The sequence below is a fragment of the Pinus tabuliformis genome, chromosome Q (genome assembly GCF_031772625.1).
Source record: "Pinus tabuliformis cultivar Carrire ecotype Pingquan chromosome Q, CPIR1, whole genome shotgun sequence".
NCBI classification, from domain to species: domain Eukaryota; kingdom Viridiplantae; phylum Streptophyta; class Pinopsida; order Pinales; family Pinaceae; genus Pinus; species Pinus tabuliformis.
In genome coordinates, this window is record NC_142296.1 from 374,124,005 (window position 1) to 374,268,183 (window position 144,179).

At 38.5% G+C, this 144,179-nt stretch overlaps 1 protein-coding gene across 2 annotated transcripts; it reads right to left on the reverse strand.

Annotated features, from left to right (window-relative positions):
• Nucleotides 1-41,527: 41,527 nt before the first annotated feature.
• Nucleotides 41,528-102,580, reverse strand: LOC149219727 (pumilio homolog 1-like). Of its 2 annotated transcripts, none has more exons than XM_089384468.1 (9): nt 101,290-102,580; nt 81,751-83,351; nt 81,526-81,667; nt 81,282-81,389; nt 77,911-78,123; nt 77,692-77,802; nt 76,158-76,352; nt 46,029-46,231; nt 41,528-42,595 (listed from the first exon to the last, which is right to left on the reverse strand). In XM_089384468.1, exons 1-9 carry the CDS (start codon nt 101,980-101,982, stop codon nt 42,481-42,483), a joined length of 3,381 nt encoding a protein of 1,126 aa, XP_089240594.1. In that variant the 5' UTR covers nt 101,983-102,580; the 3' UTR covers nt 41,528-42,480. The 2 variants fall into 2 exon arrangements, with proteins under 2 accessions (XP_089240594.1, XP_089240595.1); XM_089384469.1 differs by having other exon boundaries at nt 42,226-45,958; nt 46,057-46,231; nt 101,290-102,578.
• Between the last annotated feature and the right edge of the window lie 41,599 nt (nt 102,581-144,179).

Genomic DNA, 144,179 nt, shown 5'->3' on the forward strand with positions numbered 1-144,179 from the left:
ATTTTGGATCCTTTGTGAAGTTGTGATTTAAATAAGAGAATAATTTACAGAACTGTTTGTTATTGTAAGTTCCTCTTTATAAATAAATTACATTAGATCTTTGTAACAGTTTACTTATATTTTGTTAATTAAGTAAACATTGTTTTCTTAATTTCTTCTTATAACTGGTTAAGTATTCAATTTGAATATCAAATCAATTATACTTCTCCATGCTCTACATTTCCACCCCATTAAAATCAAATTAACTATGTATAGTTAAAGGACAACCTTTTATTTTACCCAGAAATCTATCTAAGTTTGCAACACCTATTTATAAAATTGTTCATTGGTCATCCAATCATTTAAAACAACAAAATAGTATAGATGCTTTGGCATAACTAATTGACCTAGAAGTTATCTCAAAGGACAATAGGTCAAACTTCAAATAGGCATAAATCTCAACTTGGGAGTCAAATTGAGATAAAATTATATATCACCGAAAATCTCTCGACAAGCTAAACACAATGGTAATATTAGTTTTGAGTTTTAATGAAGTTGGAAAAAGATTATTTCCGTAACCCCTTCATCATAATAGACCTTGGAGGTCAGGTTAATTTATAAAGTAACACCTCTCATAGCCCAAGAAAGTACAAGGGGGTGGGATGGAGTATTATAGAGTGGTTTCAGAGTATTGGTTCAAGCATTGGGCCTGGAGGGATAAAAATACACCATATGAAGCAAAGGTTCAACGTTGGACCTTTGGGGATAGAGATATATGCTTTGCTATGGTGTGTTAAGTGTCAGAGTTTCATTACAACGCCCAAGTTCAGCTCTCGAACTAAATGAGTCTTAAGCAATAAATTTAGGATCAGAGCTATATTAAGTGTTGCGGAGAATTATTGACAAAGCTTAGGTTCAATACTAGACATGAAGAGGCCCACGTACAAATTTAATCTAGCAATTTGATTAATGCATATGCTAATTTTCTTTTGATTTACAGTTGATTTGATTTCTAACCTTAATGAAATTCTAATTTTAAACATGTTTTTGAATGTGGGTATTGACATACTAATATATCCTTTCGTCTCTTGGAATATGTGATTGACAAGGGTGTAGATGTGTGAATATCATCATATCAATATACACTATATTAACATGCTTAGTGTTGGCATCACAAGCTAACAAGCTAATATGTAAATGATTGATATAACTAATAGCTATGCGTGTGTGTGACAGCACATAAGAAGATGCAAGTGTAGCACTGAATAGAGGAATGGACAGTAGTATGGTACAGCACAATATGGACCAAAATCATCATGAATAAGAAGAATAAATTTCCCCTAGTAGAGTAGATACTCTCAGGAGCTTAAAGGCTGAGTTGAAGAGTTACAAAGCATACACTGAAAGAATCTTCAAAAAACAAGAAGAACATGCAAAATTAAACATAATGTTACTACAAAACATGTCCTACATGAAGGGTTGTTGCAAAATGGACCAATATCTAGAGATATGAACGGGTGCCATGCTGACAACACCAAAGAGAAACCTCATAAGATTGGGAAGAATGAAAGGTTATTTATATGTTGGAGTTACAGAGGAGAATACCAAATTTGTGAATGTCATTACAAACAACAAAAGAAGTATAGCCCGTGTAAACTCCAAACACGTGAACCAACAATCAACAACATTGAAGGAAGTAACTCAAAGAGGAAGAGAGATGAGGGAGCACCCCGACGAGCTCTCTAAAATACTGAAAAGTACTCTTGAACTATTTAGAATGATTTTTGGAACTTTAAAGTTATTGAAGGCCTTGGGAAAGGTTCTGATTAAAATGTTGTGCATGTGCTAAGTGCTCTTGTTGAAGTAAATATAGAATGTTGGAATGTGTTGTAAATTGAGATGTTTTGCAATTCTTCATGTGTTGGCTACATGCTTTTTGTTTTTTTTACTTGAGCATAGTCATGTTGCTTTGTGTTTTTTGTCACGTGTTGTTGTTGTTTTCCTTTGGTTTTCATTTTCTCTAAATTCCTTTTGTAGTTTGGTCTTGGCTTTGTTTGTTAGGTGTGGGAAAGGAAAGGAAAGAAGATCATGGAAAATAGTTGAATAAAATCCAACTAGAAGTTCAATACTCTAATTAAATTGTGAATGTGATAGTGTGTAAAGTACTTTTTCTGAAGAAAATATAGAAGGTTTAATTTGCCACAAATCTCTAATATAAGCTAACATGTCAAACCCAATAATTCAAAAAAATAATGTGGTTGTGAAATTGAGATGTTATGGGTCATACATGAATTAAACAAGAGTGAAAAAGGAAAGGATCCCATAGTTGTTACGAGAAAGAAGTTCGAATAGCAAACATGATAAAAATATGAGACAAAATAATTTTGTGCAATAAAAAATATTACAATGAAATTTCTAATGAACTTGGAAGTATGCCTTGCAGAAATGAATTAGAGGGAAATTGAGGATAAAAGCTCAGTCAAGAATGATTGATTGGATTAATATGAACCAGTTGGACAGAATTGTTATAGTTGAAAACAAAATGGCTTTAGAAGGAAGTTCCCTTAACCAAAATTTTGCTTGGTTGAAATATATTTTGCATTTTATGAATATGTGAATAATGGGAAAAATAAGAAAGGGACATATTGGTGTCATTTCATATGAAAGTTCATTTGTTGATAACCATCATAGTAGAAGTACAATTTGATTTGACTCTTAAAATATTGTGATTGTGTGAATGGTATGTAAATAAATATTGGTACTTGCCATGTTTTGGGTAACACCATGAAATTATTTAATGGATGTCATGTCACATGGAACATCCATCGATATCTTGTTCTTAACTACCATTGGTAGTATGCACATGATATGCTTGGGATTAAGAGCCTGGTCATGTGAATACTTGAAAATAATAGGGGCTTGAAGTTGATTCTAAAAATAATAGCATATGAATAACATGGAACGTGTGCATGTACAACACATGCTTTGTCAAAATGAATATGCACAGGTTTGGGAGCATGGATGAAAGCATGCTTGAATTGGATACATTAGGAAATTGCCCTTATGAAATATATGAATTGATAAATTTATGATTAATATGTGAGGTTGAAATCATTTCAGGAACTGTTGAATATTGCAATAGTAGAAATGATATCGATTGATTGGACCCCTTAAAGAAGCTTCAGTGGAAAGTGCTAGTAATGACAGCGAAGTAAGTAAGGCAAGAAATAATCTAGCTTAAGCAGGTAAAGGAAAAGAATTGGGTAAGAATCCCTTTCAGCTAAATTTTATATCCGATGTTTCAAAACAAATTCATGTATGGATGCCCATGAAGCGGTACGCAGGTTCAGTGTGCAATATTGTAATGACTCTTGCAATGCATTCTAAATAGAGAACTAAATGGTTCATGAACTAAACATACACAATTATCATTGTTGATTCGTCGAGTATCTGAAATAAAATTTGATTGTATTATAAAATACATAAAATGATTTGATATACATGTATGATGTTATGACAATGTCAAATTGATTCAGTGGAAATTAATTAGTCATGAATTTAAAGATAGTGTCTCTTAGTTTTGGCTCTTTCAACTGTTGGAATAAATGTTTGATTGAATTATGAAATGTACGCATTTAATGTGATGCCCACATATGATGTTGTGATAGTTTTTTTTCAATCTAATTGAAATTGGATGGACTGGTAGAGTCGTTATATATGAAATGATTTTGAGATTACTTCAAGATGTTGTGAATCCTTGCAATAAATGTATGTATGAGTACTAACTACTATTTGGTTGATCAAAAGAACATATTGCAGGCAGAATGTTGGAATGGGGTGTGAGATAAAATCCACCATGCAAAAATAGCACCACCTACAAGGAACACAACAGCATGACTACAGGTCGCATGGCTATGAGATATGGCTTCTAAATGAAGCAAATTTGGGAAACAAAAAAAAAATCAGTATATCTCATGGAAAACTAAATGTTGTGACACGGGTGAAATTGGAGCATGGAGCTCAAGAATAAGACTATTGTGATGAATTGCGGCCCTATGGCACTTTTTTTATCTCATGGGAGCAATTCATAAACAGTACCTTTCCAGACCGTTGCTTGGCCATAAGAATCCATGCACATTACATCAAAGCATGCCAAACTAGTACTTGGTTGTAATACTAATGATTATTACCCCATGCACGAAAGCCATTAAACAGGTAGACTACCCAAAATGGGGGTTTCCTGGGCCAAAAAGAGTGGGTAGTTAATGGGGTCCCATGAAAGAAAACCTTTGGACAAGTGGAGTGCCCAAAATGGGGGTTGCATGTGCTTGTAAAGGTGAGTAGTTGGTGGGAGAAGAATTATCACCCACGCTAATTGGGATGTGAGCATGAGGGGTTTGTTCAGTAAATACGAAGTTGGACTGGAGCTGGAATTATTCGGTAAAGATGGAGTTGGATTTATTACCTATGGAAACAATGAAGAAAAGAGAAACCATAAAGATAAGTATCAGTTTTAAAGAATTTTTTTATGAAAGTGTGGTTTAATTTGATCTAAAGTTTTTATGATTAATCTCACAAGAATTGTATGCTTATGATATAGGTGAATTGTTGAACTATCCAACATAGATATATGATGATGATCACAAGCAATATCAAAGCAATGTCAGGATGGTAATAACATTGTGGCGTAGCGGCAGCATAGTGGAGGTGAAGACTCTAGGGACTAGGCCATTGTGGTGACATTGGAACCTTATGATATGCATTGATCGCCATGAGATATGTTGTGACAAATTTGTTATGTTGTTATAACAAGCCAAAGGGACACCTTGGTTGTGAAACTCCATCAAGAACCTTCCATTGCAAGGAATATGTTTCAAGGAATGGATCGACTGAGGGACTAAGAAGGGGATGCCTAAACTTAAAAGGTGTGTGACTACATGGAAGATGAAACTTGAGTGAATTGGTTTCCAAAAAATCATGTGCATACTCATTGGGATCATAAATGCATTGGGTCTGTACTAGGAAGAAATGAGCTAGGTTTGTTCCTTGTGGAAGCCTTAAAGAGATACAAACAACCAAGTAGAAATGTGTTGGAATTCCAGGCGGTCAAGATGCAACTAGACTGTGAAATATGAATGACATTGCTCAAAGTGGGAACTCGAGACATGGAAGATGTTGTTAATGTAATATTTGTAATTATATAACTTATATTTTTTTCATGTTCTCTATTTATAGAACATCGAGGACATTGTTCCTTTAAAGGGTTTGGGTTTGTAACATCCTTCATGTCACCCCTATTTTTCTAATGTAAAATTGTGACCTAAGGTACCCTGGGTGGCCAGCGTGAATTTGTTTGTTGCAGTACCTAACTTGTGGTACAAGTCATAGCCCATACATCCCCACCCGGACGAACCCAACCTGGGTGCCTGCCTCCCACCCACCTGATCCCTTATCCATCCAGAACCTTTAGCTTAGATCCTGAGAACTTCAACAGAGGATCGTTGGAACTACTGGATTGATTCTAGACAGCCATAACAACAACTTATTAGATCATATCTTATGATTTGGTCAGGTGAGGCACTTACAACTAGTATAATGCCAACATGGAAGTCATAGCTAGTTGAGACATTATGTTGAATACATAAAATAAATGTAAATTTTAATTGGCTGAGTTGAAGGAGAGGACATGGATTTAGAGATATCAAGAGGTGAGGTTTCTTGTGAAATCCATACCCACCTCCTTCAATTCTATTACCTATAACCTAGAAAAATTGAATGGCCTACTATTGTAGCTGCTACAACACCACCCAAAATTTGTAGCCTATATTTCTAAATTTTGGGTCCCCTTATGCTTCTCAAGGTCTTAATGGATGTCCCTATAGATGGTAATAGACAAAACTCTTTAATAAGCTAGATATCATCGAGGATAAAAAAAAATTATATGTCCATGAGGCACATCAACTAAACTTGTTATTCCTGCTTCATCCTCGACATTAGGATTTATGTCATTTTGCATTCATTCATTTTGCAAAGGATTTTTCAACTTTGCCTCTCCATTTATGTTTATATAGGTTATAAGAATTATCTCTCTAAGAAGTTGAAAACATGCTTACACGATATTTTTATATGCTCAAGATTTGGACAAAGCTACAACTAGATCAAAAGACTCATCACCATTAGGAGCAGCTCTAAATGGGAAGCAGATATTATTATGTCTGTAGGGTTATAAAATGTATCAGGATTCATCTATGGTTCAAGTTCAACATATTGTTGCAAGGATCAACGTAGCTCAATTCAAATTTTCATTTACAAGCAACAATGGGCTTTCCCTTAAGCATTGAAAAACTTGTATTTTTTCCTTTGTCGTGTCGCAATCGCAACTTGCAGTGCTAGTCTCCCTAGCCTCTAGAAGTGTGATTTTTAACTTACCCTGAACAATTCATCCTCTTAAGTCACAAATAACATTTATAGTTCACAGTGACTTGTGACTACCTTCTAAAAGTGTGATTTGTGACCAAGACTACCTCCATCGCATGCGACAAATCCAAGTCACAATTTTAAACTACGACCCCCTTCACTCACCATTATCACCTTTTGTCTCATTTGTTGGGTTTCCAATGGATTCATCTACCCTCAATTTGAGTAATTATACCTCGTATACACTATAGAAATTCCTTGTAGATTGAAACTACTAATTGTAATTTACTAAAACAATAGACTTGAATCTACTCTACTCATCAGCGGAAATAATTAAACGATCACGAAATCATGAAGCATACAAGAGAGAGAATTCAATCAACACATTACACAATAATTTCCTGGGGAAATCCACAGCTAAAAACCCTGTTGTCTGTATATCGCATTAGTCATAAAATATGATAGGATTACAATGCTTTGCTCAAGCCCGAGCAACCTCTGCATTATCTCTATCTGTCTCACAACTTCCTAAACAAGCCCAGGAAAATACTTAACCAAATTTTGGCTTTCCCAAGTCCCTATTTCCCTGTGTTGTTTCCTTGTGAATTAGCCCCCTATTTATTAGGTAAATTCCTCAATATGAATTGTGCAATCCTCATAGGCCTTCTTTTAACTGCATGCACCACCTGTACAATTCGGATGATTATACCATCGATAGTACATTGTCCATAAACTCCAATATCAACTGGGTAACTCTCAAATCTGACATGCATGAGTTATTTATGAGTGAATCATCAATTAACTGGTTGAACACATGAAGCAGCACCCCACTATCTGATTTCCTACTAGTTCCTCCATCAATTGGATACAGTTTAACTAACTTTAACTCAGTCAAACTGAATTTATTAATTACAACTCAAAATAAACTCAACCGGGGCTCCTATAATGTAGGAGACACTCTACATGACTCTAGTTAGGTCCTCAACTTGAATTAACTGAGCCAACTAAGTCAATTTAACTTATTTAACTCATACAAGTTGTAACTTGTCTTGTGTTGTGGAATTACAATTTTATCCTAATTTAATTCAAGGACAAAATTAAATCAAGATTTTCTTGTTGCATTTTCAACACTCCCTCTCAACAAGAAAGGGATTATCATATACCCCAATCCTGCCTCTATGGAATTCAAATTTTCCTCTTGATAGTGCCTTAGTCAAGATGTCTACATCTTGTTCCTCTATAGGAATGTACTCTAGCAACATGATTCTCCTCTGCACACAATCTCGTAGATGGTGATAATGTATGTCAATATGCTTGGACCAATCATGAAAAAAATGGATACTCAGATAGTTTGATACAACTCTGATTGTCACAGTAAATCATTGTAGGATCCTGTTGACAGTGCTGGACCCGCCACCATTAGGGATCTCCCCAGTATGAAGTCCCAACTAGACCTCACATTGTTTGGTGTAGGAGTTCCATCTGGTATGATGGGCCAGTTTCCATTATATTAAAGATATACCTTAGCTCTTGCTTGTCAGCACGTGAGAGTTGTATGCTTTGTCTTTGAACAGCGAGGTTCGTGTGCCTGGTGATTGATAGTGTTACTTGTGTCAAGGTTATTTCACCGCAGAGAGAGAGGGTGGGAGTGAGTCCCAAGTCGGATGGGAGGAAGCCCAACTCTGTTAGGAACACACAACACAACAGGACGTGTGCAGCTTCCAGAGGAGAAATCCACACAGATGTGGCAATCACAACACACAAAGGAAGATAGCATGTACAACACTCAATGGGCAATCCGTGCAAGCACGACATTCGTTATAGCAAGTTTACATGAAAGGTTTTGTCTGATGTCCGGGTTGTAACCAACACAGGCATGATAGTGTTAACAACTTATACAACACATTTTCATTAATATATGTATTAGAACAGTTGAATGAATTCAAGTGTTAAGCATAGGTTAAAGCAACATGTGTTACAAGTGTTCAAGACAAATCTTACAAACAATTACAACACATCTGTGAAAACGCGTTGGCCTATTAGCCGGCTTCTGAATTAACCGAAAGTTCCAAGACACTTCAATACACCATAAATCACTAACCCCGTGGACAGGGCGTTGGAGCCACTACTTACACCTCAAAGAAAAGATTACAGACTCTCAAGGCTATGTTGGAGGAGCCAAGGTGCAAAGTCAATTGCATGTACAAATGAGGGGTATTTATAGCCAAGGGTGAAACTGACCCTTGTGACTGTTCAACTTCCCTCATGGTTGTTTGACTTACATGACTCTCCAGATTACAAGTGGGTCTCTTGAACTTCCAAGTTATATTACATTGATTAACAATATGGCCCACAATAGTGATGTGGACAAGACTCGACATGACAGTGCTGGTATATTCGTGTTGTTGCTGGTGTGCATGTCAAGTTGCAGTGTTGTTGGGTGATGGATGTCCTCATGGTGTGTCACAGCTTCACCTCCGCATGGCAAGGTACGCGAAGTCTTTGATGTGCGTTGGGTTCGCTTTATGTTGCATTCACACGTTTCTCCTCGCTTGTATGTTGGCATGCTTGACAGGTTCGTCTGTTCACGAAAAGTGTATGTTCATTCGTTCGTTCGTTCGCAAACACATCTTCGCATGCTCGTTCATCTATACGTCCGCGAACACATCTTTTCATGATCGTCCATTTGCAAACACATCTCTTTGCATGCATCATTTGTTCATCCATTCACGAACATGTCCTTTTGCATGTACTCCCCTTGTTCATCCCATCTATCATCGCGCCATGTTTATTCATGTACCTGTATCTGCAGTCACTCATGATGAGACGACATCAAATCCATAAACCTCCTAGTCTACCATGATGCATGATCATTTCGAATGCAGGTGACCGAGAGAGAAGACAAGGTTATGACATTGTACGAGGCAAGTTTCAAACTAAGATGTGGACTCCGGGCACTACTGGTGAAAACTGCGCAAAAGTCACTGGGTTACAATGACGGGCAATCTAGATTGGCAGTGACTGTCTACGGGATCTAGCTCAGCTGGAGGACAAATCTGCACAATTTCTGGAGGGAGCAGGCAGCAGGGGCTTGGCATCAAAAACTGTGCATTTCTTGGAGGGAGCCAGCTGCGGGTGTTTGGCAATAAAGACTGCGCAATTCCTGGAGGGAGCTGGCAGCGGGCTATTGGGAGCTGCTGGCAAGAAAAAATGTGCTGATGATGGGAGGTTGACATGCTAACCATCTCTGCGCATTTCCTAAGTTGAGTGCAATGCTGGGCAGCAGAGGGCTTTCTCATGAAATCTGCACATTTTTCCGGGTGAGAAACCGGTCGGCTGACTAGTGGGTTGGCTAGGAAAATTGCACAATTTTCTGAGGGAGACAGGGATGGGCACTGGTGTCTGTCTGGCCTATCTGCACAATTTTCTCAGTCAGCAGAGCGGACATGGTCTGCAGCCTCTGCGCAATTTCTAAGGGGATTCAATCCCGGGGGACTGCCCAGTCAAACTCTCTGGTTGACCAGCGAGAGGGTTGATTGATCAGGTTGCGGGAAACGCAGCTTGAAATGGCTTGTTGGGTACTTCTGCGTTGTTCTGGGTGACAGCCGATCGAGTCAATGGCGAGGTGAAGTTCCAGCAGTTAGAGGGTGATCTGGTCATCAAAACTTCAGCAAAACGACTAAGTGTGTGAGCAAGTGAAAATGTGCATACGCGACCTTACAAACACACTCACATGACTTGACAAAAATATTCCTCAAACCATCAAGACACACATGTTCAACATGACTGACAAACGGTGCGAAGCGACAAGCGCGACGCTTGTGATAGATCGTTGAATGACCAAGACAACATTTGTGACAATGTATACAACTTTGTGTGTAAACGCGACGGATGCTTTCGTAGCGAACACAAAATTTACACACGAAGCAAAGACCTTATGCACGACCAGAACATGGTCGCAAGCATGACATAGAAATCAACATGCAGAAGACAACAGTTGGTCGAACAAGTGAAAAGGAAGCATGACATGTAGAAGCAACACATAAAGTGACTTTTCGTGTTTGCGCACATGCATGTTACTGAGGATAGGATGATATGATAATGACAAACAGTCCTGCAAACTCAACTAAGAGGTGTACTTCAAAATATGTTCCGTACTTACCATACTTACCCTCAAGATGATCATGTATCCAACAGAGTTTGCATGCGGTCTTGATCTTTTCCATTACTCGTTTCCTTGGTCCTTCTCCTCAACTCCTTCAAAGCAATTTCAGCATGTCACCTTTTCCTGTAGTCACTGAGAGGTAGGTCTGTGCAATTTCAGCGGACAGTGATTGCTACCAGAATGAGGTCCTCAAAGGCCCATCTGCGCAATTTCTGCATGCAAGGCCGACAAGAAAACTTGGACAACACTGTGCAGTTTTGAGGCTCAAAGCACTACTGCGGGATAGGGGTCCCGAGAGGAAACCTCTACGCAATTTATGAGTGCAATGCTACTGAACTGTTCTGCACATTTCTGGAGAGCAATGTTGGCTAGGGCCTCTGCGGGCTTCGGGGTTTCACTAGGTAAGGGAGGTTGGTGTCTCTGCGCACTGTGGGGTTTCAGTAGGCAAGAAAGGAAGCTTGATGGTTGCAAAAACAAAGCGCATAGTTCCGAGAAGCTAGATGAGGCTAGGTTGCTTGGGAAAATGGCTAAGTTTGAGATCAGTGAAATATATGCAAACATTGATAGGACTCAACTGTGATCGCACACAGACACGTAGACCATCCAGAATACGTAATACATACTTTGCTTGATGCAACAACCTTTGTGACATGAGTGCGTGAGGTGAGTGTGAAACATGTCTATGTGATGACAACCACTCATACGCACACAAATCCCTTAAAGCAAGACAACATTCCCTCTACATGATAGACAACAACTGTTATGCCCGAAAATGACATATGCTACAACAAGATGAGAACGCAGACAACTCTTTAGGATCAAGGAGGGGAGCTTGAAATCATTAGCTTAACAACAAACAATCAAGGATGATCGATCTCAAGATCCAAAGTAGGCTCTAAAATTTACATGTGAGCCAAAATTTTTGAGGGTGGTTGTAGCCACTATAACAGATCCAAAGGCTGACCAAATAACCCAATAAGTATCTTCCTCATCCAAATAGCCTCACAAGCTGCTTGACTATCATCCATGTACTATGTTTCTGTCGAACTGAGTGCAATTGATCTCTGCTCCCTGTTGTACCAAGAAACTATTGTTGATCCAATATTGAATATTCCCCCCAATGTGCTCTTCTTGTCGGATGGACTCTCGCCCCAATATTCATCTATGAAGCCTTGCAGCTTCACTCCCTCTTTCTGTGTGTACCAAAGACAAAACTAAGTGGTGCCTCTTAGGTATCTCAACACATGTTTAGCTGCCTTCCAATAAATTTTGGTTGGCTTAACCATTGCTTGACTAAGATGGTTAACTGCAAAAAATATGTTTGGTCGTGTGTTCACCAATTACATAAGTGAATCCACAAGTTTCTTGTAAATAGTAGCCTCCACTACTTCACCTGAAGTAACATATTCCTTCCTTCAATTTCCTGCTAGAGGGGTCTCCATGGGTTTGTTGCTCTCCATGTGGAACTTCTTCAGTATCTTGTTGGCATACTTTCCCTACGAGACAAACATTTCTTCATCCCCTTTCCATACTTCCATACCAAGGAAATAATGCATGAGCCTCAGGTCCTTCATCTCGAATTCTCTTTCAAAATCCTCTTTGCAAGATTTTACCAAATTCTCATCACCTGTTAGAATTAAATCATCGACATAATACTATAATCAACAATTTACCTTCAACCACAATATGGTAAAGGTTCGCATCTGCTTCACTTTTGTTGAAGCCCAACCTGGTGAAATAGTTGTCAATCCTAGTGTACCAAGCACGGGGTGCTTGTTTCAATCCATACACCGCTTCCTTGAGTCTACACACATGCGACTCTTTGTTGAAGGTATCAAATACTTCTAGCTACTCAAGGTACACCTCTTCCTCAACCACTCCATTGAGGAATGTTGTCTTCACATCCATCTGATGTATCTTCCATCCCATCTGCGCTGAAAGTAATAGAATATATCTGATTGAAGAGTACCTTGCCACTGGAGCAAAGGTCTCCTCATAATCAATTCCCTCCACCTGAGAGAACCCTGTGGCCCCAAATTTGTCCTTATGTTTCTCCACACTTCCATATTTTTCTTTCTTTACCTTGTAAAGCCATCTGGAACTCACCACTGACTTGTCTGTTGGTCTTGACAATGGCATTAACCCATATTGGTTTTTGCATTGCTTCTTTGACAGAGGATGGTTCAATTTCTACACTCTCGCTCATCATAGCCATGTAGTTAGCGTATCGATCTAGTGACCTCCTTTGCCTGCGTTGTGATGTGGGTGTTCCCACATTCTCTCTAGCATCATGCATCAATCTATCATCCTCTCTGGTGTGATTCCTTCCATCTCTGGAAGTATATGCATGAGTGTGTGCTTCCACTCTCTTCTCCTCTGCATGTGGTTGCTCCACATCATCCTGAGGTTCTTCCTTTGGAGCTAAAAGCTCCTCATCACCATGCAACTGAATCTCTCTCTCAAGGGAACATCTCATGGCCTTATCTTCATCAAACTTCACATCTCTACGAACCGTTGTTATCCTGTGAGATGGCAGGTACACCTGATAGTTGTGAGGTGTATCAGTGTAACCCACAAATATACCCAACTCAGCTGTTGGTTCTAGTTTTTTCTTTGCATCTTGGTAACATGATAGTAAATTGATGGACCAAATATCCTAAAGTGTGCCACATCTGGTTTCTTACCTGAAAAATCTTCTTTTGATGTACTCATCCCGAGAATCTGATGAGGACTTATGGTCTGCATATATATATTTATGCTGCATGCTTCAGCCCACAAGTGCAACGGTAGGCCCTAATCATGTAACATTGCCCGTGTAGCTCCCATAATACTTATGTTCTTCCTTTAAGCTGCCCCATTCTGTTGTGGGTTATGGGGTGTTATTAACTCCCCTCAAATGCCTTCTGATGCATAGAAGTTATTGAATTCATTCAACACATATTCTCCATTGTTATTTCTCCTGAGAGCCTTCACTTTCCTGTCAGTGTCTTTCTCCACAAGTGCTTTTAATTCACAAAATTTAGAGAAAGTCTTATCTTTCTTCTACATGAAGAAAATCCAACGCTTATGTGAGAAATCACCTACAAATATTACATAATACATGTTCTTGGTCATGGAGGTTGTCAAGAACGGTCCACACACATCTAAGTGAACTCTTTCAAGGATCGCTTGCGCTCCACTGTCCTTATCATGGAAGGTGGCTTTGGTGTACTTCCTCAATGTACACCCTTTGCATGTATCTATTTGCTCTAGTGCACCCTTGGGAAGTCCTGTAGAAATCTGTTTCATGATCTTTAAAGCTTTTTGGTGCAAGTGGCCCAATCTTCTATGCCACAATTCACCGATGTCTCAGCTCTACACCTTCTCTGCTTTTGTGCTCAAAGTAGCACAATCTTCTACATCCAATTTGTAGAGGTTCTTCACCCGAACCCTGATCCACTTCACTTGTCCTAAGGCTATGTGATGAAGAAAATCCTTTCCTTTGCTAAATATCACATTGTAGTCACAGTCCTCCAACATAGCAACTGAAACCAAATTATTCTTCAAACCCGGAACATACATTACATCTTTTAATGTGAGAGGAGAACTAGACTCCATATGAAAAGTAACAGTACCGATTTCGATCGCGTTATACCTTCCATCATCTCCCATTTCGATGTGCATCTGGAGGTCCTTCTCCTCCAAGTCACTGAAGAATTCTTTGTTTCCAATCATATGGAATGAGGCTCCACTATTCAGATACCACACACTACCCATCACCAATGTCACCATGCAAGCAATGAGGGTGAAATCCAACTTGAATTGTGAAGCAAGAGCTTCACCTGTCACTCCTCCTGAGGGCTTCTTGCTGACCTTCTTGTGCAGACACTTCGTGGCATAGTTTCCAAGCTCATGACAGTGAAAACATTTAAGCTTCAACAAGTCCTCCTTATTGTCTACCTGACTAGAATCTAATTTGGAATGGGATGACTTCCATTTCCCTTTTTTTGTCTTTCCATCCAAGGCATTGTTCTCCTCATAATCATGCTTGGATGAGGATCCATCTCTGGTGTTCCGCTGAATCTCTTATTACACCAAGTCGGAGCACAAACGCTCCTACTTTAGTAGCTTCTCTCTCCCATTTACTGAATCCTTGTAGTTGTGCCAACTCTTGAGAAGGCCTAAAAGTGCTAGGTTGACCAGATCATCTTCAGCAACAGTAACACCATCACTTCCAAGCTCGTCCCGACATTTGGTGAACTTCATCAAGTACTTTGGTATTGTGTCACCCTTCTATCTTGATTTTCCTAAGATTGTCCTTCAATGCCAGCTTCTTGTGGTCACTACTATTCTAAAATATATATGTCAAGGCCTTCCACATTGCATATGGAGTCCCCTTCCTGTGAAGGTTTGAGAAATATGATCTCGAACTCCTTCTAGTATGATCCTTCTCGCCTTTGCAACACATTTCCTCCACTCTTCCAGATCTTGAGCATCAGTTGTTGGAGGCTTAGGAATATCTTTGTTTATGAATTCCTTCAGCCCATTGTCTTCCAACACTGCCTCCATCATGTCCTTCCAAGAAATATAGTTCGAACTACCCTCAAAGGCATATTCGAGTCTCAATCCGTAGAACGACATCATGTTGGCTCTGAAAAATGACACTGCAAATTTGATTTCACCTGAAAAAGACAAACTTGTATTCTCTTCTTCTAGAGTTATTTCTACTTTGAGACCATGCAGACATTCCTTGTAGATTCAAACTATTATTTGTAATTTACTAAAACAATAGACTTGACTCTACTCTACTCATTAGTGAAAAAAATTAAATGATCATGAAATCACGAAGCATACAAGAGAAAGAATTCAATCAACACATTACAAAATGAATTCCTGGAGAAAGCCACAACTAAAAACCCCCGCTATATGTATATTTCATTACTCAAAAAATATGAGAAGATTACAATGTTTTGCTCAAGCCCGAGTAACCTTCGCATTATCTCTATCTGTCTCATAGCTTCCTAGACAAAGTCCAGGCCAATACTTAACCAAAGTTTGGTTTGCCCAAGTCCCTATTTTCTTGTGTTGTTTCCTTTGGAATTAGACCCTATTAATTAGGGAAATTTCTCAATATGAATTGCGCAATCTTCATAGGCCTTTCTCTGATTGCATGCACCACCTATACAATTCGGATGATTATACAAGTGATAATACATTGTCCCTAAACTCCAATCTCAACTGGGTAACTCTCAGATCTAACATGCATGAGTTATTTATGAGTGAATAATTAGTTAATTGGTTAAACACATGAAGCTGCACCCCACTGTCTGACCCCCTAGTAGTTCCTCCATCAATTGGAACTAGTTTAACTGACTTTACCTCAGTGAAACTGAATTAATTAATTACAACTCAAACAAGGCTCCTATAATATAGGAGACGCTCTACATTACTCTAGTTAGACCCTCAATTCAAATAATTAACTGAGCCAACTAAGTCAATTTAACTTTGTTAACCCGTACAAAGTGTCTTGTGATGTGGAATTACAATTTTATTCCTAATTTAATTCAAGGAAAAAAATAAATCAAGATTTTATTATTGCATTTCCAACATATGCATACCCTCTCTCTTGACCATACTCGTACCCTTGCTTCACCATACCCTTGCACACACACTTGATTCTCTTTTCCAATCCCAAATTTCACATTTATAATCTCAAACCTTAGCTCCTCATCCCCATGAGAGCGATTTCTTCCACAAATTGAACCCATAGTTCAGCATCTCGATTTCCCAGATTTCACGAGATCGCATTGACACAATTACATAAGTCCTTTTACATGAATTTCTTGGGTGAGTCCGCATAAATATCTATGGGTGAAGTATTTATTTAACAATTGAATTCATTAGTCGAAATCATTAAAATAGTGCATTCTCAGCCTTATGCCTTCCATTAGAGAATTGAGCTTGTGATTTGCCAATAGACCCTTGTCTAAAATCGCAAATCATGATTTAGTGTAGACTTTGGACCATGCCAACTAAATTTGAGACTAGCAATAAGAAAGGAAGGCTCCTCCAGTGAAAATCCCAAATTGTGATTCTAGTGCATACTTAGAACCTTCTACAGTCTAGAACTGTGATTCGCGAACAGATTGAACATTGGCTCAAGTCGCAAATCACACATGCAAACATCAGTTACGCTAAAACTTCAAATTGCGACTTGTGCTATTACCAGAATTTGCAATTACGTTGATATCTCAAGTAGTGACTAGAATAAGAGATCTCACTTGCTTAACTCGTAAGGCACGTTTCTAGGACTCATCAATACTAGAAATTTAATCTACAATTGCGTTGGAGTCTTCGTTCGTGATTGAGCTAGAATCTAGACCTGTGATTTCGACCCAGCTATTTATATCGTGTCTCATCTCTCTCATCATTTCCAACACATTCCAGTCCTTTGATGAAGCTATCAGGGTTTGCAGTTACACATATGCAAGAATGCCCATGTCCCTGTTCTCACCCAAGCACATAATAAATTCAACTCCCCAAAGGTTTCTAACGATTACAGTGAAAGGTGAAGGAGTTGTAATCAAATTCTGAGGGAAGTGAGAATAGAAAGTGATCCGAAATAGATACTAAATCAAGAAGAAAAGGTATTACAGACTCATGTGCAGGAATGCCTATATTATTTAGTGCAATGGATCGAAAAGATTGCGAATAATACAGACATTTAACAATTGGAAAACATAACAATTCAACACATCAACACAACAAATAATCAAGGAGTTCACCAGACTTCCTGGCTATGTCTCCTGGTCCAGCTTTCAGTGTCGACCTCTATATTATGTCTTCAAGAACAGAGTTTACAAGTGTGAGCTCAATCAGAGCCATAACACAACAACAGTGATATTACACAGGGATTTCACTCGAAAACCTCGAGTCTAAAGAGTGCACAAACTCTCCCTCTTAGTGCCTCTGATCAACTGTTCGTAGCTATGTGTTTTCTCTAACTCTCTGTCTCCCCTCTGTCTCTGAACTCTGACTTGTCTGTTTTGTTATGGGATGGCTTTTTTTAAGCTTAACAGCGCTTGTCTGTTCATTTCCATGTTCGGGTTCTCTAGCTCCCGGCCGATGTCCCTTCATCTCCCTGCTGAGTGTTTAAACGATCACTGTAAAACGCTTAAGGCACAGGGAAGTTGTTTACAAACGGAAGGATCTTTGGGCGTGGGCGAAAATCCTTGAGAACACACTTCTCTGTTTACACAGAGAAATACACAGGAATACACTGAAACAGTGGAAAATCCGACCAAAGCGCCAAAGCTGGACTTCAAATGATATAAATTCCTCCCTATAATTGTCTTGGGTCCGCAATTCATGTTGGCTACGGGTAGTAATCCCTTTTTGTTCCACACTGTTGATCTGCCTTCAATCCAACGATTCGCATCCAACCCGAAACATCAAGTAGCCCGCTCAATCTCCACCGTTGATCCTCGATCTCCAATCCAACTGCTGACAGCCATTTCAGGTGGCCTACTTGCACGGAGATTACCCGCCCGAAAAAGTGGTTTCTCTCTCCTGCGGCGTGCTACGTGTCGGTCAGTATATGGAAGTGGGCAGAGCCTCTCCAATACTGCTTACCGCCTGAACCCTGCTTGAAATATCGTTTACCACGGAACTCAAATTATATAAGGCCACATCTATAAACCCTTTCGCGTTTGCGCATATCACATAGTCTTCGGCCTGCGGTAAGTCCTCCCTTTGGAAAATCTGCGATGCGATATGTGATCTCCGCCGTTGATCTACGCGCTTGAACAACGGTCCACGTTGTATCTCTGATTGCAATTTTCTTGAGGCAGAGGTCAATATATCGTTGGCTTTCTCCGATGCGTTTCAATCTCATCCGTTGATCCCGTAGATCCAACGGCTCTAGGGCATTAAGGTTGCGCTTCTCCGCTTTCACTTTCACTGTTTCTCCGTCATACTCTGTTTTATAACTCTGTTGGGTCTTTCCTTTGTTAACATATTTGAAGACTTAGACTTAGAGGTTTTATTCAAGATCCATTTTGGATCACACCTTCCCACTGAAAAGATTTTGGACCACCAAAAGTTGGTTTCAGCATTGACCAAGTGAGGATATAGTTCCCTCACTTGTCCAATTTCTACCCAGTGTGCCTTGCTTGCATTTGAACCTTTGAGTCCTACTCTCAAGTACTCAACATCCCCTTGACGCGTAGTTCTTACCTTCATGTCTAGAGCTATGTCCTCATGTAACTCATTGAGATACTTAGGCAAAAAATCCCTAATAGAAGGCAAGTTTTCTGCATTAGTGACTGAATAGATCTGCATATAAGCTGGAAAATCAAGGCAAAAATAAATTTAACCAATTTTATCAAGTATCTTGAAAGTTCCATACCTTATTGGTTTTAGCTTCTTACCTTCACCCAGTTAGAAATAATTAATTCCTACTTCTCTATGGTTGTAATTCTCCATTTGAGGAGTTTGTTCCTACATAATAGGAATTTAGTTTCTCCTAGTTTAGTGTGTGGTTGAGAGACCACACTACTGTACGTCTAAGATAGAATTCCTATCTTGAGACTATTGCTTGTATAAATATGTGTGTAAATTTCCTCGTTCACAATAATAGAATATATTGTTGTGTGCTATTTTATCTCACCCTGCATTTTGTCATTGCTGATGTACAGCCAGACTTGATCACCAACTTGAAAAATATGCTCAACTCGATGCTTGTCATGTCTTGCCTTGTACTTGGCTTGACTTATTTCCAACTGTTCATGTACTTCTTGGTGAATTTCTTGGATTTGTTCAATGAACTTGGTCGCTTTGTCCACATCATTGTGTCCATCAACTGCTATGTCTTTACCAAAGACAAAATCCACAGGAGACTTTGGTATAAAACCAAAACAAGTCTCAAAAGGAGATCTCTGAGTAGAAAAGTGTTTGGCATGGTTGTAAGAATGTTGCACATAACATAAATGCTCATCTCAAAGCTTGGGATGCTTGCTGCAATAGCCTCTGAGCAACTAGATCACTGTCCTGTTGACCACTTCTATCTGACCATCTGTTTGTGGATGAAATTTTGTGCTCTTCTTCAACCTGGTGCCCATCAATTCCCATAAACTTGACCAAAACTTCCCAACAAATCAAGAATCTCGATCAGATACAATAGAAGTGGGTAACCCAAAATGAACCCATACATTCTGAAAGAACAACTTTGTTGTTTGTTCAGCTGTAACATGCTTGTTACATGGTATCAAAATACACATTTTATTGAACCTATCCACAACAACATACAAATAAGCATGACCTTTACTAGATTTTGGCAATCCCCCAACAAAATCCATAGAAACACTTTCCCAAGGACGAGAAGGAATTGGAAGTGGAATGTACAAGCCTAATTTCCTATTATTGGGCTTGCTTATAGCACACATAGTAACACCCTTTGATATGTCTATAAATTGTCTCGTGCATTCTTTGCCAATAACAGAGCCTTTGCAATTGTGCAATTGTTTTACTTACACCAAAATGACCTGATATGAGAGAAGTATGTGCTTCTCGAATTATGTTAACTCTTTTAGTTTGTGGAATGCATAATTTTCCCAAATGATATAAGATTTGGTCCTTTACATAATAATCCAATTCTTCTACTTGTTTGCCATGACTTAAAGTTGCATATACATCTTTAAAATCTACATCTTGAGCATACTGTTCAATGTAACTTTCATGCATTACTGAGTTATGCTTAAGTATAATAGATGCATTTATGATTAGTCTTGATAACATGTCTGCAACCTTATTGTGTATGTCGTTCTTATATCTCATGACAAGATGAAATTGTTGTAGAAAACCCATCCATCTATAATGTCTTGATTGCTGCAATTTAGTTTGTGAGTGCAAATATTTGAGTGGTTGATGATCTGTGTGTATGATTGTTTCTTTACCCATTAGGTAATGTTTCACTTTTTCACACTTTGTACTAATGCATACAATTATTTATCATATGTAGGATAATTAACTACTGCAGAAATAAATGTCTCGAAATGATAGCATATGGGTTTTCCCTGTCGCATCAACACTGCTCCCATGCCATAGTCACTGGCATCTGTCTCAATCTCAAATGGATGTTGAAGATCTGGCAGTGCTAGTACTGGTGTTGTACTGATTTTCTCTTTTAGGGTGTCGAAGGCTTTCTGTTGTTTGCCTCTCGACTTAAACACCTGTGTCAATCCTGTTAAAGCATGTAATGGAGCTGCAATCAAAGAAAAGTTAGCAATAAACTTTCTCCAGTATTGTGTTGCCCCTAGGAAACTCCTAACCTCTGTAGCAGATTTGGGTTTAGGCCAGTTCACAATGACTTCAACCTTAGAGGGATCTAACTTCAATTCACCACCCCCCACAATATAACCCAAATAATTTAAACATTTTCTGCCAAATTCACATTTTGACAGTTTTACATAGAGATTTTCTCTTTTTAAAACATCTAAAGTTTACTTTACATGGTCTTTCCATGTCTTACTAAAAACAAGAATGTCATCTAAATAAACAATTACAAAATCATCAATAAATGGTCTGAGTACATCATTCATGACTCTCATAAATGTAGCAGGAGCATTAGTTAGGCCAAAAGGCATAACCAACCTTCCATGCATCATGTTCTGCAACTCTGGCCTGATGATAACCACTTCGCAAGTCTAACTTAGAAAATTAAATTGCTTCTTTAAATTGATCTAATAAATCATCAATACGAGGAAGAGGATAACGATTCTTGATCGTTATTTTATTTAGTGCTCTATAATCAATGCACATTCTCCACGAACCATCTTTTTTTCTCACCAGCAAAATTGGAGATCCACATGGTGATGTGCTTGGTCATATAAACCCTGTACCTGCTTCTTTATCTCTGCATTCTCTAAAGCTGACAACTTGTACATTCCAATGTTAGGTAATGGAGCATCTTGCCACAAATAAATATCATGTACTATTTCTCACTTGGTTGGCAGACCTTTTGGTTCTTGAAATAGAACATCATACACTGAAACAACTTCAACTAAATCAGCTTTCTGTCTACAATCACAGCCTTCAAATGCATTGGATTTTTCAAGATCCTCTGCCTTTACAACCATTAGTAAAAATTGCTTACTTGAATTCACAATTCTTTTCATCTGTCCTGAGTTTATGAGAGAATAATTACCTTTGAGTTTATAAGCTCTTACAATATATTCTATCCCATCTTTAGTGAGTTGATACTTATTCCCAGCTCTATAGAAAATAGCTTTTCTATCATATAAGTATGGACTTCCCAAAATGATACCACATATATCCAATGGAACTATATCTAACTCAACCTCATCTACAAATGTTGATCCAATAGCAAACATAAGTTTACATTGTCTCATTACTTATAGCTTTGTCTTATCACACACCCAACCTAATGGATATGGCTTCTCATGAGGTTTTGTTTCTAATCCCAATTTCTTTACAATTGTTTCATAAATCAAATTTACTTGTGATCCACTATCAAATAAAATATCAATCTTATTATGCTTGGAAATTACTCTAATACGAAAAAGCTCATTTCTCTCTCCCATTACTTTCATTATCAACAGATTGTGCAGAATTATTTTCGGATGCTTCGAGATCTTTACCTTTAATACATGTGGTTGTGACTGTTGTTTCATCGCCTGAATCTGATCCAAAGTCCTGCTAAATAGCAGCAGCAGCATTCTTCTCCTTTCCACTGAACTTCTTAGGTTTCAGTTTTGGATGCAAAAACCAGCAGTGTGCCTCATCGTGTCCTTCTTTCTTGCAATGAATGCATGAACGTTTATCCTTCTTTACAGTGTTTGATTTCCTCTCCTTCCATTTCAGTTTCTTCTTTTGCTTTCTCTTGTTTACAAAAGATTTAGATGACTTCCCAACCTATGGGTTTACATTCTTACCTCTAGCTTCTAGATGTGTGGCTTGAACTGATACATCATCTAAGCTAGTGGGATTAAACATGAGGATAGTATGCTTTAACTAGCTATGAAGACCACCTATATATTTCAATAAAGTCTCAGGTGAGTCTAATGATATACCAAGAGTTAAAGCTCCTTTTTGAATTCCTGAGTATAACTTTGTACACTTTGACCCTTCAATTGATGAAGAGTTTGCCAACTCATCATTGTCTGTTGCATGTAAGCTAAAGGATAGAATTGATTTTTGATAGCAGAAACAAATTCATTCCAGGTAGAAATGATTTTACCATGTTTTTGCAAATCAGCTTGTGTCTTGCCTTCCCACCATACTAGTGCAGTTCCTCCAAGTCGAAGGCTAGCCAACTGAATCTTCTTCCTTTCTGAATCAACGTTCTGTACCCTGCAATATACATCAATTTGTCCTATCCAAATATCTAGTTTTTCTGCATTGAGTTCTCCATCATAAATTGGTAAATCAAACTTCACATCTAATTTGATTAAGGAAGTTTTCTTCTTCTTCTTAGAAGAGCTAGAAAATGATGATGACGAGGATGATGATGGAGGAGATGGTGGAGGAGATGGCGGAGAAATCATTCCTCCTTTTCCTTTGCCTTCTAGAGGGGCAACTAGAAAAGGTTCCTCTGCTCCTTTTCCTGGTTTAGGTGTTGAAGTGCTTTCACCTCAACCCTTCTTAAATTCCAGATACATCTCTTCCACCATGGCTTGAAGTGTCTTAAAAATTTCTATAAATTGAGATTCTGATCCCAATGGGGCTTCTTCTGCCATTCTCCTCTGAGAATAGACTCTTCCAATCTCTATATTACCCTCAACAAGTTCTCGTTCTCCTAGTTTGAGCCTTAATCTAGTTAGCATTCAAAATCCAACACAAGCTTGTCTAACCTTAATAAAATCAAAACCAAATGCTATGATACCACTTGATCCAAAATGGATACTAAATCAAGAAAAAAAGGTATTATAGACTCATGTGTAGGAATGCCTATATTATTTAATGCAGTGGATCGAAAAGATTGTGAATAGTACAGACATTTAATAATTGGAAAACATAACAATTCAACACATCAACACAGCAAATAATCAAGGAGTTCACCAGATTTCCTGGCTACTTCTCCTTATTGGACACAGATTGTCATTGATGTCAATATGGAAATATTCGAGGAGCAGACGGAGCCAAGAGGAGCAGACACAGCCAAAGAGGAGGAGACAGAGCCACCAGAGGAGCAAACAGTGCAAAGAGCAGACAGAGCAAATGGAGGCATGCAAATAAGTCATCGGAGAGCTTATACACATGCATTTAACAAAACTATCGGAGCGCAGACATATATATGAATTCTTTAATACTATCGGTGGGCATCTATGGTACATTACAGCTATCGGAGTAGAAATCACGTGTATGAGTCCATAACACTATCAGCAGCAAAAACAATATCGGGAGTCCATAACACTATCGAGAGTCCATAACATTATCGGTGGCAAAAACCATGCATATATGTGTTTAACACTATCAGAGGAGCAGTGGACGCGTTTTAACAGCGAACAAACATGCATCGTCAAATTTCCAGCGAAAAGATCCGACGGCTACTGCGCGACAAAGATGCACGGGAGATAGCGAGCGGGAACGGCGGTAAACAGTATTGTTCGCACCGCCTTTGGAGGGTGTCGCAGGCGAGCGATCACAATCATCGGGTGACACGTGGCAGATGGGACAAGTCAAAAAACCGCTTTATCGCGAGTTAACGCGCAAGCAGTTTGCGGGATCAGGAGGAGCGAACGTCGTCGGATTCCCTGATGAATGATCGGATGGCTAGGATTAACTTCACGTGTTTTTGACTGATGTGACAAGTAATCATATGCGGACCCGCCGCAACATTGCAATATACGTTAATATGTTATCGCATCCGTCCAACACACAATATCGCATCAGGACTTCGGGAAGGTGGTAAGCGGCCCCTTTGCGATCACCGATAGCGATGAACGTTGCGGACCCGATGTGACATTATAACGTGGTTAAATGCTACTTCGCATCCGGTTCATTGGAGCAGCGGAGGATCGGCCGTCGGCCATCGACATAGTCATGGGTTCGATATATAAAGGACCCCCGGAGTCATGAATCGTCGATTGCGATTTAAGCACGGACCCGATACAGGTTTAAATGCGGGTGTAATATTTCCTGAAGTCCGCCCCTTCAGTCTTTTCGACTGTTTCGCACATATTCCCTGTGTAATCGAGTTTTTTTTTTGGATTGCGCGGGGTTTTTGGGCCGAAAGGTCTATGATAACTGTTCTTATGAATTAGAAGGCTGAGCGTCAGTGACATGGGGTGTATCAGGGCGATGGAGATTGCGATTGGAGCATAACGTCTCTGTTAAACTGGAAAATTTGCACAGTGAACTTGTGATTGGAGCATAATGTCTCAGTGAACTTACGATTGGAGCATAACGTCATGATTGCGATTGGAGCATAACGTCTCAGTGAACTTGCACAGCGCAGAGGAAGCCGCAGCGACTGAGGAGGAAGCCTCAGAGGCGGTGTAAGCGGAAACGAATGGACAGAGGTATGGATATAAATAAAACAGTAAAAACAGAGAACGATAGTTGTTGTTGTTGTGGTGAAGACCCAGAGGGTGAGGTAGTAGAAGCAGCAGAGGAAAAAGAGGTAGAAAAAGCAGCGGAGGCTGTAGAGGCAGCAGAGGCAGGAGAGTAGGAGTGAGTGAACATCAGCTAAATAGATTGCAGCAACATACTAGTGTATACCAAGATTGGATTGGAGCCCAAGAGGTTGGAGCCTCAGAACTGAATAGGACTGAATTCATTGGGGGTAGGTGCTCCTAAGTGCAGAACCACTGCAAAACAGAGTTGGTGCTCTGGAGGTTGGAGCCTCACTGAAGTCCAAGTTGGAGCTTGGCAACTTTTCACAGTCAGATATATATTTATATTGTATTTATTTAATTGCATTGTCTTGAGTTTTTTAATAAAAACATTTATTCCAGCTGTTGATTTCTGCGTTCTATGTATACATATACATATCTATATATGTTTTTGGCAATCACTAGAACAATAAATTAAAAAAAAAATTAATAAGAAATATTGATTCACCCCCCCTCTCAGTATTTCCAACAATTGGTATCAGAGCAGGCTTCTTCATACTAGCCTAACAGCTTGAAGAAGGATCTGCAACCATGATGAGAAATCATGAAGCATTAAGAAGACCTCCTTTGTCCAATGGCACTAACTTTGTTTTTTGGAAGAAAAGAATGACCTACTACTTAATGTCCCTTGGACCTGAAGTCTGCAATTTTGTTCAAAATGAATACCAAACGACTTCCACTCTTCTACATCGCAAATGCAAAGGCCATGAACTCCATCACTAATGGAATCACTGATTCCGAGTTTACAAAAATCATGCACTGTACCTCTGCCAAAGAAATGTGGGAGAAGCTAATTGGCTTGTATGATGGAGACTCAAAAGTCAAAAAGGCAAAGCTTCAAACTCACAGAAGACAATTTGAAAGTTTAAGGATGGAAGATGAAGAAGATATTGCAGCATACCTCCTCCAAGTAGATGAAATGGTAAATTCCCTGAAAGGATTGGACGAAAAAGTTGAAGAAATTACCATTGTTCAAAAGGTATTAAGGTCTCTTCCAGACAGATTTGACTCCAAAATAAGCGCTATAGAAGAAGCAAAGGATCTAGATACCCTCAAAATGGATGAACTCCATGGAATTCTCACTGCCTATGAAATGAGGAAAGGTGGCCCAAGCTCCAAAGATGCAGCATTCAAGGCCTCAAAGTCAAAGAAGGGGAAAGAAAAGAATGACTGTAGTGACAAGTCAGATGTGGAATCTGAATTGGCTCAATTTGTACGAACGTTGAAGAGAGGATCTAAGCTTAAATGCAAGTATCCTCTTATTTGTTTTAAATGTGGTAAAATAGGTCATTATGCAGCAAAATGTCCTCATAAACATGACTGTGATGATGAAGGAAATTCTAAAAGAATGGCACACAAAAAGAAAGGGTTCAATAAGAAAAATTTCTTCTCCAAGCAAGATGAGTCTGATGAGGATGAGTTTATGGTCATCAAAAAGAAATCAGATGAAGAAAGTGATCATGATGAAAGCCAAGAAGAATTATTCATGGCACCTACAGATGATGATGACTTAGGGCTGGAAGAAAATGTAGATGAACTGTTAATCAGCGCCATTGAAGAAAATGAGAAACTACGGAACAAAATCATTTCTCTCAAAGTGGAAAATGAGGAAATAAGAAGGAGAGAAGATCTCTTGGAAGCAAAGCTTAAAGAAAAAGAAGAGACTTGTGAAGAACGTGAGGCTGAAATAGTGTCTCTGAGGAAGGAGTTGGAGCAAATTAAAAAGGGTTGTAAAAGCTCTAAAATACTTGAGACTATTCTGAAAAATCAAAAACCTCAACATGACAAGTCTGGAATAGATTTCAAGGGAGAATCCTCAAGCACTAAGAATAGTGCGAAAAGCTATGCCGATGCACTTTCCTGCAATCCAAAAGATGAAAAAGTATGTTATCAAAGGTGCATCCCAGATCCCAAGAATGAAGAGAGAATTATTCCAAAGAAGAATGTGGAGTCGAATCATGGACACTACAGCAAATACAAACCTGTACTCCACCAAGGGCCTATCGCAAATCCAAAGAATGAGGGAGGAGTAATTCCCAGGAAGGAAATCGACTCAAACCGTGGTTGCTTCAACAAGTACAAAACCATCTTTCTTGGACACTGCTCTCACTATAAAAACTTCGGTCATCAAGCCAGACATCGTATGGTTCGCAGAAGTGAAAAGACAAAGCTAAAGGACCGAATAATCAACTCATATGCACCCAAAAGGCAGGGACAAATCAAAACCTTCAATTCATTTGATCCCTTGACCAAATTTGATCTGATTTGCTCTTTCTGCTACAATAATGGACACTATGAACAAGACTGCCCACTCAAAGGAAGAAAGACTAGTAGCAAGAACTCCAGAATGGACAAATGCGGTCTGGCTCTATATGCTCAAAATAATGAAAACCAGTGGTTTGTAGATAGTGGGTGCTCCAGACACATGACAGGAGACAGAAGGAAGTTTGTCTCACTGAGTAAAAAGGAAGGGAATGTGTCCTTTGGAAGCGGATCAGGAAGAATTGCAGGAAAAGGAACAGTTACTTTGATCAATGGAAAAGGAAAAGCTCAAGATGCTCTGCTGGTTGACGGACTCAAACACAACCTCCTGAGTGTCAGCCAAATCTGTGATCAAGGACATAAGGTTGTCTTCAACACCAAACACTGTGAAATAAGGAACTCTGCCTCAGGGAAACTTGTGGCAAAAGGGGTGAGAACAACAGACAACATTTACATTCTAAACAAGATTCAAGAAAATAAATGCTACTTAAGTCAGACATATGAGAGTTGGTTGTGGCACAAGCGACTTGGACATACAAGCTTCGAAAATCTGATTAATATCAGCAAGATCAAAGTTGTACGAGACATCCCAAGGTTGTCCAAACCAAATCAAGCAATGTTTGGTCCATGTCAACATGGAAAGCAGACCAGAACCAGCCACAAGACAAAGGAGCTCTATACATCAAAGCCCTTGGAGATCATCCATGCTGATGTGTGTGGGCCAACTAGAAATCAATCACTCCAAGGAGAAAGGTACTTTGTGTTATTTGTTGATGATTATACTAGAATGATGTGGATATATTTCATAAAGTATAAATCTGAAACTTTTGAGTGTTTTAAGAATCTAAAAGCCCTTGCAGAAAATGAAAAAGATTCAAAAATTAAGTGCCTCAGAACAGACAAAGGAGGAGAATTCACATCAAATGAGTTTAGTGAGTTCTGTAATATTCATGGAATTAAAAGGGAATTCTCAGTTGCCAGAACACCTCAGCAAAATGGGGTAGTTGAAAGAACAAATTGAACAGTCCAAGAAATGGCAAGAACTATGCTATTAGCAGCAGACTTACAACCTAAATTCTGGAGAGAAGCAGTAGGAACAGCTGTCGATACACTGAATTGAACTCAATTAAGACCAAATTGTGAAAAAACTCCTTATGAGCTATGGAAAGGAAGACCTGCTTCGGTGAAGTACTTCAGGATATTTGGAAGCAAGTGCTTCATAAAAATAAATGATGGCTCACCCGGAAAGTTTGACTCTCGGGTTGATGAAGGGATATTTCTTGGATACTCTACATGAAGCAAGGCTTACAAGTGCTACAATTATCGATTGAAGAAAATAGTGGAAAGCATTGATGTAAAGGTTGATGAAGATCTTTCAGAAAGGGAAATTGAAGAACATTAAGATGACTCTCATTGAAGAAGAAGAACCTAAATAAGAAGTAATAGATGAGGAAGAAGAAGAGAAGAAGAGGAAAGAAAACCACCTAATACCCCTTCAAAGATGAAGTATGTCCAAAGACATCATCCAGAAGAGCAGATCATTGGTGATAAAGATGAAGGTGTGTAGACCCGGATAAGGATATCAATCACACCCTAGAGGAAAGTCATTGCCCTCCTATCTATGATAAAACCAGAAACATTTGCAGAAGCAAGGATCCTCATTGGGTAAAAGCCATGGAAGAAGAATTGTCCCAAATTGAGAAGAACAAGACACGGGAGCTGGTACCTCATCCAAAGGACAAAAACATAATAGGAACCAAATGGGTGTTCAAAAATAAAATGAATAAGGATAGGTTATTAGAAAGAAAGAAAGACTTGTCTGCAAAGGCTATTCACAAACTGAAGGAATTGACTTTGACGAGACATTTGCACCAATGGCTCGTATGGAAGCTATCAGGATGTTCTTGGCATTTGCTTGTTCAAAAGGATTCAAATTCTATCAAATGGATGTGAAATCAGCATTTTTAAATGGGGAACTCAAGGAGGAAGTCTACATGGAGCAGCCAGAAGGTTTTGATCTAACAATAGGAAAGGACTTAGTTTGTAAGTTGAAAAAGGATTTATATGGGTTGAAACAAGCTCCTAGAGCTTGGTATGCAAGACTAGATCACTATTTACAACAACAAGGCTTCAAAAAGGGAGTGGCTGGAAGTAATCTATACATAAAGACAGATCAAGGTAAGTTACTAGCTGCTCTTGTTTATGTCAATGATCTTATTTTTGCTAGTAATAATGATGAAATGAGCCATGAATTCTCTCAAAACATGTCAAAAGAGTTTGAGATGTCAATGACAGGAGAGTTGTCCCACTTCCTTGGACTTCAAATATCTCAAACCAGAGTAGGATTGTGTATATCTCAAACCAAATATCTAAAAGACATGCTCAAAAAATATGGAATGGAGGACTGTGCACCCATGAGCACACCTATGACCACAAACTGCAAACTAAGCAAAGATGATGACTCCCCTCTAGTAGATGCAACTCATTACAAGTCAATGATTGGAGCCCTTATATACTTAACAGCTACACGACCAGACATAATGCAAGCAGTAGGAATGGTGGGAAGATTTCAATCTACTCCCAAACAATCCCATTTATTAGTTGTAAAAAGAATTCTTAGATATATGAAGGGAACTTCTGATTTTGGTCTTTGGTACCCAAAGAACTCAACACTCACTGTAACTGCATACACCGATGCTGATTGGGCTGTAAGTATAGATGATAGGAAAAGTACTAGTGGAAATGCATTCTTCCTAGGAGACTGTTTGGTATCCTGACTCAGAAAAAAACAGCCAACCATATAATTATCCACAGCCGAAGCTGAGTATATTGCTGCAGCAGACTGTTGTACTCAGATACTATGGATGAAGGAAGCTCTAAAAGATCTCAACATATGTACAAATCAACCAATTACCGTTTATTGTGACAACAGAAGTGCTATCAGTCTCAGCAAAAATCCAGTGACACACTCAAGAATCAAACACATGCCAATCAAGTATCATTTCCTCCATGAGCAAGTAGCTGAACAAAACATCGTCCTGGAATATATAAGTACTAAGGAGCAAATAGATGATATTTTCACAAAACCTCTTCCTTGAGAATCATTCGAACATCTACGTCAAAAGATGGGAGTTCTTTCTTTATCATCACTCAAGTTCATTCACAAAGATGTAGCAGGACAAGGGGAGCAGTCTGACAGGGGGAGTCCGTATGCATTCCTTTGCCATTGATGTCAAAGGGGGAGAGAGCAGAAGAATATTTCCATCAATAACAAAGGGGGAACTTATTGGACACAGATTGTCATTGATGTCAATATGGCAATATTCGAGGAGCAGACGAAGCCAAGAGGAGCAGACGGAGCCGAGAGGAGCAGACACAGCCAAAGAGGAGGAGACAGAGCCACCAGAGGAGCAAACAGCGCAAAGAGAAAACAGTGCAAAGAGCAAACAGAGCAAATGGAGGCATGCAAATAAGTCATCGGAGATCTTATACGCATGCATTTAACAAAACTATCGAAGCGCGGACATATATATGAATGCTTTGATACTATCGGCAGGCATCTATGGCACATTACAGCTATCGGAGCAGAAATCACGTGTATGAGTCCATAACACTATCGGCGGCAAAAACACTATCGGGAGTCCATAACACTATCGGTGGCAAAAACCATGCATATATGTGTTTAACACCATCGGAGGAGCAGTGGGCGCGTTTTAACAGCGAACAAACATGCACCATCAGATTTCCAATGAAAAGATCCGACGGCTACCGCGCGTCAAAGATGCACGGGAGATAGCGAGCGGGAACGGCAGTAAATGGTATTGTTCGCACCGCCTTTGGAGGGTGCGCGGTAATCGTACACGGGCGAGCGATCACAATCACGCGTGGCAGATGGGACAGGTCAAAAAACTGCTTTATCGCGAGTTAACGCGCGGGAAGTTCGCGGGATCAAGAGGAGCGAACGTCGTCGGATCAACTGATGAATGATCGGACGGCCAAGATTAACTTCACGTGTTTTTGACTTATGTGACAGGTAATCATATGCGGACCTGCCACAACATTGCAATATACACTAATATGTTATCGCATCCGTCCGGCACACAATATCGCATCGGGACTTCGAGAGGGTGGTAAGCGGCCCCTTTGCGATCGCCGATAGCGATGAACGTTGCGGACCCGATGTGACATTATAACATGGTTAAATGCTACGTCGCATCCAGTTCATCGGAGCAGGGGAGGATCAGCCGTCGGCCATCGGCGGAGTCATGGGTCCGATATATAAAGGACCCCGGGAGTCACGAATCGCCGATTGCGATTTAAGCACAAACCCGATATAGGTTTAAATGCGGGTGTAATATTTCCTGAAGTCCGCCCCTTCAGTCTTTTCAACTATTTCGCACATATTTCCTCTGTAATCGAGTTTTTTTTTGGGTTGCGCGGGGTTTTTGGGCCGAAAGGCCTATGATAACTGTTCTGATGAATTAGAAGGCTGAGCGTCAGTTACATGGGGTGTATCAGGGTGATGGAGATTGCGGTTGGAGCATAACATCTCCATTAAATTGGAAAACTTGCACAGTGAACTTGCGATTGGAGCATAATGTCTCAGTGAACTTACGATTGGAGCATAATGTCATGATTGCGATTGGAGCATAACGTCTCAGTGAACTTGCACAGCGCAGAGGAAGCCGCAGCGACTCAAGAGGAAGCCTAAGAGGCGATGTAAGCGGAAACGAATGGACAGAGGTATAGATATAAATAAAACAGTAAAAACAGATAACGATAGTTGCTGTTGTTGTGGTGAAGACCCAGAGGGTGAGGTAGTAAAAGCAGCAAAGGCAAAAGAGGCATAAAAAGTAGCGGAGGCTGTAGAGGCAGCAGAAGCAGCAGAGGCAGGGGAGTAGGAGTTAGTGAACATTAGCTAAATAGAGTGCAGCAGCCTACTAGTGTATACCAAGATTGGGTTGGAGCCCAAGAGGTTGGAGCCTCAGAACTGAACAGGACTGAAGTCATTGGGGGTAGGTGCTCCTAAGTGCAGAACCACTGCAAAACAGAGTTGGTGCTTTGGAGGTTGGAGCCTCACTTTAGTCCAAGTTGGAGCTTGGCAACTTTTCACAGTCAAATATATATTTATATTGTATTTATTTCATTGCACTATCTTGAGTTTTTTAATAAAAGCATTTATTCCAACTGTTGATTTTTGCGTTCTGTGTATACATATACATATCTATATATGCTTTTGGCAATCACTAGAACAATAAAAAAAAATTAATAAGAAATACTAATTCACCCCCCCTCTCAGTATTTCCAACACTCCTGGTCCAGCTTTCATTGTCGACCTCTATATTATGTCTTCAAGAATAGAGTTTACAGGTGTGAGTTCAATCAGAGCCATAACACAACAGTGATATTACACAGGGATTTCACTCGCAAACCTAGAGTCTAAAGAGTGCACAGGCTCTCCCTCTTAGTGCCTCTGATCAAATGTTCGTAGCTGTGTGTTTTCTCTAACTCTCTGTCTCCCCTCTGTCTTTGAACTCTGACTTGTCTATTCTGTTATGGGATGGCTTTTTTTAAGCTTAATAGCGCTTGTCTGTTCATTTCCCTGTTCGGGCTCTCTGGCTCCCAGCCGCTGTCCCTTCATCTCCCTACTGAGCATTTAAACGATCATTGTAAAACGCTTAAGGCACAGGGCAGTCGTTTACAAACGGAAGGATCTTTAGGCGCGAGCGAAAATCCTTGAGAACACACTTCTATGTTTACACAGAGAAATACACGGGAATACACTGAAACAGTGGAAAATCCGACCAAAGCGCCAAAGCCGGACTTCAAACGATATAAAGTCCGCCCTATAATCCTCTTGGGACCATAATTTGTATTGGCTACAGGTCGTAATCCCTTTGTGTTCCACACCGTTGATCTGCATTCAATCCGACAGTTCGCATCCAACTCGAAACATCAAGTAGCCCGCTCAATCTCCATCGTTGATCCTCGATCTCCAATCCAACGGCTAACAGCCATTTCGGGTGGCCTACTTGCATGGAGATTCCCTGCCGGAAAAAGTGGTTTTCTCTCTTCTGCGGCATGCTACGTGTCGGTCAATGTATGGAATCGAGCAGAGCCTCTCCAACACTGCTTACCGCCTGAAGCCCGCCCGAAATACCGTTTACCACGGAACTCAAATTATATAAGGCCGCATCTATAAACCCTTTCGGGTCCGCGCATATCGCATAGTCTTCGGCCTACGGTAAGTCCTCCCTTTGGCAAATCTGCGATGCGATATGTAATCTCTGTCATTGATCTGCGCGCTTGATCAACAGTCTGCTAATCGCAATTCGCTTGAGGCAGAGGTCAATACACTGCTGACTTTCTCCGATGCGATTCAATGTCCTCCGTTGATGTCGTAGATCCAACGGCTTTGGGCATTAAGCCTACGCTTATCCACTTTCACTTTAACTGTTTCTCTGCCATACTCTGTTTTATAACTTCGTCGGGTCTTTCCTTTGTTAACATATTTGAAGACTTAGACTTAGATGTTTTATTCAAGATCCATTTTGGATCAGGAAGAACACGAATCGATGTCGTTGAATGCATACTACTTTGTATCTGCAAAAAGACGTGAATTTCAATGGAAGCGTTAATGGAAAAGGTTTCGATACATGGTGAGGTATCCAAAATGGGAAGAACACATGTCCATGACATTCCTCTATGTTGAGGCAAGTACCCATGAAATTAATCTCAAATTTAACACTTGTAAGAGTCGGAGCCAAAATCACCTTCACCTGCATTGGTGAACCATTATGGACCAGCTATTTATACCTACATCTATTGCATTAGTACTTTGAGAATGGGGCGTTGCTATACAAGTGAAAGTAACTCTTAAAGTTGTGTTTTGTAGAGAGGCGGAAAAATAGTGGCTGGTGGATAATTACAAATGTCTCTGAAGAGCTCTCTTTACCCCAAAGATCAATTTGACTACTGCTTCACGGATATATGGTCTCAATACAAATGTGCCAAAGGATTATATCAATGGCTCCACCTTTTGTCAGTTGCTTTAGTAAATTCGCAAACATGGTCACAATTCAAGCATGTAAGGTGTTAGGATCAAACAACCAGGTTTCATGATACATATGTAGTGATTCTCCCGGGACTTTCGCATGTGTCGCATGCACAAGTGAACTTGCAGCAGTTAGAATTAGCTAAGAGTACAAAGATCATATATGAACCATTGAATATTAATAAAAGCATTTACCTCTTGTTGACAAATTCAGCGGGTTGCTCCAAGATAATCGCAGGGATCACTGACTCAAGGCTTGAAGTAGAACCAAAAGCATATAACTAGGTTCTAATTTGGTTGAAACTGGCAAAGACTACATAGAAATGCAGGCCATGGTTGTAAATTCCTCCCAATCCCTTGGTACTGATCATATTGAACAACCTTATTCACAATAAATGGAGAGATACTTATCGCGAATTTTTCCTTTCTTTTCATGATAAAATATTTTAATCTTGTGCCCTAATTGTTTGTTGTATGCTTTCAGGATTGTAGTTGTGGAGATAGTTGTTGCACGTGTATGTGATCTTGATCAGCAATAAACAATGGACGGTCTAACTAGCACTCCCTTTGTTGGTGGGCATGTGCCAACCACGCCACTATCCTCATTCCAAAGCCTCTCCACTCGTTCCTAGGAATCACAGTAATCGATTTAGGGTGGAAATATAAGCTCTACATGTTTCCATTAGCAGTATTCTGCACAAATTCTATAAATATTCATGCGCGTATAAATAATTTGGGAAAACCATTGTTATTTCCTCAAAGATCTTGATCCATATCATCATGCAAATTGAATTATTTTCAGAAGCAAGTTCGTGCCTTTTCTATCTATCGTATCCAGCCTTTTATTGGAGTTTCACTAAGTTTACTTGCTTATAACAGGTACCCATCTTTAGTGTTTGTTGATGATACGTTCATTTACTTTGCTAGAATGACATTGCCAATGGTTGGCATACTTTGGCCATTTCAGTGAAACATTATTAGTATTCTGGTTGCAAGCTCTAAATAGTTGATCAAGTTCGTGCCCTGCCCTCAACACCGCCTACCAAGTTATGATCCTCAAACAGGACTTCGGACAAGAAACAAAGACATGAATCTTGTAAATATATTTTTAATATTGTTGGAAGATGTTTTGAGGCATCGCTCTGTGTAAAATTGTTAGCATTCCGGCCTCTGGCATGTGCTTTCTGCTTTGGCCTTTGTTCTGTCATGGATGGCTGGTGCAAGCAACTACTGAAGCAATTGGGTTTGATGGAGTAATCGATTAGCACTGGATTCCTTGGTTCTGATTTTGGAAATTGAATGTTTGAACTTGCCCCAAGTTCAATGACAATCAACTTTGAACGTCCAACTTGGCCTCCAATGATATTGGAACAAGTTTTGTTGAGCCTATCTTGTAACGACGAAAAAGAATGTCAAGCTAAAAGTTGTTAGTCGAATCCATACACACAAATTAGTGGCGCTTCTAAAGATCTTACATGTACTGCTTTGAGCACTAATTTTATAGTTCTTGTTCCAACATCACCAGAGGTTGAAGAAACCAGAAAAATATTCCAATATATTTTACTAAAGATAGGAGCAATTAATTCTCCTTCAAAAAGGGCCAAGGGATGAGTGTTATGTGGGGTTGGCAATCCTTTGAACTTTATTGTCTCAAAGGCAATCAAGTCATGACCTAGAATGCCAATCCAGTATTGATTCATGGAGGTGTTGCACAACCATGGTTGGCATATTAATTCAATAGATAAGCAAGGTATTACTAGGAAGCTTTGCATGTTTATCACCATGTATAAAACTTTGTGGCTCAGCGTATCATAATCAAAAATATGGGACACTAGCGATGGTCAACAATCATCGCAAAAACAAAATGGATAGGTTTCATACAAGTTTTTGCAATCATCTCAAGGTTGTCAGCAATATTCTCGCCTCTCCCATCACAATATGAGTTTGGTTCAAAGCAAGCGTGCATACCTCATAACCTTCATTTTGTTGTAAACATTATTATCATATCATGAAAACGAAAAATTACTAAAAGTAGCATTAGAGAGTCATGAGGAAGCTCAAGAATCATGAGGGTAAGTGAAAGGTCACCTTATTTTTATAAATATACCCTCATGCCACAATTATGGGGACTTTTGGCATTTGAGCTAGGGCTAGCATTAGATAGATGTTTTGTGCTAAGGGAGCTAGAGGCACTCATCTTGGCAAACAATAAGGTGAGTTGTGGTGAGGCTAAGGTTTTGCCTTGAAGATGGTATGAGCAGCTCATGTTACGCTATTGGGCTTTGATAGACTTGTTGGACATGTACTTGAATTTGCAACATGGACAATGAGAAGTTTTTCACTTTTGACATTGATTCTTGTGCATCTTCATAGTGGTTGTATTAGTTATCCGGTGTTTTCACTATGTTTGTATGTGTGCTTTCATGCAAGTGCTATGTTTATGAACTAATTCATATCTGTTGCACGTGTGTTTGCTTTCGAATCTTTGCTCTTTATTCCACATTAATGCTAGTAACTTATTGCCAACTAATTTGCAGTTAACCTCTAACACTCTCTTAATTGTATGTCTTGGATGGTTTTGGCTACCCGACTCCTCTTTGAGATGTACATATTCTTATTATTTTGTCGTCTCATGCTTGTACATTGTTTTGTGGCTTTTTCAATCGTGCATCAATTTTGTCCCCATTCTCTGGGCATTTTATTCCTATCATTGCTCTCACATCTCCGCATTTGACAACCAAGAGTAACACTTACATGGTGGAAATTAGGTCAACATACAAAATGGGGCTCCTATACCAAACAGTGTGAAGTATGATTGGGACTTCACCCCTCGGAGACACCCTAATTGTTGGCGGGACCTTTTTCCCTGTCAACACCTACACAAATAGATAATAAAGTCTTGATATGGGCCACTTGAGTGGAGGACGATGCCCATATTGTTTTATTTCTCGTTGGATGTGATGGAGAGAGAACGATCGTCCAGGCGAGAGGAAGTCAAACGTAGAAAGAAATGAACACACATGGAAGTTGTGTGAGCACATCGCAGAGGGAAAAAACACAAGATCTCTCTCCCTAGGGAGTTTGGCATTGGGGCTCTCTCAACCTTCTAGTTTGTCTTCAGTGGAATCATGTTTCCCCAATTTTCTTCCTATACTCACCACTAGGCCTAATCACTAGGAAGGGACAGAATTGGCTCTCTTTCTCTTGATTCTAGGGTAATTTGGCAACCTTCTTCTCCCAGAGAATGAAGTGCACTCGAGGAAGGTTTTGGGCATTGTGAAGTTGTAAAGCTTAACATGGCAATGTCAATGTTGACTTTGTGATATTGGATTATATCCCTGCAGTTGTGTTTAAAACCACGGAGCCCTTGTCTAAACCTAAGAGGCCTTTATAAAGCTCAACGAATGAATGAACCACTAGGCATTTGTTATTGAGTTGATGAACCATTGTAATAGTGGACTCCATCTCCTAAGTACTTGACCGATCCATTGGTGTGAATTTAACCCTTATTCAAGCATCCTCTCGAACTCTGGATCTAGCTTGGGGGTGGTCAAATACAAGAGAGGTTATAGTGTAGCTAGCCTATGGTTGGGTTGAGAGTGGAAGTCCCTCCAATTGTCAACTAATCTTAACATATTCAAATAAGTATATGGTTGGTGCATACCTAGTCACTAATGATGTATGAATATGTACGACTCATGATTGAATGCCTAAAATTATTGTATGTTCATGGTTGACAACTACTTTATATGCCATGATTGTGTGAATGTTGAGCATCGTTAACTCTATTGTAAAACTTAAGGATTGCAGGAGCGCCTATATGAATATGATTGGTTGTCTAAAGTCTTCAAATTGACCTGTTATTGCAAATATCCTCACTGATTTGATATGTTTACGAATCTGCTGGCTCATTGTCTTGTTTAAAACTATAAACTACCTCACCCGATAACAAAGTCATCCATGTGTTGTATGCTAAACCAAGATTCAATTAGAGTCTGTTGTTACTTATTCTAAGAACAATGTGATAATCTTACGGTTATGCACATCAATATGTTGTTGTAATGCCTTGAGCTTCACAAAGTAAGCAAGGTTTGTGGTTTTACCTGAGGAATCTAGCCTTTGAAACCGTTTCTCCCTTTGCTTAGGATCTAGTGTTAGTTAGGTCCGTTGGTGCCATCAAATTCATCCATGGTTATAAATACCTTTAAAGGTCAAATTTCAAAATATGGGCTCCTATCCCTAGAATTTGGTATTATGGGCAAGAGTTTTGCCTTAAGGAATTCTATTAGAACTCATTGAATTTCACTTTCTAGCAGTTTGACAAAAGTCCTAACTTTGTATCGAATGCCGAATGGTCAGTGCCTTGGTAGCAATTGTATCCCAAGTCTGGATTGACTTCTTGGTGGATTTTGTATTCATGTTGAAGGAGGGGCAGATGTTAGTTAACCCTGTAGATGCATCCAGTAGTCCAAATACAAGAGAGGTTATAGTGTAGCTAGCCTATGGTTGGGTTGAGAGTGGAAGTCCCTCCAATTGTCAACTAATCTTAACATATTCAAATAAGTATATGGTTGGTGCATACCTAGTCACTAATGATGTATGAATATGTACGACTCATGATTGAATGCCTAAAATTATTGTATGTTCATGGTTGACAACTACTTTATATGCCATGATTGTGTGAATGTTGAGCATCGTTAACTCTATTGTAAAACTTAAGGATTGCAGGAGCACCTATATGAATATGATTGGTTGTCTAAAGTCTTCAAATTGACCTGTTATTGCAAATATCCTCACTGATTTGATATGTTTACGAATCTGATGGCTCATTGTCTTGTTTAAAACTATAAACTACCTCACCCGATAACAAAGTCATCCATGTGTTGTATGCTAAACCAAGATTCAATTAGAGTCGGTTGTTACTTATTCTAAGAACAATGTGAGAATCTTACGGTTATGCACATCAATATGTTGTTGTAATGCCTTGAGCTTCACAAAGTAAGCAAGGTTTGTGGTTTTACCTGAGGAATCTAGCCTTTGAAACCATTTCTCCCTTTGCTTAGGATCTAGTGTTAGTTAGGTCCGTTGGTGCCATCAAATTCATCCATGGTTATAAATACCTTTAAAGGTCAAATTTCAAAATATGGGCTCCTATCCCTAGATTTTGGTATTATGGGCAAAAGTTTTGCCTTAAGGAATTCTATTAGAGCTCATTGAATTTCACTTTCTAGCAGTTTGACAAAAGTCCTAACTTTGTATCGAATGCCGAATGGTCAGTGCCTTGGTAGCAATTGTATCCCAAGTCTGGATTGACTTCTTGGTGGATTTTGTATTCATGTTGAAGGAGGGGCAAATGTTAGTTAACCCTGTAGATGCATCCAGTAGTCCGAGGAATCCAACTAGACAGGCTATGTGCTCTTTTAAAATACCAAACAATTGAGCCAACTTTCCACAAAAACTATAGATATCTTGGGCGAGCCCCACTTGGGTGAAGTTTTACATGAAGTCGAATCTCCTCATAAGCAAATGTTGTATCTAATATGTAAGATATCAAGTAGTGTTGAGTGATGCACACATCACAGTCCCGGATGAGACCAGGACCAGACCATATATGGAGTTTGTGTGTCATCCAAAGATCTGGGGGTCATGCTAGTAACGGAGATGTGACCCCCGAATTTGCCTTGGAACAAAATATAACAAGAATTAATTGCATAACACAAAAGGGTTCGAGCTCGGTGGGACCCACTTGTTAGAATTGAGGTAGTAAGTGCCACAAGGGTTTGGTATTAGCCATGTGGGCACCACGATGGAATCACAAGTGATGTGGGACTATTCAAGGTGACATGGCAAGGTTATGTGGGTCACACATCGATGCCACATGGCGATCACTTGATGTGGCACATTTTTATTTGTTAAACCTCAAATGGGCATAACTCTCAATCCAAGAGTTGGATTAAGATAAAACTTATCACCAGATTACTCTCGACAAGATGAACATGAAGATAGTATTAGTTTTGAGTTTCGATGAAATTGGAAACACAGGATTTTTGTAACCCCTTCTTCATACCAAACATTGGAGGTTGGTTTAATTTATAAAGCGACACCTCCCATAGCCCGAAAAAGTACAAGGTGGTAGGGGTTGTTACATTTACATACAAAAGAAAATTAATTATTAGCCCTAGAGCATTACGAATTATCCACATTAATATTTAACAATTATTAGCCCTACAGCATTATGAATTATCCACATTAATATTTAATGGAATTGAAATTGTTTCCCTACTAGTTTGGACATGGTGTACCTTCATGATTCCAACCTATAACATTATAAGTTTATCAATAAGAGGCACAATACAACATCCAATTAGAGAGGAAACCCTGCAACATGAGTAAAGAACCATCTGGACAATCACAAGCCCAATTGATACTCACCATGGTGATAATAATGTGTTAGGACCATGAGATGGGACTATGAGAAGCGGAGGAACAATATGGCTAGCCATCTAACAACAAATTTCTGTTTGATGCTAGTTATCTATTGAGTGTTTGAAGCTCCCTCAGCCGACACATGATAGCTAGGACTAGTGATATAACACATGATAGTTATCTATGAGTGTTTGAAGCTCCCTCAGCCGACACATGATAGCTAGGACTAGTGATATAACACATGCTAGCTAAGACTATATTATCACTAGTTAATGTACTATGCCAAATAAATATCATGATGATGGCTTGGTTGTTTAGTAGTTATAAGTGCAGTGCCACATGCTTCTTGTTTCTTGGAGCTTTTGATTATTTTTAAACTATGCAAATTGTAATGGTATGTATTCACTATTTCATAAACTAACTCATCTTCAAAAATTTCCCTAAATTCTATTCACACATAAATATATAATCCCTTAATGCATAACTTATATTTTCTTTTATATAAATTATATAATTCATTTTAAAAGTATTCAATATTACACAACCATGCAGTAAAGTTTTTTAAAAATACGTCTTTACAAACACGCACATTACCATCTCCACCCACTTAAATCATAGAAATTTTCTTTTTTTGTGAAGTAAATATTTCGCATTTCCTAAATCAGAGGTTTACAAACTATTCTTCTGAAGCTTGTTCTTGTCTACCACTGCGAAAACAAGACGAGATACAGAACTTTATTTGCTTCAAAATTGCAAAAGATATGGTACCGACCAGAGTTCCTTAAATCAAAATGCCTGGACTTTTGCTGGGCCTCCTGGGCCATTTTTAGATAGAAAATTACATAACTGAACCATAGTTCGTTAAATCAAAATGCCTAGAATTTTGCTGGGCCTCCTGTACCATTTTTAGATAGAAAATTACATAAGTGAACCATAAAAGAGTTGAAAACATAGAAAGTAAAAAACATTTAGATTGGATTTATCTGAATTGGTGGTTTCAACTAGAATGGTGAGCAACCTGGATCAAGAAGAATTTACAAGTGTTTCTCAAGACAACCCAGCCTTCAATCCACAGCTATCATGTGTCGCTGTATCTGATTCAGAGTCAGAAGCCTGTCCTTTATCTCATTTTTGTCGAACAAACTCCGCCAAGGAGGAACTTTACATGCCAATAGATGTCCACCATGTACATGTAACGGTTATAACGACCTCTAGTATGCCCTGCATCTGAAACCCAATCCACTACTTCTGCCAACAATTCAGTGTTCGTGAGGATCTGTCTCTCATCAGCAAGTTCCCTCTCTGAGTAATTTCCTCTTGAACTGGTTGGGGAGTGAGCTCTATGAACCTAGCCGCTGAGGTTTCAGCTCACACTGGAGCCCAAGTAAAGCTAGGCGTGTCTGAACTTTAATATTAATTTATTTATTTCTACATTCAAGCCCGTATCAGTTCAGTTCAACTCTGTTGATATTATCAAAGTAATTTGCCAGGCCCACTGATACACATCTTCCCTTTTGTCTGCTCCAGGATCTTTATTGTAGATAGAAGAAGCTAAAATCTAGAGTTCATAAAATAAGCAGGGAACTGCAAACCCTTAGCAGATAGTAAGCTGAGAGACTCTCAGAAACCTCTTGAACGCTGTTCAGATAACAACACCAGGTAGATCCATGGTGGGCCCCCCTAAGATCAGAGAACAAGACATTACTCCAGTTTTAGACAACTCTACAGCAGGTTACAAAGTAATGCTTTGATTTAATATCTACAGAAAGTACACAACATAACACAGTATCAGACGTGGGGTTGTGCATATATCACAGGACCTCCACATTTTGGACAATTCTGTTTATCGTGCCCTTTATCACAGGACTCTCTTTTGCCACGGTCCCATCATATTTTGGACAATTCTTTGTTGTGCCATTTATCATTAGGGAGGGGATGTGAAATGCTCCAGTCTCTTTTTTTGCATTTTATTTGGCACATCTACTTTATCACTTTTAAAACAACTATTTATACATTTCAAAAAATAATCACAAGGCTCAACAACCCCTAATACGTAAATACAAAAGTCTACGAGTATGGCCTTCATTACTGGTATAGCCAAACACCTAAAGGCCTAGAGAAATTATGAGCTCGTTTTTCCACCCCTTTCACTAAACCCCACAATGACAACCACAGTTAACCCCCAACTGGCTAGGCATCTGCATGGACATGGCTTTTAGGTTCCCTTTATTTTTCATGTAAGCTTTGTTTTGGCACATATGAACCTTTCAAACCCTCCAAGGACATTATTATAAAATGGTAAATCCCAACCCACCTTCTTCACTCTCGCTCTACAGGTGTCTTGCTCAGTGTCACGTCATGGATACAAGAACAAATTCAAACCCTCCCTCACGGGCAAACTAATTTAGAATTTAGAAGTAACATGATTCCCAATGTACTTCCACTACGATGACAAAAACCAATGCTTAGTAGTGGTAAATCAACAAATTTGAAATATTGCACAGTAACAAGGAGCACACTTCATATTCACATGTTTGTTTAGCAATGATGGGGACTTGAATAGCCAATAGGACATGTCTGCATGGTAGGCTAGCCGCTAAACTATGACAAGTCCTGTGTTAATATTCAATAATGGCGTCAAATCTGAAAACTAAGCTATTTTCTCAATTGCATAAATGCCAAGCCAAGCACAAATTAATGCATAGATAGTAAAATGTATAATCTGTGTTAGACTAGCCTGAAAAAACAAGAAAACAAACACACAAAGGTCCAATTTAAATCAACACATGCAAAAATCAGGAATTTAGATTCTCAACCCAGCCACAATAATGAATACCACTTGAAAATAAAGATTGAATCTTATGAAAAAATATTTATCTAAAAACATCGTTAGCCAGTAAATGTTCATCATCTCTAGGAGGTCTTCCCCAAAGAAAAAAGAAATAGAAATGCAATGGACAATCCAAACGGACCCTTAGAATACTATGGGGCAGGCTAGATCTCATTTGTCAGGGCCCTGGAGCCACCCGAGGTCTACCCTGATGACATATGCCATATTTACGGATGGTGTCTCATCTTGCATATGGCCCACACTATAATGCCACAGTTGTGCATTAGGGCGGCATTAGGGTGCCGCGCCAGCCCCTGCCAGGCACAGCTGTACCAGCATCCATGAACCCAGATACACAAGTTTAATGCTGTCTGAAGGAAGTGATACAAAGGGAAATCAAATATCCTGACCTTTTACGTGAAACATGGAAATTGTACTAGCCTGAAATTGTCTGTAAATAACTAACTGAAATAAGTGCACTACATTAATTCACATTTTCCAGTAAAGGAAGAGAAACATCCAACTAGAGTTTTCATAAATCTCATTAAAAAAAAGAAACAGTTCATAAATCAGCAAAATCTTTTAAAACTGGTTAGGAACCATGATCTCCTACTTTTACACCAAGGCACAGGACAAAGATGCCAGGTTCAAAGATGATTGGAAAAAAAACACCATCGAAAATATATATCATATATATAGATTGCAGTATCTGCTTTCAGCAATAGAATTGATGGATAATAAAACAGTAAGCAAAATGAAAATACCACGTGATCATGATAGAGACGAGTTTGTATTTTATAGATAAAAATAAAAACAAATAAAACAAAGAATAAAAACATCAACAAGCAGTCCAGCCTTTCTCTCTCCTACTTCAAAGCACTCCAACAGCCAGCACTGCCATCACTAACAGTGTCAATTTCCTCAAGCCATCCAAGAAACTTAGTGGTAGCCCAACCAAATCCTGCAACAACTTTGCACCTTCCTGTGCCATAAACCCACATCCCATTGTGTTGCTGGTCCCTTCAGATACTCAAGTATCTTACAGGTTCCAATACTAAAGAGTTAGGCAAGCATTATGTCACTGTACACTAAAACTAGATTTTCAACTCTTCTAAAGAAAGTCAAATCACTTACTTAGAGTGGATGAAGCTACAGGTAAACCACTTTCTCTCAACATTGGAGGATAGTGATTTGGAATAGTATGAGAACGACAGACTGATAGGACTTTTTGAGGGATATGAGAAATAACTCTCAACATTGGAGGGGATAGCGATTTGGAATAGCATGAGAATGACAGCCTGATAGGACTTTGAGGGATATGCGGAATAAGGGACACACATCAAGAGAATGTGTGAGACTCCCACCAATCAGTTGCATAGGGACCATCTCTAAATTCATAAAATAAAAATTTAACGATATGAAAACATAAATGATCTAACTGTTAAGTGTTAAATAAACCAATGAACAAAGATTTAAGCTTCAGGTTTTGTTTTTTTCCTTTCAATTTTGAAAGACAAATATCAGGGAGGGGGCCAAGGTGTCCCCCACATGTAGAACATCCTGCTTTTCCTAAGACATGTTTTGCCAAAATTTGAAATTTTGGGAACAGCAGAAAACATGTCTCTTGGAATTTCACCATCTTGGGAGCAATGGCCATCTTAGAAAGCATGTCCCCATGTAACACTACAATAAATGAAGAGTTTGAATCAATCAACGAATGCAAATCACATGATTTTTCACCTCGCTAGAATTCAGGGCATTTCTAGGCAAAATTCTGGGCATTTCTTCAGAAACAATAAATGGATTGCTTGCATCCATCGCCAAGCGAAATACATAATTCAAATTCCACCACATGCAATCGAAATTGCATCTGTACAGTTATGTTGCCAAACATTCTTTACACAGTATTTATTTCATGCACAAATTCTAACAGAACTTCACTGCACAAGGGGCCTCACATATGCCCTATTTTGCCCTCAGTCTATAAATGCTACAGAATATACAACACAGCCTGAACATAAAAATATTTCTAATCCATATACAACAGCTTGAACTTTCCTTCTGAAGTAACTTGACAGAATTGAAAGTACAGCAGCACTTTAATGTGACCAACGCCAACATGTGACACCAACCTCAACTATACAAGTTCTCATTTATGTATTATCTCTGTAGAATTTACAAAGGATATGTTGGACGAGTTCCAATACGCCTTTCTGCAATGAATATAAATATAAAATATACTTTGTTAATATGCTGAGAACAAAGATTAGTGTGTAAACATACATAATTCTCAATAATTTGTCCATCATACCTCCAGCTGCAACAAGCTTCTCAACACGAGCAACTATATGCTTTCCATATGTATACTTCTTTAAGGCATTTAGATGCACTTTGATGCGACAAAGAATGAAATCACGTTGTTGGTCATCACAAGTTTCCAAAACCTTTTGAACAACATAATTTGCAAACTGATCTTTCATCATTGCCTGCAATAAGATTACTCAACTTCAGAAACAGGGGAGAAAATCAAAACTAAATATTTCACAGAAAAGATCTGCAATGGTGTGATTGTCTGAAGACAATGTTAGAACTGCACATTGGATGAAAAAACAAGCCATGTTTATCAAAGTCAGGACAAGAGAAACTCGCATTTTGTTTGCAATATTTCTGGATACAAACTGTGTAAAAGGTTTTGAAACATCCAACTTTTCAGGGACAAAAACTTGCATTCTTAATCAAGTGGAAAGAGGCTAGTATGAGATAGTGGAATTTTCCCAAATGAAACCCCGACACAAACAGCTTCTCCACAATCAAGACTTGGAACATGACAGCTTGTCTGTTTTTCTTCCATTTGTAAAGTAGAACATTTACATATAGGTATACTGCTTGTTACCTATATAATTAGTCACAGTATGACTCACTCTATAATATTTTGAAAATGGCAATCCAAAGCAGACAGAAAACAGTGAACACAAACACACACAGACAGTCAATTGCTTATTTTGGGTGATTGGGAGGAATGATGGTTGTCCTCCCCATCCAGGTTCAATTCCCGCAAGCGACATGACGAGCTTTGTTATAATGGCTTCAAGCCTTGTTGTTGAGTTTGAAAAATGTATATTCCTCATGTAGAATATAAAGATATTTCTCATGGGGAAAAATATGTGTGTATTTGGGGGGGGGGGGCGCGGGTGTTTGGAGACTCAGCCTTCAAAAATCAAGATTCAAAACCAATCATAATTTTGAAAAAATAAGATAACAATTAGGAACATGATTATAAAGCTTAGATGCCAAATGCATGGATGTGTTGTTTGTCTACAAAAAATCTCTAGACATAAAACACTGTAATTGAGTTACACAGAAATGAATCCTGATCCTGATATGGATCAATCATTTGATATATTAGGATCCAGATACAGGTGTGTGTGTGTATCAGACCCGATAAACAAGAACCGGAAAAAATAGAGAATCTAACTTTCAAGAATCAAGATTTAAAACCATTCAAAAATTTGACAAATATAACAACTAGAAACATGCTTTATAACACCAGATGTATGCCCAACAAAAATTCAATAGACACTAAATCCACTATGATTCTTAGAACCACAAAGACGCTTAACTTTGTATGATTATCAGGAGAAACCACATATGTCAACTTATCTGAAGAATTCTTCAAACAAATTAATTGTGCCTAATCATCTCAACAATTATTCAGCTGCTTGCTAAGAACTGTGCTTAATAAAGAAATTCAAGTTACATATTCTTCAACAAAGATGTTAGGATATTCCGACACATAGGATATAGTTAAGTTCAACTTGGTCTAGTATAGAGTTAGGTTAGAGTTCGGTAAAGTGTGTTTCTTTACCGTTGTACATTTTGTAACTTACAATCCGACGGTCACGATATGTAGTGATCCGACGGTTCACTCTCACCTCGGTATTACCGACACTTGATCCGTGGCTTGACACCCGATTGGTCCATGAGTTCTATTTAAAGCAGTGTTGTTAAAATCGCGATAAAATCGCGATTTTATCGGAAAATCGCGATTTTTTACCTTTCCCGATTAAATCGCGATTTTTATACCAAAAAATCGCGCCTTTTTTTTTACTGATTTTTTCGGAAAAAATCGCGTTTTTTTTTTTTAAAATCGCGATTTTTTCGAAAAAATCGCGATTTTTAAGGAAAAAATCACAGGCCATCGGGATATTTTGAGGCTGAGTTGGGACTCAGGACTTACTATTCAGGACATGATTCAATGTTATGTGTGATTTTAGCGCTAGAAATGATATTAAACATCTTATATATTAGTTTTTTTATCATATTTATGTGTCAATGTATTTATTTTATGTTGTAGATGGTTTAGATATTAAAAAAATGAAAAAAAATGAATATTTTTGTGCCAAACGCTTTTTTCCCGCTTTTTTCCGCTTTTTTCCCGCTTTTAACGATTTTTTCCGCTTTTTTCCCGGCGCCGATTAAATCCCGCTCGCGCTTTGTGCAACATTGATTTAAAGCGCATGGAGGGTCATTGTTCGGGTAATCCGTGCATGAGAGAAGCTTATGTAAATTTTCATTCTTTGATTAATAAATTGCCTGTAGTACCCACGTTGGGACAGGCCGTGCACTGTTTCCCTCCTTGCACTCTGAGGGTTTTAACCACGTCAAAAATACTGGTGTATTGATTTGAGATCTGGTTGTGAGCGGTGTCCTTTTGGTATTCTTTCTGTGGAACTTACCCTGTAAATTCCTACATGGTATCAGAGCTATTTGAGGGCCGCGTCCGTTGGTGATCCAAATCTGAAGCCGGTAGAACTGCATGCGGCTGTCGTTTCCTAGATCTGCTGTTTCTGACTGCTTTCGGGCCGAGAGGACTGCTCTGTTGCGTTCGGAGCATCTGTTCCAGTGAGAAACCCCTTTCGTTTCACGCGAAAAGGTTTCTGGTAGCCCTAGCTGCGTCATTTTTCAGATCGGGAGGTATACAGTGTTTCTTTTGCAGTTCACTGTTATTTTCTCTCTGCTTATTTCGGTCTCAGTTTATTTAGCCTTTTTTTTAACCGAATCTATACCTTTCATTTCTGCGTATGCTCTTTGCCCTGCGACTCTGTGCGATCTGGGCAAATCAGAAACAGAAAGGAAGGATTTTTCTCATGCGTATGCTCTTTTCCCTGCACCTTAGTGTGATCTCGGAAAATCAGAAACATTGAGAAAAATATTTAGTTTTTCGGCTAAAGCTAACTTTGAGATTTTTTTTTAAATTTCTAGTTTTTTGGCTAAAGCTAACTTCGAGCCGCAAGGTTCGTTTTTCTTTGCATATTCGTGTTGGGTTTTGTGTTTTGTGTTTTGTAGGGAAAAAGAGCTTTCTCAAGGCAAGCACGCAAACCAAGGCCCCCCCCCTCTCTCTCTCTCTCTCTCTCTCAAATTTTTTGTATAGATCAATTGGTTCAAAGCTATTTTAAGAGAGTAGAGGTCTTGGGTTCAAGTCTCCATTTTGTGGGGGCGGATTTTTTCATTCCCGCACATTCGCGCACCTTGCCGGCAACGTCAACAATTTTTCTTCAAAAAGCCATAACTTCTTCATCCGGAAGCCTTTTTCAGAGCCGTTTTTTTTAAAACCGCCTATTTTTTCGAGATCTATCCGTTGGAACACTTACTTTCAGCATCTTCAGCTTCAGTTTTTTTAAAATGGAAAGTCCATGCCAAGTCATTCTTGACAGCACTAACTACTTCCAATGGGTAGAATACATGGAAGATTTACTTAGAAGTAAAGGTCTCTTCAGAATAGCCACAAACCAAGAGAAGAAACCAAAAGATGAAGACAAGGCGGCAAAATGGGAAAATAGACAAGATCAAGCACGTGGTTTGATAGGGATGTCTATTTCTCCTGATCTTAGATTCCACATTCCAGGACTTGAGACTCCTCATGAAGCATTAGAAAAACTTGCTAAAGTTTTTGGGATTAAAAATGAAATTAGAGCCCATCAACTTGAAAATGAGCTGCTTACTTTGGATCCTAATAATTTTTCTTGCATTGAAGATTTCTTGTCCAAATTCAAGACCCTTAGATATCTCTTGGAAGGTGTTAAAGTTAAGAAAGAAGATGGTAACCTTATTTATTCCATCCTTACTAAGTTGGGACCAGCCTACTCTATATTTGTTTCCACTTTCCATTCTACAAGGGAAGCTTTCATTTGTCAAGGACAAGACTACAAGGCCCCTTCCTTTGACTCCTTTTGTGATTCCTTAATAAGAGAACAAGAAAAACTCTTACACCTTGGTCTTCTTAATCTTGGAAACTCTTCCACGAAAGCGTTAGCCGCCCAGCAGCAACCAAATTCAAAAAATCCTAAGAAGTCATATCCTCAAAAGAATGGTCCTAAACCATCTCAGCCTCAAAATGAAAGATCATTTCAGCAAAATGATAAGACCAATAAAAACAAATGGAAGAAGACTGATAGACATTGTAACTTTTGTAATCGAGATGGCCACTTAGAATCTAAATGCTTTAAGAAGATGGAAGCCTTGGAAGCCGCAATGAAGAAACATAACATCCATGTGGAGCCTACTTCAACTTCAACTTCCGGAATGGCACTTTCTGCATCTCATTGTCAATCATCTCAGTCTGGTTATGCATTAAATGTATCTTCTTCTTCTTCTCATTCTCATGAGTGGCTCATTGATTCTGGAGCCTCTTGTCACATGGCCAAAAACCAAGCCATGTTTTCTTCTTTAAATGATTGTAACACCAAAAATATATATATTGGTGATGATAGATCTCTTAATGTTGTAGGGACTGGAACTGTTCATCTAGACAATGGTCAGTTTAATGATGTATTATGTGTTCCAACCTTATCCTGCAACCTTCTATCTGTCTATCAGATAACTCACTCAGGTGAAGGTAAAATTGTTGAATTTTCACCTCATGATGTTGTAATCAAGGATCTAAAAGATCCTAAACAGATTCTAGCTACTGGTCTTGCTGATGATTCCAAAAGGTTGTATAAGTTTCACAACTTTGGGTCATCCAATCTTCCCTCAGTATTTGTTGCTCATAATGATTAAGTGAGCAAACTTTGGCATGAGCGATTTGGTCACTTAAACTATCGCTCCCTTCAGCATCTATGTAAAGAAAATATGGTGACAGGTCTTCCTATGGTATCTTGCAGAGATGGTGTTTGTTCCGGATGTGTACTCGGAAAACATCATCGGGACAGTTTTGACAAACGTGCCTCTTGGCACGCCTCAGCCCCTTTACAGCTTGTGCACAGTGATTTATGTGGTCCTCTTCCTGTTGATTCATTCTCTGGCTGCAAGTACTTCTTAACTTTCATTGATGATTTCTCCAGACGCACTTGGGTATACTTCTTAAAACTCAAGAGCGAAGTATTTAACACTTTTTTGGCCTTCAAAGCCTTTGTTGAAAAACAATCTGGACATCAAATTCTTAAGCTAAGAACTGATAATGGTGGAGAATATGTTAAAAACACATTCATCAACTTTTGCACCGAAAATGGAATTCAAATGCAACATACTGTTCCATACACTCCACAACAAAATGGTGTAGCTGAAAGGAAAAATCGCACCTTAAAGGAAATGGCTAATTGTATGCTGCAATCTAAAGGACTCAGTCTTAGTTTTTGGGCCGAAGCAATTAATTGTGCAAATTATATAATCAATCGCACTCCTACTAAGGTTCTAGAGAATATCACTCCAGAAGAAGCTTGGAGTTCCATTAAACCAGATGTAAGTCACTTTCGTGTGTTTGGAAGTGAAGCATGGGCCCATATTCCAGATGAAAAGCATAAAGCTTTAGAACCTAAGAGTGAGAAATGTACTTTTGTTGGATATTCTGAAGATGTAAAAGGTTATAGACTTATTCCATTTAAGTCCAAAAATGTTATCATTAGAAGAGATGTAAAATTTGATGAAAATAAATCGGCCTGCGAGCCTAGTCCGGCGGATGTGCCACCTCTTCCTATCTCTTCTATTTTTGAAAACCTTTCTTCTTCAGATGATGAAAGCGAGGATGATAATCCTCCCCCACCTTCTCAGGATCCTCAACTTCCAAGATGGGTCCGTGCTACTCGGGATGCAGCAGGTGATCTTGCCGGTGATCCTACAGATCAGCGACGTACACGTTCTCAGTTTGAAAGAGCCTCTTCTTTACTGGCTCAAGCTCCAGTAAATCATGATCCTGACACTTTTGCAGAAGCCTCAGGCCATCCACATTGGGAAGCAGCTATGAATGAAGAATATCATTCATTGATGACAAATGATACATGGGATCTTGTTCCTCTACCAAAGGGACGCAAACTTGTTAGATGTAAATGGGTTTATAGAACCAAGTATGGACCAGATGGGAAAGTTGATAAACATAAAGCTCGTCTCGTTGCTAAGGGCTTTTCACAGGTTGAAGGCATTGACTACACTGAAACCTTTTCCCCTGTTGCCAAAATGAACTCCATCCGCCTTGTTCTTTCCCTTGCTGCCTCTTTAAAATGGGAAGTCCATCAGATGGATGTTAAATCTGCCTTCTTGCATGGGGACTTGCAGGAAGAAATCTATATGGAACAACCCATTGGCTTCATACAAACAGACTCCAGCCTTGTTTGTCGACTTAAGAAATCCCTTTATGGCCTCAAGCAAGCTCCTCGGGCTTGGTATGCCAAAATGGATAGCTTTCTTTTAGAATCTGGCTTTTCTAGGTGTCATTCTGACAATACTGTCTACACCAAGAAAGTGGGCAACTCTCTTATCATCCTTGTTCTTTATGTTGATGATCTTATTCTTACTGGTAGTGATCCCAACCTTATAAACCATGTGAAGTCCAGCCTTAAAAAGAAATTTGAAATGACAGACTTAGGACATTTACACTATTTTCTCGGTCTTCAAGTCTTGCAATCCCAAGAGGGTATTTTCCTTTCCCAGTCCAAGTATGCTTGTGATATTCTTCGTCATTTTCACATGGAAGACTGTAAGCCAGCCCCTTCTCCCTTTCAGTCTGGAGTCAAACTTTCAGTCTCTTGTACTTCTCCTGAAGTTGATGCTACCTTATACCGTCAACTTGTCGGAAAATTCTTGTATTTAACCCATACTCGTCCTGATCTTTCCTTTGCTGTTGGCCTTGTTGCTCGTTTTATGCAAAACCCCCGTGAAAGTCATTGGAAAGCAGCTAAAAGAATACTTCGTTATGTTCGAGGTACAGTACAGTTTGGGATTCATTACAGTGCCAAAGCAGCTCCTCTGTTAGTTGGTTTCACTGATTCTGATTGGGCTGGTGAACCTGATGATCGGAAGTCTACTGCCGGTTATGTCTTCACTCTTGGTTCAGGACCTATTACATGGGCTTGTAAGAAACAGGCTGCCATTTCTCTTTCGTCAGCAGAAGCAGAGTATCGTGGTGCCGTGGAAGCTAGTAAGGAAGCCTTCAGATCCTATCAGAGTTTGGCTTTGAGCAGCAGCATTCAACCACACTTTGGTGTGATAATCAAAGTGCCATTCAGCTATGCAAAGATCCAGTCCAGCATCAGCGCAGCAAACACATTGAACTACACATGCACTTCATCAGAAAGCTCATTCATGACCATGTTCTTGAAGTGCAATATTGTCCAACAGATGATCAGGTTGCAGACATCTTCACAAAGGCTCTCACAGAGGCGAAGTTCACTAAACTTCGATATATGCTTGGAGTTCAGGAAGTTGTCACTAAGGGGGGATAGGCTCTAGTGCCTCCTTCCTTCTCCTATTGTGTCATATTTGTAAATCCTTCAATCCTATCCCAAGTTGTTCTTAAGGGGGGATGTTAGGATATTCCGACACATAGGATATAGTTAAGTTCAACTTGGTCTAGTATAGAGTTAGGTTAGAGTTAGGTAAAGTGTGTTTCTTTACCGTTGTACATTTTGTAACTTACAATCCGACGGTCACGATATGTAGTGATCCGACGGTTCACTCTCACCTCGGTATTACCGACACTTGATCCGTGGCTTGACACCCGATTGGTCCATGAGTTCTATTTAAAGCGCATGGAGGGTCATTGTTCGGGTAATCCGTGCATGAGAGAAGCTTATGTAAATTTTCATTCTTTGATTAATAAATTGCCTGTAGTACCCACGTTGGGACAGGCCGTGGACTGTTTCCCTCCTTGCACTCTGAGGGTTTTAACCACGTCAAAAATACTGGTGTATTGATTTGAGATCTGGTTGTGAGCGGTGTCCTTTTGGTATTCTTTCTGTGGAACTTACCCTGTAAATTCCTACAAAAGATTCATCTTATTCACAATCTAGTGGCTATTTTCTTATTTTCAAGTCTTAATTGTTGAGAAAAATGGTACCAAAGAAGTGTTTCCTAGGCATTTTTCCTTTTGGCCTAAAAGACACATTAATTATTTTTGTCTAGGCACATTATGAGTTTATTATTGTCTTGGAGCAAAATCACCTTTTTATGAGATATGTACCATATATGTTAATTTATTAAAGTCACATGTGGTATAAAAGTGACTTTTTGAGAAAAGTACTAAGTGCACTTTATATTATTAAAGTGACTTTAATGCAGTGTTCCATGGGCACGCAGCCCACGCATCCCATGCACCCGAGACAAGGGGACGCCTGGGGAAACGTTTCCCCAAGCCTCCCTTTTGGGGATACGTGGGGAGACACAGGGGGAAACGTTTTCCCAGTATGGGGGACGTATCTCCCCAAAAGGGGTGCGTCTCGGCAAAACCCTCAAAAAGGTGCGCCTAGAAGCACCCCTTTTGAGTTTCAAGAACATTTGTGTGGAGAAGCCTAATATTCAAGCATATTTCTCTATTATTGCTATGCAATTCATGGTAATGTTAAATTCTTAAAGTAAAAGGATGGAAATGAAAAATAAAGGAAAATGTCACTTTTACCTAGCATTCTCCTTTCTTTCATTTCCATCATTTTACTTAATTTTTTAACATTATCATTAAATGACTTAGGATGTTTGAGAGTGGTTTTGACCTCATTGGATTTCATATGGAGAAAATAGAATTTTACATCTCACTCAAAATCTAGCAAACTTAACAATTTTTCAAAATTTCAGGATCAAGGGGATTACAACGTCTCCATTGGATTTTGTCATGTACAAAGATATGGAAATAGTATTTAATCAAGAGCACCAAGCCCTGTATGTACCTTGATGTTAGTGGCATTGGTTGTCGAAAAAAATCTTAAAAATTAAAAATGTACCCATCACTCAAACAAAATCTTGACTTGACATGCTAAATTTTGTCTATCTTATTTTAATGCTTAGAGGGTGGTATTGATGACAAAGATCAAATATAGATAATTATTTTGATGATATTTGTTCGGGCATGATTTTTCTTTTATGCTAGAGGTCATCTAGAGCATATTTGTTAATGAATTTTCAATACAAAGATGGATTACACTCGGTGCTATTTTGGATATATGCACCCTTACATGCTATATATATACACATGAATATATATGTTTTCTTTTAAAATTTGAATATTTTAGGTGTTTTGGGTCGACTAGTTTTTTGGTCTGTTCTTTTTCCCGGTTCTGGTCCAGTTCCAACCCATTCTCGGTTCATAGGGTTTTCTGATTCGATCACTAGTTTGGGTCTGATGACATCGGTATCTACTATAGTCTACTTTGCTTAGTACTAATTAGATTCTAGAATGATGAATGATGTATTTAAATTTTAAATCAATTTACATTCTAGAATGATGAATGATAAATTTAATTTTTAAATCAATGTAAATTCTAGAATGACGAATGATGAATATGGATCAATGTATTTCATTATTGAATCTCACGATGTATGGATGAATGATGAGTATGCATGATGCATCTACCAGTATGAAGGATGAATATGGATCAGTGTATTTCATTATTTAATTCAATTATGTATGGATCAATATATTAATGCTTTCATTATTGAATATGAATTTGAAATAAATAAATATATATATATATATATATACTCCAATGTATCCTCATCCCCCATAAATTTCCCTAAAATTCGAGGGTACTTCCTTAATGGCATGATTGAGGAAGAGGTGTACATAGAGCACCCTGAAGGTTTTGAGACCTTTGACCATGTGTCGCATGTGTGCCATCTCAAGAGAGCGTTGTATGGATTCAATCACTAGTTTGGGTCTGATGACATCGGTATCTACTATAGTCTACTTTGCTTAGTACTAATTAGATTCTAGAATGATGAATGATGTATTTAAATTTTAAATCAATTTACATTCTAGAATGATGAATGATAAATTTAATTTTTAAATCAATGTAAATTCTAGAATGATGAATGATGAATATGGATCAATGTATTTCATTATTGAACCTCACGGTGTATGGATGAATGATGGGTATGCATGATGCATCTACCAGTATGAAGGATGAATATGGATCAGTGTATTTCATTATTTAATTCAATTATGTATGGATCAATATATTAATGCTTTCATTATTGAATATGAATTTGAAATAAATATAATATATATATACTCCAATGTATCCTCATCCCCCATAAATTTCCCTAAAATTCGAGGGTACTTCCTTAATGGCATGATTGAGGAAGAGGTGTACATAGAGCACCCTGAAGGTTTTGAGACCTTTGACCATGTGTCGCATGTGTGCCATCTCAAGAGAGCGTTGTATGGACTAAAGCAAGCACCCCGTGCTTGGTACACCAGGACAGATAGTTGCTTGACTAGGTTGGGCTTCACAAAGAGTGAAGCAGATGAGAACCTATACCACATAGTGGTGGAAGGTAAATTGTTGTTCATTGTACTTTATGTTGATGATCTCATACTGACAAGTGATGATCAGTTGATCAAGTCTTGCAAGGAGGACCTTGCAAGAGAGTTTGAGATGAAGGACATGGGGCTCATGCATTCATTACTTTCTTGGCATGGAGGTATGGCAAGAACATGGGGAGTTGATTGTGTTTCAAGGCAAGTATGCCAACGAGATACTCAGGAGATTCCGAATGGAGAGTAGCAAACCCATGGAGACTCCTCTAGCAGGGAACCGGAGGAAGGAGGATGCTACTTCAAGGGAAGTAGTGGAAACTATTGTTTACAGGCAGCTTGTGGGTTCACTCATGTACTTGGTGAACACACGACTGGATATGTGCTATGCAGTTAACCAGTTTAGTCAAGCGATGGTTAGGCCTACCAAGTTGTATTGGAAGGCGACAAAGCATGTGTTGTGAATCGTGATACCTCGAGGGCACTTCTCAGTATGGATTATGGTACAGACGGACAGAGGGAGTGAAGCTTCAAGGCTTCACCGATGCAGATTGGACAGGAAATCTATTCGACCAGAAAATCACATCAAGGGGAATCTTCAATATTAGGTCAGCGACAGTTTCTTGGTACAGCAGGAAACAGAGATCGGTTGCATACAGTTCGGCAGAGGCAAAGTACATGGCTGCGAGTCAAGAAGCATGTGAGCCCATCTGGATGAGGAAGATCCTAGTTGGTTTGTTTGGTCAGCAAATGGATCCAACTGTGATTTACTGCGATAATCAGAGTTGTATCAAACTCTTTGAAAATCTAGTTTTCATTATCGGTCCAAGCATATTGATATCTGATATCATCATCTCAGAGATTGTGTATTGAGTCGGATTATGTTGTTAGAGTACATTCTCACGAAGGAGCAAGATGTTGACATTTTAACAAAGGCATTGTCAAGATGTAAATTCGAGTTTCACAGATACAAGATCGAGGTCGTTGATTATCCCTTTCTTGTTGAGAGGGAGTGTTGAGAAATGGCAACAAGAAATTCCAATTTAATTTGTCCTTGAATTAAACTGAGAATTAAAATTGAATTCTATTCTCATAGAAACTTGTAAATAGATAATTAAGTTTAATTAATTAGCTTAGGAATTTCGAGTTGGAAATCTTTCTGAAGTCATGTATATTTTCTCCCTAAATTTTAGGGGTCCAGTATGAGTTTAAATTGAGTTGGAAATTAGATCACTCAATTTACTGAGATAAGTTTAGTTAAATAAGTTCGAAATTGTTTTATGGAACTAATAGAGAACGAACAGTCAGTTGGTGCACTAATGCATCCACTAGTGCTACTCCAGTTAACTGAAGATTCCCTCATGAGAACCTCATGCATGTCGATTATGAGAAAGACCCAGTTGAGACTAGAGTGCAGGGACAGTTTACTATCAGTGGTATTATTCACTAGAGTGTAAATATCATGCATGCATCAGAGATTGATCCTATGTTTGGATTGCGCAATTTTGGAAGCATGAATTCCCTTTAAATACGAGCTATTCACCTTAGGAATTACGCAAGAGATTAAGGGCTTGGAGAGCTGATGAATAGGCTAAGAATTTGGCTTGAGCTAGCTTGTGAGCTAAGAGAGTTAAGCATACTTGTGCGGAACTGTTCTAGTGAGAACAAAATTTGTATCTTCACTCATATTTTTGATATATGAAATACAGATAGCGAGGTTTTGGGCAGTAGTTTTCCCTAGATACATCTTGTGTTATGTGCCATTAATTTATCTTCTTCTTGTTCTTATTGTTTCATCGATCTACTGGCTTCCGCTGGTTGAAAGTAGAAGTAGATTCTTGTCCTATGCTTTAGTAAATTGCATGAGCTTGTGAATGTACAAGATTTTCGACAAAGGGAGGAGTGACAATTTGTCTTTTTCTTTCCCTTTGTTTTTCATAGTCCCACTAGTATGAACTAGCTATGAAACAAATAAATCAATGGAGAAATGGTCTAAACTGAAGGTCAATCCAATTTAGCCACCAACCAGGGCTTTTGATCCCTATAACATTGGTTATAGGTCAATGAGATTTGGGTTTATCCTCTCATTGGGTCTAAGTCTCCACAAGTAGTGAACTTCTTTAGTGCTTTAAGAAGGATCTCTCTCTTTCTCTCTCACACACATACCCCCCTAACTCCTGTTGATTTCGAGCCCTTTTGACAATGTTCATATTTACTTTGCATGTTCTTGTTTCTTCACCATAATTGGTTGTCTTTGTATCTTGGGGCCTCTCTTAAATTTCATTTATTAAGCTTTGGTTAAGGACCCTTCTCAATCTTTTCCCTCAAAGAGAATCACAACTTGCAAGGTAGGAGACACATTTTTCCTACGAGAGCAATGAGGCATTCTTCCGTATGTAATTTCATGTTTCATTCTCTCTTTGGTTTCAGTCATAATAATATAGTTCATTTTTATATTGTTATATCTATATATTGTGAAAAAAGGTAAACATTTATGTTAAGTTATGGTATGTTCTATGCTTACAGCAATTTACTTCAATTTCTTTTTATTAGCCCAATGTCAATTCTCAGTATAGCAATCACATTAACATATAAGTAAAATGTTGATAGAACATAAATAAATCGACAAATGACAAGCCAGGACAAGAGACACAAGATGTGGCAGCTAGCCAGGGACAAACCCCAATGTGGGGAAACCCTTTGATCAATTCTTCTATATTCTTCAATAATTCAGCAGAGAGAGAGAGTACAATATCACAAATCTGTGATTTTATATCAACAACAATACAACACTAACCAGCAAAGTCAAAGTTGGTAAAACAACTCCAATTTGACCTCAAGTCAACCTTGAAGAACTCTGTCTTCAACAGCAAAGATAGACAACTCAAAATAGTGCTTGGTCAAACAGTCAAACAGCAACGTACAACAACCTACAGTCAACCCTAGTCAACATGGCACCCAAAACAGAAAAGCACAGATCAGATTTGGTCAACGCTTGGGTCAATGGTAATCAACCTTGCACCTTGGTCAACGCAGGCCTAAAACAAAAATTCATCCTCCTTGCACGTGTGAGAGATCAGCTGCTCCTACGCTTGCCCAATAAGATTAGGAGAGAGAAGATGAGGAGATGAGCGACAGTGAAATGAGGCATAATGTCTCCTTCCTTTATATGCAACGTTGAGGTTTAGTTGGGGGTGTTCCACACACTTTATCTTGTTGGCCAACCTTCACAAATTGTCAAGAAATACAAATAAATTCATATCTCCATGAATACATGTCAAAATCGGATGATCGTTAGATCAATCCTACACCTCTCGACAAGAGGAATCCAAGAAAAATATCAGTTGCCACAAATAAGATGACCCACATGGAGTTTGGCCCTAGTTGCCAATTTTAACGATTTATATGAATTTGCAAGGGGAAAGTGATATTCAAGGACACATTTGATGGAGGCCCAAAGCATGCTCATTGCTCTATATCCGTTCACTTCTAAGTAATCATATGTAGTATAAAAAGGCAAAAAAGGTTTCACAATCCACTAAAGAAAATCAATTAGGTCTCTCTCAGCCTCACCCTAATTCATTCAAAAGCTAATGTATTGACCATACTTGTTCGTTGATTTCTTCCTTGTTGCTTTGGGTGAGAAAGATAGAACTCTTACAAGAGGGAATAAATTTGTTTTGCATCTTCTCTATCACTTTGTTTAATTATTCTTAAATTATAGTAGTTAGTTTCAATTTCTCTCTTCATCCCTATAATATAAAAATTTCCTAATCAGCGATTAGTTCAAATAACCTAAGTGAGCTCAATACCACTTGGTTTGTCCTTCTCCTTTCCTTCTGAATGTTTTCTTGGTTTTCTGGTCATCACAAGGTCACTATTGAGTTTATACAAATGAAACGTATTATATAGAAAATATGTCAAGTGATGAGTTCTATATTCTTGATAATCCATCTCCTTAAAAGCATAAAAGGATATAAGACCACAAGGAATTAAAATCCTAACCATATCAAATAAGGGAAATGAAAGCATGTGTGAAACATATTGCAATGGTCTCACACAACTTAGTTGTTAAATAATTAAAAATCCATGCCACCACATGGTGTTTTATTAATAGGAATGTGAGTCATTATATATAAAATTGATGTTAGGATCCTACCCTAACCCCTCTAGTTATGGGTACTTGGGTTGTTATGGCTTAGTTAATTAACGAACAATGGCCATCATCTTGAATAAGGCCAGATAGGTAGTTGGCATGTTGTTAATTAATGCAAATGACCATACTTATTGAATAAAGCCCACTAAGTAGTTGGCACATTGTTAATTAATATATGTTGCAATGGGACACATCCCCACCAAAAAGTCATGCGTACCCGACATTCCGGTGTATCGGGTACTTTTACAAAGGTTGGGAGCGTCCCCAATTTTTTGAGGACTTGGGGACTTCCAAACCATTCCCAATCCGTCCTAGGTAGATTTTAGTGACTTTTCAAACACTGTTATGCCATCCCCAAGGAAAAAATGTTGTGTCTAACCCAGTTTTGACTGGGTTTACTTTGTTGTTTGGATGGATTTTCTTGCTATTTTGGATGAGCTTTTAGAGTGAAAAAGTTGTTTATGCTAACATCCAAAGATCACTGCTAAAAATACTCCTATTCAATGTTGGCATTTATTCACTCCTCTCTCTATCACTTAATTGTTTAAAGCAATAACTCTTTGTTTAAAGTAATAACTCTAAGTGTTGGACTTCATCCTATAATTATTGTTTGCTTGAAAACGGCATCCCATTAGAAATAATTAAGAAGTTTGTCAACCTTTACTTCCTGTGGCATGAATCAGGGACACAGTTATTGTTGATGAAAACCTTCTAGTTTTTCCTAAAGGTGAAGTAGACCATCTTTGAGATTGTTCTTATGTGGCACATTTAACAAGTTTCTAAACCCACTCCTATCCTACAAGAAAGTTGTTGAATTGTGTTTAGCATTGTTTGCAAGGAATTATTGGGTTGTTGCTTTGTTGTGTGTTGTCCTAGCAGCCACATATTTTTTCCCTCAAATAGTGAAGGTTGAATGGATGCTTATTTGTGAATACAACCTCTTGTGTGATGTAAAAGTTGCCAGCAATGACTCATTTCAACGCATTTCCTCTTAAGACCGATGTTTCCAAAATTGTTCTTTGCACTTAATTTGTCCAAGAATAATAAACCAAGATTCAAGATTAATTTACATGTCAGACTGATATAAAGAAACAACACTATGTTTAAGGCTCTACCACACTATGCAACTTTGCTAACTATACCAAGGAAGTTGAATTTGTTTAACTTGGCCATATTAGTAGCTATCACTGTAAGAAAGGCCCTTTTTGCTTTCACAGGAAAAATATCTAGTGTGGTTGACCAATCAAACTTAGCTTTTATTTGACAAAGCTAACAACACAAAGGGTCAATTTAGGTGTTGAGATTGGCAATATTAGGATTTTGATCCAAGGTTTGATTTTGACAAAATTAGCATGCTTACCAACTGGGATAATAAGACAAATTAGTTTACATGCAAGATAGTCAACCAAGAACAGTAAAACAGAATCGACTTTTGGATTTGATCAAAATTAGTAATCAAGACAACTAGCTCTAGTAATTCAACCCAAGTTTTTAATTTGACATTTGTGGCAAGACAAATTAGGTCTTTCAAAGGTCAAACTAGAAAGAGTTAGTGTTTTAGCACTAGGCCTTTAGGACCATCATATAGATGGATACCCTCCAACTAACTATCATGTGTCACACTAGGAGAATAGTTCACATTCTCAACAATGCTCTTGAATTATCCTTCAACTAAAAACTACAACTTGAATTTTAGATTTGAGATTATGTATTTGGTTTTGTAATTATTAATATGAATTTCAGATTTCTTAGCTAGTTCAATGTTTATAATTTTATTGCAATGATGTATTTATTATCTATGATTAATCTTTATGCGCATAGTGTTATTGTCGTCCCCTGGAAAAATTTGCGAGTGCGCTTTAGTTGTACCGGAAACTCGTCCCCCTATCCCCAAAGGCAGTGCAACATAGTAATTAATGTAATGACCATCTATATTGAATAAAGCCCACTGGATATTTGTAGGCATCAAGTAGTTGGTGCTAAATAATGAATGTGACGTTTTCATCAACATAGAGTCAACTTGTGTTAGGGATTTAGGTAGATAGAAAATATTTATAGATGTGGAGAGTCATCTAATATTTGTTGTTGTACTAGAGCAACGCTCATTTGGAGTTACTCCCTCAAAGAAGTACACGAACCATGCTCCCCTTTCGAAATATAAATAAAAAGTAAATAATTTCAAAGGTCCATTACAATTTTTCTATTTAATTCACTTTTTTCAATAGTGGAATTTCCTTATATATAGCTCTCTATTCTTTGTTTTACAAGTGGTATTAAAGCACTTTTCCTATGACAACACAGACCTAAATTTCAAAAAAAAAAATTGTCTAGAGCCATGTTCTAACATCTCTATAAACACAGAGATCTATGATTCAACAAGTAAAAATATGGTTAAGCAGCATACACACCACCAGTAATTTATGTGGGGTTACTTGTTTGGACTCCCTTTACACTTTTATTGGTACTTGGCAAGTAGTACCACATTAGACAAAATATGCTCATGGATTCAATCTTCCACGCACTCTTTATTGTTCAAAAGCCCTACAAAAACTTTTTGATTGTTTATCAAGAATCTAACCTATCTAAAAAGAATTCTCATGAAAAAGCTAATGGCATTGGTATAGCTCATCAATAACCCTTCAAATGTACCCATGTGTCTCATGACTACCTGTAGAATCAAGACCACAAATACAACGATCACCCCATTGGAAGCCAAAATCCCTACACAATATAATCAAAAGGTCTAGTCCACCCTTGGCTCAAATGTGCAACTTCAAAACAATATGTCCACATTCCAAACCAACATCAACAATCAATTAGATGTTTGAAACGACAAAGTAGCGCAAACAAATATTGAATCTCCAATTAGCAACCATAGCAGCACCTAGACACCCAATCTTGACAAAATGCATAAGATAGATTTGAATAAGTTTGATAGTTCCAATCCAATAGTATGGGTCGAACAAATGCTGCACTACTTTTACGTCCAAGGCATTGATGATGAACAGCTGAAACTTAGAGTGGGTATTGTTTCTAGATAGGGTGAATTAGCAATGGCGATAATAGCATAAGAACACATTTTAGGGGTACATTTCTTGGAACCAATTTGTGAATGCCCCACATGCTAGATTTGAAACTGATATAGATTTTTTGGGGATGCTTCCCTAGTTGAAGCAAACTAGCATAGTAGAAGAATTTATTGATTCTTTTCAGCCATTGGCAATCAAAACAAAACATTTGGGATGTGTTCTTTAAAGAATATTTTATTACTAGTCTCTAGAAGGAGATAAGAAAAAAATTAAGATGTATCACTCAGCTACCTAATTGGAGGGCTCTCAACTAGCTCAACGCATACAAGTTGTGGCAACAGAGTGTCCAAATGCCCTAATTTTGTTTGACGACTACATCCTAACTTTATGCCATCTATGCATCCCTCACCACCTATCGATATGTCAAAACCTCAACTTACAAGTCTTTGCTATAATTGTGATGAAAAAAAGGGCATAAATGTAACGAACCAAAAAAATATCATTGATTTGGCCTCATCTAGAAATTGAAAGCCAAATTCAAACAATGATGCAGTCATGCTAGATTTTACGCAAATTACACCCCTTATAGATGAAGTTCCCCCCCTTCAAGCATCCTTGTGAGGACCCAAATTTCAATTCATATTTCAGCAATTCTTGAAGTTGGTAGAATCTATCAAACACAATGGGGTGATTGTCTTAATAGACAAATATAGTACCCACAAATTTCATCCATCATTTATCACCAAAAGAAACACACTAGTGTGTCCACGTCATTCACCATTTTCAAATCTATTGTAGCCTATACAACAACCCCCATTATTGAATGATATCTTCATAAAAAAATGGAGGCCCTACAAAATTCTTCTTGGTTGTCTTATTTTGATAGACTATCATTCTTCAGTTTTAATTGTGTACAATTAGTAAGTAATTTTCATTGTTTCCATCTGGTTGTGCTTCATGAATTTTAACAATTTTCGTAAGTTTAGAGTCGATTGATGTTAATGATTTCCCTAAGGGAAGAGAGAAAACTTACATCAACGTTATTGCTTGAAAATAATAACTGTATGATTTTGCCAAAGATTTCGAAAAATATAATAAATAAATAAAATATTGAAGTATGAGCTCGAAAATGAAAGTTGTTGTAACAAAAGGAAGAGGGGACTGAATGTAATGTACTTGGAAAAATAGTTTAAAAGGGAGCTCGTTCAATGAAGAAGGGGCTTAAAAAACTTTGCATTCAAAGCTTGTATAATTTTATCAGACTTTTGTCCTAGGGGGGCAGCTCAATTGGTGATCGAAGTAAGGTGAGTTTGAGGTAACAAAGAGATCCAAGGTTCAAATCCCCCAATTGTGACCCGGTTTACAGATCACGGTTGCGGGGAACAAAATCGATACGGCCAATTGGGGGCACTATGAAATGCAATGGTAAGTGTGAAAACGTGAAACACAAAATGGTTACGAACATTAGGCCACATTACCATGTATTCCAAGGAATTTTACATGAGCTTCAATAAGGACTCTCAAAGGTCTCCAAGCAAGCTCCCTTTAAAATCATCAACTTTAATCATATGGGAATGCTCCCAAAGAGGAGTCACTCTTGCATTAGCACACAACTCAATGCCATTCAAATATGGATGATTCTCCACATATAGTACATCTTCATTTACAACTAGTTTTGAACCAACACCACTAGGTCCTTGAAGCACCCCAAGGCCTACACCAAAAAAATGAGATTCTATAATCATTCACATTTTGTTGGAAATAAAGAATGATACACCTTAGTAGAAGCCCCTAATCCCTAGCACATGTGCCCTGACTTTCATGCTCTTCACAAGTTGATGATTAAAGACAAATTTTCAATTCCAGACATTAAAAACCTCTTGAACAAGCTTCATTACATGCAGATCTTCACGAAACTTGATCTTTATTCTAGCTATCACCATATTCAAGTGAAGGAAGTAGATATTTCTAAGACTGCATTTCACACACATGAAGGAAATTATAAGTTTTGGTGATTCCTTTCAATTTACAATGCCACATCCACTTTCACAGCTTCATGAACACAAGCTCTTTCAACACTTTTTGTGCAAATTCGGGCTCATTCTATTTGGTGATGTCATGATCTACAACAAAACTTCAAAAGCACATGTGGCATATGTTGATTAAGCCTTAAAACTACTAGTGTAAACAACCACTCATTTATCAAATGTTCCAAATGCACTTCTAAAGCAAAATATTTGAGTCGCATTATAATGTAGTGAACAGCACTAGACATGCCCAAAGACAATCAAAATTTGTGTGGTTTTTCTTAACCTTACTAGCAACAATAAGAAATTTGTGTCGAATTATGGTAGAAATACAAGCCCATTAACAGCCTTACTCAAACAAATGCCTTTGTATGGAATGATGCACTAGAACATGCTTGCCATTAGCATCCTTAAACAAATGCCTTTGTATGGAACGATGCACTAGAACATGCTCGTCACGCACTAAAGGAAGCTATGTTTACTACTATAGCAATGCCAAAGTTCACTAAGACCTCATCCTAGAATGTGATGCCTCTCACAAAAAATATTAGGGCAGTGTTGATGCAAGAAGGGCACCCATTATCATTCACCAATAAACAATTATGTGATAAAAACTTGGGCAAGTATATATATGAAACAAATGATGGTCACCCTTCATGCAACCAATAAGTGGCACCCTTACCTACTTGGGCATGATTTTGAAATCAAGATAAACCATATAACCACTCCTTAGAACATAAATCATCTTCAATAAAGCAACAAAAGTGGTCACCAAGATGATAAGCTATGATTTTCAGATCATCTACAAGGGCAAGGATGACATGATGTTTGATGCCTTATCTCGCAAGTATCAAGAAGAAGGGTCCCTATTTGCTTTATCCTTCCCAGAGCCAAATTGGGCATTCAACCCATGCACAGTTTTACGAGTCTTTATGGATTGTATTTTAAAACCAAATGGAATAACTAATTCAAATATTAAGTACGATGATCCTACATTCATCAACAAATGATCAATAAGTGTCTGAAACTTATTTGAGGTGTTTAGCATCAAAACTAAGTCGTTTGGTCTACTAGCTACCCCTTCCAAAATGGTGGTACAACACCACCTAACAAGTTGCTACCAAGATGTCTCCTTATGAAACTATATATCATAAATGAACCCCATTTGTGGCCTTGTACTATCCATTGGCTTAAAATTGAATGAAGCAATAAGTAGAATAACATCACTCAAAAGAACCTCTTTGAAGAAGTGAATCAATTATTTGTTCATCTCCAATCCTATCAACAAACTTCTCTCAAGGAAAAGAGCTACCAAGAGTTAGCATACAAGTTCTATGGCCCCTATCAAATACTCGAATTGGGCAAGTCGCCTGCAAATTAGCTTTCCCAACCCACTCTTAGATCCAACGAATTTTCATGTGTGCCATTTGAAAAAAGTGATAGGGTCAGATTGTCGAGTTCAAACTATCCTCCCCAAACTTGATAAACAAGGTTCCACTTAGTTGGCAACCCCACGAGCATTGTTTTTGCTAGCACATTATCCAAGAAGTCTTCATACATTGGAATTATACACAACATAAAAGATGCCACATGGGAACTAACCATGATTATACCACAATTTCCACATCTTCAACCTTGAGGTCATGTTAAGATCCTACCTTATCTCTTTTAGTTATGGGTAATTCAATTGCTAGGAGGTAGTTAATATAATGTACCATAGCCATCCTCTTTGAATGAGGCCAATATTTATTGAATAATGCTCATTAGGTAGGGTAGTTATAAAGTCAATTAGGTGTAGCTTGAGCAATTGCGACGAAAAGTTGGTTCCCTCCCAACACAAGTTCAAATTCCACTTTGTGACAGATATGCTTGTAGTGAGTTAAAGCTATATATGATTGTTGACATGGCCTTTTGCCCTAAAGAATCTAGGGTCTACCATTGGTACCACCCTCAAAAGAAGAGGAAATGCTTGAGAGATTCCCCCCAAGATATATTACCTTCTAAAAGAAAAGGGCTCATTCAAGAGCTTGTACTCAATAGTGAATGCAGTCTAGTCTTTAATGTAGGGGACAGTACTAGTTAGTGTTGAAGAATCTAGGGCATCTAGGTATGATGAGATTCTTCTTGATGATGATAACTATTTGTGAGGTACTTTTACTTTTTCTTATTGACACTATCTACTCTTATTATTATTAGTGTGTGTTCTCTTACTTCATCAAACAGTTACCAAAAACAAAAGAGACAAGAACACGAGATGTTGGCTCTCAGTCAAGGCAAAACCTCTCTCTCCTAGTGAGGAAAACCCTTCTACAAATTTCTCTTATTGAAGCTTCTCCAAGCACAAGACATAGTTTCTCTTTTGTAACTTCCCTTATGTTTCAATCAAAGCCTTCTTCTGCACTACACTTTGATCTCTTCCTTCACAGTTCTTCCAGCAACTGATTGGTACTTTCCTTCGCTCTTTTTCTGACAACTACAGAAACCCTTGGCCTCCTTAGAGACCTCTTCTTTGGTGCCTTCCTTTCCTTCTCTACCAAGCTTGGCAATCTTCCTTCTTTTTTATACTTAGACTTGAGAGAGAGGCTCTTCTTCAGGTATATTTTTGAGTTAGAGGTTGGCCTTCTTAACCCTATTGCAGATCTGATTTCTTCACACGTGTGGCTAATCTAGGGCTTGGAATTGACCTTTTTACTTGCTTCTTTCCTTCGCTTTATGTGTCCCCTTCTTTGCTTGATGAGGAGACTTTGATTGGTGATCTCTTCTATCCCAAACGAGCTACTTCTTATGACTGCAATTGCAAATCTGATGTGGCGGCAGAAAGAGCCCTTTCATCTTCTCACGTGTGACAGAAAAGAGCCCTAAAACAGTCCCAAAAATTCAGATTTCTTTCTTCTCTTTTTCGTTGGCCTAGAAGCAACCTTTTGCTCTTCTTCACACCTCCTTCTTGACTTTCTTCCTCGTTGATTTCAGAGATAGCTTGATGGTCTATTGGTGAGGTCGAACTGCCATATATATAGGAGTTTGTTCCTCCTATTTGAGCCGACTTGACTTTAAGTGCACCAAAAATTCATTTCTTTGAGCCTACTTGAACAGGAGAATCTCTTTTCACATATGTCATTGACTCTAATCCATAGATTTACATAGTGTAACATGCCCACATTGGTCTACAACAATTACATTGAACCCTTGACTTTCCTAGAAGCACTTAAACATGTGCTTGACCTATCAAATGGGCAAGAAACCCATTCTTGATAATGACAAAAATAATAATTCTTTTCTTTTACAAGTACAAAGATCAAAATTACATTTATGAAGACCAAACCTACTTACACTTTCTTCAACGCTCCCTCTTAACTAGGGAGGTATTCATAAAGCATTACAAGGTGTTTCGACATTTTCAATCTGAAGAATTCACATAAGAGAAATCGGATTGGTAATCCATCTATATAGCATCATAGCAACCAAAATTGTTTCCACATCAAGGCCTTGACTGACCAATGACTATAGCACAATGTTGGCGAGACCAATGACTATAGACACCTTCATCATTGTCTCTCAAGGTACATACCCACCCGAGTGTTCACTAAGTATGACCTTCTAGGACTATTCTTATCTTGGGTTCCCAACCATCAACGAATATCGGTCCTCTTGCCTACTCTTATCTTGGATGCCCTACACATCCTCAAAGAGTGTCGGACGCTAGATGATTACCCAATCCTCCATTCTTTCTTCCCAAGTGAAGACAAAAATGTTGTATCTCTCTCTCCCTCTCAACTAGGGAAGATATGCCCATTCCTATAAAGGAATGTCCCCAAGCTCCCTCTGACCAAGGACTTGCCCAAGTTCCCTCTTTATTGGGGACTTGTCAGAGCTCCTCCTCAACTAGGGACTCTCCTTTTCATCAGCAACTTCTTCTTTGTGGGTCCTTCAGCTGCTTGATCAATTTCTTTCCTTGATGTCATGAAATTCAGTCAAGTTTCATCTTTGTAGGGCATCATCCATTGATCACTTTCCTTCTTAGTTTGTCATGTCATTCCTTTCTTCATGGAAAGTGGCCTTATTGATACATATCTGGAACCTTCGTCATATGGCTACTTCTTTCTCATCATGCTTCTTTCAAGAATTTCCATCCACCACATGAATGCTAGTTGTACTTGTACTTACAACCCTTGTTCCAGTAGCCCTGGAGGAACTCTTGCATGAAATCAAAAATAACATTAAATCAAATAGTACCTTAAGAGATGGATTTTCATCATGACATTTCGTTGGCTTGAATCATCAGCATCCTACATGTTCATATCTCCATGGCCTTTCTGGGTGTCAAGGGTCCTTTGATCTTTTTCTTCCTTTGTCAGAATTCCCGTGACTTCTTCCAGGAGATGTCTCAACATGTCTGTTGGATGTTGATTCCTAGTGTCCATGGTGTCCTTTTATTCCTAATCTCTTTATCTCATATGCTTCTTTATAGATTTTCTTTATCAGTGAGTGAACCATGCCTTCGAGCATTTTATTCAATGAAAGAGATCTACCCTATTCTTGACCATGCTACCAAAGCAATTCCCAATGCTCATTGATACAAATGATGACATGATTTTAACTGAAAACATAGATGCATACATACCTCATCTTAGTTCTTTCCTTGATCATCTCAACTTCCTTTGACAACTTCCTAGATTGAGATTACCTCAATCTCCTTTGCTTTTCTACATCTTTCCTTGCCTACATATCATTCTTTCTTGAATCCCCATAAGTGGAATTCATATCAGGACATCTACTTTTTCTGAAAGTCATGAGCGCTCTATTGAAGATTTCACCGAAGGATCCTTGTAGTCCTCATCCTTCAAATGCTCCTATCTGCTAATGATAGTGGCCTTCTAAGATGATTCTGCTTGATCATGATCATTCCTTTATGCATTGATGAGGTTATCCAATGGCTACATCCTTCCTACATTAATAACTTTATCTAAGCTATCTCGACATAATGCTCCTATATTCCTAAAGATCTCATTCTCATAAATCATGCATTCTATCCTACTGCTACATGTTCCTATGATACCCAAAGCTTTAAAGAAGACTCATGTGAAGAAGTTGATCTTAATCATAAAACAAATCCAGAGGGTCCTCCTCCTTTTGCTTCTTATCTTCTTCTTTCACTTCTTGGGTAATGTGCGCTTCTTCTTGTTTTCTCTTATCGTTGTCCTTTGTGAACTTAGGACAATCCCTTTTATAGTCACCATATTCTTGGCAACCAAAGCATTGGACTTTGGACATATCTCTTTTACCCTTTCTTTGAGGACGAAACTTGCCAAATTTCCCTTTTCTCTTGGCCATAGCAGCAAATGCCTACTCCTTTGATCCCACATCATCTTTGGCTTTGAGTCTAGTCTCCTCAATTTTGCACAAAGACCAACGTTCAATCAACAAGGTAGCTTCCTTCTTGGCATATATACTTGATGTGAAGTTGCCCCATTCCTCAAGTAATGCATTGAGCACCACAGTTGTCATTTCTTTGTCTGACATAACTTCTCCTAGTTCTTGCAGTTGGTCTCTCATCTCATAGACATTCATGAAGTAGGGAGTTATTCCTTCTTTCTTGGATATCTTCATCTTATATAATTCATTACGCAACGATATCACTTCTCCAGCTTGTACTCACTGAGAATAGCTCCACCAGCTTATCATAGATTTCTTTAGATGTTTCAAGTTTGTAAACATAAGGAAGATGGATTCTATCAAAATCCTTTGAGCTCTTGTTTCATCCTTATTATACTTTGCTAGAGCTTGAGTTTGTTCCTTTAGCAAGAACAGTGACACTCCCTTTGATGTAGTACAGATGTTCATTTTCTTTGAGAAGTAGATCAGTCCTCTTTTTCCATGCAAGGAAAATAGTAGTCCCAACCAATTTGTTGCTTTCCTTGTAAAAAGACATTTTGATATGTTTAGAAGAGGACATAAAAATACTTACTTGAGAGAGTTGTTGTGAAGAGATCTTGTTGCTTCCTTGATGATTGAAGCTTTGGCTTCTTGGATCTTGAAGTTCTTCAAAATGCTTCCTTCAAGGTGCCTTGTGAGAGATTTGCTTGTTTGACGAAAACTTCTTAATGTGTAGATCTAGAGATCTTCAATGATGGGCCAGGATCTAAGTACCCTTCTTTGAAGATGATGAGTCTTTGATGCAGTGTTCCTTGGGAGCAGGAGCGAAAGTGGGGAGCAGGAGCGAAAGTGGGGAGCAAGAGTGAAAGCAGGTAAATCTATTATCTATTGCTTATGCTTGGGCCTCTTGCCACCACGAGAAATGTCTAGTTTTTAAGTCTTGTTGGAAAATCAGGATCTTTGTCATTAATATCACCCTCTAAGCATTAATATCAAGAGGTATCTTTGTCATTACCTCTATATCTGTATAGGGATCGTTGTCATTAATATCACCCTCTAAGCATTAACATAAGATAGAAAAAGCATAGCATGTCAAGTCAAGATTTTGTTTGAGTGATGCGTACATTTTTAGGAGGGTCATGATAGAGGAGTTTGACAACCAATGTCACTAACATCAAGGTACATAGAGGGATTGGTGTTCTTGATTAAATACGAGTTCCATACCCTAATACATGACAAAATTCAATGGAAACATTGCAATCTTGAAATCCTGAAAAACTAATAAGTCTGTTGGATATTGAATGAAATCTAAAATTCTACTTTCTCCATATGAAATCCACTGAGGACAGAACCACTCTCAAACATCCTGAGTGAAAATGAAGATTAAGGAGAATGTCACTTTTACTTTAAGAATTTAACATTACCATGAATCGCATACCAACACTAGGGCCAGAGTCTTGACCATTAATTTGCCCCACTCAAAACTTATTTGTTTCTTTGAAAAAAATTGCATTTGGAACATTACTGTAAAAAAAAAAAAATTGTAAAAAAGGCTAAGCACTCCCGAAAAGGCAGGGAACGTTTTTTAAGGGAGCGCACTCCCGATATCGCTCCCTTTTCGGGAGAAATTTCAGGAGCACGCTCCTGACCCGCTCCAGAGTATCTCCCGCCTGGAGCGCGGATTGGGAGCGGGATCGGGGGGGAGGGGCGCTCCCCTGCAACACTGCTTTGATGTGAACCCTTCTCAGATGTACCTTCTTGTAGAAGCCTTTGGATTGATGGATCTAGGAGAGGAGATGGTAATCCTCCTTGTCTTTGATGGATCTAGAACCCTTGCTTGTAGATCTAATACTTCAACCTTTGTGTTCTTGAGATGCCCTTCCTTGATGTGTCACCATAGCTCTGATTCCATGTTGAAGAATCTAGGGCATCTAGGTATGATGAGATTCTTATTGACGATGATAACTATTTGTGAGGTACTTTTACTTTTTCTCATTGACACAATCTTCTCTTATTATTAGTGTGTGTTCTCTTCATTAAACAGATACCAAAAACAAAAGAGACAAGAACACAAGATGTTGGCTCTTAGCCACGGTAAAACCTATCTCTCCTAGAGAGGAAAACCCTTCTACAAATTTATCTTATTGAAGCTGCAATTGACAAATGCCAAACCCTAGACCCTTGACCAATAGATCCTCCAAGCACAAGACACAGTTTCTCTTTTGTAACTTCCCTTATGTTCTTCAAACAAAGCCTTCTTCTGCACTACCCTTTGATCTCTTCCTTCACAGTTCTTTCGGCCACTGATGGCACTTTCCTTCGCTCTTTTTACGGAAATTGCAGAAACCCTCGATCTCCTTAGAGACCTCTTCTTTGGTGCCTTCCTTTCCTTCTTTACCTCGCTTGGCAATCTTCCTTCTCTTTGATACTTACACTTGAGAGAGAGGCACTTTTCCAGGTATATTTCTGAGTTAATGGCTGACCCTCTTAACCCTACTGCAGATTTGATTTCTTCGCAAGCGTGGTTGATCTAGGGCTTGGAATTGACCTTTTTACTTGCTTCTTTCCTTCGCTTTATGTGTCCACTTCTTCGCTTGATGAGGAGAATTTGATTGGTGATCTCTTCTATCCCAACCACGCTACTCCTTATGACTGCAATTGCAGATCTGATGTGGCAGCAAAATGAGCCCTTTCACCTTCGCACGTGTGATAGAAAAGAGCCCTAAAACAGTCCCAAAATTTCAGATTTCTTTCTTCTCTTCTTCGTTGGCTTAGAAGCAACCTTTTGCTCTTCTTCACACCTCCTTCTTGACTTTCTTCCTGGCTGATTTCAGAGATAGCTTGATGGTCTATTGGTGAGCTTGAACTGCACTATATAAAGGAGTTTGTTCCTCCTATTTGGGCCAACTTGAGCTAGTGAGGCCGACTTGACTTTAAATGCACCAGAAATTCATTTCTTTGATCCGACTTGAAGAGGAGACTTGTCTTTGCTTTGGAGGAACTCTTTTCACATATTTCTTTGACTCTAATACATAGATTGACATAGTGTAACACAATGTTTTAAAACTCCGACTCCAGTTCGGAAACTGCCGAGGGTCGGCTCGGACTCCGACTCGGTATCGACTCGGCCGGTTTGATTTTAATGAATCGGTCGTTGTAAAAAATCCATTAAATATTTATATTTTTATATAAAAAATATGATTTTAAAGATTTTCATTCATGTTTCCGAACACAAAGCTATAGAATATCGAGAGAAGACAACATATGATCAAAGTAGACTCATGAATATATCCATTATATCAAAATGGCACCCAGTGCACTGTCCAATACAAAGTTCATACTTAGCCACCAATGCCAGGATCCTTTTCTACCTCAGCCCAAGGACAATCACTAGACTACAACAACAATAGTACCAATTCTCTACCCCTAATGAAGTCTCAAAACCCTTGATTTAATTCTGGTCAAGCTCCAGAACAATCAGAGGTAAATATGTATTTATTAGTCCATTGCCAAAACGTTTGCCTTTTTAAAAACATTGTATGGCTCAATGCATTGTTTCAGTTTTCTAATTCATGCCACTAGGATAGCCATACTTCGGCCTTGTAATTTTCAAAACTTTCTCACAGTGATAGATTACTTTAGGGCTATAAATATGCAATAAACAACAACCCAACCATTGATATATAGGAGGCAGAACAACTTTTGACAAATGTGCTTCAAAATTTTTGTCAAAGAGCCGAACCGACAGAGTTGTTACCGAGTCGGCCGAGTCATTACCGAGTCAGTCGAGTTGTTACCAAGTCGACCGAGTCATTGAATGGCTCGGTAACAACCTGGCCAGCCGTTCCGTTTCAGCCACTGAGCCGACCCGGCCAGGCATTGGCTCAGTTCTAACTCGACCGAGTCGGAGTCGAGTAGGCCGTTTTTTAAAACAATGGTGTAACATGCCCACATGGATCTACAACAATTACATTTGACTCTTTGACTTTCCTAGAAGCACTTAAACATGTGCTTGACCTATCAAATGGTCAAGAAACCCATTCTTGATAATGACAAAAATAATAATTCTTTTCTTTTACAAGTACAAAGATCAAAATTACATTTATGAAGACCGAACCTACTTACACTTTCTTCAACGGTTAGTGGTTCAAGGTAGATAGAATCTATTTATAGAGATGGATTTACGTAAAGTTCTGTCAAGGATTATCATTGTATTGATACACAGCTCATGAGGGCATTGTTCACCTTTTGGAATATCAATAAATGGATACTCTTGTTATGTTTCATTTTATTTCTGCACTTGAATTTCCTCCAATACTGCTCTCAAATCTTACATTACAATAAATCATACTCCAATACCCCTAAATAGCTTGCTCTCATTGTCTGAAACTTCACAACCATTAAAAAAGATTTTATCTTTCCATGCGCAGCTTTCTTACCTGGACACCATCACAACTTCCATTACAAATCATTTAATATTAAAATCATTCAACAATCCTTGAAGACCTTCCTTCTGTTCTAATCCCTCTATGTCATCACATTCGTAACTCAGAATTGCTATGTCTGCTTTTCCGTGGTCTAATTCCAAACCTACATGTATTTCTAAGTTGTTTGTCTCCTCAGACATATTGATTCTTGAAGAAGTCTTGAAACAACAAAGGTTTTGTTCATTTTGTATGAAGATAAAATGCAGTTTGCTATATGTTATTTCATTGTTATTATCGATATTCCTTCTTAAGAGACACCAGGGAACACACTGTTTTTGCTGTATCATAATATCCTCTTAATTTGTAAATTGTATTTTGATAGTTGATTGTTATTGATTGTACAATGTAACCATCCCCGCTTAGACTTTGGCAAGTAATACATTATGCACTCCATTATTTCATATATTTAACATGCATGTATTTACCAGTACCAAGCAACCAAAAATATGAAAAGTTCCCAAGTTACAAACAGTAGAAAATAAAAGACATGATTTCTTGGAGTAAAGAGTAATTGGCCCTTTCTCCCTGGACACTGTTATAATACTATGATAGAAACAAATTCTGATGGAATTCCTTTGATACAGGATGGAAACAAACTAACCTGCAAAGGTTCATTTTCATCTGTTGAGCCCAGCATCTCACTGATCAGAATCTGTCGCTCAGCTGGACCTCCAAATTGTAAACACTTTTCTATAACATTTGAAGCAAACTTCTGTTGACTCATCTGAACTATTTGTCCAGCTAGTTTCTTAATTACAGCAGCACGCTCATGCGGTTTGCCATGCTCAAGGACATGCTGGCAAGAAACACGACAAGAAGGAAAGGGATGAGATAGCCACACAAATTCAGACTAACTGCATGTACAATGTGTTGTTATCTATATGTTGATCATTACTCACTTAAAAAAAGAGCCTGGCAAACAAGTTACTCAAAGTTACAGTAAGGTTGTGCAAGGGCCAATAGTGTCTGTATCTCATCAGGTGGAGAGTAATTCACATTGCATTCAAAAGTTAGGGCATCATGCCAACATTCTAACAGAAGTCCTCAGTTAATTCAATGTAAACAGAACCAATTTAATTTTGTTCATTCAAACAGAGTACTGGTCCTTCCCTCATACACCCTAAAGCCTTTTCAACCACTCGTTAGCAGAGCATTTTGCAACCATCTGATTGCTAAAAAGAAATGTGAGAATGCATTTTTCAGCCCTAAGATTGGTAAGGAGGAATGTGAGCAGCCTTCTGTAATACTTTGACTGGTCAACAACCAAATAGTGATAAAAAAATCCAATGAAGATGTCATTCCTGTGAAGTCAGCATCAAGCCTGGTTTCTAAACATTGGCCCACTTATGAACAGCATTCTACCTTCCTTATGTTAGTAAAAAACTTTAGAAAACTGGTTATGAGCCTTTGACACTTAACAATCTTTAGTTATGGTCAGAAGTTTGAGACTATGAAAAGAAAGAAACAGTAAAATAAACACCCACCTAGCAAGCAGAGGTTGAACCCATGTTTTAAAGAGACAAACAGCACAGGGAAAAACAGTTTAATAATGCATGGCCTGAATCGGATTAAAATTTAGAAGGTAGATAAAATATTAAGAGACTGGCAGAGTAGATTGCAAAACAAAAAATACCAACACAGCAAATAGAACATAACAAATGGCTGTTTTCAGTTTGGAGTGCTCAGAAGCCAGCTTGATGGTGGTTCATATCTACCAATGGAAGATACTAAACAAGGTTACCTATTTGTATTGGACTTGTAACTGTGGGAACAATGCAGCACCAGGAGAACTCTCACATCTCGCTGCAGGTTGGAGTACTCAGGAGCCAGCTTAAGGGTTCATATCTACCAATGGAAGATTAACTAAAACAAGGTTACCTACTTGTATTGGTCTTGAAACGTGGGAAAAATGTGAAACGAGAAGAACTCTCACATCTCCCTGAACAACTTTTTTGTAAATGAGCCTATTACCGTGATTTCTTACAACACTGCATAACATGTATTACATGGACTTACTAGTTACACACTAATTGGGAATGTCCTGCAGACTGAACTTACAACATTGAATTACACTTGGGGAAGCCACATTTGGAGACCATTGATCACTGACTTCTATTGGACAAGAAGTCACAAACCTGTATCACATAATTTCCATATTGGTCTTGTGCCAGAGTGCAGACAGATTGCAAGATCTCATCCATCATAATGCTCTGTATCTTGTCCTCTTTGCAGTGCTCCAACACTCTCTGTCACCATTACAAGTTGAAAATCAAATTCTGGCATGCAAAATTCAAATAACCAATTACGGACTAAAAGGAGAACAGTTAATAGAATATTGTAACAATTAGACTCACCTGAATGACACGACAGCCATATGGATGGGAGGACAATGCAACAACTTGGCCAAAAAACGCTGAAATAATGAAATGTATTTTATCCTGGGAAATGCATTCAATACACTTCTGGATAACATGGTTCCCATTTTGATCTCGCACACAGCGCATAACATGTCCATCCAATTCCTGGACGAGCTTCAACTGCTGGTCAGCATCAACAACCTCAACAGCCTGTACAATCCAGTTTAAACATCCTACATGCCATAAGGTCTCAGAAGATGTAAAGTTGTAAAGTCTATACCAATGCTTGAATAAATGCATTGTATTTATGCATTCAAAAATGATTATTAGGGCCATCAAACATTTGCTAACGTCAATGATAATGCTATTGTTTGATTCTCTTGGGCAGTAGCAGTGAGTAGTGTGCCAACTTCCAATGGAAAGCGATGCAGGAGGTGTTGCTAACGAATTGCTATGTTTTTTTTTCTCGACAATAGGTTCTCTTAGCAATATTTTTCGTTAGCAATAGGAATTTACGCTTTAGTTTTCTTCCTCAGCGCTACATTTGCACAGTAGACATTCCTGACTTCCTGAGATAAAGAGGTGCCAAAAATTAGAAGGGGGCAAAAATATCATTATAAATTATGCAGTCTGCATGGAAATTGCATTTATACAAGGGAAAGAGTGGGACCTTGCATTAATCCAGAATAGCGGCTAAAGGCAGCAAGAGAACAACACAAAGACAAACGCTTATTACCTCCCACTTGTGCATCCCAAGAAACAACAATAAGAGGCTTATGTTATTATGCAACCCAAGATATTGCTGAACATAACAATGATGTTACCGTAACTACAATTTCCTCCACAGTTCCTTGAGTTCAATGCCTTCACTTGATTCTGGGGGCCCATCTTGTAAGAGATAACTTTGACAGGTGCACTTCTCAAATTGTTTAATACCAGCCTAGATCCATCTTAACTGCGGATCTACCAAGCACCAAGAGGGGTCAAATCTCCTTTCACTCTAAAAGAGGTTTGCATCTAAGAGATTTGATCTCTCTCGGCACTTTGTAGATCCGGAGTTAAGACTGATTTAGGTTGGTTTTATTATTAATTGACTATAATTTTATATTTTATATTTTATTCATTTTATTTTTAGTTTTATGTAAATTGATTGAGTCAAAATGTTTTATTGATAAATAGCAGTATTAATTTTTTATTTTATTTTGACCAAGTCAAAATGTTTACAGCACATTAGAACATCTCTACATATTGGAATGGAGAACCTCTCTCTATGCAATTACTTTTAACCTTTTCTTATTTTTTGATTGAACCTACACGTGAATGTTTCCAAACATTTACACCACTACAACATCTCCCCAATATATTTTTGCTTTTAGATTTTAATTTTAAAAATGTTATATAAATAAAATTAAAATTAAATATTTATAAAAGAAAAATTGAAATGAGTAATGGTTTTGGGGCAAGTGGTATTGATAAGCGATGGTATTGTCTCATGGTATTGTAACAAATCCTATTTACAAATAGCCCGAAGGGTTAGCTCAACCACTCGAGTCCCTGTTGTTAAGTGCCTCGCCGATTAGGAGGTCACAGTGTCAATTCTCCTGGACACCCTCGGGGTTAGGCCCTAATACTCTGGCCGGCAAGATTCAATTCCCTTCAGTGTTGATCTGCCCAGATTTTCCTATGTGAATAAAAATTAATTAAAACAAAACAAAACAAAACAAAACAAAAAAAATCCTATTTACAAATTAATAATATCCATGGTAAAATGGGGGTGAATATCCATGGCTCATAATCTTGTTATATTGTATGTTTATTGTAAGTGTTGAGTTTTAATTTAAAAAATATTAAAAAATTAAATTAAAATAAAATATTTTTGAAATGAGTTATGGTTTTTGCTACGTGGTTTAAATTAAAATAAAATATTTTTGAAATGAGTTATGGTTTTTGCTACGTGGTGTATTGGCCCATGGTATTGTAAGAAAGCGTATTTAAAAAGTTAATAATATCCATAGTAAAATGGGGGTGAATATTCATGGTTAAGAATTTTGTTATATTTAAATATTAAAATTTCATGTGCTTATTAATTAAATTTATATGGTAAAATAGATGTTAATTTATAACTACCATTTATATGTTATATATTTTAATACGAGATATAAATTATGTTTTATGTTCATAAATTTATTAATAAAAACTAAATTACAATATAAAAAATTGATTTAAAAAATATCTAATGTCTAACATCTAACTCCTACAATACTGGGCTGTAGAGCACCTCTCGGCACAATAAAGGATGGAGAGGGCAATGATTTACTATAGCAAGATTTTTGTTTGCATGTGAAACCAATTTCACAATATCCATTTCCCATATTTGCACCTGCCTGCAAACAACCCCTTGCAACCTAGACGTCTACCTCATGTTCCAAAATATTGGAAAAGATTGTTTAATTTCATCCAGATCTCATTCTTGCTCAACTAGATTAGATCCTCTTCCAGAAAAGCAATGACAGGGCTTGAGATTGACAACTTCACACAAATTCAAGGAACTGTCAGCACAACATGATTTTAAACGTGTGTTATCAGCTCCAAAGATATTGCTTAAAATTACAATAATGTTACTGTTACTGCAGGGTACTCCGCAATTCCTTCAAGCTCAATGCCGTCACTCTGTAGGGCCATCTTGTAAGAAAAGAACTTTGCCAGGTGCACTTTTTAGGGTAGAGAGGGAAAACCATTTAATGATCCTCACTTCCCATATTTGCACTTGCCCACACACCATCCCTTGCAACCTAGAAGTCTACCTTGTATTTCAATGTGACGGAAAAAATTGTTTACTTTCTTCCAGATCTTATTCTTGCTCAACTGGATTAGAAAACCACCCAACTTCCCTCAAATTCAAGGAACTAACTTTCAATGTGTGTTCTCAGCTCCCATGAATAGAAAAATTAAAAATGTTGAAGTAGATGGTGTGATTAAGAAGGAATCCTTCAAATAACCCATAGATTGCTACGAGAGATAGACAAACCAAAATTTACATCTAAGTTTCTAACCTTAGTTCCAATACCAGCCCAAAACAGTGTTGGAAAATGTGAGCTGGTAACAGTGGATATTGATAGAAAAGGTGAGGCACAGAAAGGAAAAATTTACTGTAATCAATAATTACAGGTGAACACGTGCTTGAACATTCAGCTCACTACTCAGGAGTTTTGTTTTATGCATAACATCTTAGTTCAATAGAAAAAAGTAACTGCATCCAAAGTCACTACAATTTCAAAGATGAAAGCAATAAAAACACGCCTATAAATGATAGTTTAAGAAATCATTTTCAAATTTGATATGCAATCCAATGGTTAACCTGAATGTACCTTCTGGATAACTCGGCAGCCATACATTTGAAGACTAAGTGTTAAAACATGGCCAGCAAGCAGATTTGCCAGATCACGCCTTTGCTTTGCAGTGCCATGCTCGAAAAACTGAACAAAATCAATAAATAAGACATAACCAATTTAAAAGTCGTGATATAATTCCACCAATTTAAGACATAAAAGAATATTATCATAATGCCTTGGAGCTTTATGCTTTAGTGGCTGATGTATAGACATGACATACCTTCTGTAGAACATAATTTCCGAAAACATCTGTCATGAGAATCAATGCTTGAGGAAAGATTTCCATAAAAACCATATTCTTGTCTTCAGAGCTTGCACTTTCAAGTTTTTGTTGAATAAAACGACTTCCAATCTGATCAGCGCTATATCCAAACACTTCAAAATTAGTTTCACTTGCTAAAATGGATTATATTTCAATCATTGACTGAAGTGATAATCAAGATACCTGAACTCAAAAACATGTCCAGCAATATCTGACAATTCAAAACATCGGTTTTTGTTATTCTTGAACTCTTCCAGCAAAGAGGAACCATAGCGCTCCTCTATGTCACCCCCATTTTCAGACTGCCAAGCTCCCACAGATGAACTCTTTGAACCAGAGGAATAACGAGGGCTTCGTTCATTATGTCGAATAGGTGAAGTTGTAGATGCCATAGGAGAACCAGGAAGCACAGGACTTCCAATTGGGCTACCTGGATATGGCATGGCAAAGCCAAAGGAAGGACTGACATAGCATCCTGGACTAGCATTGCCACCTTTTCCCAAATATGGCACACCATATTGCGACTCCTGTTGAGCAAGCAAAGCAGTCAAGTAGGCTTTCTGGAACTCAAGAAAATCAAGATAAGAGCCACCCATGTAATTCCTTGATATAGAATGATCATTCAATCCTGTGGCCATTCGTGCAGCATATTCTGCAGTTCTCTGCAATTGCTGCATGCTTATTGGATCCATGATTGGCATCTGAATTCCAGCTCCCATTTGCCCACTTAATCTATATAAGTTCTGTAGGTCTATGTTGCCTCCTGATGTTCCTCCAGACAGGCTACCAGGAGTAGATCTTGAATCCATGCCAGCAGCTGCAGCAATATTGTCAAATGTGGGAGCCAAAGTACCAGGTGCTGCAAAGCTGGCCATCATGGGTTGTAAAATCATTGGATTAATTGGATATCCACTCAAGCCAAAATTAGGAGTACATACATTTGAAATATGTGGACTCTGATATTGCCCATTGGAGCAATCCCCATTGGACATCCCAGCAGCTGATGTGGCACCATACAAATTGGGTGTAATAGATGCAGACTGTTGATGTAAGCGGGCACCTCTAACTTGATCTTTGGAAGTCATTGAGGTCATATTCATGTCTGCCAGTCCTCTACTGTTTTGATTGAAGCCAGAGAAGGACTGTCGCTGTGCCTCTGTAAAAATAGGTGCCTTAACTAATTCAGCCTGTGATTTTGTGGAATGTGAACGCTGTGGATTTTGGTTTAAAGCAACTTGGTGATGAAAATGGTCATTTTGAGTTTCTGTAATTTCCTGCTCTATTTGTGACTTAGCATGGTTTTGCTCCTCAGTGGAAGTTGTTTCATCAGAGGATAAAGTAAGGCCTGACAAAGCAGTAGCGAGCTCTGTGGAATCAGAAGAAAATGCATTAAATGAGTCATGGTTAACAATACTTTCTTTGTCAGATAACCCAAACTTTCCCAACTTTGCAGTTGAGCAAGGACTAGCTAACCCTGCCTTGACTAGCTGAGGATCTGGAGTTGGATTTCTTGAAAGAGATGCACCTACTGCTGATGCAAATGTTAGTGAAGATTGTGTGCCAAGGCCCTGGACTCTCGCAAGACCTGGAGTTGCAGAACAAGAGTGCAAGCCTTCAACTATTGCTGCTTCAGACGCAGAGAAAGGAGATGGAGAAGCATCCTGCAAATGTCCAAGCTGTGCCTCAGCAGAAGGAGCTAGTTGATCAATGTCAGTATCATGAGCAGCTCTACTTGGCGGTCTGGAAAAATGTCCAGAAATTGCTGTATTCCTCCCCAGGTCTTCCTGCAAGGAGATATAGTGTTTCCAAATGAGGTCAGTCTAGCTAAGTCACAAAAATGAAGTGAGACATGTGAAAATGCCATGTTTCTTAAATAGCAAAAACCACTTTATTATTATGGATAATTTTCAAACTTTTAACTTTTTCCTGGACACTTCAAGTGTCTATCAATAATGAAACAACTCTGGAAAAAAAAAACCTCTAAGAGATATATTATCCCAATTTATATTCGGGACCAATCAGCCTTTCAACTTGTAGCAGCACAGGCTTGATACCAGATTCTTACCTTTTATTTACTCAATGTAGACTAACAGCAATGGTTCCACATTCTAAACCAGCATCTAAAAAAAGGTTATTCCTTATATCTGCATGTCTACAACACACACACACACAAACACACAATGGAAATAAAACTGAGAAAAATGTAACTAGCAAAAATTCTTGCAACCAAGATTTGAAGAGAACCTGCAGTCCCATGGATTAATTCAATTTAAAGCTAATCCCACAAAAACATAATGTAAGAGTTTGATGTTGGCTGCAAAGTCGAGAGTTAGAGAAATCAGAGGGAATGTGATGTGGCAAATCGTGATTAGACATTAGATTCTTTTTGCTTAGAATATCTTTGGTATCAACGGCCTCTTTTCTCTGGAGGATATCACTTGCAAAGCATTTGATTTCACTCATCGGGGTTTCTTTGTCCTGAAGAGAATTTAGAAAGGATGGAAAAATGTTTATTTTCTTATAATCTGGAACAATGAAATCTAATGTGATCCAGACATTGGCTGGGATATTGGCATCAACAGTAATTAAGATTTTAATGTCTTCAAATTGCTACTGTGTGTTAATTTCTGTAGCATCGAAGGTGTTCTAGTCTCGAAACTTTGTGAAGAGACTAAAACATAGGAGATATCCATATAACCCAAAAATCGTTTCTAGAAATTCCACCTAGAAGTGTCTCAATTAGATTATTAGCCTATTTTTAATTATTCCTAAGTCTAAACTTAAGAAAAAAAGGTTAATTTAGAATTAATTGAGATAAGGTGTGAGTCCTCTAAAAACTCACACGGATCGTCAGGGAATTAATTTGAGCCCTTGATTAAGATTTAATCTTGACCATTAGAGGACCAACAGAGGATTATAAGAAGTCGTCGATGGGTAGATGGAGAACACACTTGAGACACTTGTGGAATTCGATTTCTTGGCAGTTTGATTTCCAGAGAGCAGCAGCAATTGCCGGAAAGCCGGAGAAGGAAGCAGAGACAATGAGGGGCAGAGGCAGTGAGGCCAAAGGAAGATTTCCTAATCCGGTGAGTGCATCTGCAGAGAGGCCAAAATTTCTTCAGGAAGTTATGCAGAGGCAGCACAGAAGCTACATTGAGCAGTTCGATTTGCTGAGGAAGGAAGGCATTTTCAGTTCCAGAAGTCAGGCAGAGGTTCTAGAGTGCCAGAGAAGCGCTTTCCCAGTCAGCTGCAAGCAGGACGACTTGATTAGCAGTCGATTCGAGCAGCTTTTGTGGCAGGCAGCGTCAAGTTGATGCAAAGCCTGCGTAGACCCAATTGGATGGCTTGCTTTTCAATGGCAGTCAAGTGCTGGGATTGCTCAGAGTGAGGGTAATTTCTCTCTAGATATTTTTGCTAGTATTTTCTCTGCATGGTTGCCAATTTCGGCATCCAAATTGTACTCATAATTTCTCACTACTGCATAATAATAAAAAACCCTCCACTGCAGCACTGGTTTTCCCAAGTTGGGTTTTTCCGCGGACACTTGTCCGGGGACAAGTGTGTGTGCGAGAATTTTCTCAGTTTCCAGCGCTATTTTCTTCCGCAGTTTTATTTGTGAAGGTTGCAATGTGATTTATTCAGTATTTGTTGTAACAAATAAATTGTTAAATAAATTAACAATTAGACGAATAATTTCTAGTTGTTGCAATAGGATTTCAGTAGTTAAATTTTCACACTATGTCTCTCGGTTCAGCTCCAAGGTTAGATGGCAAGTTCTTCTCAAGACAAGGGCTTTTCAAAATGGAATGACTTGTTTGATCTGAATCTGGCCAATTGATTTAATTTACATTTCAGGAACATTCCTGAAAAATGATCTTAGTACAAATGCCTAAGCACAACTTCCTTGAAATAATCAACATAATGTACGGTAGCAAATTCTTCTTAAGACAAGGGCTTTGTAAAATGGAGTGACCTGTTCGATCTGAATATGGTTGATTGATTTACATTTCAGCACCATTCCTGAAAAATGATCTTAGTACTTGTATACCCCTGCCCTCCTTGAAATAATCAACATAATGGACACTTAAGAGAACACTTCTAACAGCTGAGCCAAGATGGTAAGACATACCTTGGCCCAATAGTAAATCTACTATGAATTAAGTTTTGCCCCATGTTAGCCTCAAAAGTAGCATCAATGAGAAGATGGTTGCCATATGGTTATGGACATGAGAATCAACTGTCTAGGAAAACTAATGCTATCACCTTGGGCATTCATTCATGACAATCTCAGCCTAAATTAATAATTGTTAAATTTGGCAACTAGAGCCAAACTCCACCTTGGACAGCTCATATGATGAAGCTGATATTTTTATTGGATTCCTCTTTCCGAGAGGAGTAGGATTGATCTAAAGATCATCTCATTCTGACATGTATAAATGAAATTATGAATTTATTTCTTCTATGGACAAATTGTCATGGTCGGCCAGCAATCTAATGTAGGCTCAGAAGCCCAAAAGGCACGTCTCTTCACCCTCAACGTTGCATATAAATAGAAGGAGCATCTACCTCATTTGGACAATCATTCAACACACACATTTCTCTCTCACTCTTCATCTGATTGGGTGTACGGATTTTTGGGTAGCCTCTCTCCTCCACACATGCAAAGGACAAGTTTGTAATTTTCTGTTTTCTGGGTTGACCATATTGTAGAAGGGTTGACCGGGCAGCAGTTGACTGAGTTTGACTGTCTTTTTCATGGGGAATATTCTATTTGGAAAGGCCACATTTATGGGCACAAAAATCGAGGCGTTCTGAGCTGTTTGACCAACGTTGACCGCAGTGAAGTTGGCCATAGGTTTGACCTCTGCGTTGACCGAGTTTCACTGATATTTTCGGGACTGTTTTGGGCTGATTTGGATTGTTGTTGGAGGCCGAGTTGACTGGGTTTGACCGAGCTGATTTGGAGGAGAAATTCTACCACATTGTTTGGCGTTGACTTTCTGGTTAGGGCTTCCTGTGACTGCAGTTTAACTGGACAGACTTGACTTTGATTGGGCAAGAGAATTTTGTATATTGTACAATCTCTCTCTGTGCTAAACTTTTGAAGAATAATAAGAAAAATTGATCAAATGGTTTCCCCATATTGGGGTTTGTCCCTGGCATGCACCACATCTTGCGTCCTCTTGTCTTGGCTTGTCTTCTACTGTTTTTATTTATGTTCTATCTGCATTTACTGTCATGTCAATGTCATTGCTAATCAAGAAATTGATATTGGGCTAATAAAAAAAAATTGAACTAAATTGCTCTTAAGCATAGAACATACCATTGTTATCTAAAATTAACACGGTATCGGAGCTGAGGTAAAAACAAAGCCCAAGCAAGAGCGAGAAGAGTAATCACTGATCAAGGACAAGATTCAATGGCCTCCACATCCAACTTCAAATCTGATAACAATCTTATGATAAGTCTAATTATTATGCATGGAAGATGTCTCTTAATTTAACTTTAGAAAAGCAAGATGTTATGGACTATGCGCAGGGAAAGTTATTGAACCTCCTTCAAATGCATCGGCTACTGCTAAAGCAAAGTACAAGAAAGGTGAAGTCAAAACCAAGAAGATCATCAGGGATTCTATTCATAAGCATTTAGTTGCTTACATCTCTAATTTGAACACATCAAAGGAGATATATGACAGGTTGGTTGGCATGTTCAAAAGCTAGCAATGCAAACCAAGTTCTCTTCCTCAAGAACAAGTTAAAGGGCATAAAGACGAGAAGAGGTGAAGATATCCAATCCAACTTCATGAGGATTACCAAGATTAAAAAAAAATGATCTTCTTTCAATTGGAGAAGTTATTGGTGATAGAGCTCACTCTCATTGCCCTTGGAGGACTCCCTCGTGAATGGCATGTGTTCAACGCTATTATCCTCAACAACGACAGGATTCCAGGTTTTGAAGAATTGCTGACTAGATGTTCTCAAGAAGAGACGAGGATGATGGAAATGGACATGCCTTCAAATAGGAATGATCCTATTGCATTCTCCACTCATGCTAAAAAGAAGAAGAATGAAAGTTCAAAGAAGCAATGTCAAGGAAGACTGGGATTCAAAAATGGAAGGAAGGGAAGATGCTTCATTTGTAACAAGTTTGGCCACTATGCTAGGGAGTGTCCTAATAGAAGGGATACACCTCATGATGATGACAACCACAACCACAACACTTTCAGGGGCAACAACAATCAATGGAATGGCATATTCAACAACAAAGGAAAAAGGAATGCTCCCGCTACTCAACATGGAAATGGTAGACCTCCCAAAAGATCAAGAAACTCTAGGTATGAAGAATCTAATGTTGTAGATAACAAGCAAAAAGAATTTTATCTTATAAAAGCCCTCGCTACTGCCTCTCCTCCATATTGCATTCTCCGCTCATGCTAAAAAGAAGAAGAATGCAAGTTCAAAGAAGCAATGTCAAGGAAGACCAGGATTCAAAAATGGAAGGAAGGGAAGATGCTTCATTTGTAACAAGTTTGGCCACTATGCTAGGGAGTGTCCTAATAGAAGGGATACACCTCATGATGATGACAACCACAACCACAACACTTTCAGGAGCAACAACAATCAAAGGAATGGCATATTGAACAACAAAGGAAAAAGGAATGCTCCCGCTACTCAACATGGAAATGGTCGACCTCCCAAAAGATCAAGAAACTCCAGGTATGATGAATCTAATTTTGTAGATAACAAGCAAAAAGAATTTTATCTTATAAAAGCCCTCTCTACTGCCTATCATCCAGATACCTTGCGAAATTGGTTGACTGATAGTGGTGCCTCAAGGCACTCCATTGGGTATAAGGAAGCTCTTTCAAATTTGATAGAAAAGGATACATATTTGGAAATCATTCTTGGGGACAATGCCACCTATCCCGTGAAGGGAGTTGGAAATGTCACTCTTCAATTGAATCGAGGTAACACCATTCATCTACAAGAAGTTCTATATGTACCTAATCTAAAGAAGAACCTGGTATTTATCTCAACAATGGAGGACAAAGGATTCAAGGTGGCATTCATCGATGGAAAGGTATGCATTTGGAAAAGGAATTTCAAAGAAGCATTTACTCTTGGATTCAAGGTTGATAGCCTAAATCAAGTTGGAGGAAGCCCTTTGGGAGCTATGTCTTGCAACACATCTCTTCAATCCAAATTATGGCACGGAAGGTTTGCTCATCTACATTACAAGGCTCTACCCGATGTGAGGAAGATGGTGACAGGTATGCCCGAATTTAAAGTAGAACATGAAGGTGTTTGTCAGGGATGTGCCGAAGGAAAACATACAAGGGGACCATTCCCCTTAAGTGCTAGCAAGACTACCGACATATTGCAATTGGTTCATTCTGATCTATCTAGTATGATGACCGTGACATCTTTGGGAGGACATTTATATTATGCTATCTTTGTGGATGATTTCTCTCGCAAAACTTGGATATATTCCTTGAAGAATAAGGATAAGGATGAAGTATTCTCATGGTTCTGTTCTTTCAAAGCCTTGGTCGAAAATCAAACAGGGAATAAGATCAAAATATTGAGGACCAATAATGGAACCAAATATGAATCAAATGAGTTCAATGACTATTGTAGAGAAGCTAGCATTAAGAGAGAGACAAATACCTAAGGTTACTTGGGAGCGAGAGCGACATTTTCAAAAGCTTGGGAGCGATTACGGGAACATTTTTTATATAATATATATTTTTTATATTTTGATGCATATATGTTAACAAAAGCATGTAGAATGATGAATTAATTAAATATACAACCAAACAAGAACCATATAACAACAATCATCTAGAAGTTACAATCTTCATCATCCACGTCCACAAGTTAGTAACATACAACAACATATTGAGTCTCATAATTCATCAATCTTAAAGTTTCAAGCTTTCAAAATTCAATATATAACATTTATAATCATTGATCATCAAAGTTGTACTTGTAAGCGAAGTGCAACCAATACAACAAATGATATCTAACATGAAATGAAATGAAACAACTTTCAACTTTCACAAAGCATCATATTCATAATTCATTACTAATGAGTTATAATTGTCAACTTCAAACTTCAAACTTAAATTGTCATATATTGTTTACAAAAAATATCATAATAAATATGGAGTCAATAGTTATAAAAACTACTAGAAACTACAAAAGACAAGTAAATCTATTATCTATTGCTAATGCTTGGGCCTCTTGTCGCCACGAGAAATGTCTATTTTTTTAGTCCTGCTGGAAAATCGGGATCTTTGTCATTAATATCACCCTCTAAGCATTAATATCCAGAGGTGTCTTTGTCATTACCTCTAGATCTGTATAGGGATCTTTGTCATTAATATCACCCTCTAAGCATTAACATAAGATATAAAAGCATAGCATGTCAAGTCAAGATTTTGTTTGAGTGATGCGTACGTTTTTAGGAGGGTCATGATAGAGGAGTTCAACAACCAATGTCACTAACATAAAGATACATAGAGGGATTGGTACTCTTGATTAAATACGAGTTCCATACCCTAATACATGACAAAATCCAATGGAAACATTACAATCCCCCCAATCCTGAAATCCTAAAAAAACTGATACGTCTGCTGGATTTTGAATGAAATCTAAAATTCTACTTTCTCCATATGAAATCCAATGAGGTCGGAACCACTCTCAAACATCCTAAGTCATTTCATGGTAATGTTAAAAATTTAAGTAAAAGGATGAAAATGAAGATTAAGGAGAATGTCACTTTTACTTTAAGAATTCAACATTACCATGAATCGCATATCAATACTAGGGTCCTAGGCTTGATCATTAGGCTACCCCACTCAAAACTTATTTGTTTCTTTGAAAAAAGTTGCATTTAGTATATTATTGCAAAAAAAAAAAAAAAACTTGCAAAGAAGACTAAACGCTCCCGAAAAACCAGGGAATGTGCTCCCGAGGACGAGTCGTTCTAGCTCAGAGCGCGAATTGGGAGCGGCGGCGTGGAGGGGGGGCACTCCCTCGCATATACTCCTCAACAAAATGGTGTTGTTGAAAGGAAGAATCATTCTATTATAAAAGCCACTCGTGTCATGCTTCATAATCAAAGTCTTTCGAAGTTCTAATGGGCGGAAGTTGCCAACACTATTGTGTATGTTCAAAATAGATGCCCTCATCAATCATTGGACTCCAAAACTCTCGAAGAAGTTTTCGGACTCCAAAACTCTCGAAGAAGTTTTCACCGGTAAGAAACCTAATGTTTCTCACTTTAGAATTTTTGGCAGTACTGTATATTTTCAATGTGCCAAAAGAAAAGAGAAACAAATTCGATGCATCTAGGAAGAAAGGAACATTTGTGGGCTACAGTGAAACTTCTAAGGCATATAGAACCTATGTGCCTAGTCAAAGAGAAGTGGAGATAAGTCATGATGTCACTTTTGATGAAGATGCTACCCTTGGAAAGATTAGTAACCTTCCTATTCTAAAGAAGGACAAAGAAGCAAATTCAAGAAAGCAGGGAGAACCGCAGGATGAGCCGATGCCTGATGTTGAAGAACTAATAAATCCCATTGATCCACCTCGTCATGAGCCCTCCTCCTCAAAAAGGAGACCCTCGTGGCTTAGGGAAACTCTCGAAGATTCTAAAAGACATGTTGCTCCAAGGGGGACATTTCGTGAAAGTAAGAAGTTGAATAGATACCAAGGGTACTTAACTGCCACGAGCACCATTGTTTAATCTGAGCCTTGCACATTCGAAGAAGTTGTGAAGCACTAAGTTTGGAAGGATGCTATGAACAAAGAGTATGAGTCAATTATGAAGAATAATGTTTCGGATGTGGTCCCTAGACCAAAGGAAAATCTGTTGTCACCTCAAAATGGTTGTACAAGATCAAGCATGGAGCTAATGAAAGTGTTGAAAAGTTCAAGGCTAGATTTATTGCTCGAGGCTTCTCTCAAAAGGAAGGTTTGGACTATGATGAGATATTTGCTCCTATTGCCCGATATACCACCATCCGTTCAACTATAGCCCTTGCTGCCTCGCAAGGATGGAATCGACACCAGATGGATGTCAAGACCGCCTTCTTGCATGGTTCAATTAAGGAAGTCTATGTAGAACAACCAGAGGGGTTCGAAGTTCAAGATTGTCAGACACATATATGCAGGTTGAAGAAAGCCCTCTATGGGTTGAAGCAAGCTCCCCAAGCTTGGTATGAGACGATTGACAGCTGTCTGATGAAGTTGGGTTTTACATAAGTGAAGTTGATATGAACCTTTACTTTAAGGTTGAGAATGACAAAACTTTCATCTTGGTACTTTATGTCGACAATCTCTTTCTGGCAAGTGCAGACCCTCTTATTCATCAATGTAAGATGGAGTTGGCTTCCGAGTTTGAAATGAAGGACCTAGGACTAACGCATTATTTCCTAGGGTTGGAGCTCTGGCAAAAGCCACGTGAAGCTACTTGAAAGATTTGAGATGGTGGACTGCAAGTCCGTGACTACTTTGATGGAACTTAACTTCAAGAAGTTATGTGGAAGTGTTGTTGGGCCCGAACTGGGAAATCCTTCTAAGTATCGTCAACTCGTGGGGGGCCTGATGTTCTTAGTGAACTCTCGTCCGGACATATGTTTTGCGGTGAATACATTGAGTCAATTTATGGTCGAGCCTCATCACATACATTGGATTACTGCCAAGAATCTCTTGAGATATCTTCGGGGCACAATCACCTATGGACTGAGATACACTGTCGGGAATGTGAGGCTCCATGGTTATTCTAATGTTGAATGGGTTAGCAATGTGGTGGATAGTAAAAAAGCACATCGGGATGTTGCTTTCTCTAGGTTCTGCTTCGATATCTTGGATGAGCAAGAAGCAAAAGTCAATTGCTTTGAGCACCATTGAGGCTGAATCTATTCTTCATAGTATGGCCTCCTGTCAAGTTGTTTGGTTGAGGAATCTCTTTAGTGAGTTGTTTGCACACGTGTTGGATACCACCTAATGTTGAATGGGTTAGCAATGTGGTGGATAGTAAAAAAGCACATCGGGATGTTGCTTTCTCTAGGTTCTGCTTCGATATCTTGGATCAGCAAGAAGCAAAAGTCAATTGCTTTGAGCACCATTGAGGCTGAATATATTCTTCATAGTATGGCCTCCTGTCAAGTTGTTCGATTGAGGAATCTCTTTAGTGAGTTGTTTACACACGTGTTGGATACCACCGTGATCTTCTGCAACAACCAAAGTGGGATTCGTCTTTATGAGAATCCTGTGTTTCATGATTGCTCCAAGCATATTGATATGAGGTACCCACTTTATCCGGGATATGGTACGACGGGGAAAAATAAAGATCTGTCATATTGGGACTGATGATTAGGTCGCAAATATTCTTACGAAGCCCCTGGGGAAGGTCAAATTCTTAACCTTTCATGAACGACTTAGAGTCGTGGAGAGACCCTCTTATGAGGGTCCCATTTGATTTAGATATTGAGCTCTAAGAGCTCCGGGGGGCTTGGGGTACTTCTTGTAGCGATAAGCAACCATAGGGTGAGTGGTTCACCTTCCCCTAGTGGTGTGCAATGTATAGGGTGAGTGGTTCACCTTCCCCTGTGATACCCCATGATGGTTGAGATATGCATAGGATGAGTGGTTCACCTTCTTCTATGGTATATGAGCAAGATGAGTGGTTCACTTTCTCTTGTTAATACATCCTACCCATGCAGTCTGGGACTCATGGGAAGTACCTCTTATATGGCCAATGTGTAGGGAAATGAGGATAGGGACCATAGTACTACCGATGGACGCATCGTGTACTACCGTACTCCCTATGCTAGGATGTTTGATATTGATCTGGGACCAATGGAGACTGACTTCGGCTCAGTGGAAAGTAGTATGATACACTATCGATTATTGGAGATTGACTTCGGGTCAGTAGAGAATGGTATGATACATTCTCGATCATTTCCTCTTCATTATTTCTTCATGATTCAGCAGAGTAGAGTAGGGATGACAAGGATGGTACAGATTGTCAGATGGTTTGGTAGGTGGAGTTCTTCCTAGTTGAGAGGGAGTGTTAAATTTGGCAACTAGGGCCAAACTCCACCTTGGACAACTCATAAGATGCAGCTGATATTTTGATTGGATTGCTCTTTCCAAGAGGTGTAAGATTGATCTAAAGATCATCTCATTATGACATGTATAAATGGAATTATGAATTTATTTCTTCTATGGACAAATTATCAAGGTCGGCTAGCAATCTAATGTAGGCTCAGAAGCCCAAAAGACATGTCTCTTCACACTCAACGTTGCACATAAATAGGAGCATCTACCTCATTTGGACATCATTCAACACATATTTCTCTCTCTCCTCATCTGATTGGGTGTACGGATTTCTGGGTAGCCTCTCTCCTCCACACGTGCGAAGGACAAGTCTATAATTTTCTGTTTTTTGGGTTGACCAAATTGCAAAATGGTTGACCAACGTTGACCAGGCAATAGTTGACAAAGTTTGACTGCGTTTTTCTTTGGGAATATTTTGTTTGGGCAAGCCACATTTTTTGGCACAAAAATCAAGTCATTCTGAGTTGTTTGACTAGCGCTGACCGCATGTTTGACCTCTGCATTGACCGAGTTTCTCTGATATTTTCAGGACTGTTTTGGGCTGATTTGGATTGTTGGCGGCGGCCAAGTTGACTGGACTTGACCAAGATGATTTGGAGGAGAAATTCTGCCACATTGACCAGCGTTGACTTTATGGGTAGAGCTTCCTATGACTGTAGTTTGACTGGACAGATTTGACTTTGATTGGGTAGGTGAATTTTGTATATTGTACTCTCTCTCTCTGTTGAACTTTTGAAGAATAGTAAGAAGAATTGATCAAAGGGTTTCCCCACATTGGGGTTTGTCCGTGGCATGTGCCACATCTTGTGTCCTCTTGTCTTGGCTTGTCTTCCACTGGTTTTATTTATGTTCTATCTGCATTTATTGCCATGTCAATGTGATTGCTAATCTAGAAATTGATATTGGGCTAATAAGAAAAATTGAAGTAAATTGCTCTTAAGCATAGAACTTACCATTGTTATCTAAAATTAACAATAATTTATATAAAAAATGAAAAAATCCAAAGAATAAGTCATATAAACCATCATCTAGAATAAATTTAAGGAAAACCACAATGCTACATAATGTGAGACAAATATAAATGAGAAACCAAATTAGATGGTCTAGATTGAAGAAGGATCTTCCTTTGGACTTAATATTAAAAACAATTCGGGGATAAAAGAAAGAAAACATAAATAAATAAATAAACTTCATTAGGACATGTTAAAAACACTTTGAGAGAAAATGCAGAAGAAAGAATCTTAAATTAGAGGAAAAAAATAAAAATTAACAAACTGGAATAGTCGAGGCAACATTTCATCAAAAATGAAAACACCGTTGAGGTGAGCTCGTCTAGGAAATCCTATCTTTGTACATGAAAAAATTAGTCTGTCAAGCAAAACAATGCACCTGGTTTAAATTGGCATCCTCCTCCCATCGCGGCTTATCCAGGCTCACAGTTATTGAGGTCTCTCCGTTTCTCTCAACAACAGTTACCCTGTTTACTAGCGATTCCGAGGACATTGACAAGGCGAACAAAACGACGTACCCTCATTTCCACAATGTCAACAGGCCTCCTCACCGCGCCGTGTCGAACCCTGTTTACTTCATTGCACCTCGGCAACCTCGAAGATGTACCTGGGCTGGATTGCCCCCCACTTTCTCCAGCGACCCTGAACTTGTTAGTTTCCTGTTTACAAGCCTCACCATCCTTTGATGTGCCTCTCCCACAGATTCCCCACGTCTCTGCCCCACCTGGTTTCACGACCATCTCAAGATCTTTACCCAAAACCCTACCCTCAAACCCTCATCCCCCTAGCGGCCCTTCAATTCCCTCTGGTTCTAACCCTAACCCTAGCACACCTATCTGCTCCAAATGCTTTAGTTCCCCGATCCCTAACCCCAAATCTACCCCATCCACCCCCCCAGATGGTCAACCAAGGTATTTGCGGCCTGCTAAAGGATTACCCGACGGCCAGACGTTTAGATAAACAAAAAAGGGTTGGTGTCTTAGGGCTAGAGACAAAGACATAAAACTTGCCCTGGGTGAGGATCTCACGATGGGAGAAGTGGACAATATGGCCAAGACGATTTTGGTTGGGCGAGTTCGCGAGAGGAATTACACGATGGAGCAGCTGCGACTCTAGACAGAGGAAATTCGGGGGTCCCTTCTTAAAGATCTGCCCATCATCCATGTTCTAGCAAGGGGATGGTTTGCCCTTCGTTTCCACCAGGAGGAATACACAGATTGGATCCTCTCCAAATTCTGGCACATTGAACTGGCGCCTGTATTGCTGAAGCAATGGGATCCATTGTTCAATCCAGAGAGAGAACAGTTAGGGGTGGGTCCTATCCGGGTTTAGCTGTCGGGTCTCCCACTGCAATACTAGACCCCTACCATCTTCAAACAAATTGGGGACGCCTTGGGCACCAAACTGGATCATGATCAATCCTTCGAATCGACCGAGATCATGACCATGGCTCGAATATTGGTACACTTGGATACTAGGGCCAGGCTAGAGGAGATCACCCTACTCTTGTGACATTTCACTCGTAGGCAAAACCTTGACTATGAAGGTGTACCCTTCCAGTGCAAACGCTGCCACAAGGTCAAACACCTCTACAAAGATTGTCTTTTGCTCACGCCTTCGACTCCAGCAGCTAAGGGTTCAACGCATAAGCTATCAAAAGAACCGAACGTACTACCCACAGATCTGGATTGCAGAAAGGAAGATGTTGGGAACACTGTTCCAACCTCCAGTGCCTCCCAGATGCCGCCTCCATCTCCTCCTAAGACCAGATCCAAATTTGTGGCAGAAGCTGCTCCTACATCGGGAAACGTAATGCAGACGCGGACAGGTTATCGAAAGAGGCAACGAATCATCCTCAAGGAGGATGGTTGATCAGAGAGCACACTCATGCACAGGTTTATCAGTACTACCACATACCATATATAGACCAAATTTTGCAGAGGGCAGACTAGCCCTAGTTACAGCGCTTTTTGTTAAAATATTATGCACAGTTTTATGGATATGTAAATATTTATGTATATGAACTTCTATCAGTACACCCGATCAGGGGAGTTTCGTAAATTTTGCTACAGTTTTTCTGCAAACATTTCACATCTGACCACGGTCAGTTTACTGCATATGCCATGGGCATCTACAACATGTAATTTTCTTGATAATGAAAATTACGATTTTTATTTCAAAGAAAAAAATGCCCCTGGTTTAAATTGACCTCATAATGCTTAAAGGTTAACAACACTTGAAAAATTCTAAACAAGTTATGAACCATGCATATAGTAACAATAGAGCAAAAGATTGTCGGCAAAAGCCTAGATAGAAAGGTATTGAAGCACACATCATGGATTGAAACCGATTTAGAGTTCTCTCACAAAAAGAAGAGAATGCACCATACATCCTATGGTAAATCAATAAAACGGAATGTATATTTCAGATCTTCCAAGTATTCTGGTGCATATATGAACTATGTTCATAACACGAAACCTTCCAATGGAAAAGTTGCATAATCCACCACTCTGACCATATGCTCTTATACTACTTCCACATTCCAGTCATAATGTTAAACACACATTCATTCAGGAATCATATATCAATCACAATGTACTCCTAAAATTCCCATGAATTCAAACTTTTCCATTGGTTTTGGCCAATGACAAACATGTCATACGAGCACTCCCACTTATAGCACTGACTATGACGTTGTCTACCAATATTTATTTGGACAAAAAAACTCACATTTACGAAGGGTTTAATTGATGGATTGCTCATTAACTTGTCTTCCCTTGTTTTTCTCTCTCTTCTTTCCATATCTTTCCTTGTACAATGTTTGTAGGTTTATAATATATTTTCTTGTACAATGCATGTAGTTTTATGATTTCGTAAGATTATTTTAGATGATATATTTTGTTATAACATATGTACATCACTATATATTTCTGCCTATTTTACATTCTTCATTGGAATGCCATATTCTTGTTACACATTAGCCATCAACAACGATTGTTCAGGTTTATTTTGCAAATGTGTTGTTTTGGGAAAGCATACACTAAAACCAATCTATATTACGACTATCAATAGGTAAGAATTGTGGAAGTTGATATGCATATTACAAAATGGAACAATATAGCATTTCTAGATTCAACATTGTGCTGACTCATTCTAAACACAAAGCAATAAGAATGGAGAAAGATATGACTCCAGAGGTCCCTTATTTGCTGGAATGCAAAAGCATCTTATGTTTCTAAAATATATAATGTTTAGTCTCTTGGTGATGTAAGAAGGTTAATATATCCATGGCAACAAGCATGTCACGCTAATAAGAAGGATTCACGAACCACCAACTCCTTATAGTGATCCCAAAGCAAACATGACACTTCGTTTATAAACAATACCAAAAGGCTATGAGATCTTGTTATGATTCATAACATTATGAAAGAAATAAATAAACAATCAAGCAACAAACATTCAAACAATATACACCATGATTTACTCTAGAAAACCCCAACTAGGGAAAAAACCAGCCAATAATAGATCTATTATTGTCCTTGGCTAAAACACAGCTAAGTCAGCCAACACCCTGAGCTTTCAGCGCTCAATACCATGGAGAATACACAAGCCTTTTAACAGCTTCAGCTACATGTAATACCATGAGTCACCAATACTAGGTGCCCAAAACCACAACTGTTAACCATAATTGTTGACACAACCTCAACTCCACCACAAGGTCAAGTTTATCTAACAATCCCCCCTTTAAACTTGATTTTGGTTTTTCCTTGGCCAAAATCGGCCAAGTGAGCCAACCACCACCACTCACCTCCAAGCCCTACCTAGTCAATGCCAAGGTATTTGAGAATCTTACATGTTGTCCTAGCTCATCATACTTCATCATACCACCACATGCATCTCCATATCACCCAAGTGGACATTCAGACTTTACCAGTGACTTACTGGGGTACGCATGCCTTACCAGGTCTTATAGTCGTATGCCCATTTACATGAAATTTTTCATTTTTTTTTATTTTGTTGCTATCATGATAAATCCTCTCATTTTTATTGCTCCACACTCTGATCCATTACCTAACCTCACAACTTCTTTCTGAACACAAGCTTTACTCAAATCGTGACCATTCAATGATAACTTTCATTGCGCAATATCAAGCTACCTCTTCCTAACCTCACAACTTCTTTGTGAACACAAGCTTTACTCGTATCATGACCATAAAATGACAACTTCCGTTGTACAATATCAAGCTACCTCTACCTCGTTTGCTTGATCAATTTCACATTTCACTACATTCCAAGTTCTCGTTATCTCCCGTTAACTAGAATCAAAAACCTATGTGTCTCTTCTATGAGCAGATCAATCAATTCTTTCTACTATTCATTCTCGAGCATAGCATTGGCTCTCCTCTCAAAAAGCCAACTTTCCTCTCTTCACCATTGCTTTGAATAGAACTTTAGTAGGAAAAGAGATGATCCCAATATCATCACTGCCAATGCACTCTATAATGCGGATTTGGCATACCTAGGAACCATTAGAATCACAACCCAACCACTTTCAAAAATAATATTATGGTAAATGATAAAAATGTCAAATTAATTCATAACTACAGCGTCTGATGCAGGGAGCCAAACATTTGGGCATTGTTTCAATGGCAATATTAATGCCTCGGTAAAACTATGCGATAAACTTCTCTTATCTCCTGCAATCCAACAATGATGGTGCTACTCCCATAACGATATCGACTTTCCTTAGATAACATCTCCGGGCTGAGCTGATACGAAACAGATGGAGAAAAGTTATGCCTGAGAGCATTTGCTGAAATATGTTCGTATTGCTAGAAGAGCCAAAGGCTCAACGGATCAGGTCCTATTGCAATTACTTGAAATGCGTTTGGATAATATTCTTTTTCGATTGGGTTTGGCACCTCGATGTCGGCTCTTCGCCACCTGGGGCGGTAGTACGTTCCAAGGGTTGGGTTGTTCGCCCATTAAAGCGGTACCTGTTCAACCATTGAAGACTGTTATGGAGCGCATTGCTTTATGAGTTGATCATCTTTGAGATTCTCAACACTACTTCGCCTAGGAAAGGGGTTGATAATCCCCTCCTCCCACCCACACAACGCTTCTTGCAAGGCGCTCCAGCCCGCGGCCATGAGCATCTCTGCGGCGAGGGCATCCCCCATTCGCACAGCCAGGTGCAACACTATCTCACACCCTGGCACATCTCACCCGTTTATAACACTAGAAATCACTTCTGCTCATAGCGCAAGCAAATGCCTAAATACCACTAGTATGATCTCGTGTTTGTTTTGTCAAATAAACAAGAACAAACGTTGCTACTACTAGTTGTCTCTATATTCTTCCATGCATATTTCAACTCAGTCGCTCCAATCCCCAATCTGAACTCAATCTTATCTGAACTCAATCTCTTCCTTGAGAGTCAAGAGGGTTTTAACTTTTCTTCTTTATGGTGCAAGATATTTGGAGGCCACAATTTTACAGCTGCAACCTCAAACATTCAAAATACTACGAATTAAAACACATGAAAGCTTAATCACAATAAACCGCATCAACATAATATAACCTATCTCAGTGTTGCAATAAAATTACGACAACACAACATGGCACATCATCTTTTTCACTTTTTGTATATAAATCATTTGCACGACAAACTCATCAAAGCACGGGTTCTGCTAAAAAAAGGTTTCTTGTACTTCAAATGCCAGAATAGGCACTCTCCTCCAGCAGCAGTTCAATTTTAATGCCAAACCAACACTATGCTTTACCTTGGGTTCGAATCTTTTCACCAGCACTTTTTCTTGGCAGCTAAAAATTCATCTTGCTAACAAACTCTGCATCGATCTCTCCAATCACCAAGCCAATTTAAACTCTTGGCAACAGAAGCTTCCTTCTGAAGCAAACTCTCAACTCTGACACCACTTGTTAGGATTCATAACATTATGAAAGAAATAAATAAACAATCAAGCAACAAACATTCAAACCATATACACGATGATTTACTTTGGAAAACCCCAACTGGGGAAAAAACTGGCCAATAATAGATCTATTATTGTCCTTGGCTAAAACACAGCCAAGCCAGCCAACAGCTTGAGCTTTCACCGCTCAACCATGGCTCAATACAATGGAGAATACACAAACCTTTTAACAGCTTCGACTATATGTAATACCATGAGTCACCAATACTAGGTGCCCAAAACCATAACTGTTGACACAACCTCGACTCCACCATAGGGTCAAGTTTATCTAACAGATCAACGTTTCTGGCAATGCAGCGAGCTCACAAAAAACAGCAACAGATAGCATGAACACAAGTTAGAAAGGCAAAATCCCAAATGTTAACTGTAGATCCTGAGAATTGCTCATGCACTATATTGATCTTTCAGAACGCTAATTAAATTATATGAGCCAAAATTAAAAGCAACCACATTTGATTCACTTGTTAAATTTTGAAAAGCAACCAATCATTATCCAAGTCAAAACGTCTGATACTACTAACTTATTACATCCTCCAGGATGTAATGTTGAAAAGCAGTTTTGCACTATTTATATAGAGAGAAAAATACCTGTAAAAAATCTGCAAAGCTTCTACGCCGAGAACCCAACCCTCCAGCTGACAATCCAATCAAACCATCGGTGCTTCCTTCAACCCATTCTGCAGAGCTTTGCCGTGCCAGACCACCAGAAGATATTTTCCCCCCCTCCAAGCATTCGTTCTCCTCCCTGTGCGTAGGAAGCACAGGCTGCGAGGAAAACAAAGACTTGCTGCTTCCATCAGCAAACGGCCTCGATTTCCTCCGGTCGCCAATACCACCATGTCCAGGCACAGCTTGCAAACGTTGCGCAAGCCGCCAGTCCTCTCGCGAAAGAGGTGGCGGCGGCAACCTGGGATTGAGATTGACATGGGAGTAATAGTAATCCAAATACGCCGGATTAGATCTGAGCTCGTCCTCTGAGGGCAAACCACTATCGGCCCTCGTATCAGCATTCGGCCGTAAACCATTGCCAAACAAACCACCAACGGCAGTCAGAGAGCCTTGAACACTGGGAGGTGCACTTCCACTACGGTAGAGATTCAATTCCCTCTCCCTCTCACTCGCCTCAATAAGATTCTGCTCCCGCAGCAACATCCCCAGCTCTTTTGCAAATCCCTCCCCATAAGTCTCTTGCATTGAGATACCTGGGCCCCTAAGGCTGTCCCCTAGTGTTGCTCCCATCCCTAAACTAGACAGCATCTTTAATGGACTTTCAGTCACCATCTATCATAGAACAAAAACAGAAACCCTGACCCTCTGGTACAACTTTGTAAAAAAATGCATACAAACAACCTCTCTGCCCACTTAAAATCTTCGACTTTGAATACTTTAAAAAATTGGCTTTGAAAGCCCCATAATCCCTGAATCAAAATCCTACCACCGAGAGTAACATGAACAAAAGATTTTTCTCGAAGTCAACCAACTGCTAATGACTATAATATTTTCTGTGCTATATGGCCCGAACAAAAAAGGCCGATTGGCTACAAACCCCGATATTTAGCACCAAATACAGCAAAGAACCCGAAGGAAAATATAGGTGTGTACCGATGTTTTTATTCATTCACTCATCTATTTGGGAACCCTAAACCGCCATCCAAATACCCAATGTACAATACCCTCTGATTTCAGTCTCCGTGCACTATTTTCGACGACGGAAAAAACCGACACCCCCCCAAATGAAGTGCGAAGTATCCAATTCCGGACCAATCCAGGCCAAAACGGAGGAATTTATTTACCCCTGCGGAAGAAAAAATAAATCTTAAAAGAGCTCACAGGCGTGCAAGCACAGACAAAATGATCGTGCTGAAAGGGGCCCAGTGACCGTTGGATGATTATAGGCTCGATGGATCAGATTTGACGCCGTATCTCGTATCGGGTCTAGGGTTTTGATGTGAACAGAGGATCACCGAGGGTTTCGTCTTAACCCCGGGATGGGGTTGGGTTTTGACGTGGGTTTGGTCAGAATTATTGGCAAAACCGGATAAACGAGCATCTTTGAGGTTTCTATGGGCATTGACGTCAGTAATTTTTTAATCCGCCACGTGGCCACTCCCCGAGTGGGCTGATCTGGCCGTCTGTTTCGGAATCCGACGGCAGCGATTCCGTTGTGCCGTTGGTTGTGTGAGTCATGTTGCTTGCTCAATCATGACTAAGGACTTTAGGACGTGGGCAAGTCATAAGATATATTTTTTACTGTTAAATATTTTCTATATTTTCAAGGCCAGATAATGAAGATCTGGGTAATTTTTTTATTGCTAAATTTTATCTACATTTTCAAAAGAAGGATAACGAAGATCTAGGTAGGTAGGTGGGGGTGTGGAGTTGGGTTTAAGATTAACCACTATGCTAATATTTTGGCAAAATATTGTTATAACAAAAAGTTTGATAGTCTTGATAGTCAATCTTTATTATAGTATTTAAAAATATAAAAAATATTATTAATGAATATGGTGTAATTATTTAAAAATTTAAATATATATATATATATATTATAGGTTATTATTAATAAATATAATGTAGTTATTATTAATGAATGTGATGTAAATAGCCTTAAGGGTTAGTTCAACTGGTGGAGTTTCTATTGTTAAGGTTTTCAGTGATCGAGAGGTCACAAGGTTAATTTTCCTCCACGCCTTGGGGGTTAGGCCTGGGTGGCGGGATTTGATTCCCTTAGCGGTTGATCTGCCTAGATTTTCCTATGTGAAAAAAAATGAATATAATGTAATTATTTAAAAATTAAAAGGTTATTATTAATAAATACAATGTAATTGATATATAGAAAAAATAAAAATATTAAAATGAATTTATTTTAATTTATATTTTTTAAGTATTTAAAAGTTTGTGTTTTTAGCCTACGGGGCATAGAATAGATGGTGATGGGTGTAGAGTTGAGTCATTTTGTGATGTGAAGATCACCAATTCGAAATTTTGTGGGCAAAAATCTAGTCATGTTAAGGGTTGGTGTGGCCTAGGTCGGGTGCGATCCCCGGGTGATTTTGACGGCTTAGATGTCCCTGGGTCGCGATTTCTCAAGTCACGCATCAAGCTTGGTCTAATCTCTAATGAACTTAGACCACTTGACAAACAAACAAAAATTGCGTTTTTAATTTCTTTTGTATTATCTTTATATATTTAATAGATTTATTACATTGATAGACGTATCTATTTCAGAACATGGCTTGTAGATCTTTTTATATTTTATTAAATTGATGGATTAGAGTTGATTTTAGCATAATATTCTTCATCTAATGAGGTGATGGAGGGTTGTGATTTCACTAATGTTTATCGTTTTGCACATTACATGGTATAATTTAATATTTTGTATTCACCTCCTCCATCTTCCATTTGCTCGCCTCCCCATCACCTAGGCCGGCCATGTTATGATCATTTTGCGTTACAATTTGATGGTGATCGATTCATTGGCACACAGTGGGAGTGCTAATTGGCTGGCGAAGTGGAGGTCATTCAAAGATTTGTTAATATTACCCCAAGATTCATAAAGCTTCAAAACCCTCATCTAGCCCAAAATTGCATTTCAAATTTTGAACATTTGTTGGAAATTCTTATTTCAATAATTCCCACGTTGTTGTGTTTGTTCTATCTTGTAGTAATAGCACTTAAAATTCTACCCATTTGATTTTTAAATTAAATTCAGTTAAGATTATCTATAGGAGATGCATACAAATTCGGAAGTGAAGAAATGTTAAGGGGCATGTTACTTGATCAAGTGTGCGCTGCCAATAGAAAGATCGTTGATCAATGATGACGAAATTGGTATCGCAATAGCCAAGCCTGCTACAAATCTCTGGTATTACGTTTTCCACATATAACCTCTTTGCAATTATAATCAAATCGAAGGCAACATCTGAACCATAAACATGGACTTATTAAAGTACACTTTTTAACAAGCCTTCTTACATTTAAAACCAAAAAATTGAGTTATCTAAATATATGTGTCTTTCTGAGACTAAATCAATTAGTTTTCATTGTGTATCTCAATCATAAAGGATTTTCTTTCTCTCCAACAAATATGTCAATGTTTTCGGATTCATTGTAACTACCTTCCTCACAATAATAAATACAATGGCTATTCCTAACCTATGTAGCTCTTATAACACATTAAAGCTTATCTTAGAGATGTAAAAACCTCATAAAGATAATTTTATATCGGTACCTCGTGAAGGATTTGGGTTGTCAAAATATGTATACATATCTCACTATCAATGTCATTTTTTATTTATTGTAAAATATATATATATATAATTATTATATTCAACTTGCATTCAAATTAATAAGATAAAATCTAATTATATCGATAAAATTTAATTATTAATATAATTGTGTATATGATTTATTAATATAATTTTGCTATACTTAACCTATGATGATAAAATATCAAGTTAAATTTGTTATTTTATTTATTAAAAATTATATTTTTTAATATAATCTTTAAAAAATAATAATAATAATAATAATGTTTTTTTAAAAATATGCTAATAAGCTTTTGAGAACTTAACTTAAAGTACTCAACTTGTCTAGACTATACTCTTTTTTCTTTGTGTACAACACGTTGAACTTGTTAGTCCTTGCCTCGGTAAGGATACATTTTTCAATTCAAATTTGATTTGGTTTATCTAATTTTCGTTTGCTCATTTAATGTTTAAAACATGTATTCGTTATTCAAAATTTATTTATTAAAAAGCAAATTAAATTTTGAAAGTATAATATTGTATTTTCTTATGTGTTTGAGGTAAAGTTAACATGACATAAAGATCTAATGTTTAGCATTTTGTTTGCTTGCTTATGGTCATGTGAGTTTTTGCTTGCTCAATCATGGTCAAGGATTTTAGGACAATGGGCAATTCATAAAATATGTTTTGTATTGTTAAATTTGTTTTATATTTTCAAAGGAAGTATAATAAAGATCTAGGTGGGTTGGGTTGTTATGTGTGGGAATTTGGAAAATGTAAATTATTTATTGAAAAGTAAATTAAATTCTAAAAATTTATTAGTGAATTTTTATTTTTTTATGTGAGTGATTGCTTAATTATGATTAAGGGTTTTAGTACAATGGGTAAGTCATAAAATATTTTTAAACAATTCATTTTATAGTTAAAATGGTTTGATTTTCAATTAGTTTTAAAAAAATTTAAAAGATTTTATAAAGTTTATTAAGGTTTTGAAAAAAATAACTACTAAATTAAAAATTTTGAAAATTGAAAATAAATATTGAAATTTGAATTTATATTTTCTTATTAACTCATGAAATGACTAATTTTACAGGGATATAAATAGAATTTGTTAGAGATAAAAAATTATTTAAAAAATAAAAATAAACAATTATATGTCACAGTGTCATAATAGTACACATATCAAATCTCAATATTTATGAAAAATAGTACACGCATCAAATTTCAATATTTATGAAAATTTCATTTCTATATAAGTGTGTCAAACTCATATTTGACTTTTAATTAATGTCTAACTTTTGAAAATAATTTACAAAGTTTACTCAAGTTTTTGAAAAATTTTAACAATCACATTTTTATTTTATGATTTTTTTGGTGGTTTAAAATATATATATATATATATATATATATATATATATATGAGAAACCAATTTATTTATAGATTCACCTTTATATATAATATTACATATATAATCTATTTAATATACGAAAAAACAATTAAAGTTATTATGTCACTAGTTAAATAAAATATTTCCAAAATATAATGAGAAACCTTTAACAAAATCACTTTTAAGCCTTGCTACCAACACTCCAATACTATTGCAACAACTACAAAAAAATCCAACAAACACGTGTATGATATTTTATCATTTCCTATATCAATATAGAGATATTTTTAAAATGCAATCTAAGTTCTTCCTCTAAACTCTTGTTGCATTTGAGTCTCTTCCTACATACATTAATACAGCCTTCATAAATTGATTTCTAATTGGAACTGATATTATGGTCCCAATTTGACATTTATTGTCCATCTAATCTATTAATAACTCAAAATCTTTCAATACTTATAAATATTTTTCTATTGTTTTTTTCATAAAAATATAAAATGCATAAAACTTAACTATTCGTTTATTAACAACATATTTCAAGATAATATAATGTATTGATAAGAAAAAACAATGACCCTTCCATTATAAATGTCTATAACTCTTTGGTATGCCCCTAAGTCAACATGTTTTTTACTATTTAATTATGTGTTCCTTCAATATTATATAATGTTTTTCTTTTAAGCATTTTTACATCTTTTTAATAGCTAGCTTGATTTTATGATATTAAATGTTTTTCTTTCATAAAATTTTACCTACCTTTAAGAGTTTGCTTGATTTTATGGGCAACTTGTGTAGGAGAAGGCCTTGAAATACCAAGTTCTCAAATAATGCAAGATAAATACTAAAAGCCTTTGTATATGCATTAGTTATTTAAAAATACAAAGAGCAAACAAAAGCCAATTGATGTCATTTGTTGTGGAAATTTTTGTTATAAATGGTTTTAATGCAAAATAGAAATTTCATTGTTTTAACTAAACACTTTTGAATCTTAACTTTGTGAATTCAACTATAAAATCTCCCTACTTAAAAACTTTAACAATTCTATTTGTTTTAACATTTTGAAGTATAAACCTAAATTCAAAAGTTGAAGAAGATCCAAACTGTTATAATGTCGCCTACAAAATGGAACCTTGCAAATCACAAGTTTTAATAACTAAAAATTTTAAGATCTTTATGCATGGGCATGGGGGGATTTTTATCTTAGATACAATAACTTATTCTATCAATTACTTTTTGCATAAGAGGTAGGTATTAAGCAGCAACGTTGCATATTATACTTGTTTTGTATTGTTAAATTTGTTCTATATTTTCAAGGGAAAGATAATGAAAATCTAGGTAGATTAGGTTGTCATTTGTGGTATTTTTGGAAAATGTAAATTCATTTATTCAAAAGTAAATTAAATTTTAAAAGTTTAAAAATAAAAAATATATTATTAATGAGCATAATGTAGATAGAAATAGACTATATATATATATATATATATATATATAATATTATAAACATGATGTAATTAATATAGATAAAGATAAAACAACATTACATTCATTCTAGTTTTAAATTATTTAAGCATTTAAATGTTTGTGTTTCGTTTTCTTTGGCATCCTTTTATATGCTTAATAGATTTATGGTTAATATGAATATATGATGGTAAGGTATTAAGTCAAGTTTGCCTTTTTATTATCTATAAATTTGCTCTCTTGTTATGCAATGTAGAAATATATTAATGGGGTTTTCTCATTCATTCACTATTAAGAAAGTTGGAAAAATGAATTTAATTGAAGTTTAACTTAGAGTACTTCTTAATTTATCTAGACCATACTTCTCCTTTTTTGCACAATATGTTGTCATTGTTAATCCTTGCTTTGATAAAGATATATTTTAAATTCGAATTTTCCTTTGCATTAGTTTATCTAATTTTCATTTGCTCATCTAATGTTTAAAAAAAAACATATAATCCTTGTTCAAAATTTATGGCATCTCATGTATTAAAATATAAATTAAATTTTAAAAGTTGAATATTATATTTTTTGACTAGTTTGAGGGAGAGTTAACATGAAATAAAGTTATGATGTTGAGCATTCGTTTTCTTCAAAATTATAAGAGAAAATTACAATTGAAAATAACTAGCATAACATCCATTTAACATATTTTGTATGTTAGCTCATTACACCTTCAATGATCTACAACATTATGATAGTGCAATTCACAATGCTTTTAATTTGTTTCATTGCCTTAATAACACGATCTATGACACGATAACACAATGGATTGTGGCATTAAAACATCAAAGCATAAGCTATAATTTTATTCTACACTCTTTCATACGTTTAACACCTTTTTTCTCCAATCAAGAATGGAAACTAGATATCAAGTCATTTATGAACAGTGTTAGTTACCTATGTCAACTCTAACTTTTTGAAAGTTTGCATAATTTTGAAACCATTACTTGCAAAGGTCACACAAATTGTGCTAAGGACTACTTGAAATTCATATCTTAATGGTTTTTTAGCAGTTATATTGATGATATGAAAATCATGTCAAAATAGTGTGATAAGAAAGCAATTAATCATCTATTTTAAGTGGTCTTAACTCCCTTTAAATAGATTACCTGCAATGATCGTTAGAATTTCGACATTTGGTATTTTTAGCCCTGGTAAGAGTCTGTTAGGCCCCTATACTACTAGTGTAACCCCTTATTGTTATTAGTACAACCTCCTTATTGTATTGGTGTACCCATGTAATCCCCATAGAAGCCCACTATTGTTATTATTGTGCCCCATAGAAGCCCACTATTGTTATTATTGTGCCCTTACATTATTATTGTTATGTCGGCTCTAATTATATTATGACCCCTTAGACTCCTATATATAGAAAGGAGGTCTTGTCATTTGTATCATCAAAGAATTGTTCATTTGTGTAATGTAAAGGAGGTTTCCCCCTCAAAGATGCTAAATTCTAAGGCGTTTATCTCTCTTTTCTATCTTTTTGTGAGCTGGTTTCATAACATTTGGTATCAGAGCTTTGGATTCTAGGGTTTCACTGCTCCAAACAGATCATCGTGGCATTTGCGCTATAACTTTTTTCTGTGACGTTTCATATGCTGAAGAAAACCCATTTGGGTTGAAATCGTTCTGAAGCTCGGGTCCAAATTTTAGAGCTTTTTGTGCTATATTTGCAGAGATATGATCTGAGGAAGTTGGCATTTTTGCAGAGTCCCGAATTACATTCCAAACAGGTGACCTGGCTAAAATCGTCATAACTTTTGTTTTGAGCATCAGATTGAAATTTCATAAGAAGTTATAGAAAGAGGACGGACTGTAGTTTCCTGTGTATATTTTTCAGATCCTAAGGTTAACACAGTGACACGTGGAACTTCATACAAGTTTGCTCTTCTAAAAGATATATAATCATGTCATCTTGGGAGATTGTACATAACTCTTTCTTGGAGAATCTAAATTTGATCAGACTGGTCGCATTGGAAAGAGGATGCAAAGGGCTACTACAGGTCGTAATTTCAGAACTGGAAGAACCGAAATTACATAGTTATAGTCGTTTCAAGATCGAGCTCCTAAAATCAAGAAAAGGCGATATGAGGAAGTTTGATGGCAAGGATGTGGTAAATTGGATACTTCAGATGGAGCAATATTTTGATCTACATGGTGTACCAATGTTACAAAAAGTATGTATTGCATCTTCATATTTAGAACCGGATCAATTTTTATGGTATAAAGGGCTTTGTTCTCGTAAACAACTTGTTGCGTGGTCAATTTTCATGGAGGAAATAATAGCACACTATGAGGATACAAAGAGAAACACCTTCTTTAGAGCAACACCACAACAATTGGAAAGAGAAAAAGGGCTTTGTTACAAAGTGAAAAGTAAAATTATGGCAACAAGGAAGTCTACCCCTCACAACTATAATAATGGAAGTTTTGTTTCTCCTAGCCTTCCACAACTACAAGGGTTACACCACAACAATTGGAAGAAAAAAAGAAAAAAAAGGGCTTTGTTACAATTGTGATAGAAAATGCACTAAAGGTCATAAGTGTGCTGAGAAGAAATTATTTTACATAGAGTATGAAGAGGAGGAAGAAAAGGATCAAGAAACATCAAAAAAAGAGGATATTCACCAGGACCCAACCCCAGAGAAAGAAGAAATGAATCCGACCATATCTTGTAAAGCATTGGCAAGAATTACCACTCCTCAAACTCTCAAGATAGAAGGACATATCAAGAAGAAAAAGGTTCAAGAAGTGAAATATCACATCGATAAAGAAGAAATGAATCCAACCATATCTTGTAGTGCATTGGCCAGAATTACCACTCCTCAAACTATCAAGATAGAAGGACATATCAAGAAGAAAAATGTTCAAGAAGTGAAAGGTCACATCGAGCATCAAGAAATGAATCTGACCATATCTTGTAAAGCATTGGAAGAAATTACCACTCCCCAAACTCTCAATATAGAAGGACATATCAAGAAGAAGAAGGTTCAAACAGTGAAATATCAGGAATAAAAGTATCAAGAAACATCAAAAGAAAAGGATACTCAGAGAAAGAAGAAATGAATCCGACCATATCTTGTAATGCATTCGTCGGAATTACCACTCCTCAAACTATGAATATAGAAGGACATATCAAGAAGAAAAGGGTAATAGTGTTGATTGATTCAGGTATTACCCATAATTTTATTAATTGTAAGATAACCAAGGATTTGAATTGCTTCCTAGATCCAGCACCAGAGTGTCAAGTGACTGTTGTAAGTAGAGGAACCATAAATTGCTCTGGAAAGTGCCATAATATCAAGCTATCCATGGGAGAATATTTATTGAATAGCCCAATGTTTTCCATTCCAATGGGTGGTGCTAATGTTGTACTAGGAGTCCAATGGCTATAATCCCTGGGTACAGCAGGTTTTAATTTTCAAGAACTTTTTATGAAATTTTCTTCGGAATGAAAGGAATTTGAATTAAGGGGTATCACAGGGAAACCAGGAAATATAATCAACTCTGACGGAATGACAAAGCTTCTAGAAAGAACAACGAGGTGTAATTGCACAATTATGTTCGTTAATTGTTTGCACATCGAAATCATGTATTTCTCCAGATCTCCAAAAAGTCTTGGACAATCATTCCAAGGTATTTGAGACTCCCAAAGGTCTCCCACATATTCATGATCATGATCATGCTATTCATTTTATTCTAGGATGTGTTCCTCCAAACGTCAAGCCTTATAGATATCCATATGCTCAAAGGAATAAAATTGAACATATGGCTGCAGAAATGGTAGAGGTTGGTACAATTATCCAACCAAATTTGATAAACAAAGGAATGTATGAATGGAAGAATGGTGAAGCAGGGTGGGAACTCATTCAAAGGTTGTCGAATATCCCAGTTCCAACAATATTGCCAAAACTTGACAAGGAAGGAAAAAACATATTGGAACTTGAAACATTTACAGAACCAAGAAGTTGACAGCTACGAAATCAATCAATTTCAAAGCATCTCATCAAGTGGAAGAACTTACCTGTTGAAGATTTCACATGGAAGGACAAGAATTTTATATAGAAGCATCAAGAACTACTCAAGCGTTGAGGACAACACTTTTTGAAGGAGAGGGGCATGTTAGGCCCCTATACTACTAGTGTAACCCCTTATTGTTATTAGTACAACCCCCTTATTATATTGTTGTACCCATGTAGTCCCCATAGAAGCCCACTATTGTTATTATTGTGCCCCATAGAAGCCCACTATTGTTATTATTGTGCCCTTACATTATTATTGTTATGTCAGCTCTGATTATATTATGACCCCTTAGACTCCTATATATAGAAAGGAGGTCTTGTCATTTGTATCATCCAAAAATTGTTCATTTGTGTAATGTAAAGGAGGTTGCCCCCTTGAAGAGGCTGAATTCTAAGGCGTTTATCTCTCTTTTCTATCTTTTTGTGCGTTGGTTTCATAACAGAGTCCATTTCAAGAATTTACTAAATTTCTAGCCATAAAAGATTTCAATTTTGTTTAACATGCACAAGTTTTGGAGAGAAAGTTTGAAAACAAAGTTGGGTTGGGTATGCATTTAGCCCAAGAACATGAGAGGTACAACTCTTCATTGAAAATTAGCATAATTCTTTGTTTAAAGGTGTCCCTTTAAATAAATCTATAACTAGTTTATTATAATTGTTCAAGTCTATTTCAAATTTTCCAAATCTAAAGAATGGCACATATTGTCATTATGCTTTAAACAATTCTTAGATATTTACATGAGGATATTCTTAAAAGGCCAGGGATTGTTCATAAGTCCTTGAAAAAAAACAAGTCATTTTATGTGTGCCTAAATGAGGATGACAAAAAAGCTGCTATCATGGATGTGCTTATGCCAAAGTTATTGGTTCCTCATTTTCTTTGTGGCTATCTTGCTCATAAATTGTTAATGAATGGATCAATCATAATATTTATGCATGCATTTATCATAATCTCACAATGCACTTATGGATTCAATAATACTATTGATTATCCTAATCATTGGGTATTATGTGAATTTTGTATGTTATACCTTTTCTTTTACAAATTGAGTTTTATGTGCATTGCAATTGCGTTTTCTTTATTTTCCTTTTTTAAGTTGTAGTTGTTATATTTTGTATTAAAAGAGGTTGTGGCCAAACCACAACACGTGGTACTGCGAAATTTAAAGAGATTGATCACCACTTGTTAGCCTTTCAAGCTCCCATCAAAATTATGGTAGGTAAATTTTTGGTGCTTTCTCTTACATCTACATTTTCTATAGAATCTTGAATACAAGGGTAGACTTACAAATTGGTTACCTAGTTGAATACAAAAATAAAAAAATTGTTTGCAACTAGGTTGGAGTATAGTACCTCCCTTTAATAGTTAGTCCAAAGAGGTCTCATATGCCATAGAAAATATTTATTCTTTGTTTTTTTCTTATATCTCCCAATTTGTTTTCCTTGCTTTGTGAATGGGGTGGGGGAGAGGGGGGAAATGAGGAATCGTTTTCAAAGATCCAGCATGAGAAAGGGATTCAAAAGATTCAAGTGAGTGAACCTTATGCACTGGAGGGATTTCTTGAGCTTGATATGCTTCCTTGTCCAAAGGGATTTTCTAATTCATAAGACTTTCTACTTCATTTGAAGGTTTTTCTTGATCCTTGGGTTTTTTAGTTGAGTCCATTTTTGGTGCATTTGGATTTGCATTCTCATCAACGACCCCTTCCTTTGTTATGCCCTCATTCATAGGGATATTTGAGATTATCCTTTTAGGAAACATTTTATCCCATTAAGGGATAGTTAAAGCCTCTCTCTGATTCTTGATAGTTACATCTTCACCCAAACCGACGTAAGATTTCATATTGATTAGAAGGGAACATAGATTTTATGATGATGAAGGAGGGGTGGGGGTATGGCACTATGGGATTTCTTCTTCTTTGTATTAACAATAACTTATAAAGGAGGTTGATCACCTTCAGAGAGGACTTTCAAGGGGGAAGGTACCCAAATAAGAATCTTAGGACACACTTTCTCAATTGGCTATTGCGACAAATATGGCATTTAAAGGTGAAATGTTCATAATCCAAATATTGATAATGATATTGGCCATCTATTTGATGTTGAACATATTATTGTAACCCTTTCTCCAAATCTACCTCCACGTAAATATGATGTAACATACACAATATCCTCTATCAATTGTAGAGGATGTGAGGTACTTCTTGGAATCATAATTTTTCCACTTATGTACTCTAATACCAATTTGCTCATTTATCCTGCTATGAATTTATGAATACACATGTCAAGCAACCTTATGCAAATATAAAATAAACATTCAATTTTGCAAATGTATATTTACTCATGTAAACATAACAACCACCAATGAATGATTGCATACACAACGTTAAATTCAACATGACTATAATTATGTAATAACACTTATCTTTTTTAGATTAAACACCAACTAGCCATAGACAAAGGACATTCAAACCAATCGTAGGCTCTCTATTTCTGACACTCTTTCTACAATGGGGTCACCCCCAAGTTGAGACAATGAGCCCAAAAGTATGATTTTATCCTATGGTTGGTTCTATTCCTCTCTCATGGCCATGTTCTCAGCAAATCATAGTATGTTAACTCTCACAATAATTCCAATATGCTAGCTCTCTTTCCCCTTAAACCTACATAACCCAAGGAAAGGGGTCTCCTTGATCACCATGTCGTCCCTAAGGCTATCCCACTTCCCTCCAAGGCTTTCGCACCGGTTGGCTTGGAAATCTCTATGTTGGTAACTTTAAGAATTCTCAATTATAATGAATTTTTCTTGATGGTAATATGTTCCTCATGCACATGGGGAAAATGCCCATATAATACTAATAGCATAGGTCAACCTAACAATTTATCCAAGAAGGACAGTTGACACCCATCAAGAATCATAGATTATATTTATGTGATATCAAGTAATCACATGGCTTCCCAAGAAACCCACGTACTTCACTTGGAAACTCACCCCAAAGTAATAAAAGATCGCATGCGAGTTAAATGACCTAGGATAACATGAGATAGAGGGTTTGGGCTAAATAATAAAATATTCGTAAAACCCCCCTTGAGCCCTTAAGCCCCCTTTCATTCCTCACTCATGCAATCATAGCCTCCCATCCATTTAGACCTTATGTGTCTGCAATCGACACGTACTTTTTGTTAATCAATGTACAATGTACAATTTACATATTTACATCATTATTCGGCCCTCAAACTTTCATAATATTTTATACGTTACTAATATGGTTGTTGGCTTGGTGGGGCCTGACCCACGTTCAGAAGTGTTTTAGTCAAACAAATCCCGAAACTACCGGCCCTTTCGGCAATAGTCCGCAGAGCGCGGACTGTGGTCTCACTCGAGATAGTATGGGAGGGTGCTAGAACCAGTTTTCCACACCTTAGGGATGTCTTGATGAGGTTTGGAGAGTTCGCGAACTGATCTTTCGCACTTGTACAATTTCGCGCAGCTACCCAACCTTCGCGTAGCCCTAGTACCGAGCACAAGATGGCGTTGTCTAGATCCCTTACCCTTAGTATGTTTTATTGGTATTATAAATCTTGGATTAACTTAAATGGCCCCAATGCTTTCCTTTACCATTCAACATAAATAGACTTGCGCGTAATCATAAACTGTAAACAGATGCATAAACAGAAACAAAGCAACAGATATGCGATATTCCAAAACCAACTTATCTTTATTAATGCTTTTTCAATTTACAATCCACTTCCTACCTTGCGCACACAGCTGTAGGGGTCCGCGCACATAGCTGCGGACTCTACTAGGCCTCTGCGCACATAGCTACAGAGCCTCTTCTACTACTATGACCTGCGACTCGAACTTACATACTTAGATCGAATATTAATTTCAGAAACCCATACACTTCAGATCAAATCTAAACTTACCTCCTCTACACCTAGAGCCTTGCTCTATTTATACATTCCCATGGTCCGTGGACCATGGGTAAGCCGACACCTTCTATATCAAATTACAATCTTTTAGGGCGGACTACCCTTTGACTTGACTTATTACAACTCATGTTCCGCGCACTTCATGGAGCCTTTACAATACCAATACCCAAAATTGTGGGCATTAAGCCCCAAAACCGTTATGCGGGGGATCCACTGCCCAACAGGCCCCCAACACAAACATCGTGACTCGTCCCGAGTCACTTGGCTAGTGCGGTGATCTTTGCACGCAGTTCATCCAGCAATCTCTGCACTTCGCGGACGTCTGCCACACATTCCTCCGCTGTCTGCTGTATCAATTGTGCGCGACTCTCTAATGCATCATTGTTAGAGGCCCCCTCTTGCCTTTTCGCATATGTGTCCTGCATCTGGGCCAGCTTCTCCTCGATCGTGGCGGTGACTATGAACGCTTCTTCGAGCCAAGGCTGGATGCGTGCTTTAAGCCCTGCTGCTTTCTAGCGTGTGGCGTCCACTTGTTCTTTCAGAGCCTGGGCCTCCCTCATCTTGGCCAGTTGCTGGGTAAGGACAACCATCTGCACGGTCCCCCGAACATTGTCATAGGCCTGCTGTAATTCCCGCGCTTCTGTCTCTAACTGTTGTAGCGTTGGGTCCTCCTGTAATGAAGTGAGGGTGACGAGTGACTGGTCCAACAATCCTGTGCAGTCCTGGACAACATGCTCTATTTCTTTCAACCCCGATTGAATGACGCGGTGGCGTTACTCTCTGACTTCCGAGGGCGTAGAGGACGACACCTTCATTTGCAGCTCCACTATCTGCAGGTTCAACTCCAACTAAACCTTCCAGGCCTCCTCTTGGGTCCTGCAGATTCCAACTGCTAGTTAATAAAAAAAAAATCTGTGGTGGGGAGTGCTGCTGGCACGGCCAGCTCCGGAATGCTACTACAGGCCTCTTCCACTGCCTGTTCTAATCCCTGGTTTTGGGCGACCATGCTGTTACATTGCAGGCTAAGCTGTTCTAACTTGTCCTTCTGCTCACTCAAGATTTGGAGAGCATGGCCTTCCCTAGCACGAAGCTCTGCAATTACCCCATCCTGCAGCTGGTATAGGGTTTCTCTGGGAAGGGCGGCCAAATTCAATCCCCAGCCCCTCATGTCCCCTTTAGCTTCTGCTAAGACGATGCCTTCTAGTAACACCAAAGTGTTCATTTTGTGTGCGCGCCATCTACTCAGCTTCGGCTATACCTTCCACAAGGTGCGGTGTCATCACTCCTGGGGGTCGCACTTGTAAGGCTTGCAACTGCGCTCTAAGCACCCCCAACACAGTTGTCTGCTCCGTCATCAACTCTTCTAGAGCATCCTTAGTGACCTCACGAATTGGTTCGCTACTGTCAATAAGGTCTCCCTCCATAATCTGCGCTGTCTTTGTATTTTTGCGTGCGAGTGGCTGCTCCTGGGCACGCAGCCTCTTGAGTTGGGTCAATTTTGTTGTAAGTTTCGTGCATTCCTGTGTCTCCTCCTCCCCCTGTATGTCCTGCTCCATGGAAATTTCCTAACCTTCCTTGGTTTCCTCAGTGGGTGAAACTATGGTTCGTACCATCTGCTCTATTGTTGATGCCTCAGCCATCTTCCGCTACATGGCCGCATCCTGTTCCTGACGCTTTCTCTCAACCAGCTTTCCGATGCGTAGCTTGGTCTCCCTCTTCCTCTGTTGTGTTGCGATCTTTTCCAGTGCCGCCAAGTCCAGGGCGCGCCACTTCGGAGACCATGACGCCATTACTTCGAAGATCGCATCATCTGTGGCAATGAACGGCAGTTTTACCCATTCTCGGGTTGGATCCTTGCGCGCCCGGATATATAAGTTATGCATATCCGCCTTGAATTCTGCTGCGCTTTGTAAACTGTTATATACTGTCAGGGACAAGTGCGGCCTGCGGTTGATCCATGTTCGTAAACTCGCCTCTATGAATGCCTAAAACACTTTTATCTCCTGAATCCTCGTTGCGTCTTTTGTTGCCCAGAGCGAGGTGTACCTCACGGCCTCGGGTAGGTTCCTTTCAATGTTGGGAAACTGGTTGGCCTCCAGTAGCTCCCCAACAACTAGTAGGATAGATAACAACAACCACGCGTAATGAAAGGTCTTACCCTGGTCCTGGGCTTCCCTACAATTCGTCAAAAATTCCTCACAGATAAATTGCGCCTAGTTGAACTAGACCCCTTCTGCACACTGCTCCGCCAACACAATTACAGATGCTGGCACTTCGTCTGTGTGACATTTCCTCATGAGCTTGTCGGCCAGCAGCTGGGTGGCGACGTGCACCCCTCGGTCCTTGATGCTTACTATTACATACCCTCGCTTCCTCTTCTCTAGCTTATATTTGGCCTTCATAGCTTCTGCGAGGCCCAAGTCACTGCTCTTTCCTACGATGTCTGCGAGTTTGCTTCCTTTAATAGGCAGTCATGATATTCGGTGAATTAAGTCGTCCGTGATGGGAATCGGCTCCTCCAGCCAGAGATACCCATCATGTACTAGACACAGTAGCTGTCGGATGACAAAAATTGTGATGGGCGCGCGGTGGTAGTGGGGTATCCACCGCAGATGGAGTAACCCAACCATCTCCACACCGCACAACCATTTCTGCTGCAGTAATTTATCTGCGGCCAACTATGGGAACTTCGCACTATCCGCGATGTCCCAGTCTTCAAATTTTATATTCGGTACCCGTCCCAGCGGCAGACCGTCAAATCTTATCTCATCCGGAAGAAGCGGGGTCTAGAGTGCACTCTTTGTGGCCTCCAGGTCCTTCAGTATTTTGGCTGTCCCTTTCCACGAGGGAATGTATGGGGGTAACTCTATCGTTGACGGTGCTTGGGAGACATTCTCCGCCTCATCGTCCTGTGCCTTAGTTTGGGCTATCAGGGCTTGCAAATATTCCTTCTCCTCCTCTGTTTCAGTGGTGACAACTTTTCCCTTCTTTGTCATTGACAATTTACTAACTCTTGGGTTCCGTGGTGATACCTGGACTGGCCCCACTGGCTGTTTATTTTTCTGTGGTCGCGGTGTGCATGGGGACTTCGGTACCTTTGGTGTGCCTGCTGCCTCTCCAGGATCTCCCTGGGTCACCCGAGGTTCTGGGTTAACTTCCATGAATCGCACTCTAGTTCTGGACATTGTGTCTATAGTGGATTTATTTGGTCGCGTACTTACAAGCGGCGAGGTAGCTTGGTGCTTGCTGCTCTGTATTGGCTTAAATATCAAACAACCAAGTGTCATTCTACAGCTACCCCATGGACTTTTATGGTAACTTTTGAATTTGAACTCGGTCATTCCCTCCATATCTGAGTCAGCAGTACCTACTTGGCAGCAGATCATCCCGAATCTAGCTCTTAATTCCTGTCTTAATGGCCCACCACCCACTCCTTTCTGCCTTAAATTAGACCTCTTGTCATGAACAGTGACATCAACAGTCACTTCCCAGCCTACCCATGCAGCAACGTGACTCCTTAGGCACGACCACGATCCCTGTGACAGGCTGGCCCTACGCAGAACCTCTTTTCCACGCAGCTCTTTTGCAGACTTGTTTATAGTTCCGTGGCTTCTTTCAACTGCTTGGGGCGCTGAGACTGTACTTCCTACAAATAGTTAGGTGGTCGCACCCCTAGTGCGAGGCTTCGATTTTCCTGCTAGCCCAGGCTGCGGGCACCCTTCAAATACCCTTACGTTCAGTGGTGTGCCACGCTCTTCTTTATGTGGTACGCTCCCTTGTTCGGTAAGGTGCGGTTGCAGCCATGATAGCAGGGTCGCAACTCTTTCTAATGCAGTAGTAGGGCTGGCTAGCCTTGATCCCAGCATGCTTAGTTTCTCGCGGCCTGCTTGCGTGACTTCGGTGTTCAGTTCGCCGATTTCTTCGTCCATTGTCACACTTATCTTCCTTAGCTGTGTTCACTCGTCATTGAGTTCACGAAGTCTCATGATCCCTCTCCGAAGGTCTTCTTGCAACTACCTAATTCCTTTACCCAGGTCCTCATGTCCTGTCCCTACTGCGGTTTGGGGCCTCTTCTCTGTCTTCCTGGTTTCCTTTCTTCTTGATATTGTTGTGCTCCGGTTTTTGCTTATGGTCCTATAGGCCCATCGAATTGTTGGTACACGCAAGTCCCAATCTGTTCATCCCACCTGGTAAACTTTATTCATTATTCCACGTAGCTTTGTGAATGCTTCGTCGCGAGGTATTTGTGGTGTGCGTCACTTTTCTTGCTGCTGCGTCAGGTTCTGATTTTTTATCCTTAGCCTGTGATGTGCTTGCCCAGCACTTGTCTGTACCCATCGACACAAGTGGGCGCACAAACTGCTTTGCCCTGGCTGCCCGACTTGCTTTCGACGCTGGGGACTTCCAAACCGTAAGTGCATCCGTCTTCTGCATTCATGCTAGTTCCCAATATTTTTCTGGTGTGTCTGCCACCATCGTGCGGGTGTCACGCTCAATGCCCATTCCATCGCACCGTACCTCTGCTGTTTTGGTACTGACCATTCAAATTTGTCTAAGAATTCATCCACGCTTGTCTCCCCATTATATGTTGGCAGTTCCCTTACTTTGGACCTCACACACTGCAGTGATCTAACCATCATATTGTAACTTAGCGTTGTTACTTCGTGCAACCGGTTTTTCCATCGTTATATTTCTTCGTCTGAAACCAAAGGACATGAACTGTCGCGCTCCCAGATTCTTCCATCTTTAGTCGGGTTCACCCGATCTTGGTCTTGCGTCGTTATTTGATAGATGCAATACAACTCATTGTCGCTGTCATCCTCGCACATAGGTTCTGTGTAGCGTGCTCCTTCGGCCGGATCAAGTGGAACTACTACGCGTAGGGACTTTTTCTCGAAAATCATTTTTCGTTTCTTCAGGTTGATGACTCCATTCATATCCGTGGCCTAGTATATCCCTAACAATGCGGGGTAAGGGTTACTATCATCCACAATCTCGATTACCTCAAAGTCAGTCTGCGTGCTCGCACCTTTGGTATCCACTATTATCCCTTGCAATCTTCCCATGGGCACGACCTTTTGTTGGTTCACCATCTGTAATTAAATAGGAAACCACTGTAACGCGGGCCTGCCCATGCGTTCCCAAGTTTGCTTTTGTAACACATTCGCGTCCGGGCCCAGGTCTAGGATGACTTGATCCATCTCATATTCGCCAATTTGCGTCGTCAGTCGCATTTCCCTTCCGGTGCGCAAGGTATGCTTCCCCAACTTTCAAACTACGCGTGGTTCCCCTGACCCTGCACACCTAGTGATCAGCTCTTGTAGTCCTTTAACTGCCTTATTATCGCATAGCAGCTTCATGCATGTCTCTAAAAAAGTAGTGAGCATAGAAGGATCCATTCCCGACTCTGGTTGATCCTTACTACCTGAAGTAGAGGCCTCTGTGAAGCTCTTCTTAGCTTCCGTAAATGTTTCTTTTGCATGCTCCACGTCAAACTTAGGTTCCTTCGTAAGAGCCTTGCGAACCCATGTATCGCCCTAGGTTTTCTTTCCCTTATCGTCCCCTATGGTCGCGCCGCTCCTGAGTACCATGTTCACGTTAGGGTCCCCTTCATGTGGTTCCGACCTCATCATTTGGGTATTATGTGTTGGAGGAGGCTGTAGTACCCCTTTCTCGCACATCTGTGCGATCAACGTTGGGCAATCTATCGCTTCATGGTCAAACTGATAGCAATACAGACAACATGTTTTGGTCGGATTTGTACAGTCACGCGCGTAGTGCCCAGGGCCTCCACAATTGTAGCAGATTAATTGTTCGTGCCCTCGTCCAGGTCCCATTCCTCCTCATCCTTGTCCACATCCTTGGAATCCACTGTGTGTTATGGCTGCAGCTGGATCCTGACCTTGTGCCTCGATCTGCATCCTGTAGGCAGGTGTTCGATCCATCAACAATTCATAACTTCGACAGTTTCGCTCATCGTGGCCTACTGATCTACAGAAGTTACAAAATAGCTACTGCGGAGTCTGTGTATACTTCTGCAACAGGTGATAGTTATATGTCGTGTGCTTTCCTCCCACTTGACATATCGCACACCATAGCGCGGGTGCCGCGCTTGGCCCTACTTGAGCCTCTGGTCTCAACGGCATTGGTCCCCCTCCTGCCAAATAGTTTGCAAATACTGGGTAGTGATCCTTATCATGATCCTGGCCTTTACATTTTATGCACCACACTTCTTCGCGCGCTTCCGGCCGTGGTGCCCTATCCCGCTTCAAACTCTGCACCTCCAAGCATAGGTTCTATAGTTGCGCGTGGATTTGTTGGACTCCCAACCCTATATGTTGTATCGGAATCTCATGCAACCTCATCGCCATTTCCAATGCTTCTGTCTGGGTTGATAGCTTATGCTGTGACAACATTGTCCTCAGGTGTGGTGTCAAAGACGCCACAAACCACGCACGGTGTTGCACATCCGTCAGCGTCATATTAGCCTCACGGATCGTAATTTTCAGTCTCTGATCCAGATCCCAGGGGGTTTCGCCTGGAAGCATTGCGATCTCCTTAAATTCGATGATCGACTGTGTTTCAGATTTCGGTCGGCTAAATTCTCTATTCAACGTGATTTGGATCTCCGCTATTCCTGCATTTGGGTGATCATTCGAGTGCTTGATATACCAAGTCAGCACGTGGTCCTGCAGGGCGCTTACCAATGTGATCATCCGTAACCTCGTGTGCTTCCCATACTGCTCATACTACAAACCAAAACTGATCTGAATCTTCGTTCCCTACTCCTCTGAATATAGATAGCTTGATCGCACTCGCCATGCTAAATTGCTTGTTAAGTGGAGGTGCTGTGGGCGAGGATGGAGGTGAATGAGGTGATGTGGGTGGCAGTGTACATGGGAATGGTAACTGTGGAATGTGTTGCCTTATCAAATTGACCGCACTCCTCGGAGAAACCCAAGTGCGCTCTTCCTCGCTCACTTGCGGAGGTGAAATTAAAGGAATGTTTCCCTTCGATACCTTTGTAGACCTTTCCGCTCCACGTCGTTCCACTCACTAATGTATTTGCATCACCGGTTTTTCACATAGTAGCATCTTAATCCAAGTATTCAAAGATTTGATGTACTTACCTTGTGGTCCTTTGAGACAACGTTTTTCTACTTCACTGTAGCTTACAGTCGTGTTTATCGCAAATTCAGTGATAAACATGGAAAATTTTAGGGGCGAATTTTTGCCCTTAGCCAAAATTAAGGGGTTTTAAATTTTTAGTGGGCAAATATTTTGTATCATAGTACATTTTTACAAATCGCCACAAATTTATTTTATAAAAAAATTAGGTATGGAGGTTAGCCCACTTTCTTTTAAGGGAGAGGGTAAAAAAGGTAAATTTAGCCATTGAAATTAAGAGTTAAACTTTTTATTTAAGTGAATCCTATGGGCCAAATACCATATTTATAAAAGAGATATGGTAAATTAATAAAAATATAAATAAATGAGAAGTATGGTAAATAAATAAAACATTTTTTATATTTACTCCATAAGTCACCTTATATACATGCAAGGGTGTAAACAAATAAAAATATAAATAAAGTGGAGGTATGGTAAATAAATAAAACCTCTTTTTATACTTACTCAAAAGGTATGGTAAATAAATATAAATATAAATAAACTAGAGTATGGTAAATAAATAAAACCTCTTTTCATATTTAGTCCATAACCCTTTTTTCTATTTATGAAGGTTAAAAGAAGAGATTTTATTTAAGTGAATCCTATGGGCTAAATACCATATTTGTAAAAAAGGTATGGTAAATTAATAAAAATATAAATAAACTAGAGGTATGGTAAATAAATAAAACATTTTTTTATATTTACTCCATAAGTCATAACCCTTTTTCTATTTATGAAGGTTAAAAGAAGATGTTTTATTTAAGTGAATCCTATGGCTAAATACCATATTTGTAAAAAATGTATGGTAAATTAATAAAAATATAAATAAACGAGAGGTATGGTAAATAAATAAAACATTTTTTTATATTTACTCCATAAGTCACCTTATATTTACGAACACTAAAAAAATGAGTTATATTTAGGTGAAACCTATGGGCAAAATACTATGGGCCAAATACCATGGGTTAGATTATTATTAATACCATGCAAAAAAAATATTATTAATCCTAATATTAGTATTAATAAAAATAAAAATGGTCCATGGTATTGACCCGTGGTATTCACGTGGAATGTAGCCTATTTAAAGGGGGGAATTAAACCAGCATAAATCCATCTTTACTCTGGATCTGCAAAGCCCCAAGAGGGATATTTCTATTTAAAGGGGGGAATTAAACCAGCATAAATCCATCTTTACTCTGACCTGCAAAGCCCCAAGAGGGATAAATATCGTGATATGCAAACTAGCATAGAGTGAAAAAATATTTGATCCCTCTCGGGGTTGGTGGATCAAAAGTAAAAATGGATATTGTAATTTAATGTATGTTAAACATTTTAACTTGGTTAAAATAAAAAATAAAATAAAAATCAATTATTAATTTTATTAATTTTTATAAATTACTAATAGTAATTTTTAACCTCCAGGTTTATGATAACCCATGTTATTGACCCATGGTATTCATGTGAGCATAAACTATTTGAAGGGAAAATCCTATCATCTTAGATCCATCTTAATTCTGAGTCTACCAAGTGCTCAGAGGGATAAATAGATTTCATCCCTCTAAGAGTGGTAGATGTGGAGTTAAGATGGATATAGGTTGATTTTTATGATAATGAAGATATTAAATAGACTTAGGAAATTATATTGTAAAAACATCTTAAGGTGAATGGTTAAAGCTACATTTAGTCACTTCACAAAATTTAGTAAAAAATACCAATATCTCCATTAATATTGGTTTTTCTGATTTAACAAAAAAATTTCAAAATAGTGAAACCTTATCACTCTTTCCGCATCACCCTCGCAGAAGATTTCCCACCATTTTTCAAACATTCTCAACATGATATCTTCATGAAAAAGTTTAGGTACTGATATTGGATTAGTTGTTTGAAAAATAAGCTGGTTTGTACAACCTTTCATCTTTTGTGCTATTCTTAGTTTGTCCTAATGCTTTGTAGGGGTTGGAGCCACTGCACCATATTTTCCTAAAAGGTGGAGATTGTTCACCAAAAAGGAAATTAATCTACATGTTACAACGCGAGACATATGAGGGTAGTTAATTATGCTAATAAGCAATTTAGATTGGGAGAGACGTAATTAAATTTTATTATTTAATTGAAGATTTCCAATTAAAATAATAATCATTCTACATTTATATATTCATATATTGATTGGAAGGCTTCACACAATGGTCACTTCTTTCAATTAGATCCCCTTCAAGCCTTTGGGATACCTAATACTTTCTTATATAATATAGTTGGGGCTTGCTACTTATTGGCGTGTTGGGGTAAACAAACTTGATGTGTTTTTTTTATCTCGCAGTTGGAGTCTATGGAATAAGAATGAAATTTGATAACTTGAAAAAAGTGGTAGCTTGGCAAAAGTTGTAGAGAAAAGATTAATCTCTCCTACCTTGACAGAACTCGTGGTCAATATCAACACCTACAAGAACTTTGTTGTGGAATATTATCAAAACTAATAGAAGGATATGAAAGAATGTATTGTAAGAACCTTTACAAACATGGCCACTGAAACTTGGAACATTGTTTGTAGGAACAGAAAATTATGTTTCTTTTTTCCAAACATGTATGTTAGTATATTACAGTTTAATGAATATGTTTTCTTATTATCATATATGGTTTCATACTTTAACAAAACATTCGCCAAGACTTCACAATGTTTTATTATTCAGTAAAATATTTTCCAAGATCTTACAAGATTTTATAATTCAGTGAAAGATTCTCCATGACTGTACAAGATAATATAATCTGGTGAGAGATTCGCCAAAAAAATTATATATACATATTATATTATTGATAAAATCGCCTCCCATTTTTCCTGTGTATCATGGGGATTAGCCCATTTATTATACATATAAATTTAGGGTGGTTCTTAAAATTTTCCCTGGTGATAAACCCTCCTATTATCCGATTGAGCCAATGGTCGACGGCCCGCGCGATCTGGTCTTTTGAGGCCTCTAGCCTGTGCACCAACTCCAAAGTCCACACTATCGGTTTATCGAGCTTATACCTTCCCTGGGTGTCAACTAACCTCGCGATGCACTCATACAACTCTAAAGAGAAGGATGCAAAAAAGATCTCGTGAATTTCCGTATATACGTAGCGATCCAACCACCTCTTCTCATATATCTACGGGGTTTTGTTTTCCTGTATCACGAACTCGTGAAGCTTCTGATCCAACCAATCTTCAATTTCTTTCTTCGTAGGGTTCTAGTGTTCCGACATCAGACATCCCTTAGGCAGATCGTGGTCCTAGCAACGAAACCATTTGTTGGCTTGATGGGGCCTGACCTAGGTTCAAAAGTGTTTTAGCCAAACAAATCCCGAAACTACTGGCCCTTTCGGCAACAGTCCGCGGAGCCCAGATTGAGGTCTCACCCGAGGTAGTATGGGATGGTGTTGGAACCAAGTTTCCGCACCCTAGGGATGCCTTGATGAGGTCTGGACAGTTCACGAACCGATCTTTTGAACTTGTACAGTTTTGCACAGCTATCCAACCTTTGCGTAGCCCTAGTACCGAGCGTGAGACGACACTGTATAGATCCCTTACCCTTAGTATGTTTTATTGGTAGTATAAATCTTGGATTAACTTAAATGGCCCCAATGCTTTCCTTTACCATTCAACATAAGTAGACTTGCGCACAATCATAAATTGTAAACAGATGCATAAACAGAAACAGAGCAACAGATATGCGATATTCCAAGACCAACTTATCTTTATTAATGCTTTTTCCAGTTATAATCCACTTCCTACCCTGCGCACACAGCGGCAGGGGTCCACGCAGACAACTGCAAACTCTACTGGGCCTTTGCACACACAGCTGCAGAGCCTCTTCTACTACTACGACGCGTGACTCGGACTTACAAACTTAGATCGAATATTACTTTCAGAAACCCATACACTTCAGATCAAATATAAACTTACCTCCTCTACACCTAGAGCCTTTCTCTATTTATACATTCCCATGGTCCGTGGACCATGGGTAGGCCGACACCTTCTATATTAGATTACAATTTTTTAGGGTGGACTACCCTTTGACTTGACTTATTACAACTCACGCTCCGTGCACTTCACGGAGCCTTTACAATACCAATACCCAAAATTGTGGGCGTTAAGCCCCAAAACTGTTACGCGGGGGATCCACTGCCCAACTATGGCGATCAAAACTAAGGTGTTACATTCCCCTGGCCCTAAATTGTGTGCCTTCCTTGGTGCACATCACCGTTATATACAAAAAATTTCTACAAAAATTTTCAAAATAGATGTGGGTATGCCTCTTGCACTATATCATCCAACTCCCATGTTATTTCTTCAGGGTTGTATAAGGTCTACTAGACCTTTACCTATCTTATGGCTCTGTTCCAAAGTATCATGACTTATTACCTATCTTATGGCCCTGTATTAATTGTATCTTGAAGTCTCATTTAAGCTCCCCCCTTATTTTATGCATTGTTCACAATGCATCATGTGTGTGTGTGTGTGTGTGAATAAAAAAAGAAGAGGGTATTCCTCCCTCGTCACATCTTCCTACTCAGAGGTAGCATCCTCAGGACCGAGCATGGTCCACTACACTTTTACCATAACGATGGATCGATTCCAGAGCACTTTGACCTTCCTATCCAAACTTTGCACTTGCTGGACCTAGAAGTTTGACTTGGGCTCCACCTGAATGATATGTCAGTCAATTACATGATTAGTATTAGGAACATACTTTTTAAGCAAAGAAACATGAAACACATCATGAGCATGCATATATGCAAGCAATGTAAGCTTATATGCAACTAGGTCAATCCTCTCTAAGATCTCAAATGGCCCGCAATATCTCACTGCCAACTTGGCACAACTACCTAATCTCACTAAGCTCTTCTTTGCTTTCACTTTTAAAGATACATGTTCCCCAATCTTGAATTATCTCTTAATTGTGTGCTTGTCCACATAACTTTTCTACCTACCCTGGGAAACTTTCAAGTTCTGCTTAATTTTCACCACCCCCTCTCCATATCCCTGAGCAATGCCATGTTGAAGAATGTAACTAGTGTCGGTCTTCATATTGGTATTTGAGTCATGATGTAATATATTTGTCAAAAGAAAGAAAAAGAATTTTTATTATAAAAGGAAATTGACTTATTAAAGCATGGGTTTCATGCTTGGGTCAATGTTTTTAGGTAAAAGCCTCCATTGTAGGCTTCTAGGGTTTATGTCAACAGTCCTTGTCTTTGTCAATATGATAAAGACCCTTCTTGGGCTTCATTTATCAAGAAATAAAATTATTTTAACGTAAAATAGGTATTTTAGGTCTCCTCCACCAAGTCGGCCTCGAGAAGGACAAGTTAGCCTCATCAAGGGAATTCAACCTCACCGATTCACTATATAAAGGCAACAACTCGACCTCATTTGGAGTACATCCATAACAAGTTTGATCTGCAGTTGATGGAGGCAAAAAAAGGGCGTGAAATTCAAGGAAGAGGAAGGAAACCCTAGTGAAGGATAAGGAACTATTTATCAAGCAAAAAAAGTCAATTTTTATATGTAGTTATCTCACACGTATGAATTTGTTGGGTTGTTGGAAGGGCCGAAATTGCAGTACTGTAGCTGGGCCGAAATTCTGGAGTAGTTGGGCTGAAATTCTAGAGTAGTTGGGTTGAAATTTTGGATTGTTGTTGGGTTAAAGCTTCTGGACAAGAAGAGACTACTAGAGTTTGTTGAATCATATTGGAACGCTGACTTAGTGGAGGAGGAAGGTCTTCGTCTATCTCAATTTGATTAGTGGAAGATTTTGACTAGGTTTTCCACTAGAGAGGGGTTTTATCCCCGACTGGGTGCCTACATCTGGTGTCATTGATCTTCATGTTTTTGATTTGATGACTCCTTGATGAAACAAAGATAAAAGAAGAATATAAAGAAAGGATATCAAGACTACGAGAATATCACAATTAATTATCAATATAAGAGAATATTTTTGCCTTTCTCATTTTCTAACATGGTTTCAGAGCGAAGGTGAAGCAGGAAGGAAAAGACAACTTGAAGGTCAATTGAAAGAAGAGTTGAGAAGGAAGGAACAAAAGAAGGTCATTAAGGAAAGGATCATATAAGAAGAGAGGCCCTCTGTCTATAAATACTATGACAACCTCAATGAAGACAAAAAACAAGCTATAACGACCCTCTAACTATGGGGCATGGAAGAAGAGGATATATCTTATTCTCGCTAAGCATAAAGTTTTAGTTCTTGTTCAAGGAAAAGTTAAGAAACCTACAGATGATGCATGCAATGAGAAATTAAAGGAAACCGACATCTTGGCCCTGAATCTCATAGTAGATGGAGTGAAGGAAAATCTAATCCAATATATATCCAATATAGATTTCGCTCAATAAATGTATGAAGCCCTCTCCAAGTTGTTCACCATCAAGAATATTGGTCAGATACCTAGTCTCAAGAATTAACTAAGAACAATTAAGATGACGAAAGATGATATTGTTTCATCATATTTTGTAAGAATATATAGGATAAGAGATGAACTCCAAGCTATAGATGAAATTGTACTAGAGAAAGGACTCGTGATTGTTGCATTACTAGGTCTACCCAAATATTAGAGCTCTTTTGCATCAGGGATAAAAAATTGGAAAGATACTCAAACCTTTGAACAAATGTGGAATGCATGCAGTCAAGAAGAAGCATGTATCTCGTTAGTAAGTGATAAAAAGGAGGATGAAGAAGAAAACATTTCAAATGCCTACACTGCTCAACACAAGAATAATGGTGTAATCGAGAAGTTTAAAGGACCTAGGAAGAAAGTTGACCAATCCAAGATTGAATGCTACAATTGTCATAAGATGGGTCATTACAAAAGTCATTATCCTGAAAACATTTCAAATGCCTACACTGCTCAACACAAGAAGAATAGTGTAATCGAGAAGTTTAAAGGACCCAGGAAGAAAGTTGAGCAGTCTAAGATTGAATACTACAATTGTCATAAGACTGGTCATTACAAAAGTCACTGTCTTGAAAATCCAAGGAATAAGAAGAGAGAAAGAGAACATATGAATGTTGTTGATGAAGCTCCACCAAAGAAGAACAAGGCAAGAAGAATTTGAATTCAAAGACTTATTTGCTAGAGACTCTTAGGGATACTATCCCTTGCATATCCTACTTTAAGTTTTGCAATGCTTTCTTTTATGTTTTGATTTTCATAATTCATATATTCAATATATTTTGTTAAAGACTCTTGAAGTTGTTTTGATAAGTTGTAGGTATTCCTCAGGAAAACAAGATTAAGAGGGAGCCTTCAACATTTTAACAAAACATCATTATGTTGTTCTTTATTTCATCTTTCATGTTTATTTTCCTCCTCACATCGAGATTTATTTGTATTGTGTACTCGTAATATTTTCTTTGGTAAGAAAGCTTGCAGAATACACAAATATTATGGAGAAGACTTCAAAGGAAAGCCTTGAATCATGAAAGAAGCCTTTTTGCAAAGGAATCCCTTTGAGAACTGAAGTCCTACAAGGTTTGTTAAAGAAAAACTCAAGGTATGTCTTAGGCTACAAGTTTTATTAGAAGGTTATCTTCATAGAAAAGGTATGATCATTCTCTTTTGAATTTTTCTTTACATTAATGACATATTTATGTCTATGGTTTTGAATCATAAAGATTCTTGTTAGGGTGATTAGTCATTATATTGAATCTACCTTCATTATATTATCTCTCTTGTCATTCTTGTGAAGCCCTAACCCTTAGGGTTCACTGAAAAACACTAACCTCTTGATGCTAAGGGTATGTTAATGTTAATTATGAAACCCTAGTACTTAAGGGTTGTTGATAAAGTCTAGAAATCTTATTATTTTGAAGTTTATGGTTTTGATAATCTTGTGATAAAAACCCCAGTCCTTTAGGGTTTATTGTTAATGTCTAAGTTATATAATGAAACCCTAGATTGTTAGGGTTTGGTGAATAAGGGTTTATAAATAAAACCATTGTAATAATTATAGTAAGATCACATGAATGAAACACTAGGTGTATATTCATATGTTTGATCAAAACCCTAGCCTGGTCAAAATTGTTCGATGTATTGATCTTGGGTTTACTTAGTAGATATTGATGCTAGCGCATCCTAGATATGTATATGAAAGTATATTAATTGTTGACACTCATGTTTTAGTTTGTGAAATATAGGGTTTGTAACAAAACCCTAGTAGAGATTGATATTCTAGGACATGATGATTTTCGATTGTTGATATGATTTATCTTTGATGATGAAATCTAGGGTTTGCAACAAACCCTAGTAGAGTTTGACATGTAATTCTAAAATCACATTGTTGAAACCTTAGATGTATAATACTATGATTGAATTGATATCTTGATTGAGTTGCTAATATCTAAGGCTTTGTGTCTTAAATATGGAGTCTAGGGTTTATGACAAAACACTAGCAAGAAGTTGAAGTCATTTATGTAAAAATATGTGACCCTAGCTAATTATGAACCTAAATAGGTTTATATATTTGATATCTAAATCTTGAATGTTTTGACGTGATTTTGAAATGGTTGACTTCATGCTTCAATATATTTATATTTGGTTGTACTTGTTATTAAAGTTTTGCAGGTACATAATCTTCAAGACATTGAAGATATTAGTTATTGAATATGATAATGATAATGAGCATTATGAAGGAATCTATAAGTATGATGATGATCAATATGACCTTGATGTCATGAGGAAGAAATAAATCCTTGAAAAGATAAAGTTTCCCTGATGTTATGAAGTCGTTGATCTTCATAAGTTGAGAGGGATCTTGGATGAAAGAAAGTGTATCTCTCTCCAGTTGAGAGGGAGGGCATATGATGATAGTCATAGAAAATACCTTAAGAAAAGAATGAATAAAATTACTTCAGATATATGTTCATAATTCATGAAGTTGCAAACAAAAGTTTTGAGAAGTATTGAGGTTGTATTTGGTTCTACTGAAGAAATGAAAGAAGAAAATATTCCGACAAGTTTTACCAGGATAACTTGATGATGATATAAGTAGCATCAGAATGATTGAGGACCCTAAAGGTTTGTAATTACTTGTATGTATATTTGAAAGTTTATTACCGATTGGGGTTATGATTGTGCTGGATCTCTCCGTAAAAAGATTGAACATTTGAAGCATGCTTGGATTAAAGGATAGCTATTTGATTTAATTGATAAGGATAGATGAAGCATCTTATGGCAACAAGATGTTTGGGAGGACATCTAGTCGGCCTATGCATTGATGTCTAGATCTAAAAGTAGGGAGGGTGGCATTGGTCTTGGAGCTCGAACCTTGGATATGCACCTAGATCCCTAGGTTGGTGTTAGAGCTTAAAATCCTAATGGTACCTAAAGTCGATAAAGCTTGAGTACACTTTAGTCCCACCCGATTAGAGGTCCTTGGTCAAGTATCTAATCTGTAGCATTATGTGTGTTGCGACTCTTCATAGAGTATATCATTTTGAGATCTTCCATGTACCTCTGTATATATGTAATTATGAATACCTCCCTAGTCAAGAGGGAGTGTTGAAGAATGTAACTAGTGTCAGCCTTCATAATTGTATTTGAGTCATGATGTATTAATGTATTTGTCAAAAGAAAGAAAAAAAATGATTATAAAAAGAAATTGACTTATTAAAGCATGGTTTTCATGCTTGGGTCATTGTTTTTAGGTCAAAGCCTCCATTGTAGGATTCTAGGGTTTATGTCAAGATTTTTTTTCTTTGTGAATATGTAAAAGACCCTTCTTGGGCTTCATCTATCAAGAAAGAAAATTATTTTAATGTAAAGTAGGTCTTTTAGGTCTCCTCCACCAAGTCAACCTCAAGAAGGACAAGTCGACCTCATCAAGGGAATTCAACCTCACATATTCACTATATAAAGGCAGCAACTCAACCTCATTTGGAGCACATACACAACAAGTTCAATCTGCATTTGCTGGAGGCAGAAAAGGGTGCAAAATTTAAGGAAGCAGAAGGAAACCTTAGCGAAGGAGAAGGAACTATTTGTCAAGCAAATGAAGTCAAATTTTCTCTCTCCTTGTCTCACACATGCAAATTTATTGGGTTGTTGCAAGGGCCAAAATTAAAGTACTGTAGCTGGGCTGAAATTCTGGAGTAGCTGGGTCAAAATTTTGGATTATTGTTGGGCTGAAGCTGCTAGATAAGAAGAGACTATTGGAGTTTGCTAAATCATATTAGAAGGCTTACTTGGTGGAGGATGAAGGTCTTTTGCTAAGGTCTGAGGTCTTGGTCTATCTCAATTTTATTAGTGGAAGAGTTTGGTTGGGTTCTCCCCTAGAGAGGGGTTTTAGCCCTGGATGAGTGCCTACATCTAGTGTCGTTGATCTTCATGTTTTTGATTTGATGATTGATTATGAAACAAAGATAAAATAAGAACACAAAGAGAAGATAATAATACTACAAGAATATCATAAGTAATTATCAATATAAGAGGAGACTCTTTCGTTGTTATTAAAACGTTTAATGAAAATGAACAAAATGTTGGATTAGGATTCAAGCTTCGGAGCCTGGTGCAACCTGCACGAGAGGATCCAGATAGCGGGAGCCTGGTGCAACCTCCGAGGCCGGTGAGGAAGCTCGGGGAGCGTGCAAAGAGCCACAACCACCTTTGAGACTGCGCGTACCTCCAGAGCCATGGCCCTAGGAGGGGGCCGTGAAAAGGAAACATATTTGCAACCTCGGCTAGCTGCTTTCCATGACCTGGTTGCAGCAAGAAATAAATGACCAACAATCGAAAACCAGCAGAAATTTGTTAAAAAATATGGAATCCATCCCCACAGTTGCTGTGCTAATTGAAGAACCTTGCAAAGTGGCACTAATCCTAGCTGAACGAGGGCTTATTGGCCAGTTCACAAGCTTATGGACATTGCCTAAAGTGGTAGAATACTGGGTGCAAAGGAACTAGCGATCCCTGGTCAAAGAAGGAATAAAAAGCCACTTCGTCGGCAAAGGCTTCTTCGTATTCGTATTTGAAGCAGCAGAAGACATGAATCTCATTTTCAAAAACGACTCGTATTTCATGGGGCGTCAGGGTCTCTATCTGAATCAATGGACTCCAGATTTCGACCCGACTCAGGATGTGCCTTTGATTGTACCGGTTTGGGTGCGACTGCCCCATCTTCCTTTGCACTGCTGGAACCCTAAATCCTTAGAAACCATAGGCAACAAGCTAGGCAAATACATCGATCGAGCAGAAAGAAGAGACCAGTACTCTTGTGTGAGAATTTGTGTAGAAGTAGACTTGGAGGAAGGCCTCCTTGAAGCCATTAAACTCATGGTGGCTGACTAGACACACATACAAGTGCTAGACTATGAGAAACTCCCATTTAAATGTCGGTAGTGCCATGGTTATGGGCATTTTGCCAAGCATTGTAAAAAGAAATCAGAGGACGGAACAGAGAAGGAGAAAGGAGATCAATGGACTCAGGTTCAGAAATCAGGACCAACTAAGCAGAGCAACAGGAATAAAGGGAAAGCCGTCTCCACTGGGAAGGTTCCTCCTCCCGAAACCCAAGCAAAAGGAAGTTCAGTCCCACCAATAGCAGACATATCAACAAATCCCTTTGAAGTTCTCAGCACACTAGAAAAACTCCAACATCCAGCAGATAAAGAGGTTGAACAACAAGCTAAAAACATGGAAGAAGTCAAAAGGCAAGAGGAATCAGTCCCTCTCCAAACCCTAAAAGGTGGCTCTAGCTCCCCTTCCTATGTGGAAATGACAAGAAATAAGACCCCTAAGATATCGGGATCCTCGGAATATGAATCATCTGAGAGGCCCTTGAAAAGAGTGGGGAGGAAATTTCATAGAGAGGCCAGAGAAGAAGAAGCAAAGAGACAAAAAATGCAGGACAACCAGGCCACTATAGAGATATCTATCGACAGAAATACTAGAACCAGGCCTCCTAAGGGAGGTGCTACCCCAACCCCCACTGGTAAATAATGTGATTAATCTCTTGGAATTGCAGAGGAATGGGGAACCTGTCAAAAGTTGAAGCAGTCAAGAGCCTAATAAAATCATAACTGCCTAAGATCCTCATTTTCCAAGAGACTAAAATAGAAGGTGAAGCCCTTTTGGAACTCAGCAAAGAAAAATGGAAAATAAAAACTGGAAAAGCTGTTAGTGCTAGAGGTACATGCGGTGGATTAGCCACTCATTGGGAGGTTAATAAATTCCAACTAGAGAGCTCCTTTCAGACGCAACATTGGATTTAATGGAACTCTGACATCTACCAAGTAAGATAAACATTGCTCTCTTTAATCTCTATGTACCTGTCCTCTATGCAGAAAAGGAACAACGTTGGCAAACTCTGACTGATTTTTTTGGAAGCATATTCCCTTAATAACATAATAATTGCCAGAGACTTCAACCTAATCCTAGAACCAAAGGAAAAAAGAGGAGGAACCAACAATAGGGATCGCTTCCTCCCCTTAGTGGAAAATCTGTTTCAACAATGGGATTTAATGGATTTCAAGCCAAAAAAAGGGCTATACACATGGACAAACAACATAATAGGGGAGGTGCATATTTCAGCCTGGCTGGACAGGTTCCTTCTTCAAAGTTCATTCTTCTCCAAGAAGATCATTATCTCCACAAAAATTTTGCCTAACTGGAACTCTGACCATAAACCCATCCTCCTTCTGCTGGAAGAAGAAGAAAACCTAGGACCAATCCCCTTCTGACTCAGCCCACTATGGGCAAACAGAGAGGGGTTTTTCAAAACAGTGAACAAAGCTTAGCCCAACCAAATTCTTGGATCACCTAGCTATGTTTGGGAGAAAAATATAAAAGCCACCAAAACAACCTTGAAGCAATGGATAAAAAAGCCCACAGTATCTCCCACTTCCTTACGAAAATAGAGCACAAAGCAGTTGTTGGATCTCCAAATGGGCTTGGAGATACAAGACATAACTAGAGCATAAATTCATGGTGAGCAAGAACACTAAATCAGTACCCTCCAGACTTTTAGAGAAGAGGAAGAATATCTTAGGCTAAAGTCATGCAACCTCTGGCTTGTGTCTGGAGACAAAAATACATCCTTCTTCCACAAGAAAATTTGAACCTGCCTTTCTAGAAACCACATAGTAGAAATCACCTTGCCTGATGGAACTGTTCTTAAAGGCTCATCTCTGATAAAAGAGGCTGCAACCTCTCATTTTCAACAATTGTTCAAAGAAGAAGGCGAGGAGGATGATGAGGAAGCACATGACTTCCTCAAGCATGTTCCAAGGATGGTCAATGAGGAGGACAATTCAACACTCCTAATGCTATTCGCTGAAGAAGAAATTAGCAATGTCATATGGAACCAGACAAAGCCCCAGGACCTGATGGATTCTCAATACACTTATATAGACTCTGTTGGGACATCATCAAGGCTAACTCGTTCTAAATGATCAAAGGTTTCCTTCAAAAATCCAAAGTGGGAGGAAGCATAAACTCCACCTTCCGAGCCCTAATTCCCAAACAAGCCAACCTGAAGACTCTTGACATATTCAGACCAATCTTGCTTTGCAATGCTTCCTATAACATACTCTCCAAGTTACTTGCTAAGAGAATAAAGCCTCTACTGGACAAACTCATCTCACCCAATCAAGGAGGGTTTGTCAAAGGCAGGCATATCCTGGACAATGTGATTCTGGTGCAGGAAATCATCCATTTTAGCCATCAACGCAAAGAGCAAGGTATGCTCATCAAACTGGATATGGCGAATGCCTTCGATAGAGTAAGCCACTCCTTCCTCCTCCATGTACTTTATGCATTTGGTTTCAGTTATGAATTCGTAAATTTGATTAAGGCTTGCATTGGAGAACCCTGGATTGCCCCTCTAGTAAATGGCAGACCAAAAAACTACTTCAAAGCTTCGAGGGGAATCATGCAAGGTTGCCCTCTGTCCCCCTTCCTGTATATTTTGATGGCAGACTCTCTAAGTTGAAAGATCTCATATGAGAAGCTCAAAGGGACATTTCCTAGCATTAAGGTGATACCTGGAACAAACCTAATCAATCATGCCTTATACGCCGATAACTCTATTCTTATGGGAGGAGCCTCTATTAAAATTGCAACAGCCTTCAGTGGAGTTATCCAAAGCTTCTGTAGGGTCTCCAGAGCTATGGTCAACTAGAGAAAAAGTGCAGTGTATGGCTGGTTGGCTAACTAGCAATCTATACTCAGTATTGCCCAAGTCTTGGGTTTCATCGGTCATGTCTCATGGGATAAATTCAAGTATCTTGGCCTGCCTTTAACCTTGGGCACCACAAAGGCCCCTCATTGGATGGAAATCATCAGCAAAATCAATGGAAAAATGACTGCTTGGGGCGGCCAGTGGCTTACCACAATCGGAAAGCTCACTCTGGTCAAGTCAGTTCTCTCATCCCTTCCTATCTACTAGGCTTCATTCCTTTTAGCTCTGAAAATGATCACCGAACAGTTAGCAAAGTTGATTCAAAATTTTCTATGGCAAGGAGGAAAGGGGAACCAAAAAAAATATCATATAGTAAGCTGGGACATAGTGAAAAGACCAATATCTGAAGGTGGTCTTCAGGTAAGAGATCTTGCGTTGGCCAATTTGGAAATGGGAGGGAAGATCCTTTGGAAAATCTTCACAAATCAAAGACACCCTGTAAGTTAAGTGCTAATTAAAAAATATCTGCATAGACTCACAATAAAGAATATGGAAGAAGGAGTCTCCCACAAAGGAACCACACTGTGGAAGTTGTGCAGCCAAGGCTGGAATTTCTTCAAAGATCAACTCTACAGAATTCCAGGAAATGGGAAAAGAATTAGACTATGGGAGGATAAGATCATGGGTCTTCATCCCCTAAAAATTGCTCCAGAAATAACAGACTTGCGAAATTGGCTTATCCAGGAAGGTATCCACAAACTTGTTGACATATGCACACGGGACTCAGAAGGGAACTGGAGTAATTGGGCCCTCCATCGCCCCTGTGATTGGATGCTCCCTCAACTCCATCAATTATTAGCTAAACTCACTGGTCTTGCACCAGTGCATCTCCATTCGAGGGACAAGTGGGGCTGGGGGAAGACCAAAGCTTACTCAGCTTGACTGGACTTTGCAGCTCTTCAATAACAACAACAACAGATCCATACTACAAAGCTTTGGCAGCATGTTTGGGACCCATTTGGACCCTTAAAAATCAACTTCTTTTACTGGATTCTAATGCACAGAAGGACCCTCACAAGGGAAAACTTAGAGAAAAGAGGAATCATTGGACCACACAGATGCCCTCTTTGTTGCAAGGACCAGGAAACGATCGATCATCTGTTCATAGACTGCCCCTTTTCTCAAGAGGTCTAGATGCAAGCAATTATGGGACTCAATGCCCAAATCCCTCAGCAAACTTCAGTTGTTAGTCTTTTCGCAACTTGGAAAGAACGTTATCCTCACTCTTTGAATAGCAAATCAATATGGATTAAAATCTGGAATGCAATCCCAAAATATATCTATTGGGGAATCTGGTTGGCTAGGAATGAAGCCATCTTCAACAACAAACTACAATCCTCCAACACAGTGACTGCCAAGGCCAAAGCTCTGATGTTGGAAACTTTTGAAAATAGACCTCACAACTCAGACAATACCCTTCTCCCTGAGGAGCTTAGCTAGCTAGGGGATTTCCTAGAGATGAGCAAGAATAAAAAAGAAAATTTCCTCGCCTAACCACAATCCAGAGTGGCGCCTACGGATCTCTAAGGCGGAATTTAAAAAATGGTGGAAAAGTTAGGGCAAAGTCATGATTTTCTTCGACGGAGCCTCCAAAGGAAACCAGGGGATATCAGGGGCAGGAGGAATAATTTACTCCATAGATGGACAAAAACAGAATAGCTTCAGTTGGGGCCTGGGTCAGAGCACCAACAACCAGGCAGAGATCCCCATAATGCTCAAAGCGTGTCAGCTAGTCCAGAGGAACAGAGGGGAAAATCTTCAAATCGTCGAAGATTCTGAAATCCTGATTAGAAATCTCAACACGGGCGACCATCTTAACAATTCGGCTCTAAACAAGACCCTTGAAATAGTAATAAAGGTTATTAAAAACTTCACATCCTGCTCATACTACCACGTCCTGCGATCTCTAAACAAGGAAGCTGATATAATGGCTAACAAAGGATGTCTTCTAGCTCAAGTTATGCTGGTAAAGAATGATGAAGAAGCTGAAAGGCAACCAATTCCTTAACAGACAAGGAGAGCTGGTCAAGGGAAAAACTTCGTAGAATTCAGGTTGGCACAGGTTGAATTTCACTGAAGAGAGAGAGTGGGAAACTCCTCGTTGGTCTATCATTGCGCGGAGTATTCAAGTAAATGGTTTCCAACATGGGACAATAGTTTTGGGTTTTTTAGCATGGCACATAACTGATTTCATATGGAGGAAGGTTATGAAAGACGCGATGTGTAGGATCTGGGCGGGAGATGATCCGACGGTCATCACGCGCTTGAAAAGGAGGGGAGTTAACGACGCGGGGAGTGGTAAGCGGTATACATCGCACCGCTTCAGGCCCCTGGGCAGTATTTCATGAAATGTATGCGGTGTACCTTAGGGTATTATGCGTGGCATGACAAAACCGCTCATATCGCGCGCTACTGAGGTGATAAGGGTCGAACAGAGAAGAATGCGATAAGCGTCAGATCTAGGCGGGGCTTCATTTGACGGTTATCACGTGGTGGTTATTGAGGGGTTTTAACCTTGATGTGGGATTGGGCACGGAGGAGGCTTGGAATATCAAAGGTGGGGTCAGGTTAAGGGCCGGACAGGGAGGGACGCGATATGCGTCAGATCTAGGCGGGGGTTGATCTGACGGCCATCGTGCATTGCAAGTGGAGGGGAGTTAATTACATTGGGAGTGGTAAGCGGTTTTCATCGCACCGCTCCTAGCTGCTGGGTTGTTTTGAATGAAACAAACATGATTCCACTTAGGGGCTAACGCGTGGTAGGTCAAAACCACCCATATTGCGCGCCCTTGAGGAATTAATGGTCGGTCAGTGAAGGACGTGAAAAGCGTCGGATCTGGGCGGAGGAAGATCTAACGGTTATAGAGCGACTATTACGGCGAGGTCTTAACCTTGTTGTGGGGTCAGGTTCAGATGAGAAGCTCGTTATCGGAGGTGGGGACATGGTATATATTAAAACAGTTTAATATATGCGGGTTTTAACTTAAAGTATATGCGGAATTAACTTAAGTCAGGAAAGTTTCAAAGCAACAAAAGAAAGCGGAATGCAAGATAGGACACTCAGATGCCATCAGAAAACCAAGGAACTATAAGCCATGATAAGAGCATCAAAAGCAACAACTCTTCTCTGACACTATTGCCAGAATATGAGGACTCTATAAAGTCAGAAATCTCACATTTGATTGTAATCGAGGTTGTTTGGCCACGACCAACCTCTTCTTATGAATAAAACTTAACTGCTTTTGTTAATTTTTTATTTTTATTTTATCAATAGAAGAGAATATTTCTGCCTTTTTTATTTTCTAACATTCCAGAACAACCATAATCATGTCCCCTGGATTACTCCAACTCATTGGAGTATTACATATCCTACCATACAACGCCTCAAACAAACTCATTTTCAACGATGCCTGATACCCATTGTTATATGCGAACTCTACCAAATGTAAGTAGTCCTCCCACCTTGATGGCTTGTCCATCACATACATCCACAACATGTGCTCAATTACGTGATTAATGCACTTTGTCTATCGATTAGACTCTGGGTGGTATGTTGTGCTAAAATTCAAATTGGTACCCAGTCCTTTAAATAACCCCATCTAGAAATTGGATGTGAACTTCGGATCTCTGTCTCAATTATTTGCTTTAGACACTTCGTGAAGCCTAGCAATTTCCCGTATATAAATTTCAGCTATATTAGTTGTCTTATGTATTGACATTATTGGAATAAAATGGACAGATTTGGTGAGTTTATTCCCCACCACCATTATAGAATCATGCTCCATTTGATGTTTTGGGAAAATTGGTAATGAAATCAATTGATACCACATCCCATTTCCACTCAGGAATGGGGATTGGCTGTCGCAAGTCAGTTGGGTGCTTGTGCTTAGTCTTGACCCTCTAACATTTTAAGCATATGATTATGTAATTTGCCATTTCTCTCTTTATACTAGGCCGAAAATAGTCCTTTTTAATTGTTGCATGAGTTTTATAGTAACCTGGGTGACAAACATAGGGTACCCTATGCACTTCCTTTAGAATTAATTCTTTCATTGTTGGTACATTTGGCACATACACTCAGACTTTATAGAGAATAACCATATCCTCTCCTGACTCATAATCTTGATATCTCGGTTGTATATTACTTTGCTATAAGTTACTTTTAATTTCCATATATAGCTGGTCTGAATTCCCAACTTCTACAATTCAACTCATTAAATTGGTCTCGCAAATGCTTACTGTTGTAGCATGCATAGTGTGCACTCTTCGACTGAGTGCATCAACTACCGTAATTTATTTTCCCTTAATATACTTGATTTCAAATTCATACTCAACCAATGATTCCAAGCATCTAATTCGTCAAACATTTAAATTTGGTTGCTCAAATAAATGTTGTAACCCATAATGATCAATCCACAACTCAAACCTTCTACCCATAAGGTAATGTCTCCACATTTTTTGTTTGTGAATTATAGTTGCTAGATCCAAATCATGGGAAACCTAATTCCTCTTATGCTATTTTATATTTGTAGACTCGTAACAATTTACTTGCCCATTTTGCATGAGCACTCCTTCCATCCCTTCCCTACATGCATCTGTTCATACCTTAAAATCCTCATTTGGATCTACAATTTTTAATATTGAAGCTCTGGTCAACAAGGCCTTTAAATGTTGAAAGGCTTCTACACACTCAATTGACCATTCAAATTTTACACCCTTTCTACACAATGAAGTAATAAGATGTGCTACCCTAGAAAACCTTTCACTAAATCTCCTGTAATAACCAGCTAGGCCCATAAAAGACCTCACCTCTATTACATTCTTAACTACTGACCATTCTCTATTGGCCTTAATTTTCTTCGGGTCCACAACTATTTTGTCCTTTGAGATAATGTGACCCAAGTAATGTATCTACCCTTGGTAAAATGAGAATTTACTAAGCTTAACATGCAATTGATGCTCCTTGATTACTTGTAGAACCAACCTTAGATGTTGCTCATGCCCCCATTTAATTTATAATACACCAAAATATCATCCAAAAAAGCAATCACAAAATTTCCCAAATATTCTCTGAAAACACCATTCATCGAGAAAATAAAAACTCATGGTGAATTGGATAATCCAAAAGGCACCACCATGAACTCATAGGGTCCATAATGAGTTCGAATTGTTGTTTTTTTTTTTTTTTTTTTAATATTGTCCTCTTTAATCCGCAACTGGTGATATCTTAATCTCAAGTCAATTTTAGAAAATATTTTAGCTCTCTAGAGCTGATCAAATAAATCATTTATCCTCGAAAATGGATATTTATTTTTAAAAGTGAATTTATTCAATTGTCGTAAATCAACACACAACCACAGTGTGCCATCCTTCTTTTTAACAAACAAAATTGGAGTAAGCCACGGTGATGCACTGGGATGTATATATCCCTTTTTTAATAATTCCTCCAACTGCATTTGCAATTCTCTAAATTTTGGATTACTCATTCTGTAAGGTGATTTAGATAGCGGAACCACTCTCGTACCAGGTCAATAGATAAATCAATATCCCTCCTTTGAGGTAATCCGAGAATCTCCACAAATATATCAGCATACTCATTTAATACTGGGTAATTTTCCAAATTAGTTTGTTGACCTCTATTGGGTTCCTCCAGAAGATTTGCCAAGATCTGGCATCCTTTTCTTAAATTCTTCCTTAGCTGCAGAGCTCAGATCTCCCCGATAGATATCGACCTAGGGGCTCCCTGGACCTGCCTCTGTTGTCCCTTATCATCAATACAGTAAAGGACTTGTTGTAATAATCCATAATTGCATGGTGCTTCTCCAGCCAATCCATGTCGATTAGACAGTCATAACATCCCAACGAAATTACATTCAACTCATAACTTGTACTCAATCCATTCGTATCAATTGGACATTCCTTGACTAGATCTGTAATTTTCCTCTTTTCACCTGTGGTTATTTGTACTAACCATGCTTTGTAGTGTTTAGTTTTCTTTAAATTAAATTTCTCTACCAATTTTAGATCAATGTAATTACAACTAGCTCCTTAATCAATTAAAATAACAATAGGTTGGTTGTTAAGATTACCTTCAACTTCTATCATATGTGTCTAGTGTTTAACTTGCCTATTGTGTATGTTATGCACAACCCCAATTTTTCTTGTTTTATGAGGAAAACCCCTATATCTGTGATGTGCTTTACAACCCCAATGGAAACTAAAGTTTCTTGTTTGAGAGATCACCCCCTTCTGGATCATTAAGAATTGGTATTGTTTGTTGGTTTACCTGGGAATTATTCTTAAAAGGTGATGGTTTAAACCCTTTGTTCCTTTGTTCCTTAAAGTTCCTCTTCTTGTTGCCCCAAGTCCTCTGCAAAACTAATTTTTTCTTACTTTGCTCATATAGCTACTCTGCTTTTCTCATGGTTGCCTCTAAGGTTTTGGGCTCATCAAATTTAAGCCAATCTCCATAAAAGGAAGGTAACTCGTTGTTATATTTATATATTTTAACTTTTCCATCTATAATGAAGGTAACATACCTCAATAACTCAATAAAGTTTCGACCATACTCCTCCATGGTCATGTTTCTTAATTGGAGCATGAAGAATTCCTGGGATTTTTCGCTCATAATAGTGTTGTGATAAATATTTCCTTCGGAAATATTCCTTGAAATATTTCATTTAATTTTTCTTTCATCCAAGTGCTTCATTTCCTTGAGTTGTTCCCACCATAAATTATCCTTTCCCTTCAAGTGGTAAATGGAAATTTTGGCTTCCAGGTTTGAGGAGTAATTGCACAATTGTAGGTATATCCCCATCTATGACAACCAAGATCCAACTTCTTCTCCTTTCTTATGCTCCCCATTGAATGTGGGAGGTTTAATTTTTGTAAGCTTCCCCTGTAAATTTTCCCTGTCTAATCTTCTTTTTTTCTTTCTAACTGGTGACACACTTGGGTTGTTGCCTGATTTTGATGTAGTGTAAGCCTTCTT

Excerpts from the sequence above, each read along its gene's own strand:
- LOC149219727 (XM_089384468.1), bottom strand. The coding sequence starts at position 101,982 with ATGGTGACTGAAAGTCCATTAAAGATGCTGTCTAGTTTAGGGATGGGA. Across the intron at positions 81,668-81,750 it reads GGACATGTTTTTGAGTTCAG|CGCTGATCAGATTGGAAGTC; the intron begins GTATCTTGATTA and ends GTTTGGATATAG. Across the intron at positions 77,803-77,910 it reads ATGGCTGTCGTGTCATTCAG|AGAGTGTTGGAGCACTGCAA; the intron begins GTGAGTCTAATT and ends TAATGGTGACAG.